At 42.9% G+C, this 144,179-nt stretch overlaps 1 protein-coding gene across 1 annotated transcript; it reads right to left on the reverse strand.

The window, feature by feature from the left end:
- Window positions 1-11,225: 11,225 nt before the first annotated feature.
- Window positions 11,226-117,922, reverse strand: LOC143935970 (thyrotropin-releasing hormone receptor-like). Its single transcript, XM_077460214.1, has 3 exons — window positions 117,776-117,922; window positions 115,837-116,728; window positions 11,226-11,789 (listed from the first exon to the last, which is right to left on the reverse strand). The coding sequence occupies exons 1-3, from the start codon at window positions 117,889-117,891 to the stop codon at window positions 11,379-11,381; spliced, it is 1,419 nt and encodes a 472-aa protein (XP_077316340.1). The 5' UTR covers window positions 117,892-117,922; the 3' UTR covers window positions 11,226-11,378.
- Window positions 117,923-144,179: the final 26,257 nt, after the last annotated feature.

Here is a 144,179-nt window from a genome sequence, read left to right on the forward strand (position 1 = left end):
AAACAAATGCATAACACACAGGCATATGGTTGTGCCAAAACACCTTGGCAATGAAGTATCACCCCCCATTTGGATGATACTAATCTCACATACAGTGACCAGAACATTTTCATCATCTCACTTTATTTACAAAGTTACACCATCATGTAGCAGCAAATTCACGCATTGATAAAACGGCTTGCAAAGAAAACCAACATTATCTCATTCATTCAGAAAAAAGTCTGAAAACATTGTTGGTGTTGTGTAAGTATATATATATATATAGATTATTTATTTCATTAGAAAACTTTGAGTTGCACTAGACAGAATTAATACAATCACATGATATAATTAAATTTGGTTTCCACTTAAAAAAAATTGTTTTCAGTTCTGACAATTGGCTTTGTGTTATGGCATTTTTTATGCAGCCAACAGGGGGAGTGCTTTTATATGGGACTGCATCCTCTTGTGATATGACTCTGGGCAGCTTCATGCTCCATGGTGCATCATGGCTTCCTCTTCAGGCCATTCAGAATATAAGGATATTGGCAATGGCAAGTATGGGGATTGTAACCGCACAGGATACATGTCTGGGTATACCCAGTAGCACAGCTGTATTCCATATTTAGTTAAATTCAAAATGTTACACAAGAGAGTACTTTGATTTTCTGCAAATTAAAATCCTGACATGGAGGTTTATAACCATGAAGGACAGGAAAGTGTCTGTGCTGCCTAAAATAGCCTGGTGAATTGTCGTACTTCTCTTAGTCATTTCCTTTGCCTCAAATTGGTTTCGGACAGGTGGAAAGAAACCGGGAAAAAAAATCTTCATATTTTACACTTTTTTATTTTTTTAAGTGAACCCATAGGCAAACCAACAATACTCTTGGGTATCTGTATTTTTAGGAAAAAATACATCTGTGGAACCACAGACTTTGCTATTCCTAATTGTATACCATCTTGGAACTTTGCCTTGTCCACCACTATGCTCCATCACTCCAAGGCAGCTGCCTCTTCATTGACTGGTTAAGTGCCCAATAACTGGGCTGGTGCAGAGGAGGGGGGGGGGGGGGTTATCAAACTCCAGGTCAGAAGATGAGGGTGAAGTAGAGGGCACATTTGGGATAGTAAGGGCCGCTTGGAGACACAACAAATAGCTGGACTCTGGGCTAAAAAAAAAAGAAATATCTTTGCAATGGACTCTACCATCGGCACTGCAAGGGTTACATTCTTGAGAAGTCTGGAGGGTAGAGGAAAAGGTTGTATTGCCTTATTCTTCATGCCTGAGGCTGTGGGTTTTGGATGCCATCCTAAAGTACAATGCAAGGCTTTTGGTCCTGCATTGTACTTGCTGCAACCACCAGCTTGAGCGCCTTAGAGAATAGGCTTTGGGGGACCAGTCGTACTGAGGGAGGGAGGAATATGGTAAGTATTACTGCTTTTATTATTTGACATATAGACCTTTATTTTTTAGGCATGTTGGATGAATAGAGAAGGTTTGGAACTCCTGTCAGAATTTCATTGCTGCCTATGCATCCACTAGGGAGATTCACTCTCTATTTATACTGGTCTTTATTGTGTTTGTATTGTCAATTGAACTGATACTGAAAAAAGTCCAAAACTTTTAGTTGACACCAGAGCAGGAGTAGAGGGAAAAAATTCCAATGGGGGGGGGGGGGGGGTGCATGTTCTGGTGACAACTGTCTTAGCCCTTGTACACATGGTCGGAGATTCCGACAACCATATCCGTTGGATTTTGACTGACGGATTTTGTCCGAAACTGTTGCATACACACGGTCGGACAAAGTTGTCGGAAAATCTGACGTGATGACATTATTCCGTTACGACGGGACTATGTTCACGCTAGTAGCCAATAGCTTTGGTGTAGAAATTTGATCTGAGCATGCGTGGCACTTTGTCCGATCGGAATTCTCTACACATGATCGGAGTATGTCCGATCGGAGCATTTTGTCTGAAAATTTTACCAACAAGTTGGAAAACTTGGTCCGTCGGATACTCCGACGGAAACAGTGCGATGGAGACCACACACAGTCGGAATATCCGAAAAATGGTCCGATCGGACACATTCTGTCGGAATCTCCGACCGTGTGTACAAAGGCTAAGAAGGTCACAAACCGCACAAAAAATAAATAAATACCCCATTAAAAAAAAATGTGTAGGCTTTAGTCTTTTCTGTTGAAGGTACTTAAAGGCACCATGTGGAATATTATTAGCCTGCCAGCTTTAGGGTAAATGACAGGTTCAATTTGAATTCTATGTACAAGTCATCTCTCATCAATTATTTACAAAGAAATCAGAGCATGTGGACCAAGATGTGATTATGTTTCATTAAAAATCCAGTAAGGCATCTTTCTACAGTCTGGTGAGGTGATGATCTGTGCATGATTGAAGGTTTACTATTACAGACGAAAGCTTACATTTTTCAGCAAGGAACTTCACAAAGCAAAATATCTGAGAGTGAAGCCCCAGGCGGAACCAATCATTCTTTGAGTTTCAGGCTGTTTACTACAAGCTGATCCTATCTGGCTTCATTGTGACACACTTCTTCAGATCCAAAGCATAGGGGTAAGAAAATGAAAAGCTTCCACTACCTTCCTTACCCCCTCCTAGAATTTTTTAAAAGAGTGCAACATTTCAAATTTATTTTTACCCCAGATGAACCCTTTTCAGGCCTCTGGGAACCCATGCTAACACCATTCATTGGGGGTCAGTGGAATCAAGCACAGTACATGGTGGTCAGTGAGAAAATTACCCTTTTACAGTGGTGGTCAGAATGCCACCTTTACAGACAGCTAAAAAGGTAATTGATGCCATATCGCAGACTCCTACAAACCTGGAACTGTGTAAGAACCATCAAATGAGAGGTGAATTAGCTACAGATCAAAGAACCTCTAGTAACATCTTGAGAAACCCTATGGTTCCACAGAACCCTGGATGAGGCTGGCTGATTTAGTGGGATCTCAAAAGTATTAGGTACATGATATTGGAGCACACTGATTTCATTTTAAAACTATTAATTTTGCCATTGGTGAAATTCCTTGAAACAAAATTCTTAGTTACAATAATTAAACTGCTTAGGTGAAATGGGCTTGAAAAACAATCAAATAATTTTTTTCATTTTTTAGATGATTTTGGAATTTTTTGTAGGCATTTTGAGGAGAGATTAATCATCAATTGGTGTTCTTCGTTTTTTTTTTTTTTTCCTTTTTTGGTCCGGGTGATTGTAATTTCACAATGTCGCTTTTTACTTTACATTTTTGTTTTTGCTTGTCCATTTTTTCTCTCTAATTAAAAAAATAAAATAAAAACATACAATAGTGAGGCTAACAAGAGGACCTCTTTTCACAAGACTGGCCCAAGATAGCTGAAAGAAGGTTCTTTAACCTTCAGGAACCATTTACAGCTCATTCCACCCTTAAAAAAACACCAAAAATCTATTAACTTCATGGTCCCAACTGATTTAATTGCATTTTTACAAAGAGGCGATTTTCCATTAAAAGCACAACAAATTCAGAGAGAAATTACCTGCTCTCTCCTTGGCAGAAACTAAGTAAAAAATCAACCCAGTCATGCTATATAAAAAGATTGACGCTAAATAGACTGACAAAATGGATACCCGTCTACCTGGCAACCCTGGAGCCCCCAGCTTCTTCCCATAGGATTTGAAAAAGATCTCCTAGCTCTTTAGGAGGGAGTATGTCCATTGGACACATCTACTCTATTTATATTCTTTTTCCCGCAAGACTTCTGGCCCCTATTTCCCATTAACTCTAAGCCCTTGTACACACAGTCGGACATTCTGACAACCAAATCCGTTGGATTTTGTCCGACGGATTTTGTCCAAAACTGTTGCATACACACGGTCGGACAAAGTTGTCGGAAAATCCGATTGTACATAACGTGATGACGTTATTTCGTTACGACGGGACTATGTTCAGGCTAGTAGCCAATAGCTTTGGTCTAGGAATTTGATCTGAGCATGCGTGGTACTTTGTCCATCGGAGTAGGCTACACATGATCAGAGTATGTCCGATTAGAGCATTTTGTCGTAAAATTTTACCGGCAAGTTGGAAAAGTTGGTCCGTCGGATATTCCGATGCAAACAGTCTGATGCAGACCACACACAGTCGGAATATCCGACAAAACGGTCCAATAGGACACATTCCGTCGGAATCTCCGACCGTGTGTACAAGGGCTAAGTGTTTAGGCGCATCTATCTTTTCTCCTTATCCCCCGATCCTACTCTTCCAAACTCTTTATTGTTTAATTTTTCATCCAAGCAGGTACATAATATTTCATAATAATTTCATTATTAATTATTCTTACATACACCATTCACTACAACATAATACAGTTACCACATTATAATCATTAATTTCTCACAGGTTGACATCCCACCTGCCATTTAATCACATTTTCTACTTTTCAATTAATCCTTCCTGTTCTAAAGTGATAGGGCAATTAGGCCACATATCCCATGTTTGACAGTACTTTTTGGGTACTACTCAGTGTTCATACAAAATTTTCTCATTCGGTATTATCTGATTTAATGCCTTTAAGCCATTGATTTATAGTTGGTGCTAGTAGTTGCATTCATCTTAACGATATTGGTTTACGTGCTAGGAATAATGTTTCTTGTAACATAATTTTATTACACTCCGACCACTCCTCCACCTCCATTAATCCCATATGACAAACTCCCGGTGTATAGGGTACCTGTCTACCAGTCATATTAGATAGTATTCCTATCACTTGTTTCCAATATTCAACAATTTCGGGGCATGACCACATCAGCTATATAAAATCTGCCTTGGGATAGTGACACCTTACACATTCCAATGAGGTAATTTGTCCAATTTTATACAGTATTTGAGGGGTAAGGTATGTTTGGTGTATGATATATAGCTGAATCAACTTATTATTGATGATGGAAGAGGCTCTTAGATGTGAGGCACAAATCTTACTCCATTTCTACTCTTGTCAAATCCGGGAGGACATCCTGCCACTTATCTCTTATCTCTAATGGGGCACAAGATATCTTAGCCCTCAATAACTGAGAGAATAATACAGATATTAAGCAGTTTGGCCCCTGTAATCGTAGTATTCCTATTAATGGATACTTAGATATTTTTGGATCTTGTCTCCAAAACTGAGCATGGGCCATATGTCTTAATTGCAAATATTTATGAAAAAAACCTATGAAGTAAATCATATTGTTGTCTTAGATAATCAAATGTCTGTAATGTCTCATGATCGTATCTGATTCAAGGTAAGTATTCATCTTGCTTTCCAAAACTCACTATCAGGGAATATCTTCATTTGTTCTGGGGGGGGGGGGGGTATTCCACTTTGGGGTCTCTAAGGGGATATCTCTGAAACCCATACAATTTTTACCCTCTCTCCGTACTGCTCTAGGTAATGTCACTATAGGTATCTTTACTTTAGGTAAATATTTAGCTTCAGCTTCTAGTCCTGTCATTAAGTCCTCCACCTGCAATATTCCCAATAGAAGACTCTCCACACCCACTGTTTGGTTTGGTGTCACCCATGCCCTTAAGTATTTCAGTTGCCCCGCTAAGTAATGCAAATAAATGTCGGGAAGTGCCATTCCAGCATCCATCTTTGGCCTTTGCAGTGTTGTTAATTTCCAGTTTACATCTACCTTTAGCCCAAAAAAATCTTAAAAAAAGAGAGTGTAGCTTAGGGATAATAACTGGGGAATGGGAAAATGTATACAGTATCTCGCAAAAGTGAGTACACCCCTCACATTTTTGTAAATATTTAATTATACCTTTTTATTTGACAACACTGAAGAATGACACTTTGCTACAATGTAAAGTAGTAAGTGTACAGCTTGTATAACAATGTACATTTGTTGTCAGTAAGACGAAACGCGTCAGGGTGGAACCATATGAGGTTGAACACAGCAGGAGTGACAGGAGTAAGAAGGGGAGAAGCGCTAAGCCGAGGAATATCAGCTGAGTGATCTGTCGCTGAGGGCGGTAGGACCATCGTTTAGCCTAGCTATCTCTACCTGACCCTAGCTGCCAATCTGCATATTGAATTTATGCTTGAAATCTCTTTACGTTTGTGAGTGTAATGTTTGTGGGTTTTTAAATCTAATAAAGCATTCATTGGTTTTACGGAATTACGCTATATGCACTTTTCTTTCTAATTATACCTCCGACGGAGATTGAGTGGAGGAGTATATGAAGGAAGAAAGGAAGACGCCTGCATCTTTCGCCTATGAGGATTTCTTTATTAACTGCGAGAAACCAGCCAACGTCTGGTAAGAGTAATACCTAAGGGGGACTATCTCTTTACTGGCAACAATCTCGGGCAGTGTTTTACATGTATGCACGTGTGGAGGTGCATGTCGGGCAATAGTGCAATATAAGACTATATATAATTTCCAATGAACTATGTTGAATAATTGTGAGATCGATATCTCCGTTACCAAGCACTAATTTTTAGCTGGACATTGGTTTAAATGGACACAATATAAAACATTGAGCTTGGAAATCATTTTGCATTTTTTTGGTTTGAATATTTTGAGGAGATTTTTGAACTATGTGAATGCTTATTATTGTTACTGTCTGTATTTAGAAATAATACGCGCTGTTTTTAACTCTTTCTTGATGGATTAACTCACCTTTTGTAGGAGTTGAACCATTTTTTCAGAGTTTTCTTTATACAATAGTGATAAGGTTGTATCAGCGTATAGAACCTAATTAAAACAGCTGCGAAATAGGAACATAATTCCACATCCTCCAGAATACGCACACATACAGTTTTAGATGTGAGCGCTTGTTAATTTTTTTACATCTAGCTAGGCGGCGCGAAGTGTAGGAAAATTGTGGTATTTGAATGTACATTTGTTGTCCCCTCAAAATAACTTGACACACAGCCATGTCTAAACCGCTGACAACAAAAATGAGTACACCCCTAAGTGAAAATGTCCAAATTATGCCCAAAGTGTCAATATTTTGTGTAACCATTATTTTCTAGCACTGCCTTAACCCTCTTGGGCATAGAGTTCACCAGAGCTTCAAAGGTTGCCACTCAAATCCTCTTCCACTCCTCCATGACGATATCACGGAGCTGGTGGATGTTAGAGTCCTTGCGCTCCTCCACCTTCCATTTGAGGATGCTCAATAGGGTTTAGGTCTGGAGATATGCTTGGCTAGTTCATCACCTTTACCCTTGGCTTCTTTAGCAAGGCAGTGGTCGTCTTGGAGGTATGTTTGGGGTCATTATCATGTTGGAATACTGCCCTGCGGCCCAGTGTCCAAAGGGAGGGGATCATACTCTGCTTCAGTATGTCAGAGTACATGTTGGCATTCATGGTTCCCTCAATGAACTGTAGCTCCCCAGTGCCCGCAGCACTCATGCAGCCCCAGACCATGACACTCTCACCACCATGCTTGACTGTAGGTAAGACACACTTGTCTTTATACACACACGCCACACAGGCTTGATGCCATCTGAAAGAAATACGTTTATCTTGGTCTCATCAGATCACAGGACATGGTTCCAGTAATGCCTGTTTTTAGTCTGCTTGTCTTCAGCAAACTGTTTGCAGGCTTTCTTATGTATCATCTTTAGAAGAGGCTTCCTTCTGGAACGACAGCCATGCACACCAATTTGATGCAGCGTGTGACGTATGGTCTGAGCACTGACAGGCTGACCCCCCCACCCCTTCAACCTTTGCATCAATGTTGGCTGCACTGATGCGTCTATTTCCCAAAGACAACCTCTGGATATGACACTGAGCGCATGCACTCAACTTCTTTGGTCGACCACAGCGAGGCATGTTCTGAGTGGAACCTGTCCTGTTAAACCACTGTATTGCTTTGGACACCATGCTGCAGCTCAGGGTCTTGTCTTATTATAGCCTATGCCGTCTTTATGTGGAGCACCAATTATTTTATTCAGATCCTCAGAGAGTTCTTTGCAATGAGGTGTCATGTTGAACTTCCAGTGACCAGTATGAGAGAGTAAGAGCGATTTCATCAAATCTAACACACCTTCTCCCCATTCACACTTGAAACCTTGTAACACTAAAGAGTCATATGACACCGGGGAGGGAAAATGGCTAATTGGGCCCAGTTTGGACATTTCCACTTAGGGGTATGTATACTCACTTTTGTTGCCAGCGGTTTAGACATTAATGGCTGTTTATTGAGTTATTTTAAAGGGACTGCACATTTACACTGTTATACAAGCTGTACACTCACTACTTTACATTGTAGCAAAGTGTAATTTCTTCAGTGTTGTCACATGAAAAGATATATTAAAATATTTACAAAAATGTGAGGGTTGTACCTACTTTTGTGAGATATTGTATATGCATTTTGCTATTAGAACCATCTTGATTAACCTGATTCTTCCTGCTACTGATATTGACAATCTTTCCTGTATTGTTAGCTTTTTCTTAATATATTCTACTAAAGGGTTCATGTTGGCTACAATATATTCCTTGGGTTGGAGGGTAATTTGTATTATTAGGTACTTAAATTAATCTACCACTTTAAGAGGGGAATGGGCCCTGTCCTCTTCTAGATCTTGATTTAGAGGCATCAATACAGACTTCTTCCAGTTAATTTTGAGGCCTGAGTAGTCCCCAAAACAATCTATTATTCGCATTGCTTTTCCTAATGTACTCTTTGTATCTTCCATATATAAAATTATGTTGTCTGCTTATATCCCTAAATGTTCTGTCTTTCCTCAAATAGTAATACCCCTATAAAGCCTTGATTTGCCTGAATTTCAAAGCAAGAATCTCTATTACTACAACAAACAGATATGGGGATAGGGGACACCCCTGCCTCGTTTCTCTATGCAATCTAATTGGGGGGGCCGACAATAGTCCATTTACCAGAAGACTTGAACTTGGGGATCCATATAGTATCTTTATCCATTTCCTAAAGACCTCTCCAAATCCAAATTTCCTCAAGGAGATCTGCAAAAATGGCCACTCTACTGAGTATCCATTGATGCCAGGACACTTGACTGAGGAGCAAACTCCCTCAGTTGTATCATTAACTGTGTTCTTCTAATATTCAAATAGGTTGATTTCCCCAGCATGAAGCCTGTCTGATCATTATGTATAATGGATAATATTATTGTCTTCAGTTTTTCCACTAAGATTTAAGACTACCAAAATTTTGTAGGGAGATTGGTCTGTATGAAGAACATTCATTACCATCTTTTCCTGGTTTTAAAATTAAAACCCACTAAGTAAAACTGGGCTTCCCCTAAGCCACCCTCAACTATCCTTCCATGGCTACCATTTTCAATTGGTTGGAAAACCATTCATAGGTAGTAAATATTCCAGGGCCATAATGCTACAAGTAAGGTTCCTTCTCCGGAATGAGCTTGTCACCACAGGAATTGAAGAGTCAAAGTACAACTGAAGACTTCACATCCAGAAACATATTAAGTTTCATTTGAAAGAAATGTCAAATATCTTATTTTCTCTAGAGGAGTCAACACTTTTAAATGCATATTTGAGACTCTTATTAGCGACACTTTCACATACAGTATTTTTTTTGTATATTTAGATGTACTGGAATAATAGCATTCATGAAAACCTTAATTGTAGTGTATTTGGTCTCTCTGCATCCTGCATTTTTTTCTAGAGAGTACAATTACAGACTGCACAGCACCACTTGGGGTTTAGATTTGGCAATGTAAAATGACCAGAAAGCTAATTTTTACCAGTTGGTGCTCAGTCCGCACTATATTGCAAACAACACCAGGAAGGGAGGTAAAATGTTGTTTGGTGGGGTTGTGGGAGGTGGGAACACCACTATAGGGTGGATGTATAAATGTGTCTTTACTGCCCCCTCGCTTCGAAATCTGATTCAAATGTGTGCCTGAAAATGGCACTTATGGTGTAAATGTTTGAACCTGATGGTCAGTTATATTACAATAAAGTCAGCACTGGCAGTTTGATACATGAGACCCAATGTTACCAATCATACAGAAGAATTACATTTTTGTATTAGCAGGTTGCTGCTTCTAGGTTCAGTATGTGAGCAAGGTGGGAACTATGATCTCTTATTGACTCCCTTTTGCCTGGGCAGCCAGTCATGGCCTCTGCCTGCTCACAAACTGCATGCTGTGTCATAACTTAGACAAGGAAGCAATAATCAGCTGGGAAGCTGAAGCAGGACTAATCTCCTGGAGGTAGCTGTTGATGTACACAATAGAATATCTAGACTCTGGATCCACTTTAAAACTTACACTAGCCAATTATGCTTTACTTCTGGAGTAAAGATCCCAATTCTGGGCATGAAGAACCTTAGAAAACTGTAAAATGCAAGCTTGTCTGTGAAGTTCATCCTTCATTATAGACCGGTTTAACCAAGACTGATATTGTGAGATATGGGGGAGCAATGGTGTTTTGAAGCAACTACCGGCATCTTATATGTTTGACCCGGCTGACCAAACCTCCTTGTGGGACATTGACTCTCCAACTGCTATTTGCTTCTCCCAAATGTTTATAGCTCTACCTTACTTCAACACCATCAGGAATCCATCCTACTAATGCTTGGTTTATAATGGCTGCAACAATTGCATCAAACTGGGCATTCAAAAGGTGGCATATCATCACTGAGACCCATGAGAACACAACTCAACTTGCCCATGCAAAACTGAAATATCAATTGTGGTTAGAGCTGAACTTTAAATACATATAAGCACTTAAAGTGATACCCTGTCAATAAAAAAACACATTAAAGAACAGGCGGAACAGGTAGAAATTTGGCACAACCAAATAGTTATAAGCTCATCTGTTGATATTTACAATTCTTATCACTTAAAGTGGACTTGTCGCCTAGGCAGCCATTTTTTTTAAATTAATTTTATCATTTGGCATGCAGCTTATCAGTTCTCTGGGAGCTGCTTACATTGTTGGGGCTCATAATTAAATATTGTTAATATCAGTGAATAAGATTGCATTTTATATTCTGTGTCCAAAGATGGATAGATCAAACAACACAGTTTTTTCCACTCGCTGTGATTAAATTAGGCCCAGAGAAAAATGAGACCTCACAAGTTCATAAAGTGGGACTACGGATATTTTCTTTCCGTAGGATCTAGGGGGAAGATTTTCTTTTTCTTTTTCTCTTTCTATTTTGCAATCTATTCAGAACATCTCTTTTTTTACTTACCAGAAGATTAAAAAGATGGAATTCTTTCCTTGGAATTTTAAAGGCTAAGAGGAGTTCCCAATACATGAAAAACAGATTCAAATTTGTTTCAGTTAGGAAAATGGCAGCTGCCACCTTGAAAGACAGGTCCACTTTAACTTTACAACACTGCTTTCAAAATATGGTGAAAATACTCATAATCATACACAGTTACAGACAGTATTATGCCACACTGTAGGAGTTGGTGGTATCTATGCACTTCTCTGTAAAGTTAACTTTTTTAGTCGGAAAGCCATTGAGGTCCTCCTGGATAGTGAGGTCATGGTCAGGACTGTCATGCGAACAGTCTTTCATGACACTGTAGTAGACAGGGACATTGTATTTGGTGGCCTTTTCTGTCCTTTTCGGGTCACATTTGCAGAGGTTCTTGAAGGCTGCTCTAAACTTCTGAGACATGAGGTTGTAAATGATGGGGTTGATGGCACTGTTTAGGTAGATGCACAATCGACAGAAGAGCAAGAACCAGACATTGAGATAGGCCGGATCCATGAAGGAATTCACCACCACCAAGGTACGGTAGGGCATCCAAAGGAGGGCAAACAAGATGACCACAACTGCCAGCATCTTGGTGACCTGCCAGACAAATAAACAGGCAAGCTTAGTAAAAAGGCATCATTGACAATAATGACTCATAATCATTGAACATACAAGCTTTGAGAGTATTCCCCATTCCAAGTGTTCCAAGTGTTCAATAAAAAACCATGCGGCCCGCTTCTTTTTTTTTCATCATATCAAAATGATTACCATTGTCAATCCTCTGGGAGAAATATCTAAAGACCTGATTAGATAACGGCTCAGCAGACTTAGAACCCATTGTAATAAATTCAGACAGATTCAGGCTACATAAAGACAGGCATATAGGGAATTCACACTCTCCATCAATAGTCTTTAAAACAAGAAACAAATTTGTAGCTTTTGAGTTTCTATAGCAGGATTATCCTAAAGCGACTCTGCTCTCGGGTTGAAGTCTTTGTTTTTTTCTTTCAAAAGCAAAACCTGTTTATGCCCACTCATCCCACCACCTATTCTGTTCCAGAGCTATGGCAGCATGAAGAATCTTCCCATTCCCCTTCCAGAAATGCTGGATTCTGGGATCCATTGTATTTCCTTCCACTGACCCATCCATCAATACCATGTCCTGTAGTAATCTATAGGCTAATGGGGTGAACCAGAACATGCAGAGGGTGGCAGGCATTCAATTCATCCAGAAGTGTGTCACAATTAACAGAGAGGCAATATCAGAGTGGTGGAAAAACGAGTATAAGCATGAACGGAAGGGGGCGATAGAGAGCAGCAGAATCGACCAGTTTTGTTTTTTTTGCAGAATACAGAGAGCAAATCTCATAGTGACTTAGTGAGTACGAACAACATGTAATACACCATTTATTGATAGTTTTTTATGATGTGAGTTTGTTTAGTTTTAGTTTATTTTATCTTAGAATAACAATACACTGTCCTTATTTATCAGTGGACAGACCATGCATGCCAGCAGAGGAATGCATATTGGCAGATGCAATGATGCAAAATGAAACTGCAAAGTAATCTGACATGTTTATCCTTTGTTGAGTTATTGCATATTAATTGGTGCAGTTATCACATTGTATGCAAAGAACCTGAATCTGTCTACAGCCTCCTGTATTCCCCTTTATAGCAGCAGACTGAGAGAAAGAGTGTCCGCATCAGGAGCCAATCAGGTTTTGCTGCAATGCACATATGGTAGGGGTACATGCCAAGAAGAGGTGAGGACAGAATGGTGACCCTATCAGTGTGCTTCTGCTCCTTTGTTGCCCAATCAGCAGGCTGAAGGCATGTTTTAGACCAAAATGTGCCACTGTCGCTGCAGTGGATAGCTAGGCTATAAAGTCTGGCTGGAAACTTGAATTGAAAAACTGGCTGTACAGAGTTAAAAATCCATGTCCATCCATGACAGGTAAAATTGTTCCCAAATATGCATTTAAACCACTCAAGTTTTAAAAATTATTGACAGTCTCGAGGCACCCCATTATAAAATGTAAATACAATTCTAATAGTTTTACATAATGCAACAACATCCACGGGACACCCAACATTAGCAGTGATTTATTCTTTCAAATCCAATACACTTTTGAAAACTGGTACTGACTAGTAATCCAATGTTTCTGTTCTCCCTCAGTTTTTTCCATCACTCGGCTAATGTGACCCCAGTACTGATGGAGAGGGGTAGAGGAGGGTTAAACAAACATGCTGTGCAGGCATCCTCCATATCAACGATGATGCCATTGGTTGTTAGGACGCCGGCAGGTAGAAGGTTGTAATGGTGTACAATGAAAGCCTGTGGTTTTGTGTAACTAAAAGGCAGCCTTCATCCACACGCCGGCTTGTATACAATTTTTGGACAATTTTTAGGCATTTTGCCAAGGCACCCCTGAAGAAACCTCAAGGCACCCTGGTTGAAAAAGGCTGATTTAACAGGAACAAGAACATACGAGGAAGGGGTAAAAACATCAGAAAACGTATCAATTGCTGTCTGCGCCTTCCTGTCCCAGTGACATCCATTCCTCCTATTTTATGTACCGTGCCACCAGGGAAAAATCTCCCCAATAGGGGCACAGACAGAAATAAATACAATCCTCGCTGAATTTTTAACTGTTCTCAGTTGCTGGTGGCAAGTCCTACTGTAATAATCCTATTGCTAGAATGCTAATTATAAAGCACTAAAAAAAACATATGTTTTCAATGCAATGTAAAATATACAAAACACAAGGCTGCAGTTCCTGGTAGTTTTGGGGGAATTACTTCACTGTTTTTGAACATTTATATATATATATATATATATATATATATATATATATATATATATATATATATAAACTGTCTCTTCTAAATAGACATTTCTATGATGTCTATTCTGCTCATTTTTAAGTGACATAAAACAGTCCATACAACTTTAATCCTGGCTGGTAACGAAGCTATTATAATTTCTTTGCAAAATCCAGCAATCCTCATCTTTGGTAATTTCACAAGTTTAATATTGTGCTGTGTTAAAAATGATTTTCTTGTGTAGTGTCTCTTCACTTTGAACATGCGCTATGAGGACTCAGAAATAATTAGCTGGTATGTTCTTTAAATACAGCTGTGCTTCTGTACTGGAACATCAAAAAATGAAGTTAATCAATGAACATTTACCATAGCACTGTAGAAACCCAGTGTCTCCCCCTTTTTTTTTTACAAGATGCCTTTTCCCTGAAGTTCTAAAGGAAAGACAGTCATACCACATGATATTAAAGGTGCTTAGAGGCATTGGCTAATGTTTGCTTGATCCTGGTGATTGAAGTCAGATTAGCAAAAGTTGGCATATTTGTAGGACTCCCAAGGCCCTAAAAAATTAGTACGTTTATAGGACCACCATAATCCAGGAATGTTTGTACATTTGTTGGTCTTCCATGACCCTGAAAAGTTTATATGGTTGTATGACCAACATGACCCTGAAAAGTTTGTATGGTTGTAGGACCAACATAACCCTAAAAAGTTTATCTGGTTTTAAGACCAAAATGACCCTGAAAATGTGTACATCTGTAGGACTGCCATAAGCCAGGAAAATTTGTACATTTATTGGTCTTCTATGACCCTGAAAAGATTATCTGGTTGTAGGACCAGCATAATTCTGAAAAGTTTGTATGGTTGTATGACCAACATAACTCTTAAAAGTTTGTAGGATCACCATCACCTTGGAAAGTTTGTAAATTTGTTGGACCCCAGTGACTTTGAAAGGTTGGTATGTTTGTAGGACTTCCATGACCCTTAAAAGTTAATATTTCTGTAGAACCACAATCACCCTGAAAGTTTTGTACAGTATGTTTTTAGGACCCCAAAGACTCTGGAAGGTATATATGTTTTTAGGACCACCACGACTCTAGAAAGTTTGTATGTTTTTCAGGACTTTCATGACTCTTAAAAGTTTGTACATTTGCAGGTCCACCTGGATTTTTTAAAGTTTGTAGGACCCCCATAACTTTGGAAGGTTTGTACATTTTTAAGCCCACCATGACCCTAGAAGGTTTGTAGATTTGTGTGTCCACCATGATCCTTTAAAGTTGTACAGTTGTGTGCCCCACGAGACCCTGGCTGATGCTCCCTGAACAAGCCTGAAGTTTGATTGCCCCACGTGACCCAGGCTGAAGTTTCTTGGACGATCACTACTGTGTTCCTCAACATTTTGAGAACTGCTGTTGAGCATGTTGAGCCTTTTTCAGGCATTCCCAGTGAAGTCTATTGGGCCAATCTGCCTCTAACCTTCCTAAAATTAGCTCATGTACTTTTTAGAAAGATAGGTGTTTTGCTACAGACGACAAAATGCTCAGGTGTGAACAAGGGCCATTGAGATCAATGGGATTTTGTTTGAGCGTATTAGAATGCAAGCTTCATGCAGAAAATCACTCAGGTGTAAACAGGGCCTACAAGTTAAAGGTCTGGCCTAATGTAAAGCAACACTGAAGATGAATACATTTTTAAAGATTGTGGACATGCAGGTTTATTGCTGGCAGCAATGTTGAAATATATATTTATATATATATATATATATATATATATATATATATATATATATATATATATATATATATATATACGGTACCCAAAAAGGGAGTCGGCGCATTTGTGGACAAGGTCGCCTGACAAACGTCCTATAGAGATCAAGTGTGCATGTCAAGCCTCACTTTTAGATGCCAGTCTCCACCTGATATGACGCCAGGAGCGCCCAATGGACAGCCAACATCCCACGAGTGTCCGGCCATCCACTACTACGTCATCAAGCCCGGAGACGTAGACGTCTGCGGACCAAACCTCGCTATGGAAAGGCGGGGATGGTCCACATCTGTCATATCATTGGCTAGACATTGTCGATGTTTTCTAGTGACGCCTAGTGTTTATGTTAGTGCCCCAGTTTCAGCATCAACTCTGTGCAGGCTTAATTTTTATTTTTTTGGAGACATTTGTGTCAATGACACTGTGGCCTTTTATTTTTCTTCTATTTTTTCATTCATATATGCATTCTTCGAATTTTTGTTGTTAAAAATATGTGGCGTCACTGCCGTAGTAAACATAGGCAATGTCTAGCCAATGATATGACAGATGTGGGCCATCCCCGACTTTCCATAGTGTGGTTTGGTCCTTGTCTACGCCTCCGGGCTTGATGACGCTGGACGCTCATGGGTCAGTGTCAGCAGTCCATTGGCATCATGTCCAGTGGAGACTGGCCATCTAAGACTGGCCATCTAAAAGCAAGGCTTGACATGCACACTTGATCTCTATAGGGCGGTTGTCATACGACCTTGTCCGCCCATGCGCCGACTCGATTTTAATAGCGAGGCTTGAGCTGCAGACACCATTTTTGAGAACCAGGAAGTGATTACATTTCAATGTTAATTCAGCGCAGGCTTGTATTCTGTTATTGGGGTACAAGATCTTTTTAAATGCAATGGTCACTATATTTCGACAACCCAGATGATGTCTCCTTAGACAAAACGTGTTGGGGCAAGTCTTGCTTATGTCATTGCGTGAACTTACAGTCTGATTTACATATGCTTTTTATCTGCTCAATATGTGAGTGTTCCTCTTTTTTTTGTTAATAAATATCCAATGTTATGTGGATTTACACTATGTATCTGGCCACATCTTGTAAGCACACAGGAAAGAATTGGTCTACCCCACTCTAAGTTTTCCTTCTTTGTTGGGAGCCATTTGAATGACAGTGTGACCATCATCCATTGGTGCCATTAGTTGCAGACGTGGATGTCCGTTGTATTGGTGTGGTTTCACCACAAGCCCTGATTACTCAGTAGGCATATGCCTTGTTGAGTTCATTAGCTCTGGTAAGCCTTCCATATGTTGGTGGTGGTTTTGCTTCTATCATACACTTTTCACAATTGCTTCTCCACTGTTGTCTTAAGGAGGCTATCCACTTATCAGGATCTGTAGCATATTCCAGCTACCACCCGTGGACTCCATTCATTTCACTTGTTGTCACGTTGTGGACTTTTTCAAGTGTATATATACATATATTTGCATGTTTATTAGGCGTATATAATGCTTATGTTCATACATTTAACATTTTTTCACTCTTAAATATATATTTTTTACTTTTTTGCCACCACATGGACTTATCTCACATGACAGTTCACTTAGCGCTGCACTTGTACCCAGGTTCCACTCAGAACAGGCCTCGCCATGGTCGGGCAAAGAAGTTGAGTACAAGTGCTCAGTGTCATATCCAGAGGTTGTCTTTGGGAAATGGATGGGTGCTGCCAGCATTGCTGCAGAGGTTGAAGAAGTGGGGGTCAGCCTGTCAGTGTTCAGACCATGCACTGCACACTGCATCAAATTGGTCTGCATGGCTGTTGTCCCAGAAGGAAGACTTTTCTAAAGACGATGCACAAGAAAGCCTGCAAACAGTTTACTAAAGACAAGCAGACTAAGGACATGGATTACTGAAACCATGTCCTATGGTCTGATGAGACAAAGATAAACCTATTTGGTTCAGATGGTGTCAAGCGTGTGTGGGGGCAACCAGGTCAGGAGTACAAAGACAAGTGTGTCTTGCCTACAGTCAAGCATGGTGGTAGGAGTGTCATGGTCTAGGGCTGCATGAGTGTTGCCTGGGGAGATACAGTTCATTGAGGGAACCATGAATGCCAACATGTACTGTCACATACTGAAGCAGAGCATGAGCTCCTTCCTTCGGAGCCCGGGCCGCAGGGCAGTATTCAGCTTCTGAACCTTGCCGCATTGTGATTGGCTGCAAAGTGCTGACATCATTGGTGGCAGGTCTTTCACATGGTTCTGGGGGGCACTAATGGACACACCCCAGAATAGGACAGCAATACATATATATGTCAACTGCGTGTTACGGCCCACCTGCTCTACCATCGCATATATGCCTACGCTGTTGTAAAGGGCTTAATAACGCATCTATAATTCCTGAAAACAAACATAGAAAAATTATGCTGAAGACAGGACCTCCTCACAATCAAGGGAGGAGTACTAAAGGATTTTTTTTCTGAATGATGGATTTAAAAAAAAAAAAAGAAAAAATCAGGAGACTACAAGAAAGACAAAAATGCAGACGAATGTCAGCAGGGGCCTCAAAGTGGATGTAGGCGTCTAAATCTATATAATGATTCTTTTTCATTAAAGTAGATTCATTTGTCAGAGCTCCTCATGTCACCAAGGGAATGTTTCCCCCTGCCCAGTGTCCCGTTGTCGTGCTTTTCTTTCCTACGTAGCATCCACAATGTCTCCGACTACTCCTCACTTTTGTCACACACCAATACCGTATCCCCCCTGTGATCTGCAGACGGTTTCAGGCAGTGGGTAATCGTCTCAGCCTACCTTTCCACTTTCACTAATATGTTTTCACGTTGTTCTTCAAAGTGAAGATATAAGAAAATCCGGCGCTGTCATTTTCTGCTGGGCGCGGTGGCGGATACAGCTGAAGATGAGTCATTCGCCAATGTATTTAAACAATACAATGTATACACAGGTACGAGAGTTTCTTTGGTTAGTGAATGGAAGGTAATTATACCGGTGCACAGGAACAGCGCCAGAAAAACATTCCTCAAGTGCCATGTGGATCGAACAGTTGGCATAGGTGTCTTCTTAGGCATCTATCAGAAAATGTAACGTAGCACTTTAAAAGACTTGGCATTTTTTTTAAAGAATTTCATCATCATTATGTTTATTTTTTTTATCTTTTACTTTCCTTTTTGAATTGTTTGTTTTTTAATGGTTGTGTTATGATGGGGAGATTTCCCTTCACTTCCTGTTTCAGCAACATAGCAGAAATCTCTCCCAAGTGAGGGGACGTCTACTCTTAGCTTTCACTGGAACTGATGTCCCCACTGGAACAGATGTCCCCTCTGTTCTTGTAAAATGTTGGACTTCCCATTACTTTCTGTTCCGGATGACCACTGTCATCAAGACAGAGTAAATCTTCTCAGTGGGACACAAACAGCAATAAAATCCTGGAGACACACCTAGTTCATGATCATTTGCCAAAAACGTACCCTAGCACCACTTTGCTCTGTTTCTGGGGATGTGGGCAGGAGGGAACGATTTACCACACATGGTGGACTTGCCTTAAGGTCAGATGGTTCTGGATACAAGCTCACACCCTGATCCATACAGTGACCATGATTAATCCCGTTAAAAATACAAGAGTGGTGCTGCTTAACAAACCCATAGAAGGGGTTAATAGATCTATGTAGACCTTGATATACACTAGATTGTCAAAAGTATTGGGACATGTGCCTTTACACGAACTTTAATGGCATCCTAGTCTTAGTCCTTAGGGTTCAATATTGAGTTGGCCCACCCTTTGCAGCTATAACAGCTTCAACTCTTCTGGGAAGGCTGTCCACAAGGATTAGGAGTATGTCTATGGGAATGTTTGACCATTCTTACAGAAGCGCATATGTCATTAGTATAGTATTAGTATCACAGTACATGTTGGCATTCATGGTTCCCTCAATGAACTGTAACTCCCCAGTGCTGGCAGCACTCATGCAGCCCCAGACCATGACGCTCCCACCACCATGCTTGACTGTAGGCAAGACACATTTGTCTTTGTACTCCTCACTTGGTTGCCGCCACACAGGCTTGACACCATCTGATCCAAATACGTTTATCTTGGTCTCATCAGACCACAGGACATGGTTCCAGTAAACCATGTCCTTAGTCTGCTTGTCTTCAGCAAACTTTAGAGGAGACTTCCTTCTGGGACAACAGCCATGCAGACCAATTTGATGCCTGAGCATTGACAGGCTGACCTCCCACCCCTTGAACCTCTGAAGCAATGCTGGCAGCAATCACATGTCTATTTCCCAAAGACAACCTCTGGATATGACGCTGAGCACGTGCACTTAACTTCTTTGGCCACCCATGGTGAGACCTGTTCTTAGTAGAACCTTTCCTTTTAAACCACTGTATGGTCTTGGCCACCGTGCTGCAGCTCAGTTTCAGGGTCTTGGCAATCTTCTTATAGCCTATGCCATCTTTATGTAGAGCAACAATTCTTTTTATCAGATCCTCAGCGAGTTCTTTGCCATGAGGTGCCATGTTGAACTTCCAGTGACCAGAGAGTGAAAGCGATAACACCAAATTTAACACACCTGCTCCCCATTCACACCTTGTAACACTAATGCCGCGTACACGCGATCTGACTTTTCGACGGACTTGGTCGGGCGGACTGGAATCTGTTGGACAGTTCGATCGTGTGTGGGCTCCAGCTGACTTTTTCTTCCCAAAAGTGGGACCCAGAAATAAAACTTGCTTCAAATCTGTCCGACGGACTCGGCTTAACAAGTCACATGACACTGGGGAGGGAAAATGGCTAATTGGGCTTGATTTGGACATTTTAACTTAGGGGTGTACTCACTTTTGTTGCCAGCAGTTTAGACATTAATGGCTGTGTGTTAAGTTATATTGAGGGGACAGGAAATTTACACTGTTATACAAGCTGTACACTCACTACTTTACATTGTAGCAAAGTGTAATTTCTTTAGTGTTGTCACATGAAAAGATATAATAAAATATTTACAAAAATGTGAGGGGTGTACTCACTTTTGTGAGATACTGTACAATCCCCTTTCTAAACAGTTTTTGCTAGAGCTGGTGTCTCTTCTGGTCTTACTTTTCCATTGTGACAACAATTCCTTAATATTCAGGAAGGGTTGTATTGTAAGATGTTGGTTCTGTTCCTGTCATCCTTCATAGCTGAATAGAGAAGATATCTGGCTCCAGCTTATCTGATCCATGCCTTTTTAGATTCAGTTCACCGTTCCTTAGTATTCATTTAATCATCTCCGGTTGATTTTTGATGGCCTATTTGAACCCTTATAAGTTTGCTGTATCTACTATAGTCACAAGTATTGTCTGTTTTTTCCATTGTGTGTCGCCTGCGTTGCGAGATTTACCTAAATTTACCATCAAAGGTCTACGGCTGTATTGTTATCCAGTTTTACTTAAAACTTTAATAAAAAAATTGAAATAGAAAATCCTGGAGAAAGCAGAATGAAGAGCGACACCCAAAGCTAAGAATCCTGAAATCCAGGCAGGCGCTGTATTCAATAATGCATCCTTACATGGATTGTTTTTTCTATGAATGCAAAGCAGTGTAAAGCTAAGTACACTCTGGGGGTTATTTACGAAAGGCAAATCCACTTTGCACTACAAGTGCAAACTACAAGTGCAAAGTACACTTGAAATTGCACTGCAAGTGCACTTGGAAGTGCAGTTGCTGTAAATCTAAGGAGTCGATCTGAAATGAGGGGAAGCTCTGCTGATTTTATCATCCAATCATGTGCAAGCTAAAATGCTGTTGTTTTTTATTTTCCTTGCATGTTCCTCTCGGATCTACAGCGACTTTACTTCCAAGTGCACTTCCAGTGCAATTTCAAGTGCACTTTGCACTTGTAGTTTGCACTTGTAGTGCAAAGTGGATTTGCCTTTCGTAAATGACCCCCAGAGTCTGAAAATCGGCTGGTACAGCAGTCTGTCTAACAGAACCTGGTATAACAGCTGACTTTTTTCAAAAGGGACCTGCTGGAAAACCAGCATCCATCAATGACTACAAGTGCTGATCAGTGTATTCTGGTAGTTGGCTAAGTCCCTCCATAAGAATGCAATAGCACAACCGAGCAGCTCACCACACTAACATCGCTTTTGGTACGGCGATCTGTTTTGCCACGTACACATGACCGGACTTTTCGAGGGACTAGGTCCGACGGTCTTTCCAACGGACTTTCGGCGGAGTTCCGATGGTTTTTCCGAATGAACGGACTTGGCCACACACAATCACATCAAAGTCCGACGGATTTGAATGTGATGACATACGACGGGACTAGAATAAGGAAGTTCATAGCCAGTAGCCAATAGCTGCCCTAGCGTCGGTTTTTGTCCGTCGGACTAGCACACACACAAACTGATTTCTCGGCCCGGCGAAGTTCTGGTGGAAAAATTTAAAACATGTTCTATTTCTAAAGTCCGCCGGATTTTGGCAAGCAGAGGTCCGATGGAGCCCACACAAGATCGAATTGTCTGACGGACTCGTTCCGTCGGACCTTTGCTGTCAAAAAGTCTGATCATGTGTACGCTGCATTTGATCTTTTTTTTTTTTCGTTCTGCCCAGCGGGTTGCCGTTTGTACTGGGCTTAAAGCTTTGAATTTGACTTGGTATCAGCCTTTTGCCCTTCCTTGGACAGCCAAGCTCACACTGGGGGAGAGAGAAGCAGCACAAGGAGCCAATCTGATGTGTTGCAATACAAGAAACATGCTAATAGGAAGAGGGAGACGAGTGACAAAAGTTCTTTAGTAGACATGTGCACACTGAAATATTTAGTTTCGGAATTTAGTTTTCGTCTGAAAAATTTCTTTATTTAGTTACTCCCGAAATTCGTTTTTTTTTTATTTTCTTTCGTTAAAAAATGCATTCGTCCAAAAATACGAAATAGTTAAGGTCGAATCTGTCAACATTCGACATCACCATAAGCCTTCAATGACAGATTCGACCTTAATTATTTCGTATTTTTGGACGAATGCATTTTTTAACGAAACAAAATAAATAATGAAGGCTTATGGTGTCTGTCGAATGTTCTAAGAAGCAGCTAAACTGTATGATGCCGCAATCATACATTTCTGGTCGAATGTTCCGCCTACAAGCTATAGTAGAATTCTAATATTGCATGACACTAGTAATAATTATATTTATTCATTATTATTATTAGCCAACCAACATTAGAATTCTTTTATAGCCTATGGGCGGAGCATTTGACCATAAATGTCCGCTTGCGGCGACTGCTTCGTAAAATCTTCATGTTCGAATGTTTTCTGTCTATGTCGAATAATCTTGGACTAATAGAGTTAGGTTAGGCACATTCTACCTTTTTTGCTATTGTCTCTATAATGTCGAATCTTTTCTCTCTATGTAGAATAATCTTGGACTAATAGAGCTAAGGTTAGGCACATTCGACCACAGGTTTGATGGACACAGATCGCTATTGTCAGCGTCATGTCAAATCTCCTATCTATATCGAACTGTTGTCAGTGAAAAAAAGCGAAAATGAAAATAATGCATTTGTTTATGTCGGATCTTTCTATTTTTGGATCCTGCACGTTCGTTATCATTTCTTAAAACGATAACGAAAATACCCGAAATTCTGACAAAAATTAATTTGGATGAAAAAGAATGCACATGTCTATTCTTTAGTATCCTTAGTATCCCAGAAGAATTCAATAATTGAATTGTAATGTCATTCTTGCCTAAGAGAGAATGATGGTGGGGATGGATCCAGCAGGGAAAAAATTAAAAAAAAGTAATTAAAAAAATAAAATAATGAATGCTAAGCTTTTGCTAAAACGAAAGTCTGTTTTACAAATATGACTCAAAAATAACTACTTATTAGAAAAATAATGTTGTTTCTCTATGACCATTCATCTCTTTCCATTTAAATGAAAATCAAATCACTATTGAAGCAGAAGACATCAATGTATTTGATTTACACAATAACCAAGAGATGCAATATTGACATTGTAATTGGCTCAGGGTAACCTCTGACAATAGAACCCAAATGATCTAATATAATGAGCTTCTAAAGTAAGACAAACAATTAGACCAGCTCTGGACTTTTCTATAGTATAATCTCATAGTATAGAACAGCCAATCAATGGTGCTTCCTCTGGTGATGGAGGCAAGCTCAACGTAGCATGCAACGATAGCATTCATTTTTGGTAAAACATTTTAGAACCCAAAACCACTAAAAGCTGCACTAGCTTATACAGAGCTCTCTGGGTTTTCAAGCAGACAGAAGCTGTTGCAAAGCGAGCAAACTGTCATGTAAGTAGTTTATGTATTAAACTATGTATGTAAATGTATTAAACAATATTTTGCACAGTCAACAAAAATGCAAAAAAAAATAAAAATTAGTTTGTGAACTCGTAAATTTAAATACATAAAGTTAACCAAAAAAATATTTTTATATTAGTTTCCAAGGCAAGGCATATATCAGTGATGTAAGAAGTACCATTAGTTCTCTGCCATCTGAACAATTAAAGCATACCTAAAGCCAAAACATATTTCTTTCATTTTTGGATGGAATGTGGAAATGTCAAGTTTTTATTGCAGTCTGTATCCCCAATGGGGATATTCCCCCATCTATTTGTTCTGGTGACTATTGTCAGTGTCACTAGGACAGGTAGGGATGTGATATCCAATATTTTAATTTGAGGAAATCTTCCACGGGGGGCCACTGGCTCCTGTGACGATTGTCTATGAAAGTATTTTCCTTTACCTCCTTCCACCGTGTGTGCCTACATATGGTTTGGTTATGATATGACAACTCTTGGGGGGGTTAGGCTTTGAATCCAACCTAAGCGCCCACAGCTTCCAGAGAAGTATGCATACAGTATATGAGAGGTCTTCAAAAAGTTTCTGTATGTATATATATATATATATATATATATATATTAGGGTGTTTCATTTTTCCAAAGATGTTATTTTCATGACTTTGCTTACGCCCCGAGTCTCAGTGATGTAAAAGATATATATGCCAAATTTCAAGAAGATTGGATAATATTTAGGGGTTGCACACATTGATCACTTTTATCAAAGCAAAGTCTGTGGGCTTCACTTGATAAGAAGTCATATACAACAATGCTGGATGAAGAAAGTCCTGTTCAAGGCTTTCTAGAAGAACAACGAGTGAAAATGGTTAACTACATCCAAAATTTCCTAAAAGACGGACGTCACCCAAGTGAAGACTACAAAGAGTTATTACTCTTACCTAGGAGGTTGGTCTAAAAACTACTTCAGTTTCAGGATCCCAGGGGCACTGCTTCAAGTAAGGTGGATGGCAAAGGCAATATATGCACTTAAAATTGTCCTCTTCACTAAACAGTTGAATATTCCTCGACAACAATTGGAAGGAATGAAACGGGTTGCACATTTTGTCAGCCTCATATATGCTCACTTTTGGCATGAGACAATTGTAAGTCGATGGGCTCCAAAGAATGATTTGGATATGCTACAGCTTTTGAGCACTTCAACAGATGCAGACGTCAAAAAATGTGCTCTCACAGTGGCTAAGAGACACCTTTGGTATCTGTCAGAAACAAACGTAGGATTGGCTTTTTTGGACGAACGTATTACTCAGGCTTGTAAGGAAAATATGACAAAAAATGTAGACACCAAACCTGCAAAGAAAAAGGAAGTGAAACGATTAGAGGGTAAAAACATGTTTTTTGAAGGAAAAGACCTGAGCCATTTCGTTACTAATAAAACAAAGACTTTCTTTGAATTGTTTGGGATCCACGATGAGAAAGACAGCCAGTACTCTTGGCCTGGGAACCTCAGACAACTTCTGTCTAGGAGAGAAACAGGTTGGTAAAAGCTATTAAGCTGTGTATGTGGAAGCTGACAAGTGTCAGGATTGCTCAGCCTGGTAATTAGAATCAGTAAATATTGTATAGTTAGCGCCGAGACACGGCTAGGTTTTTGTTTGGCTATTTTTGTTCCTATTTGTTTTTGGAACACTGTACAGCACCTGTATATAGACTTGTATATATCACAAATAAACACTGCACTGTTTGTCAATACCTCACTGGATTGGGTATCTGTGTCTGAAAGACTGCTTATCCCAGGGAGCTTTGTACCTGCTACCTGTCCCTAGGTTAGGTTACAATATATATATCTCTATCTAGGTAGATAGATAGATAGACATCTTCACTCAACTAAAAAAAAGCGCAGAGACTTTTTGAAGAACCCTCGTATGAAAGAAAGGGCTCTTTCACGGTTTCACAGTTATGGCCAAGAAAGGCGGTTGTGGCAGTTTTAACTTGGGTTGTAGAGTCTGACAGGTGGCGCCACCTGTCAAACTCACTCACTGAGATCCATGGGGTTGCACCACCAAAAATGCTTGGCTCAAAGCTCCTGAATACCTTCCTGCTATACCATCCTCTGATAAGCAATCTACTGTGGATTGTTTTATAGAGGGCAGTAAGCATTGACTGTTTGAAATAGCCTGAGTGGTATGGGTGATTACGTTTTTAGACAATGGGTTAATATTAATATGACCCTTAAAAGAATGCCTCAAAACATCTTGGTCGGTAATGGACATTGTAAATACCAGGTGCTGCCAGTAATACACACTCGCCCTGCATGACACGTCCCTGCAGTTTAGTGGCCCACCCCGTCTGCCCACTCTGCCAATGGGTGAGTGGCATGCAGGGAGCCAATCAGTGAGTAGATGATTCCTGAATGCAGAACTGTGGCAGATAGGATAAGGGCTCTGATTGGCCATCAGATGGCTAAGCAAAAAGGCAGGAGCGCTGTTAGGAATAGATGGGGGGGGGGGGGGGGGTCCGTGTCACTGTTAGTAAGGGATAGTGAAAGGGGTGATGACAGGCTGCCAGAGGATCATATCAGTAAAATACAGATGCTCGTTTAAGTAATTATCAGTGTGTGAGTGTGTGTGTGTGTGTGTGTGTGTGTGTATGTGTGTATATATATATATATATATATATATATATATATATATATATATATATATATATATATATATATATATATATATATATATATATATATATATACACATATACACACATATACACAGTGGGGATCGAAAGTTTGGGCACCCCAGTTAAAAATGTGCATTAATGTGCATAACGAAGCCAAGGAAAGATGGAAAAATCTCCAAATGGCATCAAATTACAGATTAGACATTCTCAGAATATGTCAAAAAAAGTTAGATTTTATTTCCATCATTTACACTTTCAAAATTACAGAAAACAAAAAAATGGCATCTGCAAAAGTTTGGGCACCCTGCAGAATTTATAGCATGCACTGCCCCCTTTGCAAAGCTGAGACCTGCCAGTGTCATGGATTGCTCTTAATCATGGTCTGGGAAGACCAGGTGATGTCAATCTCAAAGGTTTTAAATGGCCAGACTCATCTGACCTTGCCCCAACAATCAGCACCATGGGTTCTTCTAAGCAGTTGTCTAGAAAACTGAAACTGAAAATAGTTGACGCTCACAAAGCTGGAGAAGGCTATAAGAAGATAGCAAAGAGTTTTCAGATGTCAATATCCTCTGTTCGGAATGTAATTAAGAAATGTCAGTCATCAGGAACAGTGGAAGTTAAAGCAAGTTCTGGAAGACCAAGAAAAATATCAGACAGAACAGCTCGCAGGATTGTGAGAAAAGCAATTCAAAACCCACGTTTGACTGCACGATCCCTCCAGAAAGATCTGGCAGACACTGGAGTTGTGGTACACTATTCCACTATAAAGAGATACTTGTACAAATATGGCCTTCATGGAGGAGTCATCAGAAGAAAACCTCTTCTACGTCCTCACCACAAAAATCAGCATTTGAACTTTGCAAATTAACATATAGACAAGCCTGAGGCATTTTGGAAACAAGTTCTGTGGACTGATGAGGTTAAAATAGAACTTTTTGGCTGGAATGAGCAAAGGCACGTTTGGAGAAGAAAGGACACAGAATTTAATGAAAAGAACCTCTGTCCAACTGTTAAGCATGGGGGTAGATCAATCACGATTTGGGGTTGTATTGCAGCCAGTGGCACAGGGAACATTTCACGAGTAGAAGGAAAAATGGATTCAATAAAATTTCAGCAAATTTTGGATGGTAACTTGATGCCATCTGTGAAAAAGCTGAAGTTAAAGAGAGGATGGCTTCTACAAATGGATAATGATCCTAAACCCACCTCAAAATCCACGGGGGATTACACCAAGAGGCATAAACTGAAGGTTTTGCCATGTCCTTCACAATCTCCTGACCTCAGCATTATTGAAAATCTATGGATAGACCTTAAAAGAGCAGTGCGTGACAGACAGCCCAGAAATCTCAAAGAACTGGAACACTTTTTTAAGGAAGAATGGGCAAAGATACCTCAAACAAGAATTGAAAGACTCTTGGCTGGCTACAAAAAGTGTTTACAAGCTGTGATACTTGCCAAAGGGGGCAGTACAAGATATAAATTCTGCAGGGTGCCCAAACTTTTGCAGATGCCATTTTTTTGTTTTCTGTAATTTTGAAAGTGTAAATGATGGAAATAAAATCTAACTTTTTTTGACATATTATAAGAATGTCTAGTCTGTTATTTGATGCCATTTGGAGAGTTTTCCATCTTTCCTTGGCTTCGTTATGCACATTAATACACATTTTTACCTGGGGTGCCAAAACTTTTGATCCCCACTGTGTATGTGTATGTATATATATATATATATATATATATATATATATATATATATATATATATATATATATATATATATATATATATATATATATATATAAATAATATAGTGCTGTAATTTAACAAAGGTTGAGAACCACTGGTCTGTCATCTATGCTTTCCAATTTTCTGCAAAGTGACAGGTGCACTTTAACACCAACAGCCATGTGCATGAGCCTCAGCACCTCTTCCTTATGACAGAAATGTTTCTCTTCCACAAAAACAGACATTGACAAAAGCCAGGGCTTATTGAAATCAGAACAAAAGTGCTTCCAAACAACTACAGAGCATGCTCTTTTCTCTTGTAAGGAGATTATCAATTCCACTCTTCAAGTCTTTCAACAAGCATAGCGCACAAAGGCCCGCATTTATCATATTAATGATCCTGCCTGGGTCAGTTACTGTGTTTGCTCTGATAATTCTCTTATTGCTTTATCTATTTTTCCATGGACATAAAGCCCAACTCCATGTGCAGGCAGAGGAAAGACGTGCTGTGGAGCGCAGTTATTGTACATCAGTAATTAAGTTCTTCCTGATAGCGGGATGAACAATGCAGGAGCTACGCACAGGTCATAGGCTCATAAAACTCTCAATGGGTTGGTCTGCTCTCCTGACAGTCAATTAGAAAAGCAACCCGTCCTCGTTAAAATTTTCTGTTAAGTAGCACCTTGATTGTAGTACAGGCACCATCAGTTGACTCTAAAGCAGACCTTTACCCTGTTCGCCCACTGTCCATCATTTCATTCCTACCCCCATTCTGTCTGACAGTTGAACTTTTTTTTTAAACTATTATCGGGAAACCCTTTCAGCACTTTCTGTATTCTTGCTTAGGCTAGAATCACGTTATCCGTTGCCCTCAGCCTCCTGGGATACTCATGTCACACATCTCAAGAGACCTCAGGGTACTGCACGCCATGGCCGATCATCAGGGGGCCAACTGTCTAATCAAGAATTTTGCAGCTTGACCTCTAATGAAATGTTGTTTCACATGCATGTCATTAGGGGACCGACTGTCTCTTCTGGGTTCCAGCAGCTGGACCCCTGGAGATATGCCATGGTACATACACATCATCAGGGGGTCAGCTTCAATTACCCTGAAGAGACAGCTGGCTCTTGATGATGTCAGGACTGGGTTTGCAGCAGCAGATGCCTACAGAACACTGCTAGATTTGCTAGGCATATGAGTAGGTTTTATTGTAGATAACGCAGCAAAAAAGGTAGGTAGGTGTATGAAGTTCATCTTTAAGTACCTTGCATTAACTTCTTGGGCAGTCAGGAGACCAGCACTTTAATATGTACATTTCAACTCTTGCTAACCAAAGTCAAAGGCTGGCCCACCACCTTCCCACCTCTTGCAGCACCTTATTGGCTCTTTAGAGTGATGGGCCAGTAGACAAGCACCTAGAGGAGCTGTGGAAGGCATATTTAGATGAACAAATGTATATGGAAACCTCATCATCATGCCTACAATAACGCCAAAAATATGTAGAGAACCCTCCAAATTCTTGAGTTCAGGTGTTTCCCGTGAAAGGGTCCTTTTAATGTTATAGCCTTCAGGGACATTATAGACTCTTGTGTGTTTCCAGTTTTGTGGTAACAGTTTGGTTAAGGACCTTTTCTATTCCAGCATGACTGTGCCCCTGTGTACAAAGCCAGCTCTAAAAAGACATGGTTTGATGAGTTTAGTGCAGATAAACTTGAATGCAAGTGCCCTACAACAGGGTCTGACTGCACTCCCCCCCAGTCCCCCCCAGTTTTAAGCGGGGTACACACTATTCGTTTTTTTTTTTTCATGCAAAACCTGACAGCTCCGGTCAGAGACACTGCACTAATCATGTGAGGTTAGCCCAGCAATCTCCCCCACTGAGCTGTTGTGTTCTGACAGGGGAAATGGCCTCCGCCAGAACTCTCAGATCAGCACTCTACCATTGGCTGAGAGCACTGATTGGGAGTACACCGGCTGCTGGTTTTTCAGCGTACATGTCTGACAGAAGCCAGACCGACATACATGCGGGCAGAATGTCGGCCGTTTTTCTTTTTAACAGGAAAATTTCTCCCGACATTCTGCCCATGTGTATGGATATGTTTTTGTGGGTATTACCAGGGCAGAATATATGCACTGGCAAAGGGGGCTGGAGTTTGCTGGAGAGTCTACTGATGCTGACTGCTGGCGAACTATTGTAGCGGGCGAGGGGGGGGGTGGGGGGGTTGTGTTGCTGGAGGGACCTACTATTGTAGGGAATCTATTCCTATTCTTGCTTGTGGGGGATCTTTTGTTGCTCTGGGGGATGTTGTTGGAAGGGATCGACTGTTGGGGGGGGGGGGGGTCTGCCAATTGTTACCAGCAGGGTCTATTGTTTCTGGGGCAGATCTATTGTTGCTGGTGGGGGATATATTGTTGCTATGTATTTTGTTCCTCCGGGGGAGGGTCTATTGTTGCTGGGTGGATCTTATGATGCTGGGGTTGGGGTCTATTATCCTTAATCAATTCCATAAAAATTACCCAGGACATCAAAACAATACTTGCCACTGTATTCTCTAAAAGGAGAGGTACTACTAGGTGGATAAGGGACGGAGACAAGGGATGGTGCTCAGAGATAGGTCAGGGGCAGAGAGAGAAAAAATGGTCCTGGATATTACACAAACATTAGCACATTGTACTTATACTAGTTATTTATTACTGGTACAGTATGTAGATGGCACCAACAATTTAAGCAATGCTTTACATATTGCACAATCAGTCCCTGCCCCAAAGAGCTTACACTCTAAGGTTCTTACACACACACACACACACACATACTAGGGCCAATTAATCTACCAGCATTGCATTTAAAAAAATATAATAAACTAGTTGAAATGAATACACCAAGATACTAATTCTTTCCTTTTCTTTCTGCCTGGTATCCAGATTTGAAATGTATAATTTGATGACAGCGGTAGCCCACCTGTGCTTTGACGGCAGAGTTGCCTGCATGTTGTATCCTCTGTATTATGTATAGAAGACAAGCACTCTGTCGCTAGATTGCACGTATCCCACACTGGGGGAGGGGGGGATGAATCTCCGCACATTGTCTCCTGAGCTTCTATTATAAAGCAGGCACTCGTCAACTCATTCAGTCCTACATCAAATATCGCCACACTTGTTTGGACACATTCCAATCACATCCGCGTCCCGCGAATCGACTTACGAGTTTTCACAAAGCTCATTTGCAAGAGGAACGGCTGTGTGTAGATGTAGCCAGGAACAAACACACAGACAAAGGCTTAAGAACAACCTGTTCAAAGTATATGGAGTGTAATACTAGAGCGGAATCTTAATAGAGTGTGCCGCAATGTTCCATCATCGTGGAGTTGTTCTACGGAGTGAGGAAACCAAACACTAAACCTATATAATCTGCATCCACTCTGCCATCATCAAGGAGGGTGACAGGTATGGTGGACATGCTGACCATTTTATTCAACTGGAAACACGAGTAAAAAAATAAATAAATGCAAAAAACATAGTCTAGAGCAGCCCTTCCTGACCTTTTTTACATGGCGGAACCCTTGAAATAACCTTCAGGTCTCAGAGAACCCCTGCCAGTGGCGTTGCTAGGGGGTGGCTACTGAGGCTATAGCCCAGAGTCTCTTACCTAGGGTTGGCTCTGGGCTTCATCCGCTAAGCTGGTGGCCAGGGGAAGAACATGACTCGTTAATGTCATCAGGCACCAGTTCTTATCTATATTCAGCAGTTCTGACAATTTAATCATTGTCCTGACGTCCACTTCTATACCAATCTGCTGGGCAATGTAATTGCCGGGAACCGCAGTACAAGGATTACTCTGCCGGGACTATTTGATGATTTTCAGGCTCAGGCAGAGTAATCCTTGTGCTGCGGTTCCTGGCAATTACATTGCCTGGCAGATTGGTATAGAAGTGGACATTGGGACAATGATTAAATTGTCAGAACTGCTGAATATAGATAAGAACTGGTGCCTGATAACTTTAACTAGTCATGTTCCTCCCCTGGCCACCAGCTTAGCAGATGGAGCCCAGAGCCCAGTCCAGTCTGGATCACCACAAGCAGTAAGCACTTTAGCTGAGGGATGAAATAGTCCTGTTGCTTCCCCTGGCCCCCAGCTTAGCAGAAGTTTTTTTTATAATAGCTGCAGACGGTAGGGGGTGGTGGTTGGGGGGTCTCTGGGGACCCTGATGTAAGAGGGGGATTTCTGGGGACCTTGATGTAAGGGGGGCTCTCTAGGGACCCTGATGCAAGAAGAAGCTTTCAAGGGACCCTGATGTAAGGGGGGCTCTCATACATACATGTATACACACACGTATATTATATACTTGTGTATGCCCACCCAAGCGTATGACTTTCTTTACTTTGCTGCTATGGGCTGTAGCCCCAGATCTTTTGTAGACCTAGCAACGCCCCTGACCCCTGCTATTAATTATTATATCTATAGCTCAAGATACATTAACATGAACAGTAAAGCTAGGTATACAAATAAGTAAAGAACAAGAAATTTGGCGTACTTGATTTATTTGACATTCAGGGCTGCTCTATACAGCACAATTATTTTCAGTTATAAAGAAATTGAACAAATAATAAGGGGCATAAAAAAGCAAGCATTTGTAGAGTTCCTTCACATTGGTGCTCAGTGGAGAAGAGCCCTTTGGATTGATGGCCAGTGTAGTGTCCCTTTACATTTGTAGTCAGTATAGTATCCCCTTACATTGATGGTTATGCTGCGTACACACGACCGGACTTTTTCGACGGACTAGGTCCGACGGTCTTCCCGACGGACTTTCAGCGGAGGTCCGACGGACTTTCTGAACGAACGGACTTGACCACACACGACCGGACTAAGTCCGTTCGACAGTCCGTTCGCTTTGAACGTGATGGCGTAAACGGGACTAAACTAGAAACTTCAATAGCCAGTAGCCAATAGCTGCCCTTGCATCGTATTTAGTCAATCGGACTAACACACAGACGAAAGGTTTTCCCGATTTTTAGTCCGTCGGATAGATTTGAAACGTTTTATTTCTAGGTCTGTCTGACTTTTGGGGAAAAAAAGTCCGCTGGAGCCCACACACGATCGAATTGTCCGACAGATTCCGGCCCGCCAGACCAAGTCTGCCGGAAAGTCCAATCGTGTGTATGCGACATTAGTGTAGTTCTCCCCATATTTGTGGTCAGTATAGTGTCCCCTTATAATGGTGGTCAGCATACTGTAGTATACCCTTACATTGGTGGTTAGTGTAGTGCTCCTTTATATTGGTAGTCCATGTAGTCCTCAATTACTTTGGTGGTCAGTGTAGTACTCCCTTACATTGGTAGTCAATGTATTGCCCCCTTAGATTGGTGGTCATTGTCATGTCCCTTTACATTGAAAGTTGGTGTATTGCCCCTTACAATGATGGTTAGTGGAGAAGAGCCCCATAGATTTGTGGTCAACAGGAGAAGGACTCTCTTACAATGGTGACCATTGGGTAGATGGACCTCTTACACTGGTGGTCAGTAGGAAAAATGACCCTTACATTGGCAATGGTAGTCAATGGAATAAATGCTCCTTACATTGGTAGTCAATGGAATACATGCTCCTTATATTGGTAATCAATGGAATAAATGCTCCTTACATTGGTAGTCAATTAAATAAATGCTCCCTACAGTGGTCAGTAGGAAGAATAAAAGGAGCTAAAAAGATAATTGTTTCAGTGGTTACTTAGTCAGAAATTGCTAATTGCTTAAGGAACCCCTAGCAACCTTTTGGAGGAAAGTTGGTGAGAAAGGCTGGTCTAAGGTTTAGATATGGGAAAACTCCCCTCTACCATCTGTGAGAATCAACTAAAAGCCACCATACCCAAAATAATAAGCAGGACATTACATTTACAGCGCATCAGTTTTCTTTTTTTTTTTTTCTTTTTTTTATGGCTTTTGCCTTCCATTTGCACCTTCAGACTTTGCCAGTAATGCTGCGTACACACGATCAGACTATCCGGCGGACATAGTCCGGCGGACAATCCGGCGGACTTTGCAGTGGAGGTCCGCCGGACTTTCTGAATGAGCGGACATGCCCACACACGACCGGACTTTTTTGATGGACAATACACTGGACTATGGCGGGGGACTTTTGAAATGATTGGACTTGCCCACACACGGAGTAAAGTCCGTTAATTTTGAACGTGGCTCCAGGAAGATGGACCTAGCGAAGGAAGTCAATGTCGCCATCTCCATCGGCAAGATTGACACCTCGCGAGCCCCGTCACCTGGTATGGATTTAAAGGGGAACCCCTACGCCGAAAAAAGGCGCGGGGGTGCCCCCAAAGTCCATGCCAGACCCTTATCCGAGCACGCAGCCCGGCCGGTCAGGAAAGGGGGTGGGGACAAGCGAGCGCCTCCCCTCCCCCCCGAGCCTTACCAGGGCGCGTGCCCTCAACACTGGCCTGAACAGAGTCCCGATCTCAATCTGACAGAACACTTTGGAATGAATTAGAGTGGAGACTGCTATCCAGGCCTTCTTGTGGTCAACCTTCCCAGAAGAGTTGAAGGTGTTATAGCTGTAAAGGTTGGGCCAACTCAATAGTGAACCCTACAGACTAAGACTGGGATGCCATTGAACTTCATGTGCGTGTAAAGGCAGGCGTCCCAATACTGATAATATAGTGTACCAGGTGGTTTATACGCTGTACCTTGTTTTTTTTCAGGACATATTGGGCTATTTTTGGTGGTAAATGGTAACTGGTCTGATATCTCCTAATTTTGTTTTATTATGAGAGGCAAACTGGCCCAAAATAGTAAAAAAATAGATTCAATATTACTGCCTATTTTTACAAAAACCTTTAAAATAAATTCCATTACTCCTGATGATTGTGGTGTGTACCCAGGGCTTTTTTCCTCAGAGAATAGGTACAGGAACTCCTCCTTTCCAAGTCACCCCTTGTCCATGCCCCCTGCCCACCTCTGAGCACAGTTCATTGGTTCCACCCCATACCCACCTCCCAGTACTGGCCTTTTTAGAAAATACAGAACCAAGTAACATTTGTGGTACTTAGTAATTTGTATGAAAAGCAGTTAAATAGATTCCCTGCAGCAAGCAACAGATCCCCACCTCCCCAGCAACAATAGATCCCCCAGCAACAATGGATCACCCACAACTAAATACCCACCAAGCTACAATAGACTCCTGCCAGCAACAACCGATCTACCGGCAGCCAGCATCAATAGAACCCTCGCTCAACAGTAGATCCCTCCCAGCAACAACCGCCCCCCCATTTCCTCCCCAGCAACAATACCCCCCCCCTGCAAAAATAGATCCATTCCAGGGACAATGGATCACCCAGCAGCCAGCATCAATAGACCCTGAAGTACACTCCAGCACCCCTTCTCATTATATACATTCAGTGTTGGAGGTGCTGGAACTGCGTTCCCCACGTTCCTGCTGAAAAAAAAGCCCTGTGTGTACCTAATATGTGTGTGTTATTTGTACTGTGTACCTGTAGCAGAGCCAGAAAAGTTTTTTTTTGTCCTACCTACCTACATTGTATTTTTTCCTCCTGTGAAAAGTCTTTCTCATCTTCACAGAAGAGAAACAAGACCAGGATGGACTGTAGAATGAATGATCAATGTGATAGCCAATCGGAGACTATGACAGCGATCACATAATTAGGATCCAGTTCCCCCAGGTCCTAATCATTTGTAGGAGACCCAGGGCTGTCACCAACAAGTGCTGGGAGCGTGAGCTTGGGCGCGCTTATAGCATAAAAACAGATATATGCGGCACCCAAGAATAAAGTCCACTTCCTGGACGCAGCATATATGTGTTACGCAGTGGTAAAGGGGTTAATGAACAAAAAAAGTTCTGCAAACACGCACCAACCAGAAGTTTTACAACAAAATAGATTTTGCCCAAATCACTTGGCTCTTCCCCAATTACCAGACTAGCTACATACTAACTGGTAATATTAGTGGTCCCAACACCATCCCAGAATCATGGGTGAAAAGATGGCCCCTCACCCTATACATCCATTTACTTTGTCGTGTGATCATAAAGATTGCTTGCTTGTTTTTTTATAATCATAAAGATTACTTGCTTGTTTTTTTTAACCCGATAAGATTTTGTTGTGTGATTACAAAGATTACTAGCCCTCCATTTTATTACCAATTTGTCTCTTTCAACCCGATAAGATTGCAAATGTAATCAGTCTGGGTAATTGTATAATGCTGTGTAAATGAGGGAGCCCTGCTCACGTATACATTTTAAAGCAAATTACTTTCAAAGTGGGCTACTGTCTCTTCCATTGAGAGGCTAAATAGGCAAAGCTTAATCTTAATCATCTCCCCCTTTAATTGGATCCAGATTGTGCTATGCTTTGTAGACAATTAAACAGCTTTCTTTAGAAAGTGAGCTCTTTAAAATGCATGGCTCTAGCCTAATTAGGATTATACCAATTGGAATAAAATTGATGCCACTTAAATGTGGACTGTCAACCAAAGCAGATCTTGTGCTGCTGGAGTAATCTTAGGGATTGCTTCTGACTTTTCATAAAAGACTGACATCTTTAATGGCTAATAGTACTTATTTTCACTAAGGAATGTGTTTTACTTTGTCTTTTGGTTTAATTTACCACCTGCCTGTATTCATTTCCGATCATCCAAAACAACATTGATAGGGAGAAGAGGAGATATACTGATATTTCCCAGAGGAGCATTGCTGTTAATCTAAGAAGGTTTCATGTTCTAGAGCCTCACTTTCCACTCTGGATGAGAAGTGTCAACTAACTAGTCAGAGCGCCAGCCAGTGTCTTGAAGCTCACCTGCCAATGCAAATATAATCTCCAACCATCTTAGATAAACAGCAATTCTCCTTTGGGAAATATCAGTATAATCCCTCTCCTCCCTATTGATATTCTTTTGGAGGATCAGAAATGGATACAGGCAGATGGCAAAGTAACCCAAAGGACAAAGAAAAACAATTGGGGGCTCGTCCGGGATTTGCTCTAACGTTCAGCCAAAACAGACCTGTTTTATGTTGCTTGTGCTAGGAAAAATGCTGCATAAACTGTTTAGGAAAAAGACAAAGCAAAACAGTATGCCATTAAATTTAGACTTTTAGCTAACTTTACCAGTCTGGATGAATGCATTCCTGACATATAAATCCTGTATAATAATAATAATAATTTTTAAAGCTAAAACTTTTTTTTCAGAATTTCCTCTCCCTCTTTCTCCTCTTTCCCTTGGTCAGACTACAATATTGTAACTATGTAGCAAGTGAAAAGGTGTGAGGCCACAGCAGAGGCTGGTCTGTGTCAGACCTTTGTAAACACAGCCAAGAACTGCTTAGGCGCCAGAATTTATAGTATTATGTAATTTCCGAGCCAGCATCTCAGTCCATAAAATAGATGCTGACTCTAAATGATGTCTGAACAAAGACAATGTCATCCTACTGAAGAAAAAAGCAGATGAATGCACTGTCAGAAAGGATATTATGATCTCTGTTAAATTAAATTATATCTGATGCTAGGTTCATGTTAAGGGTATTAGTCTCAATTTTTTGTTTTGTTTGACCAAAATTAGAAAATTAAAAGGAAAATGTATTTGTTTTGTTTAACATTAAAAATTCTTAAAATGTATGTTTTGTATGTGTTTTTGTACTACTGATTGAAAATCTTTGTTTTACAATCGGACATGGTGCACCTATGACACAGGATTCTAAAGGGAGCATACCTGAGGGGCACTCTTTTCAGACTCTCTAGACTAAGAAACCACCTTAACAGATGGAAGGAGGGGAAGAGTCAATGCGTTGACTCATTCTATGTGTAAATATAAACTTCAGCTATTGGGCTCTGTGTGCAACAGGCTTTTTTTTTGGCCCAGCAGAATATATATCTTGGTTAAACATATATATTTTTTATACACCTAAACTTTGACAAGCCACTTTGACAAGCCACACATCTTTCAGGGAACTGAAACTTTCCATCTATTAAATCCTCTGCCCTTGTTGTTTTTTTCTGCCACTAAATACTTTATATAGCCCACTTCCTGATTCTTGTCTGGAAAAAAGTCTAGGCTTATGACATCATGCACAGCTCTCTCTCTCACTCTCATGAGAGTTTGTCAGGAAGGGAGGGAGATGAGTCATAAGAGGGCCAATCAGAGCTGCAGAGCTGGAGGTGAGCCTCTGTGTATATCCAGGAAGTGAACAGGCAGCCGCTTCAGCATATTTGTCAGATACAGAATCACAGCATATATAAAATAATATGCATATAAGTGGTTGGAGGGAAGCTTCAGAAAGTTGTTTTTATTACAAATTATGTGAGCAGACTGCAGTTCCTCTTTAAGGCTTACTAAAGAGAAAATCCAGCACCAGCCACTAACTTTCTGGCTGTCTTTGGGTAACTGAACCTCCAGACTGAACTGTAGGACTCTAGAGGGGGGATATCTCCTTCCATTGATCATTCAGCTACATATGTAACTTGGGCTCCTGCCATTGTGGTCTGTTCAAAACACTGTCTATATGCAAAATAGTAGTAAAGCCAGCCTGGGAAAAGTAGACTAGGGCATCATCAGATGTCTGCAAGTGGTAAATATTAAATTAGCATATACGATATATTTAATATCTATACACCAAAAAATGATGTTTATCAATAAATATTTTTTCTGTATATAGTAAATAGGAATAGTAAATAGCAGGCCTTTACTCCTGTCCTGTGGTGCTGGGGTTGTATACTCCTGTGCTGTGGTGCTGGCTTTATACTCCTGTCCTGTGGTGCTGGCTTTATACTCCTGTCCTGTGGTGCTGGCTTTATACTCCTGTCCTGTGGTGCTGCCTGTATACTCCTGTCCTGTGGTGCTGCCTGTATACTCCTGTCCTGTGGTGCTGCCTGTATACTCCTGTCCTGTGGTGCTGCCTGTATACTCTGTCCTGTGGTGCTGCCTGTATACTCTGTCCTGTGGTGCTGCCTGTATACTCTGTCCTGTGGTGCTGCCTGTATACTCTGTCCTGTGGTGCTGCCTGTATACTCTGTCCTGTGGTGCTGCCTGTATACTCTGTCCTGTGGTGCTGCCTGTATACTCTGTCCTGTGGTGCTGACTGTATAGTTCTGTCCTGTGGTGCTGGTTGTATACTCCTGTCCTGTGGTGCTGGCTTTATACTCTGTCCTGTGGTGCTGGCTTTATACTCTGTCCTGTGGTGCTGGCTTTATACTCTGTCCTGTGGTGCTGGCTTTATACTCTGTCCTGTGGTGCTGGCTTTATACTCTGTCCTGTGGTGCTGGCTGTATACTCTGTCCTGTGGTGGTGGCTGTATACTCTGTCCTGTGGTGGTGGCTGTATACTCTGTCCTGTGGTGGTGGCTGTATACTCTGTCCTGTGATCCTGGGGCTGTATACTCTGTCCTGTGGTGGTGGCTGTATACTCCTGTCTTGTGGTGCTGGCTGTATACTCCTGCCCTGTGGTGCTGGAGCTGTATACTCTGTCCTGTGGTGCTGGGGCTGTATTCTCTGTCCTGTGGTGGTGGCTGTATAATCTGTCTTGTGGTGGTGGCTATATAATCTGTCCTGTGGTTTTGGTTGTATACTCTGTCCTGTGGTTTTGGTTGTATACTCTGTCCTGTGGTGCTGGCTGTATGCTCTGTCCTGTGGTGCTAGCTGTATGCTCTGTCCTGTGGTGCTGGCTGTATGCTCTGTCCTGTGATCCCGAGGCTGTATTCTCTCTCCTGTGATGCTGAGCTGTATACTCCTGACACTATGGGTGGAAGCAAGTGGAATACAGGGGACAGAGTGGGTGGATTCTATAAGGGGCGGGCTTGTAAGTGGGAGGGATCAAAAAGCAGGGGCGGGTCTGCCGCCCTCCCATCCTAAAACTTCACCAGCCGCCACTGTTCCACTCCCTACCCACCTCCCAGGACCACCCCTTTTAGAGAATACAGAAGCATGTAACATTTGTGGTACTAAGTCATTTTTATGGAACTTGTTAATAATAACAAGAAAAGTAGTAAAATAAATCCCCTGCAGCCAAAAATAGATCCCTCCAGCAACAATGGACCACCCGCAACAAAATACTTCCCCAGCAACAATAGACCCCCTGCAGAAACAAAATCTATTTGCAGCCAGCATCAATAGACCTTCCCCAGCAAAAATAGATCCACCCAGCAACAATGGACCACCTACAATAAAAGACCTCCCACAGCTAAAATAGATCCCCTGCAGCAACAACAGATCTGCCCACAGCCAGCCTCAATAGACCCTCCAGCAGTCAGCAATAATAGACCCCTCCATCAATAGTAAATCCCTCCCAGCAACAACTAACCCCCCAAGAACATAAGACCCACCCCCATCAACACTTTATCCCCTCCCACCAGCAACAGCAGACTGTCCCAGCAACAACAGACCCCGCTCCTGCAAAAATAGATCCCCTCCAGTGACAATAGATCCCCCAGCAGCCAGCATCAACAGCCTGCGCAGCAAACCCCAGCACCCCCTGCCATTACATACATTCAGTACTGAAGGTCCCTGCGTTCCCACTGAAAAGAAAAATTGTCCTACACGGCTGGGAACTTATTGCTGGAGAGGAAAATCTTCTCTGCCTATCTGTCAGGTGTGTATGAAAATAAATATATATTTTTTTAAGAATCCATATTATTAAATTGTGTTTTTAACACTGCTTTGCTTAGACCTGTGACTGAAACTGTAGAGTGGTTAGACATAGAGCAGATCATGGATTAATAAATACAACGATCCTGATATTTATATTTACGAAAAAAAAATGTATCACTTAATAATCCCTATAACTGTCCTAATACAGTTATGATCACCAGCTCCATCTAGTGGCCAGAATGCAGTATTTTAATGAAATGCATCAATCATGGAAAATACCACAATTTGGCCACTGGATGGAGCTGATCATAAAAAAATAAACAGATTATTTGTAATGGCTGTGCAAACACGTTTTATAAATAGACCTCTTTGTCGGTGTGTTGAACAGTGATCTGCAGGATCCAGGCAAAGTGTCAGGAGCTACAAAAGAATATGCAGGCTATTAGCTGTTCTGTGGAAAAGCATTAAAGTTTAATGTGCACTAAAATACTGATTTTATACGACTGATTGCTTAGCCATATCAGCGAGGGCCTGAAAGTTAAAAGATTCCTGCAGTCTGCTCCACCGTCCTGGTGGTACCTAATTTCTACTATGTGTTTGGTTGGAGCCAGTTCCTGGAGAATTTATAGATTTTGGCACACATAGGCTGTCTATCGAGTGGTTTTCCTGAGCGGCTTTAGTATAGGAGTTCAGCATCTGTCACAGTCTTCTCTTCCTCCGTTCAGTCTTTCTGTGCATCGTCTGCGCTAAGTCCTGCTCTCCATAATGTGGATGGAATACATGAACCCCTCCGCTGAGCACTCAGCTTTATTTCCTTGTCTATTGATTGACGGGCCTGTTCTTGTTTTACTCTAAGGAACCAATAACGTGTCTCTTGACTTTCTCTTCTTGTACTATTACATCCATTAACATAGTAAGGTTGAACCGCCAGAAAACAGCTGAATACTCTGTTGGAAGCTATGACAAACCCTTTAGCAGATAAAACAGCTCACATATATATTTCAACTGTCCCTGATTTGGAGTAAAGTCCCTCTGTCCCTCGTCCCTCCTCATTTGTCCATCATTTTGGTCTGATCTATATAGTTGTATATAAAATGTACTTTTTATCTATCAAAATATCCATAACCTGGAATTCTTCTTTAAATATGGGTGAATAGGGATTGTCCCAAAGGTGGAATAGCATGCTGACAGGGGGGGGAGAGCTACTGCTTCTCACGTCTTGTCCAATAACATGCTGGGGGTGGGAACTGACCTAGATCTAATAGTGAACTGCGGTAGAGCAAATGTGAGGTCACCTGTCTGTGAGGATGTATACATTTCAGAACTGGATGGACAAATTGACAAACCCATACCTCCCAACTTTCTGAGATGGGAATGAGGGACACCTATCAGCAAAAGTATGCAGGCGTAGGATACACCCCCTGCCACGCCCCCTTAAAGGAGAATTGTACAAAAAAACAAGATTGGTTAAACCCACAAGTCCTTTTTTTACCACTTTATATTGGTTTTGGAATTTACAAATGCAGCAATTTAGAAATCAGATGAAAGGTTTAGCACCGGAAAAAACTTTTTGATAGATGAAAAGTTCATTTTATATACAACTATATAGATCAGACCAAAATGAGGGATAAATGAGGAGGAATGAGGGACAGATGGACATTGCTCCAAATTAGGGACAGTCCCTTGAAATCAGGGACAGTTGGGAGCAATTGGGGTTATGAAGGGGGTAAAACCTTCTGGAGGTCAAGTGGTAAACCCAGCAGGATCCAATGGGGATGCGATTGCTAACATGGGGAGATTCTATGCCCTCTAGATGTCGCTGGCCCTATCAGAAAGTATTCTTCCAAAATAGATGGTGTCTTAAAAAGGGGTATGATATTTTCTCATTGGAGCAGTAATGTCACACAGTGGAAAATGATGTCACACAGTGGATTGTCCCTGTTTATGGACTGAAAGTCACTGATGCAACATTCCTGTAACATTCCCCTTTAAAAAAAAAGCTGCAGCGTTGGCAAATCTTCCAGGGTTTTGCTTGGCAGATAAAGTGCTCTGTAAATCAGGAGGAAGGAGCACAGCCCTGACTATCACTATATTTACTTTGTTCTGTTTAGCTGTGTAAGCTAAGAGCTGTATGTGTTGCCCAAAGCTATTCATAACTGTGAGAAGCCCATTCATTTCATAGGCATAGATCCAGTACGGAGGGATCAGCCATAAATCCCTTGTCCCTTGTCTTTATGTGCTTCATTCCACTGTACAAGTGAAACACAATCCCCATCGGAAGGAAAACCTTCTCTATAGAATGTCAATTTTCACCGTCTGATTTATATGCTGAACTAAGCCTATCTCACCGGTGGGGTGACGTCTATATATATATGAACAGGGAGTGACATAAAAAAGACCCATTGATTTATGAAGGAGCACCCTCAGGGTTTTTTTAAAGCTGAACTCCAGGCAAACAGATCAATATAAAGCTGAAGTACATACAGTGGGGAAAATAATTATTTGTTCCCCTGCAGATTTTCTAAGTTTGTCCACTTACAAAGAAATGAAGGGTCTATCGTTTTTTTTTTATCATAGGTGTGTTTTAAAGACAGAATATCAACCCAAAATCCAGAAAAAACTTATGATACAAATGTTATACATCGAGTTGCAGTTTAGTGAGTAAAATAAGTATTTGATCCCCTACCTACCAACAATGATTCTGGCTCCCACAGTCTGGCTACAGTATGTGCTCATGTGGTGCTACTAACGACAGCTCATTATGTGTATAAAATACACCTGTCCACAGAACCTCTTTCTTCCATTCAAACCTCACCATCATGGGCAAGACCAAAGATCTGTCAAAGAACGTCAGGGACAAGATTGTAGACCTGCACAAGGCTGGAATGGGCTACAAGACCATCAGCAAGAAGCTTGGTGAGGAGGAGACAACTGTTGGAGCGATTATTTGCAAATGGAAGCAATACAAAATAACCATCAATCGCCCTCGGTCTGGAGCTCCGTGCAAAATTTCACCTCATGGGATAAGGATGATCATGAGAAAAGTGAGGGATCAGCCCAGAACTACAGAGGAGGAGCTTTTGAATGATCTCAAGGCAGTTGGGACCGCGGTCACCAAACCAACCATTGGTAACACAATATACCTCAGTAAATTGAAATTCTGCAACGCCCACAAGGCCTGTCTGAAGTTTTCCAATGAACATCTAAATAATTCAGAGAAGGATTGGGAGAAAGTGCTGTGGTCAGATGGGCTCTTTGACATTGACTCAACTCGCCGTGTTTGGAGGAAGAAAAATGCTGACTTTGACCCTAAGAACACCATCTCTACAGTCAGGCACGGAGGTGGAAATGTTATGCTTTGGGGCTATTTCTCTGCTAAAGGTACAGGCTGACTTTTGCACATTGAGGGGCCAATGGACGGGCCATGTATTTTAAAATCTTGGATGAGAACTTTTTTCCCTCAGCCAGAACACTGAAGATGGGTCATGGATGGGTCTTCCAGCATGACAATGACCCAAAACCTAACGCCAAAGCAACAAAGGAGAGACTCAAGAAGAAGCACATTAACCACTTCAGCCCCGGACCAATAAACACCTTAAGGACCAGAGGTCTTTTTCCAATTTCGCACTGCGCTGCTTTAACTGGTAATTGCGCGGTCATGCAATATTGCACCCAAACGAAATTTGCGTCCTTTTCTTCCCACAAATAGAGCTTTCTTTTGATGGTATTTGATTGCCTCTGCGATTTTTTTTTTTTGCGATATAAATGGAAAAAGAGCGAAAATTTTGAAAAAAAAAGATATTTTCTTCTTTTTGTTATAAGAAAAATCGAATAAACTAAATTTTAGTCATACATTGAGGGCAAAATTTATTCAGCCACATGTCTTTAGTAAAAAAAATGTCAATAAGTGTATATTTTTTGGTTTGCGCAAAAGTTATAGCGTCTACAAACTAGAGTACATTTTCTGGAATTTACACAGCTTTTAATTTATGACTGCCTATCTCATTTCTTGAGGTGCTAAAATGGCAGGGCAGTACAAACCCCCCCCCCCAAATGACCCCATTTTGGAAAGTAGACACCCCAAGGAAATTGCTGATGGGTATGTTGAGCCCATTGAATATTTATTTTTTTTGTCCTAAGGGATTGAATAATGACAAAAAAAAAAAATTTTTTACAAAAAGTTGTCACTAAATGATATATTGCTCACACATGCCATGGTTACATGTGGAATTGCACCCCAAAATATATTCCGCTACTTCTCCCGAGTATGGGGATACCACTTGTGTGGGGCTTTTTGGGAGTCTAGTTGCGCACGGCACCCCGAAAACCAATCACCACCTTCAGGATTTCTAAGGGCATACATTTTTTATTTTACTCCTCACTACCTATCACTACCTATCACAGTTTTGAAGGCCATAAAATGCCAAGATGGCACAAAACCCCCCCAATGACCCCATTTTGGAAAGTAGACACCCCAAGCTATTTGCTGAGGGCCATGTTGAGACCATTGAATTTTTTTTTTTTTGTCCCAAGGGATTGAATAATGACAAACAATAAAAAAATTTTTTTTTTACAAAAAGTTGTCACTAAATGATATATTGCTCATACATGCCATGGTTATATGTGGAATTGCACCCCAAAATATATTCCGCTACTTCTCCCGAGTATGGGGATACCACATGTGTGGGACTTTTTGGGAGTCTAGTCGCGCACGGCACCCCGAAAACCAATCACCACCTTCAGGATTTCTAAGGGTGCAAATTTTTGATTTAACTCCTCACTACCTATCACAGTTTCGAAGGCCATAAAATGGCAATAGCACAAAACCCCCCAAAATGACCCCATTTTGGAAAGAAGACACCCCAAGCTATTTACTGAGAGGCATGTTGAGTCCATGGAATATTTTATATTTTGCCAAAAGTTGCGGGAATATTACAAACTTTTTTTTTTTTTGCACAAAGTTGTCACTAAATGATATATTGCTCACACATGCTATGGGCATAAGTCAAATTACACCCCAAAATAAATTCTGCTGCTTCTCCCGAGTACGGGGATACCACATGTGGGGGACTTTTTGGGAGCCTAGCCACGTACAGGACCCCGAAAACCAAGCACTGCCTTCCGGATTTAAATATAAAATGCTACCAAAAAAACTGTTAGCGATCGCAGGGATCAGGCCTGACTCTGCGATCGCTGCAGTTATGTGTTTAGTGTTTTGTAAGTGATAGTGATCGATCGATACTGCACTTGGGTGGGCTGGGCAAAACGCAGGTGCTAGCAGGTATCTGGGCTGATCCCGCTAACAATGCGTTTTTTTGGAACCCTGAACTGTTGGGGACGCTAGTATAGATCTGATCAGATCAGATATTGATCTGTTCAGATTCTATACCACTACGGGAGGTGTATGCTTTGCGCGTGGGTGTTAGCGGTACTGGCACTAACCTAGCGCTGCCTGGGGCGACGCAGACCCTGACCCTAAAACCTAATTGATATCACCCGCCGGGTGATCAGGGGGTTAAACCTTTATTGGGTAATAAATGGGGGGTGCCCTGATGCTATAAAAAGCAAACTAACCAGAGTCACCCGTAATACTTATACGGTGATCAGTGGTGAAAGGGTTAACTAGGGGCAATCAGGGGGTTCAAATTTTTATTAGGTAGTATATGGGGGTCCCTGGCGCTATATAAAAACCTGACGGGGAACCTAAATAACTAACTGGCTAACCAGCGTCACCAGTGACACTTATACTGTGATCGCTGGTGAAAGGGTTAACTAGGGGCAATCAGGGGGTTAAAACCATTATTGGGTAGTATATCGGGGTACCTAGCGTTATAAAAACCTGGCGGTGAACCTAAAAAAATAACTAGCTACCTAGCGACAGTAGCGACACTGATGCAGCGATCAGAAAAATTATCGCTTAGTGACACTGGCAAAAGGGGGCGAAAGGGTTAACTAGGGGCAATCAGGATGTTAAAACCATTATTGGGTAGTATATCGGGGTACCTAGCGATATAAAAACCTGGCGGTGAACCTAAAAAAATAACTAGCTACCTAGCGACAGTAGCGACACTAATGCAGCGATCAGAAAAATGATCGCTTAGTGACAGTGGCAAAAGGGGGTGAAAGGGTTAACTAGGGGCAATCAGGGGGTTAAAACCATTATTGGGTAGTATATCGGGGTACCTAGCGCTATAAAAACCTGGCGGTGAACCTAAAAAAATAACTAGCTACCTAGCGACAGTAGCGACACTGATGCAGCGATCAGAAAAATGATCGCTTAGTGACACTGGCAAAAGGGGGTGAAAGGGTTAACTAGGGGCAATCAGGATGTTAAAACCATTATTGGGTAGTATATTGGGGTACCTAGCGATATAAAAACCTGGCGGTGAACCTAAAAAAATAACTAGCTACCTAGTGACAGTAGCGACACTAATGCAGCGATCAGAAAAATGATCGCTTAGTGACAGTGGCAAAAGGGGGTGAAAGGGTTAACTAGGGGCAATCAGGATGTTAAAACCATTATTGGGTAGTATATCGGGGTACCTAGCGCTATAAAAACCTGGCGGTGAACCTAAAAAAATAACTAGCTACCTAGCGACAGTAGCGACACTGATGCAGCGATAAGAAAAATCATCGCTTAGTGACAGTGGCAAAAGGGGGTGAAAGGGTTAACTAGGGGCAATTAGGATGTTAAAACCATTATTGGGTAGTATATCGGGGTACCTAGCGATATAAAAACCTGGCGGTGAACCTAAAAAAATAACTAGCTACCTAGCGACACTAGCGACACTGATGCAGCGATCAGAAAAATTATCGCTTAGTGACACTGGCAAAAGGGGGTGAAAGGGTTAACTCTAGGGGCAATCAGGGGGTTAAATCTTTATTGGGGGGTGATAGGGGGCTACCCTGGACCCAACACTAACTGCCCTGACAGTTTTTACTTTTACAACTGACACTGAATGCATTGATCAGTAAAGAAATGATCAATGCAATCAGTGACACTGTGACTGTGGGGGGAGGGGGGGCGGGGGGGGATCGGGGGGGGGTTTGTGTACCTATGTGTACCTATGTGTCAGTGTAGTGTTTTGGTGCACTTACTTTTAGTCTTCTCCTCGTAGTCCGGTCAAAAAGACCGCCCCGAGGAGAATGACATCACTTCCTCCTTCCTGTGTAAACAATACACAGTGGGAAGAAGTTCGTCATTGGCCAGGAGCAATCGAGAGGGGGTGGCCAGAAACCAACGGCCATCCCCTCATCACGGATCGCTCCCGGAGGGAAACGGACCACCGTATCCAGCGGGAGGGGGTCCGATCGGACCCCCCACCCGCTGGAAGGCAGGCACGTACATGTACGTGCTTGTGCCTGCCTGTGCCATTGTGATGACGTACAATGGCAATACGGCGGTCCTTAAGTGGTTAAGGTCATAGAGTGGCCTAGCCAGTCTGCAGATCTTAATTCTATAGAAATTTATGGAAGGAGCTGAAACTTTGAGTTGCCAAGCGACAGCCAAGAAACCTTAAGGATTTAGAGAAGATTTGTTAAGAAGAGTGAACCAAAATCCCTCCTGAGATGTGTGCACACCTGGTCACCAACTACAAGAATCGTCCTACCTCTGTGCTTGCCAACAAGGATTTCTCCACCAAGTACTCAGTTATGATTTGCATGGGGATTAAATACTTATCTTGCTCACTGAAATACAACTCAGTTTATAAAATTTGTATCATGTTTTTTATTGGATTTTTGGTTGATATTCTGTCTTAATCTTTTAAAACGCACCTATGATAACAATTATACACCCTTCATTTCTCTGTGGGAAAACTTACAAATTGTGTAGGGGATCAAATAATTATTTTCCCCACACTGTATATTGCAGATATTTTAGCTACCAGAGGGGTGTTAAGTCTGTTCAGCCAGTCCTGAGATTTACATAGCCCTGTCAGACAGCAGAGCCAACCTATTGACCTGATGTTTCTCTACTGCAGTAAAGCACTACAGCTTGGTCACCTTCCTGCCCCCAACTTGCAACTGGACAGCAGTGGACTGATGAGGTCATCCCTCTACTCCTAGTGTAATAGGTCAAATAGAGCACCAAATGAAAAATGCTTTTTATTGTTAAGCTGACTGTTACAAGTACCGACACGTTTTGGGGACCACACAATGCGTCTTCATCAGGACTGGGGGAAAGGTTTAAAGTAAGGAATTTTGTAGTCCTCCAGTCCTGATGACGGGGGATTGCATGGTCCCAAAACGCATTGGCTGTCTTTTGTCCTGCTTGTTGTAGTCAGTTCCAAAAAATTTGGTATCTACTGATTTTCCATGTAGCACTCTCCTTGACCTATTGCGTCTAGATTTCATCTCCTGGAGGATCCCCATCATTTTGGGGAGCTGCCACATACAGGCCAGTTTGGCTCAAGTAATGACTTTGCCTGTATTTTGAAAAACTGTGCAAAATCCGTGTCCAGTGACCCACACAGGTGTCAAATTGGTGGCCCTCCACCTGTAGCAGAACTACAAGTCCCATGAGGCAGTGCAAGGCTGACAGTTACAAGCATGACTTCCAGAAACAGGGGCATGATGGGACTTGTAGTTCTGCAACAGCTGGAGAGCCGCCAGTTTGACATTCCCACTACCTCTCAGTCTCTCTACTCTGGCCGGCATATTCCCTGTTAGCACATGTGCGTGCAGCTGATCCCGACTGATAGTGCTGCCTCTCCCAGTGTAAGTGCTGCTGTGCAGGGGTTACAGGAGGCTAATATGAAGGCAGATTCAGGAACCTGAACTAGCTGCATTAACAATTTCATTTTTTTTTTATTACTGCATTAAATTTTGTTTCTTTAACTGAAATAACCTATGGTGGCAAAATAGACATGTGCAATTTGTTTGTTTCCCAAATAATTTTTTTTATCAAATTTCAACAAATTCGTTAGTTCTGAAACATCCAACCCGTTTAAAACATTTTTCCAAATATTCATAAATTTGTAAATTTGTAAATTCAAAATTTCATAAATTCATAAATTTGAAATTTGAAAGCTTGAAAACCCGAATATTTAAAAATCTGAAACAATAACGAACTATTAAATTATAGATATTGGAATTTCTGTTCAAATTTGGCTGTTAGTGAACATAACGAATACAAATGTATCCGAAGTTACGAATTATCCGAGGTAATGAATGCCTCATCTAAACGAATGGAACATAACAAATTAATAATAATAAATAACAATAATAATAACAATAAAACCTTTTTATTATTATTATTGATTTGTTACGTTCCATTTGTTTAGCTGTGGCGTTCGTTATTTCGGATAATTCATAACTTCGGATAAATTTGTGTTGGTTACGTTCACTAACAGCCAAATTTGAAAGGAAACTCTAAGCCCTGGTACACACGGTCGGACATTCCGACAACCAAATCCGTCGGATTTTGTCCGAAACTGTTGCGTACACACGGTCGGACAAAGTTGTTGGAAAATCCGATCGTTCAGAACGTGATGACGTAATTTCGTTACGACGGGACTACCATCAGGCTAGTAGCCAATTTGGTGTAGGAATTTGATCTGAGCATGCGTGGCACTTTATCCGATCGGAATTCTCTACACATGATCGGACAAAGTCCGATCGGATCATGTTGTTGGAAAATTTTATAGCCAAGCTGGAAAACTTGGTCTGTCGGATATTCCGATGGAAACAGTCCGATGGAGACCACACACGGTCGGATTATCTGACAACACGGTCCGATCGGACATTAGTTGTTGTTAGTTATTTAGAATTTTCAAATTTTCATTCTTTCGTATTTTCAGAGTAACTCTTATTTTTGGATTTTAGTTTTGTCGAATTTTTGTATTTAGGAATCTTCAAATTGACGAATTTACCAATTACGATCATAACCCAAAAACGAAAAAAACAAACAAACAAATGAAACAACACTTTTTTCGGTAGTGCACATGTCTAGTGGCAAGCAGTACTTACCGATCTGTGTCAGACATTTGTGAACACAGCCAAAAACAGCACAGATACCAGAATTTAAATGATTGTGTGGTTTCTGAGCCAGCATCTCAGGTCGGTGACTATGGATGATGTCTGAACAAAGATGAAGCTGTCCTTCTGGAGAGAAAGGCAGATGAAGGCTTCATCAGGGGGAGTATTATGAGAGGTAATGAGGGTCTGGATATGCTTGCACATTACTTAGCATGCATATACTTAGAAAAAATTAAATAGATTGGTTAGGTCTAATTTAAGCACTGCTTTCCTTCAAGGGTATTTGACAAAGCTAATGATGACTGGCGGCTCCCCTTCACACTGGGGACATTGCCCCCACCTCTTAATGACAAATGCTTGACATCAGGCCTGAATCAATAAAAACAGACCAGAGCCAAGTGTCAGCAGCTGCATTTATCTTTATTCTGTATTTTTCCTCTATATATTTAAATTACAGGGGATCCAATTGAAGCAGGTCTCCCGAAATTTCCTCCAAAACCTTCTCAAACCTCCAAATACTAATAGATCCTGTCCATTTCCTCCCTTCACTGCGAGAAAAACACTCCAGCACTGGCTAAGAGATTAGCAGCCCACAGAGACACACCGATGGTGGAGGCTGTCTGAAATGAATAAAAAATGTGTAGGCACTAACCCCCCTGACAATGACCAATTTTGTTAGAACATCCTAAAACGGGGGATTCTATTAAATATACAACTCAGCATGTGAGAGTGAAAATGTTATCATATTGGGCTTATTCCAGAAAATGTACACGGAGGTGGAAATTTGCTTTAAAGAGAACCTATAATGAATTCCTTAAAGGTAAAGTAAAGCTACAGTTGGGCTTTAAGTCTTGTAGTGGTTTTCTATATTCTTTATAATGAATTATACTGCAATAAATAATTTACTATTACTGCATTAGCTCTGTAAATGTCTAAATCAATTAGGTGTAGTGAAGGGCGCCCTCACCACAGCCTGACGGATGGAGCTTTAACATTCATGAATTAGTGAATGTCTATATGTGCACATCATGTCTGTGAGAGATGGCATGCCTAACCTGAACTATCATTGATTGGACAGGATGGCAGGAGACATGCACACATATACCTACCTCAGCTGTCCATCATGTTTGTGAGAAATGGCACACCGCATGCCTAACCTTGAACAGTCCCCGAACTATCATTGATTGGACAGGATGACGGGAGACATGCACACATTTACCTACCTCCTGTCCTTCCTCAGCTGTCCTTCATCATTTTTGTGAGAAATGGCACGCCTAACCTTGAACAGTCCAGAGCTATCAATTATTGGACAGGATGAAGGGAGATGGAGTCTTAGTCAGTAGGGTTCAATATTGAATTGGCCCACCCTTTGCAGCTATAACAGCTTCAACTTTTCTGGGAAGGCTGTACACAAGGTTTAGGAGTGTGTCTGTGGGAATTATTGACCATTCTTCTCGAAGTGCATTTGCGAGGTGAGGCACTGATGTTGGACAAGAAGACCTGGCTCGCAGTCTCCGCTCTAATTCATCCCAAAGGTGTTCTATCGGGTTCAGGTCAGGACTGTGTGCAGGCCAGTCAAGTTTCTCCCAGACTTGGTCCAGCGGACCGGAATCTGTCGGACAATTAGATCGTGCGTGGGCTCCAGCGGACGTTTTTTCCCCAAAGGTCCAACGGGCCTAGAAATAAAACATGTTTCAGGTGGACTCAAGTCCGACAGACTAAAAACTGGGAAAACCGTTTGTCTGTGTGCTAGTCTGACGGACCAAATAAGACGCAAGCGCAGCTATTGGCTACTGGCTATTGAACTTCCTTGTTTAGTCCCGTTTACGTCATCACGTTCAAAACGAACGGACTTAGTGTGGCCAAGTTCATTTAATTCAGAAAGTCAGTCGGACCTCTGCTGAAAGTCCATCGGGAAGACCGTTGGACCTAGTCCTTCGAAAAGTCCGGTCGTATATATGTGGCTTCAGAGAAGATGGAGACCAAGAACAGAGGACCCATTGTAACCAGCAGCTCCTTCAGGGGTAATGCTACTTATATATGTACAGTATCCATCTACAATATCTACACTATATTACCAAAAGTATTGGGACACCTGCCTTTACATACACATAAGCTTTAGTAGAATTCCAGTCTTAGTCTGTAGGGTTCAATATTGAGTTGGCCCACTCTTTGTTGCTATAACAGCTTCAACTGTTCTGGGAAGGCTGGACACATGAGGCCTAGCTAGCACAGGAGGCTGCTGACACTCTGCTACAGTTAGAGATCTTGTAAATTGATACTGTAGATAGATGGATAAATCAATAGCTACTGTAGATAGATAGGGAGGGATAGATAGATACCATAGAGAGCAATAGATCAAAAGATACTATAGACAGATAGGTTAATCATTTTCAACCAGGGATCCTCCAGAGGTTGTTAGGGGTTCCTTGAGCTGATTAAATGACCTCTCATTTGATGGTTATGGATTTGCCATTTGATGGGTCTACATAGTTCTGACGCTACTCAGCAAAACCAGCTGCAGGTCACCAATGATCTTTCCAGCTGTCTGTAAAAACAAACAGGACTGGGGCTTGGGACTTTAAATGAAGCAGGCCGGTGTAAAACGTTTATATTTATTGGAAATCAGTGATAAGTTACATGAAAGTAATCATGAGTACGCCAAGAAAACTAATATATGTCATTCAGTGAACAAACATACAGCAATGACAATTAACCATTAATAATACAAATCACATATTACATGTGATCATTAAGTAGGTAAAACATATAGTTGGCATAAAAACATGGCATATAATAGCTCTATGCATTTTGTGGATTCATTCAGGAGCATGCACATGGAAAACTGAATGCTGTAGTATAATAGTGCACTGCTCTGCATCACAGAGCAGGAGGTCATGGGCCACATCAGAGGGCTCTGTGGGCCACATGTGGCCCCCGGGCCACTAGTTGGGCACCCCTGCACTAGTGGGTTTGCAAATTTCCCAAACAAAAACCACATTCACTGTTAGAAATGTATTTGAGAAAAACAATCTACACTGCTCCTTCTAATTTTCTTGTCACTACAGTTGAAAACTGATATTAACCACTTAACGACCGCCGCATGCCATTGTACGTCATCACAATGGCATGTACAGGCACAAGCACGCACATGTACGTGCTTGCCTTCCAGCGGGTGGTGGGTCCGATCGGACCCCCTCCCGCTGGATGCGGCGGTCCGGTTCGCTTCAGGAGCGATCCGGGATGAGGGGATGGCCGTTGGTTTCTGGCCATCCCCTCTCGATCGCTCCTGGCGAATGAGAAGCTTCCTCCCACTGTGTATTGTATACACAGGCAGGGAGGAAGTGATGTCATTCTCCTCGGGGCGGTCTTATTGACCGCACTACGAGGAGAGGACACAGTAAGTCTGCACCAAACACTACACTGACACTAACTAACACACAGGCACACACAGGTTTTTATAGTGCTAGGTACCCCGATATACTACCCAATAATGGTTTTAACCCCCTGATTGCCCCTAGTTAACCCTTTCACCCCCTTTTGCCAGTGTCACTAAGCGATCATTTTTCTGATCGCTGCATCAGTGTCGCTAGGTAGCTAGTTATTTTTTTAGGTTCACCGCCAGGTTTTTATAGCGCTAGGTACCCCGATATACTACCCAATAATGGTTTTAACCCCCTGATTGCCCCTAGTTAACCCTTTCACCAGCGATCACAGTATAAGTGTCACTGGTGACGCTGGTTAGCCAGTTAGTTATTTAGGTTCCCCGTCAGGTTTTTATATAGCGCCAGGGACCCCCATATACTACCTAATAAAAATTTGAACCCCCTGATTGCCCCTAGTTAACCCTTTCACCAGCGATCACCGTATAAGTGTTACGGGTGACTCTGGTTAGTTAGTTTGCTTTTTATAGCATCAGGGCACCCACCATTTATTACCCAATAAAGGTTTAACCCCCTGATCACCTAGCAGGTGATATCAATTAGATTTTAGGGTCAGGGTCTGCGTCGCCCCAGGCAGCGCTAGGTTAGTGCCAGTACCGCTAACACCCACGCGCAAAGCATACACCTCCCGTAGTGGTAAAGAATCTGAACAGATCAATATCTGATCTGATCAGATCTATACTAGTGTCCCCAGCAGTTTAGGGTTCCAGAAAAACGCATTGTTAGCGGGATCAGCCCAGATACCTGCTAGCACCTGCGTTTTGTCCCTCCGCCCAGCCCACCCAAGTGCAGTATCGATCGATCGCTGTCACTTACTAAACACATAACTGCCACGTTCGCAGAGTCAGGCCTGATCCCTGCGATCGCTAAAAGTTTTTTTTGGTAGCGTTTTATATTTAAATCCGGAAGGCAGTGCTTGGTTTTCGGGCTAGGCTTTACGCGGCTAGGCTCCCAAAAAGTCCCCCACATGTGGTATCCCCGTACTCGGGAGAAGCAGCAGAATTTATTTTGGGGTGTAATTTGACTTATGCCCATAGCATGTGTGAGCAATATATCATTTAGTGACAACTTTGTGCAAAAAAAAAAAAAATTGTAATATTCCTGCAACTTGTGGCAAAATATAAAATATTTCATGGACTCAACATGCCTCTCAGTAAATAGCTTGGGGTGTCTACTTTCCAAAATGGGGTCATTTGGGGGGGGGGGGGGTTGTGTTATTTTGGCATTTTATGGCCTTCGAAACTGTGATAGGTAGTGAGGAGTGAAATCAAAAATTTGCACCCTTAGAAATCCTGAAGGCAGTGATTGGATTTCGGGGTGCCGTACGCAGCTAGACTCCCAAAAAGTCCCACATATGTGGTATCCCCGTACTCAGGAGAAGCAGCAGAATATATTTTGGGGTGCAATTCCACATATAACTATGGCATGTGTGAGCAATATATCATTTAGTGACAACTTTTTGTAAACTTTTTTTTTTTTTTTTTTTTTTTGTGTCATTATTCAATCACTTGGTACAAAAAAAAAATATTCAGTGGGCTCAACATGCCCTTCAGCAATTTCCTTGGGGTGTCTACTTTCCAAAATGGGGTCATTTGGGGGGGGGGGGGTTTGTACTGCCCTGCCATTTTAGCACCTCAAGAAATGAGATAGGCAGTCGTAAATTAAAAGCTGTGTAAATTCCAGAAAATGTACTCTAGTTTGTAGACGCTATAACTTTTGCGCAAACTAATAAATATACGCTTATTGACATTTTTTTTACTAAAGACATGTGGCTGAATAAATTTTGCCCTAAATGTATGACTAAAATTGAGTTTATTCGATTTTTCTTATAACAAAAATTAGAAAATATATTTTTTTCTCAAAATTTTCGGTCTTTTTCCATTTATATCGCAAAAAATAAAAATCGCAGAGGCAATCAAATACCATCAAAAGAAAGCTCTATTTGTGGGAAGAAAAGGACGCAAATTTCGTTTGGGTACAACATTGCATGACCGCGCAATTACCAGTTAAAGCAGTGCAGTGCAAAATTGTAAAAAGACCTCTGGTCCTTTAGGCTGAAAATTGGTACGGGGCTAAAGTGGTTAATATGACCCCACACATCAAAAATTTAACATATGTTCTTGAAAAAAAAAAGTTTTCAAATAAATTTTTTTAATTGTACAGCCAGCATAAGGGTGGTGTTCTGACCACCAGTGTAATGCTGCGTACACAAGACCGGACTTTTCGACATCAAAGGTCCGACGGAACGAATCCGCTGGACAATTCGATCGTGTGTGAGCTCCATCAGACCTTTGCTATCCAAAAATCTGACGGACTTTAAAATAGAACATGTTTCAAATTTTTCCGCCGAAACTCCACTGAACCCAGTTCCTATAGAGAAATCCGCTCGTCTGTATGGTAGTCCGACAGACGAAAACCAACGCTAGGGCAGCTATTGGCTACTGGCTATGAACTTCCTTATTCTAGTCCGGTCGTACTTCATCATGTTCGAATCCGTCGGACTTGTGTGATTGTGTGTGGCCAAGTCCGTTCATTCGGAAAGTCCGTTGGAACTCCGCCGAAAGTCTGTCCGGAAGACCGTCAGATCTAAGCCGCGTACACACGAGAGGACTGTCCGTCCAACTTAGTCCGCCGAAACACATTTCAGCGGACAGTCCCCTCGTGTGTGGGCTTCAGCGGACTTTTTCAGCGGACAGTCTGGCGGACTAAGTCTTTCGGAATTTCCGTAATATTGTCCGTCCAACTTTGGTTTCAGCGGTCAGTCCGCTCGTGAGTAGGCAAGTTGGACGGACTAAGTATGGCGCATGCTCAGAAAGGATTTACACGGCGAAGGTTGCATTGCAGTGTATTGGACGTCGTATTTCTAGTCCCGTCGTATGTGCTGTACACGTCATCGTGCAAGCTTTCAGCGGACTGTCTGTTCATCGTGTGTGGTCAAGTCCGTTCATTCAAAAGTAGGACGGACTGTCCGTTGGATTGTCTGACAGACTTAGTTGGCCAGACAGTCCGCCCGTGTGTACGTGGCTCTAGTCTGCCGGAAAGTCCTGTCGTGTGCATTACAGAGTCATTTTCCCACTGACCACCAATGAGTTGGATTTATCAGGGGTTCCATGAGACCTAAACGTAATTTCAAAGGTTTCTTGGTTAAAATGTTGAGAAAGGCTGCTGTAGAAAGATAGATACAGTATATACAATAAATAGATACCATTGAGGGAGAGAGAGAGAGAGAAAGATGCCTCAGAACAGCCAGTGTGTGATCCTGGGTATAGGACAAAGAACTGATCATTGCTGTAGGACATCATCTTGGGTATAATGCAGTGACCTCATTATGTGTGTATTAAGCCCCGTACACACGAGCAGACTTTTCAACATCCAAAGTCCGACGGACTGATTCCGTCAGACTATTCGATCGTGTGTGGGCTGCAACGGACTTTTGATTCACCAAAGTCTGACGGACTTTAGAATATGGAACATGCTTCAAATTTTCCCGACGGAACTCCGCCGGACCCAGTCCCTTCGAAAAATTCGCTCGTGTGTATGCTATTCCGACGGACTAAAACCGACGCTAGGGCAGCTATTGGCTACTGGCTATGAACTTCCTTATTCGAATCCAGTCGTACGTCATCACGTTCGAATCCGTCGGAGTTTAGTGTGATTGTGTGTGGCCAAGTCCGCTCAGCCGAAAAGTCCGTCAGAACTCTGTCGGAACTCCGGCAGAACTCCGGCAGAACTCCTTCGGAAGTCTGTCGGACATAAGTCCTCTCGTGTGTACGGGGCTTAAGAATGACATCATGATTGCAGTTTGATGGGATGACTATGATGTGCTTACAATGCAATCATCTCTTATGAGTGTGGTGGCTAAGTATTTATTCCTGTTCCCTTTTAGAGCATATTCCTCAGGTAAAGTCTAAGTAGGAACACTGTGTGGAGTTTGTATGTTCTCCCTATGTAGGTGTAGACCTTCTGTGGACAATAACCCAAATAGCTCATTGACATTTGACCACACTATTCCTACAGTATGTGTGTGTGTGTGTAGTCTTGTATTGGAGTAGGACCTGGTATGAGTGGGTCTATGGACTCGGTAGTGTTGGTGCTATATGGATTAATAAAGTTACCATACATTTTGTATTGCTCATTCTGTCTCTTCCTATCTCACTCATTAACATTTGGGCAGATTGCATTTTTAGATGAATCCACATGATAAAAAGGAGTGCTGTGTTTCTGAGCCCATATGGAGAAGGATTATTGGGCCCAGGCAGCATCTTTCACATCTCAAAAGTACTTAGTGTGTGCTTGTGCGTGGTGGCTTGTTGGCGGCTGACTAGCTCGTATAATCCAGCTCTGTGTGCTTCTTGTAACAGAACAGCGTGACAGGCTCATAGACAACAAAGTGTGGAGTATCCTTCTATTAAGATATTTTTTCCTTAGCCAAGCCTAATGATCGCAGCGGGCAGACCCCGCCGCGTACCACAACAAATGTCCGCTTAGGGATTTAAACAGAAGGGAGTCCAACGGCAAAGTTTCAGACTGCCGAAACAAATTATACTATTTACTAGATAAACAGCAACCGCCAGGCAGATAGACCGTGTGTGCGCACACTGCGCCAGCCATAATAAATTGTTACCTCTAAGGAAAAAGAGTCGTAAACATAAACCACATCCTTCATCTTTCAATTATAATTAAAAACTTGGCATGACAAACAATAGTTAGAGAAATTATAGATTACAGGCAGGCTCCCAACCATTCACACAGGAAGGAACTACACAGTTAAAGCTTGAATTTCCCCAAATAAATTACCCAGTAAATGACCTGCTGCTGACTGTCCACAAATATCTCTCTCCCTCTCTCTTCCGTAGTTGCCCATTTCTCTTCCGTAGCCCTCTCTCCCATAGCTGTCCCTCTCTCTTCCAGAGATCTCTCTTCCATAGCTTACATAGCTGTCTCTTTCATAGCTATCTACTTCTACTTCATAACTTACATAGCTGTCTCTTTCATAGCTATCTACTTCTCTTCCATAGCTGTTCCCCTCTCCTACAAACTGTTCCCCTCTTTTTCATCTCTGTTCCCCTCTCTTGCATCGCTGTTCCCCTCTCCTACAAACTGTCCCCCTCTCTTCCATTGCTGTTCCCCTCTCTTCCAAACTGTTCCTATATCTTCCATAGATGTTCCTCTCCTTTCCATAGCTTTTCCCCTCTCTTTCATAACTGTTCCCTTCTCTTTGATAGCTGTTCCTCTCTCTCTTCTATAACTTTCTCTTCCATAACTGTCCCTCTCTTCCATACCTGTTCCACTCTCTTCCATAGTTGTTTCCCTCTCTTCCATCGCTGTTCCCCGGCTGTTCCCCGGCTGTTCCCCTCTCTTCCATCGCCGTTCCCCTCTCTTCCATCGCTGTTCCCCTCTCTTCCATTGCTGTTCCTCTCTCTTCCATTGCTGTTCCTTTCTCTTCCATCACTGTTCCTCTCCTTTCCATAGCTGTTCCCCTCTCTTCCATTGTTGTTCCCCTCTCCTACAAACTGTTCCTCTCTCTTCCTTAGCTGTTCCCTTCTCTTTCATATCTGTTCCTCTCTCTTCCTTAGCTGTTCTCCTCTCTTCTATCACTATCTCTCTCCTATAAACTGTTCCTCTCTCTTCCATAACTGTTCCCCTTTCTGGCATTGCTGTTCCCCTCTCCTACAAATTGTCCCCCTCTCTTTCATCGCTGTTCCCCCATCTTCCAAACTGTTCCTCTCACTTCCATAGATGTTCCTCTCCTTTCCATAGCTTTTCCCCTCTCTTCCATAACTGTTCCCCTCTCTTCCATAGCTCTTCCCTTCTCTTTGATAGGTGTTCCCCTCTCTTCTATCGCTTTTCCTCTCTTCCATAAACTGTTCCTCTCTCTTGTATCGCTGTTCCCTTCTCTTTGATAGCTGTTCCTCTCACTTTTATAACTTTCTCTTCCATAACTGTCCCTCTCTTTCATAGCTGTTCCCCTCTATTCCATAGTTGTTCCTCTCTCTTCCATAGCTGTTCCCCTCTATTCCATAGTTGTTCCTCTCTCTTCCATAGTTGTTCCTCTCTCTTCCATAGTTGTTCCTCTCTCTTCCATAGCTGTTCCCCTCTCTTCCATCTCTGTTCCCCTGTCTTCCATCACTTTTCCTCTCTCTTCCATTGCTGTTACTCTCCTTTCAATAGTTGTTCCCCTCTCTTACATTGTTGTTCCCCTCTCCTACAAACTGTTGCTTTCTCTTCAATAGCTGTTCCCCTCTCTTTCATATACGTTCCTCTATCTTCCATAACTTCCTCTTCCATAAATGTTTCCCTCTCTTCTATAGCTGTCCCTCTTCTTTCTATAGCTGTTCCTCTCACTTCTATAACTTTCTCTTCCATAATTCTTCCTCGCTCTTCCATAGCTGCTCCTCTCCCTTTATAGCTTTCTTTTCCATAGCTTTCTCTTCCCTAGCTGTCACTCTCTCTCTCTTCCAGAGCTATCTCTTCCACCACTGTCCCTCTCCCAAAACTTTCCTTCTCTCTTCCATAATGTGCAGTGCTTTCACTTTACTCCCCAAATACATTTCCCATGTTTATGAACAGATGCTGACTGTCTCCAAATATCTCTATCCCTCCCACTTCTATAGTTGTGCCTCTCTCTTCCACAACTGTTTTCTCCTTTACAGCTGCCCTTTTCTCCTAGTGGCCACAGTTGCTCTTCCTCTCTCTTGAATGAATGAATGAATGAAATACTTGTATAGCGCACAATGTGAACTGAATCGCCTCTAGGCGCTGTGGCGAGCTTTGATCATCTGCTAAAAGAGGAAGGTCTTGAGTTTTTTCCTAAAAGCCAGGTGATTTTCTTCCAGGCGGATGTTGATTGGTAGAGCATTCCATAGCCGAGGCCCTTGGACAGCGAATCTCCGATCCCCCTTGGATTTATACCGGGCTTTGGGCACAAGGAGGAGGTTTTTGTTGGCTGATCGAAGACTGCGGTTTGGTGTGTAATGATTTATTTTCTCCATTAGGTATTGCGGAGCTTCTCTATGCACGCATTTGTGGGTGAGGCAAAGGGTCTTGAACGTGATCCGATTTTTTACGGTTAGTCAATGTAAGCTCCTCAGCGAAGGAGAGATGGATTCCCAGGGTTTTTTTCCTGTTATCAGCCTTGCCGCCGTGTTTTGGATCAGTTGTAATCGCGCAAGTTGATATTGTGGTAATCCTATGTAAAGCGAATTTGCGTAGTCCAGTCGTGAATTAATGATTGTTCCAACTACCACTGCTTTGTCATTCTTTGGGATAAAAGGGATGAGTCTGCGAAGCATGCGCAGCAGATGGTGAGATCCACTGACTACAGATCCTATTTGCGCATCCATTGACATTTGTGCATCTAAAATAACCCCGAGACTCTTCGCTTTGGTCTTTGGGGAGATAGTCTGCCCAAAGCCGGTTGGTGGAGACCAGGATGCTCCTCTCCTTTCCAAAGCTGTCACTCTCTCTTCTACTGTATATCTGCCCCTCTCTTTCCACAGCTGTCTCTCTTTCTTTTAAAGCGATCTTTCTCTCTTATATGGCTTTCTTTCCTTCTTCCATAGCTTTCCCTCTTTCTACATTCAGTAGCCAACCTTCTCTTTACCTTAGCTGCCCCACTTTCTTCTATAGTTGTCCTTTTCTCTTCCATAGTTTGATGTTCACCCTTGCATAGCTCTCCTCTCTGCTCCATAGCTGTCTCCCACTTTTCCAAAGCCATCCTCTCTTCTGTAGCTGTTCTGATCTCTTCCATAGTTGCCCATCTCTCTGCCACAGCTGTCCCTCTTCCATAGTCATTCATTTTCAAGCCCTGATGTATTGTTCTATATAAACCAAAAAGTGTTTGTTCATGTACTATTTCTCCCTTTTCTATGGGAAGTCTGAAGATACTTTGAAGGGAACCTGTCACCATAGAACTATTGAAGCTACCATAGGCAGGGCAGGACTTACCATTGGGCTTGACTGGGCTCAAGCCCATGGGCCCTACCCAATAGGGGGCCCCGCCAAGATGCATAGCCGAGTGTACCCGGCTCAGCTCTGCTCACAGTTATGCCCAGTCCCGCCCTATGATGGACATAACACAGGGACTGGGCGTGACTGTGAGCTGAGCCGAGTACACTCGACTACTCTCGGCTCCGCTCGGGACTGCGAGAGGGCCCGAGAGCCGCCGAGATACACAGGACTCTGTATCTCGGCAGCGCCATTTTTAAACTTCAAGACTGCAATGACAAGCCTGCAAATTACACTGACAAGGCTGCAATGACACTGGACAAGGCTGCAGATGGATGGGCAAGGCTGCAGATGGACACTGATAAGGCTGCATTGATGGGCATTTAAATTTAAGTTTTTTTCCTTAAACTTCCCTCCTAAAAGTTTTTTCCTTAAAATTCCCTCCTAACTTTGGAGTGCGTGTTATATGCCAGCACGTGTTATACACTGATAAATACGGTAATGTATAGAAGGTAGGGCCTGAAAATGACTCAGGCCCAGGGGCCCCCAGCACCCTAAGTCCTGCCCTGGCCATAGCCCATTTTCTTTTGATGATGCATGCTCTGGGATTGTCATCTATGGCCTTGCTACTTACTAAATCAATGACTCGAAGAGGTGTGTGCTCATTAGGTGTCCCAAAACCTTCCATGCACTCTCTTTTTGTGCCATACTAAGTAGTGAAAAATCAGATAAGATTTTGACTTTGGAGCATGCGGCTTTAAAAACAAGTATGCAGGTGCCAAATTTTGATTTTGACGTGTTTCTTTAATATTTTGGTCAGAAGCCAGTGAGCTAACTAGAATGTTTTTGAATTGTGGGTAAACCCTGGTGCACCTAGACAAAATAAAATTGTGTCTCTGGGGTTTCTTCGAATCCAAAAAATCGCAGAAATGGAGAATCTTATTCACCAATCCAAAGATACTCCTTCCAAATACATTAAAACATGGTCAAGCTGGATATGTTTCTCGTCAACTGACACTTTTAAAGATCTGATCAGGTAACCATTATATGCACTTCAGATTGACGTTAGACCTTATTATTCTGGGACATTCAGGAAGCTGGCTTCCGTTATTACAAACTCAATATAAGTGTATATTATAAATTCTTGATTCACTTCAGAAAATATTTAATATTTACCCATAGGTAGCAAAATTATTTTCCTCATGTGCTTACAATTTTTGCTTGTAACTTAACTAATGAGTGACAGGCTAGAAGACTTTGACGGTAGTCTTTCTTGAAAATACAGATTATATATTTCTTCATTAAGAGTTAGGGGATTTTCTTTCTCCTTTTTTCTTCCTACCCCCCTATCCCAATGTTTTCCCCCTTTATGGTGACTCTTATGGTCACATTATGGTGATAGCATACGGTTCTTAGACATTAAATATAATCTATATATTGGATTTTTCTTCTGTTATCAAAATCATTTTGCATTGTTTATATAATTTTTCTTAATTTTTTTTTGTTTCATGATTGAATGTATGATTGTATAAACTCAATAAAAATATTTGAAAAAAAAAAAAAAAAAATTGTGTCTCTGGGTATGGAGTGAACACAGGATTCCAAATCCACAAGGCAACATTACTAGCCCTTGGGCCACTCACTGCCTTCATTTGCAGAATCCAATCAGGTTCCAGATGTCCTTTTTCCAGTACAGATCGGAATATGGGGTGGCTTTAGCCGACGTGATATCTTTTTTTCCTAAAGTTTCATAAATCTGTTATGTTACTTGAATTTGGTTGAATTTTTCTCTATATGTGTTGATTAGTGCACCCTGCAACTGAACTGAGCTGTTTAATATTCATCAGTTTATTACATGGATAATTAATGAATCTTGGCAGACAGTGGGATACAATGTCCATGCTGATACTGCTTACTGTATACATCTGTCATCCTAGCAGGAGAAAGCTAATGATTGCTGCTATATAATGACAATGGATGCACTATATTTTCTACTATGTAGGAGGAGGCAGAAGACCAGCCAACAGGTAGAGACAGAGCTGCAGAGGAGTAATCAGAACACTCATAACGTTTGCATCCCATAACAGCTAGGCATGTCTGTGTATTCCCCTGAGATATGAGCTGTGTTAGGGGTAATGTGTGGGGGCAGGAATATACATGCTATGAAGAATCATGTGGTAGTTAGAGCTTTCTGAGATAATATAGATAGAGAGATACTGTAGAGAAATCTAAGATTGATGTGCTATAAATATGATATATGGTATGTGTGTGTGGGATGGTTTTAAGACATTGTTGAGTACTCAGGGCCCGGGTTCCCACCCATACAGAGTAAGGGGTTCTGGGGTAGCCCAGTTGGAGAGAAGAGGACCGGCTAGCAGTTCTCCCAGGTTTGGTAAATCCTCATTTGGGACCTGGAATGTGGAGACTCAGGGAGACTTTGGGTGGAAAAAAAGTGTCCAACCTTGAGTACAGGGACTTTGGTCCCGAAAGGGTTAACTCTCCTGCAAGGGAGGCTTGAAAAACATCGGGAAGCAGTGTCTATGAGGTGGGAGTGTGGAGTGGTTCGCAGTTGTAAACAAGTGTGGAGACTGAGACTCAGTTTTGCTGAGCTCTTGTGGCTTTTCTTGTATGACGAAGCAACGGGACCCCTAAACCCAAGTGTGGGACTGGTATATTGGTGGTGAGCCATTATGTTCTTTTGACTGTACCAAGATTATGGACTGTTTTCTTTATTTTTGATGAAGCTACTCTTTTGTTTGCTTCTTTTGAATGCCCAACAAAGACTGTTAAGCCCCATACACACTTTTCTGCTGATTTTTTTCTTCAGATTTACCAAAACCATGTAGTAGATGGGCCTGCCTGATTGCATACACATTGAAACTCCTAAGGTTTGACCTCATATTATATGGTTTTGGTAAATCGGAAGGAAAAAATCAGCAAAAAATCTGATAGTGTGTATGGGGCTTTACTTTTACAAGTGGCTGGCTGGTGATCTCAGACTCTCCCGATACACTATATTACCAAAAGTATTGGAACACTGTCCTTTACACGCACGTGAACTTTAATGGCACCCCAGTCTTAGTCCGTAGGGTTCAATATTGAGTTGGTTCACCCTTTGCTGCTATAACAGCTTTAACTCTTCTGGGAAGGCTGTCTTCGGGGTTTAGGAGTGTGTTTATGGGAATGTTTGGCCATTTTTCCAGAATCACATTTGTGAGGCCAGGCACTGATGTGGATGAGAAGGCCTGGCTCACAGTCTGTGCTCTAATTCATCTCAAAGGTGTTCTATCAGGTTGAGGTCAGGACACTGTGCAGGCCAGTCATGGCTTGGTGCAAGGGGATAGACAGCTCGGGACATTTGTCCCTAGTCTCATCCAGGATGGAAGCCATGCTGGAGACCACAGCATAGACGACAGCTACCCCTGATTTGGGCTCCATCCACAACAGCCAACAGAGCCTGCACAACTATGGACCACCTGGGTACAAAAAGATGCTCAGCTTACACTGCCATGCTGGCAAGAGGCTATCAGCACCTCTACAGGGGGCTGGCAACCCCACCATCTGTCACCTCAGTGGGATGCACCACCCTGGCCACCTGGGCCATGCTCAATCCTACGGGCCTGTGCTGACATCCAGGCACGACATGCCACCCTATTCCTCCAGGTCCCGGCCTAGCAACTTTGGACAGCTGGAAGAGATCGACACCAAAGAAATGGTGCAGAGAATCACAGCTGAAATCAGACTATCAGACTATTTTCGCCCTGAGGGTGCTGTGTCGGTCGCAGGAACCTTCTCATACTCTGTGTATATATTTATATTTATCATTTTATCTCACTAACGTTCTATCAAAAAGTAACTGATTAAAAAAAAAAAAAAAAAGATAGACTTTCTACAGTCTCTAATGATGGGAAACACTTACAATCCACTTATAACCAAAAGCCATGTGATCTGTGCCTAGGTTTAGGTAACCCGCGAGCTCCAGAGTAGTGTTTTTTTTTTTATTTGTCTAGTAAGTCATTTTTATACCCAAAGTGATAACTAGAATTGGTAAAGATCCCCTTTTGATTCCTGTGATTCTTTCATCTTCATATTAGATCGACTTTATATAAACCATTGTCAAGTTCAATTTCATAGTGGTGCTCATTCGGTAGCCTCATTTAATAATGCATGAAATAGCTAATCTCCCCGTGCTTGTCGTCTCGCCTGTCTTGTTTGAGGAAAGTCTGTTAGTTATCAAGCGGCTCGCGGGAGACGCGGCCTGTGGTAAAGCCCTATTCGCCGATGACAGAAGGGCGCAGCGCTGTTAAGTTGTCTCGCCGCATTTCATCAAATAAGACATAAATGAGCTCTGTATTCTCCTGACTTTATGTGTACAGACTTAAGGAATAAGAAATTAACGAAATAAATATGACCGTACGCGATAGAAGGCAAGGACGATTGGCTACTGCCACCTAAATTGAATTAGCGTAGTTGGACCACAGCAGATGCTTCATATTAATAGTATATTTAATCTCAACGTCAGTCCCTATTAACAAGCGATCAGATAATTGACCCTTCAGTATGGCGTGACAAAAAATCTAATTCATCCATTAAAATAGTTTATCACTGTTAAACTCTCTCACAGATCTCCTTGGATAAGCAGTGGGTAACTAAAAACCCAAGAACAAAAAATGTAATGTATTGCAGCTTGTGCCAACAAAGGCAGAGCTACTGGCAGGCTTCCACGTACCTGAGTGATGAGCCCGATATAGCAGAGGAAGGTCTCCCTTACGTGTCTGGCTCGCGGCCCCTGGTAGTATAAACAGAAGGCATGGGAGTGCAGAGTGGTATGAGAGCCTGGCGGGTGGTAGAAGAGACGGCTCTGGATCCAGGTGCAGGTGGCTTGATGATCACTTGACAGCAGGCTGGCAGGCTGATACACAGGCAGTAGATGCAAAACAGGAGCGGAGCAGGCAGGTCGGGGTAACAGGCAGGGTTGGCAATAGGCGGGCAGCGAAGTACAAGGAAGCAGGTAGGTTCAGAGTCAAGACAGGCCAAGGTCAGGTGCGGGCGGAAGACAAAGGGTAATCCAAGGGGCAAGCTGGGTAGTCAACGTTCAAACAGGGTAATGGAAGCAAGGACACAGGGAGACCAAATGTCGCGTGCACAGGCACGCGCACAACCGCGTGTCAGGTCACCTTGAGGCGAGGTGACAGGTGCACACCGTAGGGATCAGGAGTGCACCGCAAGGTTGTGGACCCTACGGCTGACTGCTGCATACGGGGGACAGATCCCACTGGGGTTAGAGCGTAAGATTCCCTGGGGCGCGGAGTCTAAGAGCCAGCAGGTGTTCACCAGCGCCTCTGGTGGTGAGGATGGACTTGGCTGCAACTGGCTCCAGGTCGCGACCCCCAGGGTCCCCCAGCTCACAGACACAGTAGGCAACAGGATAGGGATGGTGAGGGACAAAGCCAAGGTCGGGGCCACAAGCAGACAAGAATAGTCGGGTACACGCCAAAAGGTCAGGATCACAGGCAAACAAGGATAGTCAAGACACGCCAAAGTCGGTAACGGAAAACAGTAGCAGAGCACACGGCAGGAAACAGGAAGCTAACACACAAAGGAATACACAATGGTTGATCAGCACTGATGGCCTGCAGTGCACAGGTTAATATAGGGCTCCCTGATAGGGCCTGGGGTGGAGCCATGCTTAGAGGAGAGGTTATAAAAACCACCAGGTGGAAGTGGCTGGCCTCTAGTCTGAAGACATGAGGGGAAGTAAGCAAACACAGGAAGATCACTGCATAACCATGACATCGCGCATGCGCCAGCACGCACAATAGTGCGCACAGGGGCGCGCGCCAGCGGTCACTGGATCACACTGGCATGCGCCAGAGCACCCAGCACTGCGTCCATTCTAGTAGCTTCTCTGACAGCTACAGTATCTCACAAAAGTGAGTACACCGCTCACATTGTGTAAATATTTTATTATATCTTTTCATGTGACAACACTGAAGAAATTACACTTTGCTACAATGTAAAGTAGTGAGTGTACAGCTTGTATAACAGTGTAAATTTGATGTCCCCTCGCTTAGCTGAGAAAGCCCCTCTTTCTCTCCTCCCCTCCTGAAGACTCCTAGGTTACTTAAAAAGTGACCTAGCTGTTGACCCCCCCCCCCCCTAAAGACTGCTGGTATGTATGACATCATTTGCCTAGGCAAGAAACCAGGAAGTAACTGAAGAAATGTAAAAAAAAAAAGTTTAAAACAAGTAAATATAATATATGTTTTCTATTTACTAATGCTAGCAGCATGACGATTAAAGATATTCAATGTTGATTGGGAGATTGACGTTCCACTTTAAGTGTGGTGGCTGCATCAGTTTTCTTCTTTCAGGATTATTTCATTTTTCACTAGGTAATTCATGTATGTATGGAGCTCAGTATGCAACTCCCCCCCACAGCCCCTCTAATACTTACCCAACCCCAGTCCAGCAATATGCACAAGAGTGGCTGCTATCCCAGATTTATGCCTCCTCATTGGCTTAAAGACTGCAGTGGCATACTTGCCAACAGTCCCCCTATGTATGGGGGTAACTAGGGGGAAGGGGTAACTATGTGCAGGTGAGGGGGTGTAATATATACAGGGGGTAACTATGGGGAGGGGGATGACTATGTACAGGGGATGGAAGGTAATTATGTACAGTGGGAGGTGGCTAATATGTACAGGGGGGTAACGATTTACGGAGGGGTAACTATGTACAGTTGGGTAACTAGGGGGAGGAGCGTAACTATGTACAGGGGGGTAACTATCTACAGAGGGGTAACTATGGCTCTGCTTGGGACACTGATGTAAGGACTGTGGCTCCGCTGGGGACACTGATGTAGAGACTGGGCTCTGCTGGAGAAACTGATGTAAGGAAGGACTGGGGCTCCACTGGGGACACCAGATGTAAGGAGGGACTCTGCTGGGGACACTTGATGTAAGGAGGGACTCTGCTGGGGACACCTGATGTAAGGAGGGTTCTGATGGGGGCACCTGATGTAAGGAGGGACTCTACTGGGGGCACCTGATGTAAGGAGGGACTCCGCTGGGGGCATATAGCATCTGGTGGCAGACGATGTGGCAAGTGACACGCTCAGGGGTCCCACTGATTCTGAATTAAGGTGAGTTGAATTATTTAATTTTATATTACAATGTAATAATAGTAATAATGCGCTGCAATCATCCTGCCACCATAACAACCATGGTGCCGAGATGATTGAAGCACTAACACCAGGTGTTTGGAGTATCTTTAGCTGCTGATTGTTATACTTTCTGGAATACATATATTTTTTCTATTGTGGTGTAGGGTCTGGGCCTGCTGTCGCTCCATCCCTTTTTCTTTCCTTCCTTCTCTCTCCTTCCCTCCCTCCCTATCTCCTTCTTTCTCTTTCTCTAGAATTCATCTCAGACTCTAACCACACCCAATTTGAGCCACGCCCCTCTAAGCCACGCCCAATATTTCGCTTAAACCATGTTCATTTTGTGCCGCGGAGCGCTCAGCATTTTTTCCACTATGCCACGTCTACAAATTAATGCCCCACCCCCTAATTATAATACAACTCTGCCTACAGGCAAAAAAGTGTCCCTATAAATGTTTTTACAATGTTGGCAACTATGCAGTGGGAGCCATTAACTGTCAATCACAGCCAGTGAGGAGGGATTGTGGGCAAGGCCAAGCTCCATTCTGTGTGTCTTATGGCCACAGAGAGCGAGGCTCGAGAGCAAGCACATGGAAGTGCCTCCATGGCAAGTAGCTTGCTATGGAGGCACTATACAGGGGGGAGGAGCCCAAAGTGCCGGCGGAGGACCCGAAAAGAGGAGGATCAGTGCTACTCTGTGCAAAAAAAAAAGCAGGTGAGAATAACATTTTGTTATTTTAAATAAAATGTAGCCTTTAGTATCACTTTAGGTCTGCCTTTGTTCATCTGAATGAATGAATGAAATACTTGTATAGCGCACAATGCGAACTGAATCGCCTCCATTGGAAATGCAGAGATTAGTTGTTTGCACAGGAAAAATACATTTTGGTTTCTTCTTGGCTCACAGGAAGTGACACGGACATTGTATTATTGACAAGATCAACAGGTATTTTCTGTACTTGCTGAAAAAATATTAGCTTGAAAAATGAAAGCTAATACAGCCACCACATCTAAGAGCTAGTAGTCTGCAATGTTTATTTTTTTTTCTTCAGTTTAGATATACTTTAAGGCTGGCTTCATACCTATTCAATGTGGTAATACTCAATAAGATGCATGTTTTACCACATAGTACCCCAATGCAGGGCAATACACTGCACTCTCTGCAGAACACCACTAAGTACTGAACACGTCACCATTTTTCTAGGTAAATATATTTCTAAAGGTGCTATTGACATGAAATTTTCACCACACGTCGGTAACAACCTATGCAGTCCATACATACAAAGACACCAAAACAAATAAGTTCATAAATGAAGTTATGTGTAATAAAACTGAATGACACAGGGAAAAAGTATTAAACACACGAAGAAAGGGAGGTGCAAAAAGGCATGGAAAGTCAAGACACCAACTGAAATCTCTCAGTATTTAGAAAGCAATCCTGCTCCTTAATGCAAATTAATATCAGCTGGTTCAGTCTTTACTGATGACCTATTATCAAGGTGTCACACAAAAAACATCTTATGGTGGGTAAAAGCAAAGGGCTCTCTCAAGTCCTTTGCAACCTTATTGTTGCAAAACATACTGATGCCATTGGTTATAGAAGAATTTCTAAACTTCTGAATGTTCCAGTGAGCACTGTTGGGGCCATAATCTGGAAGTGGAAAGAACATAATTTCACCATAAACTGGTCATGGCCAGGTGCTCCTCACAAGATTTCTGACAGAGGAGTGAAAAGAATTATCAGAAGAGTTGTCCAAGAACCAAGGACTACTTGTAGAGAGCTTCAGAAAGACCTGGAATTAGCAGATACAATTGTTAAAGAAAACAATAAGTAATGCACTCAACCGCCCTGGCCTGTATGCAGGTTCACCACGCAAGACTCCATTGCTGAAGAAAAAAGCATGTTGAAGCTTGTTTAAAGCGCTGCACAACATTTAGACAAGCCTGTGAAATACTGGGAGAATATAGTCTGGTCAGATGGGACCAAAATTTTACTCTTTGGATGCTGTAATACACACCACGCTTGGAGGTCAAATGGCACATCACCCCAAAAACACCCCCATGCCAACAGTGAGGTTTGGAGGTGGTACCATCTTGGTGTGGGGCTGTTTTTCAGCATACGGTACTGGGAAACTTCATATGATTGAAGGAAGGATGAATGGAAAAATTTACCAAAAATCTGCTGCCATCTACCAGGATGGTGAAGATGAAACGAGGGTGGAGATTTCAGCAAGACAATGATCCCAAATAAAAGCCAAGGAAACTCTTAATTGGTTTCAAAGAAAGAAAATAAAGCTGCTAGAATCACCTGACTTGAATCCAATAGAAAATCTTTGGAAAGAACTAAAGTTCAGAGTTCATAGAAGAGGCCAACTGAACCTTCAGGATTTGAAGATTGTGTTGAAGAATAAGCCAAAATCAGACCTGAGGAATGCATACGACTAGTTTCTCCATACAGGAGGCATCTTGATGCTGTGATTACCAACAAAGGATTTTGTACCAAGTATTAAATACATTTTAGTTAGCGTGTCCAATACTTTTTCCCTGTGTCATTCCATTTTATTACACATAACTTAATTTCTTAACTTATTTGTTTTGGTTTCTTTGTATGTATGGATTGCAGGAATGCACCGGACCCCATGTTGGGAACTGCGGTCAACCCGGCCTTGGAAATGTATTTACCTAGAAAAATGGTACATGTTCAATACTTACTTTACCCGCTGTATAGATAATATCTATATGCATTTATTTCGTAGTGTTTATATAGTACAAGAATGTATATAGACCTTTACCGTGCATAGAGCCATTCAGATCTCATTCTACATTTATTTTAGAAAATGAAGATATTATTTCAGCAGAATGCCCCCCTCCTCAACTTAGAACTGTACACGTGTCTTCGGCTAAATGCACGGTCATTGAGTTAATGAAGGTATAGCGTGCAGTACCTGAATGTATAAATGTTGCGTCCTTTTACTGCTTCCGTACAAATCATTTACCAACCCGTTATAAGAATGGGCTGTCGTCTGTTGTCTGCGAGGGTGTTCAGCTATTTTGGCCTCCGAGCAATTAACGTGATTACACTGCCAATGAAGAATTATGTTAAACTAAAATTGAATTTGCTGGAGTCACGCATGAAATTACGTACGACTCCCTCTTCAAATGAAAACAATATGCTATGCTGATGGATTCCAATTCTTTACAAAGGTGTTTTCTAGAACCCAGAGGGTCATTGCGGGGTTTACAGCAAGAATAGTAATTACACGCCCCTGTTAAACGGGGTTAGAAAAATCGGGCCTTTGATTTTGGTGGTGCCAGAACACTGTGAGCCCTCACAGTTATTCTTTTTGGGTGCAGGAACGGGCCCTGCTGTAAAATATTATATCAAAAATTGTAATTACATGCCCCTGTTAAAAAGGGGCATAAAAATTGGGCCTTGGGTGGTGGTGGCGGTGCCCTACACAAAAAATATTGTTGGAAGATAGCATCAACAAGATCGAGGAGGAATAGGATAATAAGCATGGGCAGTCTTCAAGGGATCCCAGATCCATAGCAAATTCAATCACCCTGCCTTTGGCCAATTATGGCTCTGTCAGCATGCTGTGATTGGCCAAAGTATGCAGGTCAGGTGCATGCTTTGGCCAATCATCATACAGCAATGCACTGCGATCTCGCAGTGGGGCATTCTGCGGCGCTCAAATTTCCTGCGAAGGCCCCATATGTTCGGTTTGTTCTAGAACAAACGAACACCCTATGTTCAAGTCGAACTTACGTTCAACTCGAACCATGAGAACCGTGGCCTGGAAGGGTGACAATTTTATTTTGGGGGGGGTTAGCTGTGTGCCGTTGGGAAATTAAAAAAAAAACTGATATGTGTTCCAATTGTATAAAAATATTTTATTACTAGACAAAACTTTTATTATTAGCCTTGGATAGAATAGGGAAGGGTGAGCATCCCGGTGTCTTTAGGGTAGGTGTAGGACTGTGTCCCATTGTGAAGGTTTTCCTTCAATTTCTATTCCGGAGACACAAAAGTAGGTAAGAGAAAATTTGCCCTTGACCAGTTGTCCCCTGCTTCTGTTCTGGTGAGACTTATACAATTTTGGATATTTCCTTTTAGTTTTTTTCTTGGGGATAGAGGCAGCAATAAAAAAAAAGAATGGGGGTTATTTACAAAAGGCAAATCCACTTTGCACTATAAGTGCACTTGCAAGTGCAGTCGCTGTAAATCTGAGGGGTAGATCTGAAATGAGGGTAAACTCTGCTGATTTTATCATCCAATCGTGTGCAAGTTAAAATGCTGTTTTTTATTTTCCTAGCATGTCCCCCTCAGATCTAAATCGACTGCACTTCCAAGTGCACTTGCAGTGCACTTATAGTGCAAAGTGGATTTGCGTTTCGTAAATAACCCCCAATGTGTTCTAATTATCCCATACTCTTTTACTAGTGTAGTGGTGGCTCCTGAAGAGCATGCGCTATGTGTTTTTTCTAAAGTTAAAGTTGCCTAAACTACAGTTTAGTTTGGGTACTATTATCTAAATTGGGCCTCGGCATCAGTCTGACTGGACTGTGAGATGTTCAGCCTGGCCACAGGGGGCACTACCTCTTCTGGCAGGCATGGAACTATGGTCTGGTCAGGTGCTTAAGTTACTCTCTCTCGGAGCCCGCCCAGTGAGAGTGGCGCTCTCGCTGTGCTTCTGGGAGAGGGTACTTAAGATGCGGACGTCACGTGGTTCGGTGTTCCGGTCCAGCATGATGTGCTGACTACTTGGTCCTGGTCCTGCTGACCAGCCCCCAGGAAGGCTATGGCCTGGTGTGCATATCCACCCGACTTTAATGTCTCAGGCCTGGCTAGCCAGAGAAAGGCAAACTAAAAAGGAGGATTCTGAGGTGGTTGGGTGCCGTCTCCGGTTTGGGAGAGATCCAGTGTACTTCAAGCATTCCAGGGGAGGACTCTTCAGAAGAAGACCACGTACGGGTTGGTTTTCTTAGCAAGAGCCTGGAAGGGCTGAAGTAACCGAGAGAATCCGGTCTTGTGGATATCGCCAAGCAGGCTGAAAGATCCAGGTATCCTACAAGTTTTCTCAAGCTTAGTTTTCCTACGTGTTCTACAAAAACATCTGTGGCAGAGACATTATCTTGTATGATTCTACTAGGCCTTGTGAAAGAAGGACTGTCCAACCTGAGTGATAAGCCAGCTGCAAATGGCTATTCTCTGGATGCAGTCAAAGTAAGCAAGTTCTTCAATGTTTTTTTGACTTTGACACTAATGCCGCGTACACACGATCGAATTGTCCGGCGGAATTGGTCCAGCAAACAATCCGTCAAACAATCCGCCGGACTTTAGAACGAATGGACTTGGCTACACACGGACGCGCTGAAAGTCCGGCGATGCGATGACGTACAGCACATACGACGGGACTACAAAAAGGAAGTTCAATAGCCAGTAGCCAATAGCTTCCTTCTCATACTTGCTTCAGAGCATGCGTCATTCTTAGTCCGCCGTACTTTACGATGAAAAAGTCCGCTGGAGCCCACACACGATCGAATTGTCCGGCGTACGATCGTGTGTACGCAGCATAAGAGTACCTCCACTTCCTTTCCAACCCTCTGATCCCAAGTTAAAAGACTGTTCAATTGTCTGAGTTTTGCAAATAAAATCCATTCAAGTGGATCTATTGTCAGTCTCAAGTAACTGGGCCATTTACCACGGGACATCCCCAGACGTGCAAAAAGGAGAACGGAAGGTAACGGTAAGCCCAAAAATAACCAGCAGCTCCTTCGGGGGTTAGTGCTACTCTAGTCAAAACATTATTGTTGCTTTTGATACATTTTTAAGGTGTACCTAAAGTAATTTTTTTTTCAGTTTTGGATAGAGTAGGGAAGTAACTAGAACCCTCATCAGGTTTTATTTCTGTCTGTTTTGTCATTGGGAAGATGCACCCCTCTTTTTGTCCTGGTGAAAACCTGGCTACTGAAAGCAAAGAAAAATCAAAACTTTTGAGTTGTCATTGGAACTGGAATAGAGTCAAAAATATCTGGGGGTTATTACTATCTAAAGCCTCGTACTTTCATCATTCTTTTCCATGGATTTTGGTCTGAAGGGTGTTGGCCGTGAACTTGTTCTGCGTACACACGGCAGAACATTTCCAGCCAACTTTCGTCAAATCACGTGGTTTTTCTTCTCTTTACTGCCACCCTTTGGGCAACTTCTGCTATTGTTAACTGATCTTTAGCATTGTTTCTGAGCATGCGTGTTTGTACTTTGGACTTGTGTACACACGATCGGATTATCCTCCATGGGACATTTGTTGTCGGAAAGTCTGAGAGCATGCACAGCGAACATTTGTCCACTGAAAAACCAAAAACAATTGTCCGATGGAGCATGCGCAGAGTCAGATTGTCTGATAAAACAGGTCCGTCGGACCGTTGTTGTCAAAAAGTCAGATCGTGTGTATGGGCCTTAAGAGGGGATTTCCCTTAATTTTGGAGAGATTTGTTCTTACTTCCTGTTATGTCTATGGGACAGGAAGTAAAGATAATTCTCTCCAATAGAACACAGATTAAAAAAAAATCTGGAGATAATTTTCTCTTTAGAAATGTTTAATTCACAAGCACAAATGCATCAATGGGCAGACAGTATGGCATGAAATGGGCATTTAGTTGTTGGAAGCCTTTGTTTCTCATGAATCATTATCTTACCTTCAAAAAATATTTAATTGGCTTCCCTCTTATAATTATCACCTATTTGATGCCAGCTGTATTTTTAGGAGTGATAATCCTGTGATAATCTTGGTGACATTTGGTGTGGAAGAACCACATAGAGCCCTGACCTCTAGTCTATTGAACACTTTTGAAACACTGATTGGGATCTGGGTCTTCTCATCCAGCACCAGTATCTGACCTCACAAATGTTCCTTTGGTTCAGTGGGCAAAATTCTCTATATATACTGTAGTATACAATGCAACATCTTATAGACATGTGCAAAAGGAAAAAATTTGTTTCGTTTTGTTTTAATTCGTTAATTCATTAATTTTGTTTAGTTATATTCGTTAACTTCCTTAAATTCGTTTTCGGATTTCGTTTAGTTTTCTACCGAATTTGAAAAATCGGCCACATTCGAAAATATTTAAACGAAATTCGAAAATATTTCTACCGGATTCGAAATGATTTCAACATGATTCGACATTATTTCAACCACATTCGAAAATATTTTGTGACCCGACTTTAGGGCCATGTATCTTGGGGTGACTTGGAGCTAGACACTTCAAATTTGGATATGTTGTATTGCTAGTAACATTGTGTTTTCATACCAAATTTGGGGTTTCTAGCTATAAGTGACCCCGAGATATGTGGCCCCAAAATCGGGTCGCAAAATGTCACTCTGCTCTAATAACATTTTGCGACCCGAATTTGGGGCCACATATCTCGGGGTCACTTATAGAAACCCCAAATTTAGTATGCAAACACAATAATACTAGCTCTACAACATATCCAAATTTGGAGTTTCTAGCACCAAGTGACCCCGAGATACATGTCCCTAAGGTCGGGTCACAAAATATTTTCGAATGCGGTTGAAATAATGTTGAATCATGTTGAAATCATTTCGAATGCAGTTGAAATAATGTCGAATCATGTTGAAATAATTTCGAATGCATTCGAAATTATTTCAACATGATTCAACATTATTTCAACCGCATTCAAAAATATTTTGTGACCCGACTTTAGGGCCATGTATCTCAGGGTCACTTGGAGCTAGACACTTCAAATTTGGATATGTTGTAGTGCTAGTACCATTGTGTTTTCATACCATTTGAATACAACATATCCAAATTTGAAGTGTCTAGCACCAAGTGACCCCGAGATGCATGGCCCTAAAGTCGGGTCACAAAATATTTTCGAATGCGGTTGAAATAATGTTGAATCATGTTGAAATAATTTCGAATGCGGTTGAAATAATTTCGAATCATGTCGAATTCATTCGTTATATTTCTTTCGTATTCGTTGTAATTTGTTATTTTTTTATTCGGACATTCGGATGCATCCGAATGTCCGAAAGATGCAAAATTCAGCCGAATTTCCATTCGTTACGAAACGAATTGCACAAGCCTAAAATCTTATGGAAAGTCTTGACAGAAGACTGTAGACTGTTCTAGGTGCATAGTGGAAGCCCACTCCATGTTACCACCCATGGTTTTGGTATGTGATGCCCTATAAGTTTATATTGATGTATTGGTCAGTTGTCCACAACATGTTGGTCACATAATGTGGGGAATTTTTGACAACATACAAAAGGATTAATGAGCATAAAGGCTTGATGACACAATGGCATGGCAACCATCATGCCTACGGTTTACCAAAAGTATGCTTGTGCCAGTCAGTTTGTATTGCTGATCAATGGCTCTTTTAGCAGATGATCAAAGCTCGCCACAGCGCCTAGAGGCGATTCAGTTCGCATTGTGCGCAATACAAGTATTTCATTCATTCATTCAATGGAACAATTCCAGACCAGGACAGGTACATGTCTGATTCTTATAATGTAATACTGTACTCTACAGAGAGACCTTGCAGCATGGACGAGTCCTCACTAGGCACCAATAATGGCTTAAGCACAGCTGGCTCCTGACACAATTTATTCATGAAATTCCATGCTATGCCGAGATCAAATGATGTTGTCTTTTCCGGCTGCTTCTTAACTGTAGTTTCATAATAGTGTGCGAATCAGGAGCGCAATCTTTTCCAGGTGTGTGATCACACAACAATCTGCACTGGGAGCCGGGAGGATTACACAGGAGAAAAGATCGGGAATGAGGGACACGGCTGGGTGGAGGCTTACAGTTTAAAGAGCACCTGTCACTGTTGACCTACACTCTTAAGATTGGCACTTCTGCAGCTTACAGTTTAAAGAGAACGTGCCACTGCTGGCGTACCCTCTTCAGACTGGCACTTCTGCAGCTTACAGTTTAAACAGGACCTGTCACCTTTGACTTAAATTATTAATGAGACAGTTTAATGTAGGTTGTAAAATTGCCCAATGTACACTTCAGTCTCCCACTTTCCATGGCATCTTGAAGATAACAGGAAACATGTACAGAGAGAATTAAGTAGGCTCGCAATGCTGGCTTGCTTCTGAAAATAATCCAATTTGAAATTGTGAGTGCTCCTACAAAGTCTTTATATCAATATACACTCACCGTCCACTTCATTAGGTACACCTGTTCAATTGCTTGAGTCCCTTAGGCCCTTAATCCCAAACGTGCAAAAATCTTCAAACCAGTTTGAACGTGGCATGGTTGTCAGTGCCAGACGGTTTAGTCTGAGGACTTCAAAAATTGCTGATCTACTGGGATTTTCACACACAATCATCTCCCGGGTTTACAGAGAATGGGCCAAAAAAGAGAAAATATTCAGTTGCGTGGAGGAAAATGCCTTGTTGATGTCAGAGGAGAATGGGCAGACTGGTTTGAGATGATAGAAAGGCAACAGTAACTCAACCACTCGTTACAACCAAGGTATGCAGAATACCAGACGGTTAGTCTGAGGACTTCAAAAACTGCTGAACTACTGGGATTTTCACACACAACCATCTCTCGGGTTTACAGAGAATGGTCCAAAAAAGGGAAAATATCCAGTTGTGTGGAGGACAATGCCTTGTTGATGTCAGAGGAGAATGGGCAGACTGGTTCAAGATGATAGAAAGGCAACAGTAACTCAACCACTCGTTACAACCAAGGTATGCAGAATACCATCTCTGAACGTGCAACACATCGAACTTTGAAGATGATGGGCTGCAGCAGTAGAAGACCACACCAGGTGCCACCTGTCAGCTAAGAAAAGGAAACTGAGGCTACAATTTGCACAGACTTACCAAAATTGGACAACAAAAAATTGGAAAAAACGTTGCCTGGTCTGAGGAGTCTTGATTTCAGCTGTGATATTCAGATGGCAGGATCAGAATTTGGCGTAAACTAAATGAAAGTATGGATACATCCTGCCTTGTATCAATGGTTCAGACTGCTGGTGGTGGTGTAATGGTGTGGGAGGTATTTTCTTGGCACACTTTGGGCCTCTTAGTACAAATTGAACAATGTTTAAATGCCACGGTCTACCTGAGTATTGTTGCTGACCATGTCCATCCTTATATGACTACAGTGTACCCATCTTCTGATGGCTCCTTCCAGCGAGATAATGCACCATGTCACAAAGCTCCAATCATCTCACCACTGGTTTCCAATAGAGCACCTTTGGGATGTGGTGGGTGCATCATGGATGTGCAGCCAACAAATCTGCATAAACTGTGTGATGCTATTATGTCAATATGGACAAAAATCTCTGAGGAATGTTTCCAACACCTTGTTGAATCTATGCCATGAAGATTTAAGGCAATAGGGGGTCCAAACCGGTACTAGCAATGTGTTCCTAATACAGTGGCTGGTGAGTGTATGTTCAACCTGAGTGAGTGTCTACAATTGTCCCTATCCCTGTACGTTGCACACTCACATCAGTCCCTACCCTCAAGCAGCCCACAATCCAAGGTCCCCATTCATATACTAGGGCCAATTTGGGACAGAAGCCAATTAACCTACCTGCATGTCTTTGGAGTGTGGGAGGAAACTGGAGTACCCGGAGGAAACCCACGCAGGCACAGGGAGAACATGCAAACTCCAAGCAGGTAGTTTTGTGGTTGGGATTCAAACCAGCGACTCTTTTTGCTGCTAGGTGAGAGTGCTAACCACTACACCACTGTGCCGCCCTGCAATACAACACATATTAGTGACTGCAGGCAGCTCGACTTATATTATAGATTTTTGTTTTGAAGCAGTGCAGGAGTACTACTTCGGTCACCATAAAATGTTTGTGTGATTTAACAATATGTGTGACGTCTCAAGGGGCGGGAGTCATTCGCTGATGCCATGGGGTGTCTCCGCCCCTTAACTATTTAAGAACTGTTAGATGGAGGAGCAGGCAGTCAATGGAAACATTCAATGAGGTTTTTTTTTCTTTTTTCTGGTCAGTGGTGGCAGTGGGAGTCGTGACTGACGATGGATCTACACTGGGGGGTCTTTTTTTTTTTTTTAATAAAGGTATTGTCAAACTTGTCAACTTGACAACTTGTGTTGTGTCTTTATTCCCTTTTTACACTTTTTTGGTGAATGAGGGGTTTTGGTAAAGGGGCTTTGACATTCAGTAAGCCCCCTGCCCGTAGATCCACACAACCACTACCCAGGGATGTGGGGGAAGAGGCCTTTGCCCCATCAACATCGACAAGTTGCTTTTGGGTGGGGGGACCCTTGCCCCAAAGCAACCCCCCCACGTTGAGGGCATTGGACCTGGTATGGTTCAGTTGGGGGAGGGGGCACTCACTGTCTCCCTCCATTCCTGGAATGGCGGGCTGCATGCTTAGATAAGGGTTTGGTATGGATTTTGGGGGGGGCCCAAAATTTTGGCATGGGGTTTCCCTTAGAATCCATACCAAGCCCTTCGGGTCTGAATTTTCTATTGCCAGCATTCTTTGGTTTACAGGGGAAGCCCGCTGACAGTTATGATTCATACGTTTTTAGGAGTTCTTCCCTGTCAGCTCCTTAACAACCAGCTATTATTCACACAGAATCGAATCAGTCAATCATATTTTGACAGATCCAAATTAGAATCATTCCAAAAATTTGGAATTTGTTAGAAAACAAATAAACAACACAAATTTCAATGAAATTCATTACCATTTAATTTGGAGATTTAGATCCGAATCTCTGAATAACCAAAAATTCATCCGAATTTACATTTGGACTGAAACAAATTGCACATGTCTACTTCTTATATGTCTTGGACACAGTGAGAACTTTTGTACTTATTTTCTGACATTAGCCACTTGAGGAATTTAGGATCCCTGCACGAACAATTTTAAGAAATTGGTGGCAGGGGCAGACTGACCATTTGGCCACTCGGGCACTGCCCGAGGTCCCCAGGCCACTAGGGGGCCCCATCAGGGTTGCCAGCCTCAGTAAAACCAGGGACAGTATGTAAAAATCTGTTTTTTTTACATCTGTCTCTGAAATGTCCCTTACCGACATCCTTTTGGTCTAAAAATCCTGAGATTATAGCTGCCCCACCTCTCCAGTACCTTCTCAGCCAATAGAAACATGTCTGTGTATACTGTGTGTACATGTATGTGTATACTGTGTGATTGTATACTGTGTGTGTGTGTGTAGTTTGTGGCCCCATAATCTCTGATTGCCTGGGGGGCCCATAATCTCTGATTGCCTGGGGGGCCCCATGAGTTGTCAGTCCGCCCCTGTTGGTGGGCACCCCCTCAAAGAGTCCAGGTTCTTGGGGGCATAGCCTGGTATGCTTTGCATAAGTCCCACTCCCCATTGCTATAATTGATATAATAGGACTATGTTTGAGGAGATTGAGAGAGAGTCCTGCTGCACTATTTACAGGTACAGGACTGTTGGTCTAGTGTTGGGTCCCCAGACCTGGTGGGCCCAGTGTAAGTAACTTATGTTTTGTGGTTAAAGTGTCTTTGGTTTCCACCTACCTATGTGCATTCTAGATCTCCCTGTTACACTCCATAATATAAAATCAATAAAAATTCAGCTCCTCATAATGAGCATAGCAGATATGTAGACCTTTTTTTCCAAGAAGCTCTCATAGTTACATAGTTACATAGTAGGTGAGGTTGAAGAAAGACACAAGTCCATCAAGTCCAACCCATGACCCTCTCAGGTGGTTTAATAACACAGCTTCCACTAATAATTAAAATGTCTGTTTTTGGTGGACTGACCCTTTAAGATAAGAAGACTACATCACCTGACATCATGCATTTTTATGGACAATTTGTATTCCTACTATCCTTTTTAATAGTCTTGAAAAATGTCTAGAAACATACATCAGTGAAAAATTATTTCTGGTAGGGACAGGTGCCCTCTAGATGTCACTTTTCAAATGTCACTTGATCTTTTGCTCCTGTAATAGATACCCACAAACATTGGGTTCTCCGTTTTTCCTGCAGTGCTGGCATTTGTAACCATCAGAAAAAATGATCACGTAGCGCATGCAGCTTACCCAGAATGTATTACCGAGAAGGAGATGGCGTATATGACAAGAGGGGAGGGAGGGGGGACTGCTGCATGGAACAGCACAATATGCTTTTAAAATCAGAAGCTACTGAAATCAATGTATGCAGCTAAATACGGGTGTCCATACATACGCTAAATTGTCACATGTATTGGGATGCCTGCCTTTACATGCAGTTTAGGAGTGTGTCTATAGGCATGTTTGACCATTCTTCCAGATGTGCATTTGTGAGGTCAGGCACTGATGTGGACAAGAAGGCCTGGCACGCAGTCTGGAATCTAATTAATCCCAAAGGTGTTCTATCAGGTTTAGGTCAGGACTCTGTGCAGGCCAGTTCAAGTTCCTCCACCACAAACTCACTCATCCATGTCTTTATGGACCTTGCTTTGTGCACTGGTGCGCAGTCATGTTGGAACAGGAAGGGGCCACCCCCAAACTGTTCCCACAAAGTTGGGGGCATGAAATTGTCCAAAATGTCTTGGTATGCTGACGCCTTAAGTGCTTTCTTCACTGCAACTAAGGTGCCAAGCCCAACCCCTGAAAAACAACCCCACACTATAATCCCCCCCTCCACCAAATGATTTGGGCCAGTGCACAAAGCAATGTCCATAAAGACATGGATGGCTGAGTTTTTTAGTAGAGGAAATTGACACAGAGTCCTCACCTTAACTTGATAGAACACCTTTGGGATGAAATAGAGCAGAGACTGCGAGCCAGGCCTTCTCAACCAACATCAGTGCCTGACCTCACAAATGCTCTTCTGGAAGAATGGTTAAACATTCTCATAGACACACTCCTAAACCTTGTGGACAGCTTTCCCAGAAGAGTTGAAGCTGTTATAAAACTGCAAAGGGTGCCACTCAATAGTGAAACCTATGGACTAAGACTGGGATGCCATTAAAGTTAATGTGTGTGTAAAGGCAGGTGTACCAATACTTTTGTCAATATGGTGTATACAGAACCAGTTGGTGACAAAAGTAATATGGTCACTACTCTGTACTGTAGTGGTGAAGGTGTTAATGAGGAAAGCCAGATGCAGCAGGGGTCATGCCATCTGACACACCAGGAAGTGTGCATGGAGCTCTGCCATAGGGCAACAATTCAATACTTGGCCCATGGAATAGGTAAGTATTCTTCTTGTTTAGTAGGGTGCTTTCAGCTTGATCACACTTTGAATAAGCAATCTAAATGTAAATGTATCCGTAAATGGTATAGCATTGGAAATCTTTGTACTGTACGTACGGGCTGTGTAACACTTTTCTATTTTCCTTGTGTAGCACCCTTCTAGTTAGGACATTTCGTTTTTGACTTACTCTGTAGTCAGATTGTCTGCTTTGGTCTGCTGTGGCTCCACAAGCTGTGGGATTGATTGCTTCCCCCTAGTTTTGTTGAACAACTTCCAGAGCTTGGGACGGGAAGATAGGAAGATACAAAGCTTGAATATTTACCACCTTCTGACCAATCCCTGGGGAGGTGTGCCCAGCAGGTGGTCAGAAGGGGGTAAATAGGCTGATGCCTGGGCAGAGGAGTTAGTTGGTGCTTGGTCCTAGCTACCTGAGAATGGACTGGTGATGCTTCAGGGGGGTTGCTGGTCCCTGGAGCCATCCAGGATTGACTGCTGGACTACTCTGTGCTATGGACAGAACCCTCAAATTCTGGAGATCTCTCTTGGCTCTGTGAGTAGAGCTTGATTACTGAGCTGCAGTCTCTATGGTCCCCAGCTGTGGATAGTGACTGTTAGGCCCTTTTCAGACCAGCAGACAAATCAGGTCCACTTGTCTGTTTTTCAGGCGGACCCGATCGGACCACCCATTGTTCTCTATGGGGTGGTGGATGTCAGCGGACATGTGTCCGCTGTCACCCACCAGCATCTGGTCCAGCTAAAAACCGACGGGTGGACATATGTTTGCTATCCATCTGTCGGATTTAGCGACTGCCCCATAGAGAACAGCAGACTGTGTCTGTGTCTACTCTGTATAGCGAAGCGGACATGGACCTGTCATCTGCCTGCTAAGTGAGGATCAGCAGAAAGGTCTCCCGCTGAACAGGCGGATCCTCTTGGATGGTTTCCTCCCCATCTGAAAGGGGCCTTCTAGTTAGCCCAGAACTTGTTCAACATTGTTCATGGTTCTCAGCTGTGGCGGTTTTGGGTGGCTGCATTCTGTTTTAAACTGTGCTAAAACCCTTTTGTTCATGGTCATCAGCTACTGCTGTAAGAACATAGTGACTGAACTGCTTCTATAGAGTAGACATTTTCAACCAGAGTGCAAAGGCAGCAGGTGGCTCAAGCCTGCCTTTTAGTTACACAAAGCCTTAGGTTTTCATTATGCACCATTACGATTTTCTAGACCAGTGATTCTCAACCAGGGTTCCTCCAGATGTTGCTAGGGGTTCCTTCAGCATTGGACAATTTCTGCCTCTAATGCCGCATACACATGACCGGACTTTTTGACAGCAAAGGTCCGATGGAGCGAGTCCGTCGGACAATTCAATCTTGTGTGGGCTTCATCGGACCTTTGCTTGCCAAAAATCCGGCGGACTTTAGAAATAGAACATGTTTTAAATTTTCCCACCGGAACTCCACCGGAACTCCACCGGACAGAGAAATCCGTTCGTGTGTATGCTAGTCCGATGGACAAAAAACGACGCTAGGGCAGCTATTGGCTACTGGCTATGAACTTCCTTATTCTAGTCCAGTCGTACATCATCACGTTTGAATTCGTCGGACTTTGAGGTGATTGTGTGTGGCCAAGTCCGATCATTCAGAACTCCGCCGAAAGTCCGTCGGAAATACCGTTGGACCTAGTCCCTCGAAAAGTCCGGTCGTGTGTACTGACACCATTGATCTTTTTAACTATCTGGAAGAAGGTAATTCTTCCCAATGACCACAAGTGTAAAGACCATTCTCCCCACTGACCATCACACTATTGTATCATGAGTTGTAGATTTCTAATTTTTAGCAGGGGTTCCCCGAGACCAGAGAACTATTTCAAGGGTTCCTCTGAGTTGAAAAAGTTGAGAAAGGCTGTTCTAGACGCTGGCATCATAACCAACGATGTCATCAGTTAATAAGGAGGATGTCTGTTCGACCCTCCTGTGCCCCACTTCCTCAGCACTGGGGTGACATTAGCTGACTGATAGAGAGAAATTGAGGGAGAAGAGAAACATTGGAATACTAGTCAGAACCAGTGTGCAAAAGTGTATTTGCTTTGGAAGAATAAATCACCTCTAACGTTGGGTGTCCTGCTTGTGGATGTTGCTGAATTATCTAATGCTAATAGAATCGCTTTTTACATTTTAGAATGGGGTGCCTCAAGACTGTCCATAATTTTAAAGTGTGCCTTGACTGAAAAAAGGCTGAGAAACACTGCTATAAAGAGAAATGTGTTCAGCTTAAATTGGGACTCAAGCATTTAGAAGTATCCCACTCCCCATTGTCCTCCTTCTGTTATACAGCAATACAACCTCAAAAAGACACCCCTAGACTGTTTTCTGCAGCGGAGTGAGTGAACTGCTTGCTGTGTGCCTGGCTGCCTCTGCACTAAATATTAAAGAACTTGGGCAAATCCGGGGTAAACGCAGCGTAAAAACTGCACATTAGAACTGCACATTAACAGTGCCCCACCACCTCTGATCCTTGTACCACCTTCTCCATGATGTCATAATGACTGATGACACAGCTCAATTAAAAGTAGAAAAGTGAAAGCTTCCAGAGCCTTATGAGTCAACCTTGTCATGATTAAAGTGCTTTATGCGGGTTCACTTTAACAAGGGCCCCACCAGCAGTAATACTCACCTTGTCTTTGCTCCCCCATAACATGGACTTTATACAGCTCTGAGGTCCTTCTACCTGCCTCATGTGACCTCTCAATCACCAAGCACTGCCAATGGAAGCCCCCCATGTTTCTCTTATTAGGAATCTCCTTTAAAGCATCTCTGTCACTATCAAAAGCTTTGCCTGTGAAGAAGACAATGTATACTCTCCTCTCCTGCTGCCTGCGCTGCGGATCGCCACTAAAGAGTAATTGCTGCCTAAGGCCTCATGCACACAGGGGGTTGTGGCTCCTACTGTGTAAAAATGCGGCGCTCAGGAAACATAGCAGCCTCACATACAGGGCGGTATGCTTCAAAGCGTGGACTTTCTGTGTTTGGGGCAGGAGTCCCTGTATGTGTATGGCCCTGTACACCAGTACTGCTCAGAACAAAATACAACCACCACATATTTCTGCCTACCATTGCCTTTGACAGGCTACTGAACTGTAAGTTAAAAACTTACCAAAGTAAGCAGGGGAGCACATCATGGTCAGTTCTCTAGCCATGCTGGGAACTTAGCCTGCTCTGCTCCAATCACCAGACTTGTCCTGACACGCCCCCACTGCACAGCCATTCACTGAGAAGCTCAGTGTGCTGCTGCATCTCCTCCTCCAGCTCTTATGCAGCTGAGAGCAGAGGGAATGTGATCACTTATAAAAAAGGGAAAACATATATTTATAATGGTTTTTTTTTTATTTTATTTCTATACACAAATGTTTTGCTTTTCATTTCTAATTTAAACGGAATAGATTGCTTTGCAAGATGATCGATTACAAATCACATTAAAGAGGAAGTAAACCCTGATGGGTTTACTTCCTCTTTCATTCCCTGCAAAGGCAAAGCATAATGGACTACTATGCATTGCATAGTAGCCCATTATGTGTCACTTACCTGACACAAGAGCCAGCGAAGTCACCGCTGTCCCCTGTAGTCCGCCCCATCCATCTTCTCGGTGGGGTCTCGCAGCGTTACTCCCGCGCATGCGCACGGGAGCTGAGACGCGCAGCTTTGCGCGGCATCTTCGTTATCGAGGATGCCACGCTCAGTGCGCCTGCGCGCCGCTGTCTACGGCGCATGCGCCGTAGACAGTGGTGCCCGTCTTCGGGCAAATATCTCCTAAACCGTATAGGTTTGGGAGATATTTCTTGGACCGACAGGTAAGCCTAGTAGGTCAAAGTGGTTTGTAAGGGTTTACAACCACTTTAAGTTTCACAACAGAGTCCATTTAAATGGTAGTATAGATATCACATGTAGAAATAATTGTAACCTCAGAAACGGTAGTCCTCCCACGCTTCAAGCATGAATATAGAATAGATAGAACCAGGGTCCTGATGCACACTATGAAAAAGATCTTGCCGCCCTTTATAACTGCTGATAGGGTAATGTTTTATTCTTGCAAATTGCAATTGCTCCTGAATCCATAACATCGAAGTGATTATCGCACTGATTAAACACAGCCTGTCTATTGTTGTCCATGTATTTAATCCTGTAATTATTCTCTCATCAATAAATAATTAGGAAAGAGAAAAAGAATGAAATCTATAACATAGACAGGACATAACTAAGAGCTGTAGAAATGCCCACATTTTCCTGCAGAATAATACAGCGAGTTTTTCTCCCGGTAATAAAGAAGGTGAATCGTCGCACTGCACGGCATCCAGTCACTACACCTCTGCTCTGTATCACTGTCATCGAGTTGTCAAGCAACAGCCAGAAAACAATTATTAGGTGAGCCAAGATAGCGAACACACTCAGGGAATGCATACCATGACTTGATACTGGCCCTCAGGGGTGAGGCTACATTCTTTAAAATATACTGTATGCATAGCTCCCAACTGTCCCTAATTTCAAGGGATTGTCCCTGATTTGGAGCAACGTCCCTCTGTCCCTCATTCCTCCTCATTTGTCCCTCATTTTGGTCTGATCTATATAGATGTATATAAAATGCACTTTTTATCTATCAAAAAGTGTTTCTCAGTGCTAAACCTTTCATCCGATTTCTAAATTGCTGCATTTGTAAAATCCAAAAGCCAATATAAAAAAATTAGAAGTGGTAAAAAAAAAGCACTTGTGGGTTGAACCAATCTTGTTTTTTTGTACAATTCTCCTTTAAGGGGGCGTGGCAAGGGGTGTGTCCAATGCCTGCATACTTTTGCTGATAGGTGTCCCTCATTCCCATCTCAAAAAGTTGGGAGGTATGTGTATGTCATAAAGAGTGGAGTTCACCTTGGATGAGAACGGCATGTAAACACGGTCAGCGGATCCAGAGAGACAGGAAGCTAAAGTTTTATACAAATGTACCACTAACCTCGAAGGAGCTGCTGATTGGGCTTACCCAGGGGCGGACTGACCATTGGGCCACTCGGGCACTGCCCGAGGGCCCCATGCCACTAGGGGGCCCCATCAGGTTTGCCAGCCTCAGTAAAACCAGGGACAATTGGTCTAAAAATCCTGAGATTATAGTTGCTCCACCTCTCCAGTACCTTCTCAGCCAATAGAAACATGTCTGTGTATACTGTGTGATTGTATACTGTGTGTGTGTGTGTGTGTGTTTGTGTCTACTGTGTGGCCCCATAATCTCTGATTGCCTGGGGGCCCCATAATCTCCTATTGCCCGGGGGCCCCATGAGTTGTCAGTCCGCCCCTGGGCTTACCGTTGCCTTCTTCTCAATTTGTGTCTAGGGGTTTCCCGTGGTAGATGCCCAGTAACTCTAGAGACTGACGGCAGATCCGCGTGAAGGGATTTTTATTGCAAAAAACGTAGACAAAGAACAGTCTCTTAAAATAGGATCAGAGGGATAGGAAGGAAGTTCAGGTACTCTTAGTGTCAAAGTCAACAATGAAGGACTTTGACCAAATCCAGAGAATAGCCATTCACAACTGGATGTTCACTCAGGTTGGATAGTCCCTCTCTCACAAGGCCTAATAGCCAACAAGGTGCTTCACTCAGGAACAAGTCTCTGCCACAGACGTTGTTGTAGAAATTACAGGAATACGTCTCTGCCACAGACGGTGTTGTAGAACTTCAGGAAACTAAAACTTGTGGAACACTTGTGTGATACCTGGATCTTTCAGCCAGCTCGGCAATACCCACGAGACCAGATTCACTTGGGTACTTCAGCCCCACCAGGCTCTTGCCAAGAAGCCAACCCATACGTGGCCTTCTTCTGAAGAGTCTTCCCCTGGAAAGCTACGAAGTTACTGGGCCTCTCCAACTACCGGAGACGGCACCGGACCACCTTGGAATCCTTTAGTTTCCTTGCCTCGGGCTAGCCAGCCCCGAGACAAGTCGGGTGGATCTGTACCCCAGGCCATCCGATCTGACTTTTTACGATAGTTTGTAGAGAATTCCAATCGGACAAAAGTGCCACACATGCTCAGATCAAATTACGAGACCAAAGCTATTGGCTACTAGCCTCAACATAGTCCCATCGTAACGAACAAACGTCATTACGTTCTGAACGATCTGATTTTCCGACAACTTTGTCCGACCGTGTGTATGCAACACCAGATGGATTTTGTGGTCGGAGTGTCCGACTGTGTGTACAAGGCATTACTATTGGCCACAGAGGCTGTCCATCACATTGGATAACCAATTGAAAGGTTTGGCTAGAGGAAACTTGCAGGGCAAGGAACAAAAATTACAGGGGTATTCTTTTTTTTTTAATAGTAATGGTGGCAATCATCGACTTAGTGGGACTGCGATATTGCGGCAGATGAAAATTGGTCACTAAGAGAGACTTTGACACTTTGTGGGGACCAGTGACACTAATACAGTGATCAGTGCTAAACATATGCACCGTCACTGTACTAATGACACTGGCTGGAAAGGTGTTAACATCTAGAGCAATCAAAGGGTTAAATGTGTGCCTAAGAAGTGTTTTCTCACTGTGGGGGGGGGGGGGGTGCTTTTACTAAGGGAAGGCATAGATCCCTGTCCCTGCTTTGCAGGAACACAGTATCAATGTCTTCCATACTGACAGAACTGCGATCTGCCTTGTTTACATAAGCAGACTGCCCTTCTGCCTGAGTGCAGAAAGATTGGCGGGTACCGGCGGACATTGAGTTCGCCAGACCCACTGATTGGCTCCTACACCCAAAAATGAAGGATCACGTATACATATATATGATCCTGCACAGCACGACCACTCTGTAGCAGTAAATCTGCTATGGAGTGGTCACAACTGGTTAAGACCATCAGCATTATGATAACACACAGGCAGCAGGCACTCTATCATGGCTCTGGCTGGCTCTGTCATAGTGTGACATATAACATGGCTGTTGCGTGCAGATTTTGTTAACATGATTGCTGGGTACTGATTTATTGGTCATAAGTTATGTGACACACTGTCATACCTCCCAACTTTTTGAGATGGGAATGAGGGACACCTATCAGCAAACGTATGCAGGCATAGGACAAACCCATTGCCACACCCCCTTAAAGGAGAATTGTGCAAAAAAACAAGATTGGTTAAACCCACAAGTGTTTTTTTTTTTACCACTTCTATTCCTTTATATTGCCTTTTGTTATTTACAAATGCAGCAATTTAGAAATCAGATGAAAGATATAGCGCTGGGAAACACTTTCTGATAGATAAAAAGTGCATTTTATATACAACTATGTAGATCAGACCAAATTGAGGAGGAATGAGGGACAGAGGGACATTGCTCCAAATCAGGGACAGTCCCTAGAAAAAGAGGGACATTTGGGAGCTATGCACTGTGACAGAGCCAGCCAAAGCCATGATAGGGTGCCTGCTACCTGTGTGTTATGAATATGATACCATCCATTATGCCAGAGAGACGGACACAGTGCAATGTAGTCTAATCACAGACACCCCCAAAGCACCGGTCCCCTGTTCAAATCCAATTCGGGGACAAAAGCGGTGACAGACTTGGTCCAGGGACAGTGTCCTCAGTCCAGGGACTGTCCCCGGAAACCGGGGATGTCTGGTCACCTTACCCTAAACAGATGGAACAATAGCTACACCGGTGGCATGCAGTAGAATCCTGGAGCATTGCAGTGAAGCATTGGGCAATTATGTAAGATTATTCTCTACTAGCAAGCGATTGAAATCACCCGTGCCTTTCGTTAATTAAAAGTTTTTAACGATTGGACGTGTTTGTTCTTTTTATATATATATACTGATTAGGTCTAAAACACCTTATTCTAAAAAACAATTCTATAGCCAATAAAGTGTTTTTTTTCATATATAGGTTAGATTAAGCGCAGCTTATTTTGAAAAGCGTTTCTCCAGCTGGTGAAGCGGCAGCTAAGTGTCTTCTTATCTACAGATAAACTCTGCGTCTCCAGTGTATGAAGAGCCATCCAGGAATTTGCTTGTAATGTGGCTACTCGTGAACCATATCAAATAAGTTTCTAGTCTGGCTGTACGCCCAGGAATAAACGCGGCTTCATTCAGCCTGGCCGACGCAGAGAAGTTCGAGTCTCTCTTTTTATCTCTTATGGTCCGTCACTAACAGGCTCCAGGGAACATTTTTATAACTCTCGCATGCTGAAAACGAGCCAGTTCTCTGCTTTATTTAGAATGTTCGCGCTTTCGCTATTTCATAAAATAGTAAAAAACGTTATATGTCACAACAAGGAACAATTTAGAAAATACAATATATAGTTTGGAAAAAACAAACTGCCTGGTTTTGAGTCCATATGGGGTTTGTCAATAGGGGTGGAAATTATTTTTTTATTCCTAGCAAGCCTAGACACAATGCCAATTGGATGAAGACTGGTATTACAGATGAGTGAACTAGGCAAAAATTGGCGGTGGTTTGCTTCGAGCACAAGTCAGCCTGGCACGTTTTTTGCCTAGTGCAGACTGGTCTGCTCAGAAAACTAGTAAAGTTGTCCAAAGAGAAACCGTCTGCCTTGATTGTGATTGGTAATACAAGAAGTAGAGATGGGGAAGGTACACCACACAGGTCCAGGGTGTACACTCCTACTGCCCTCCTACTGACCCTTTTGAGGTGATGCTTGGATTTTGGCTGCAGGGAACTACACAGAACTCAGATTAGGGTTAACTAAATACAATTTCTAGTCTAATTGCAGTTTGAAGGGTTTAAACTGTAGTGTTACCCCCTACAGATGCTGCTGGTTTCAACTGGTTCTTCCCCAAACAATACAGAGGCCACCATCCACCCAAGCAACAGTCCATTCTCTCCAGCTCTAATAAACAGTCTAGAGAGGCATGGAATTAAGCCAGAGGCTGGGTGGAGGGCCGGACATGACGAAGGCTGAGGGAAGAGCGTAGGGGGTTAACGTGATGAAAAGAAGAAATACGGGGGCGGAGCATAATAAAAGGAAAGGGAGGAGCGTAGAGGGCAGCGTGGCTCAGTTTGGAAGAGAGTTGCCCACCCACCCGTCCCGTAATTTAAAATAAATAAATAAATAAATAAATAAAAAAAAGGGCAAGTAAATAAAGAAGCAATACCTAAAATGATTATGTGACTACATAAAAAAAAAAATATATATAAATAATGAGGTGATATTTGGTGTTTGTGCTCGTTCTTGTTGTCTGTGTTTTTGTTTTCTTGCAGGTTCGGTGATGAGGGTCGTCCTAGCAGCTGTAGCGGCGGTGTTTTTTAGTCTTTGATGGGGCAAAAGGAAACAGATGATGGAAATGTGGGGGGGAGCTCATAAGGATATGGGCGCTCCCCTTTTGGTGTATCCCAGCGGAAGGGTAGGCTGGAATACGGGATTTGGTGGCATTGCGGGAAGGTGGTTGTCTCCAGGCTTATAAACGGCCGGAGGCCTGGTATGGTAAAAGGTGGTCCCGCAGTGTAATGGTGAAAAAGGTTATGTTTAAAAAGGTGGAACGTGGTACCGTCAAAGACCAACTGACTGGGAGTTCTTTAAAATTGCCGTTACCAAAAAGTTGTTATATATATATATATATATATATATATATATATATATTTAATAAAGTTATTTAAGTTATTGGTTTGAAGAGTGTTAATAAAAGGCAGCTATGGCCATTTATACTCCAAACTCCTGTGTGGCCTGTTTATTGGGTTGGAGGGTAAAAGGTATAGAGTAACGGTATTAGGATTATATAAAAGTAAAAGAAGGGTAATTACCAGGGATAGAAAGTACGGAGAGGTATCTCCCTAATGCATTGGTCAAGGAGTTTGTCTTTTTGTAACTTATTGCTTGTATAACTTGTAACAGGAGAGTTGATTAGGGCACATAAAACTTAATAAACGGCTAGCAACATCAATGAGAGGACAGTCTAAACCCTCACAACTGGGGACCATGAGGTATCTTTCTGAACAGCCTCAAAGCCTAAGAATGGAAGAAGACGATCTCTCTAGGGCTTCAGTTTATTTATCAGATGCTCAGCCAACATCTTGGTGTACCTTCCTATCTGCTTTTTGGTTGAAGGGAACTATACAGAACTGAAATTGGTTCTTTAGTACCCTTCTAGTTATGTTCATTGAAATATTTGGTTTTTGGCTCCTTCTGTAATCAAGGGAGCAGTGATTGCTTGGTCTGGTCTGTTCAAGGTTTCACAGGCTAGCAGTTTGATTGGTCCCCCTTGCCTCTAGAAGAAGTTTCTTTCTAGAACTTGTGGAAGGAGAATTCAGATAACCAGCTTGAATTCAAATATCAGCCTGAATATTGATCAGTTATGCCTGTTTTTCCAGGGGATGATTTAAAGCAGAGTGTTACTTACCTCAATTCACTGCCCCAGTCTTCTCCCTCCGACCAGCTCTGGTTGTCAAGACCAGTGCCCCAAAGCCTCCTATCTTGCTGCAGAATAAGGTGCTGACATCACTATATAAGCACCGTTTTCTACAGCACCTAGAACCCTCAAGCGCTAATGCTGAAGAGTGTGAAGAAGGTCCCCACCTATGACCAAGGTGAAGATCCATGGATTTTATGTATGGAGTTGGAGTAAAAGGACTGAGGGTCAGAGGACGGTTCATGAAAGATGAACTTGGGCTTTAACTCGATTGATTTCACTTGAAATTACTCTTTAAATATTATAAAGATCAGACCTTAAAAAAAGTGGTGGGCTGTCTCTCTACAGCAGGCCCAGTTGGCAGCTACGCATGATAAGAGCTGGATTGTGCCAACCCTTTTTAACAAAATTTTGTCTATTAACGATGTTGATCTCTCCTAACAGTGCTGGACTGTGGGCAATGTAGGCAGCCCTTCCTTTACAAGTCATTACAAATAGATTCCATACACGCAACCCCATATGTATATGACAAATGACCTTGAAAATAATTTTTATTGCCTGTCCAATGACATTTATCACACCCCTTCCCTGCAACGTGTCAGACAGTAATCCACATACAGACTTGTCTCTGCAATTCACACAAAAGCGGACCTAGCCTTACGGAAGCAATCGGCTCTCTAGGAACCTCTTCTGTAAGTTCGCACTTGAAAGCCCACTAATGGACTGGGACTTTGGGATCAGTCAATTATGCTCACATATAAATCCCAGGCTGCAGAAGGTGCCTAATGACTAGTTAGAAAACCGGCACATGCTGTTTGAATATTTAGTACAAGTATGTGCCTCAGGGGCTCTACATTTTTGGCGGCTCCATTGATCAGGCATACATCAACTGTGATCAGCCAAGGACTTATTCAGTGTGACAGTACTGGGAGCAGTGGATATGTATGGGGTGCAGTTACCCACAGCAACCAAACGATTGAAACTTGACTGGCTTTTGTAAGTAACCGAACTTCGCATATCATTGTGGTCCATTGTATAAGCTCAAATAACAATATGTGTTGGGATACGCAGAGGTCCCACAACCTACAATTTGTTTTCAGTTGTTGAAGTTCTCATTCTCAACTTAAGTCCTATTAAAAAACGAAATACAGTGCTTAAGATACTAATACTGTATACTGTATATAGCATGTGATGACCAATATATAAATAAACTCTATACAATCACCAGAAACAAAAAGTCTGCAAAATCCATATGTGTTATAGTGCGCCATAAATTAGGTGTCCAACAATGGAAGAGCCATTGATTTATAATGGTATCAACAAATGTGACCTCTTAAGTTCAGACACATCAATGTGTTATTACACACGGTCGGAGGTTCCGACAACCAAATCCGTCAGAGTAATTCCGACAGATTAATTCCGGAAGAGGTCCGGAAGTGATGTTGCATACACACGGTCGGACTAAGTTGTTGGAAAATCCGATTGTACATAACGTGATGCCGTTATTTAGTTATGACGGGACTACGTTCAGGCTAGTAGCCAATAGCTTTGGTCTAGGAATTTGATCTGAGCATGCGTGGCACTTTGTCCGTCGGAGTAGGCTACACATGATCGGAGTATGTCCGATCGGAGCATTTTGTCGGAAAATTTTACCGGCAAGTTGGAAAAGTTGGTCCGTTGGATATTCCGACGGAAACAGTCCGATGGAGACCACACACAGTCGGAATATCCGACAAAACGGTCCGATAGGACACATTCCGTCGGAATCTCCGACTGTGTATACAAGGGCTAAGATATATAACTTCAGACAAGCTCAACCGATAGACCTACAAGACAAGACAGGTCTATTTGGGCTCAATATCCCAGTTTTCAGTCATATCATTTTCTAGCATCAGACTTTATTGTAATCCAAAAACACAATAAAAAAATCAAAAACATCCCCAAATGTAGTATTAAATATAATTATTAAAATAGTTAAACGAATGAAAGCTCACAATGCCTTGTGCTAGTCAGCATACTGTAAATAGCATAAGTCATAAGCCATGTAGTTGGTGCCCTTGTGCATGCATGATGACATAGCCACATGATCTTCATGTCTGACACTTTTAGTCCAATGTGGACTTCCTCAGGAGATCCCAATCACATAGAGTGTATCTGGACAGGCTTGGGGCATTTTTTTTAGTCCAAGCTTTATTTTAGTGTTGAACTCCACTGATGGCTCTAATGCTGGCCTTTGGTTGGTAATTGTGTTTGCAGTTGTAGAGTTTTCTATTAACTTTCAACCACACCAATCTGCCACCCACTGACTCAAGTGACCAAATGATCAAATCATCAGAGGAAATCAAATTCTTCAAAACTGAAGTACAACTTGAAGGGAATTGTAATCGATATCCAATTTTAGCCATTTGGTCACCCAGAACTGGGAAACAATTGAGGCCGTGGGTGGCGAGTTGATTACTGTGTGTGCAAGCTGATAGAAGCTAAACTACCAGTATAGCGCAAAGCTGACATTCTAACGTGCTTGGAGATGATTGGTGTGGTTGAACGTTAATGGAAAACTCTACAACTGCCAACACAATTACCAACCAAAGGCTGCATTAGAGCCATCAGCACAGTTCAAGACTGAAATAAAGCTGGGGCTAAAAAAATCTCCCAATGCTAACATCCCAGGAGCCAGAATAAAGGAGAACAGAGAGGTCAAATAACAGGGGGGGGAGGGGGGGGGGGGGGGGTATAATGTCATATTTATGGGCAGATCTCAATGGGTCTCAACAGAAAAGGAGATCAGACATCAAGTGCAATCTATATTGTCTCCTGTCCTGGTAACACCAGGGTGTAATGAGCTGTCAAATGGACAGGAAGCAAAGGGAAAGTCCTGACAGAGACATTAAAGTGATTGTAAAGGAGTTTTTACAATAAAAAACATGTTATACTTACCTGTTCTGTCCAATGGTTTTGCATAGAGCAGCCCTGATCCGATTTTTCGGGTCCCCCACTGGTGCTCCAGGCCTCTTCTCCTTGCCAAGTGCCCCCACAGCATGCAGTTTGCTATGGGGACACCCGAGCCACTTCTCTGTGTGTCCATACTGACACGGAGCTCAGCCCTGCCCCCTCTCTCTCCTCATTGGTTTACTGACGGTGCTTTGAACCCCTCCTCCTTGCCAAGTGCCCTATAACAAGCTGTTTGCTATGGGGGCACTTGTGCATGGTCATTTCATAAGACATAGAAAGCGTGGCTCACCCCCCCCCCCCCCGCCTCACTGCCTCCTCTCATTCAATGAGGAGGGAGAGACCCAGGGGAGTCTCGGCTCTCATGCACATTCCTGGATCGAGATCCGGCTTAGGTAAGTATTAGACCCTTTTCACATTGGGGTGTTTTTCAGGAGCTTTAGCGTTAAAAAAAGCGCCTGTAAAGCGCTTGAAAGAAGCCGCAACTGCAATCCCAATGTGAAAGCCCGAGTGCTTTCACACTGAGGCGCTGCGCTGGCAGGACATCAAAAAAAGTCCTGCAAGCATCTTCTTTGCAGCGCTTTTGGAGCAGTGAATACACCGCTCCTAAAGTGCCCATTCCCATTGAAATCAATGGGAAGCGCCTGCAAAATGCCTGAAAAGCGCTTTTGGCAGCAGCATTTTGTGGGTGCTTTTAACCCTTTATTTGGCCACTAGCAGGGGTTAAAAGCGCCCCAAAAACGCTGGTAAAGCGCTGCTAGTTTAAGCGGTGCTTTACAAGCGTTTTTCGGGAGCTGACATTGTGAAAGGGCTCTTAAAGCACTTGGGCTTTCACATTGGGATTGCAGATGAGGCTTCTTTCAGGCGCTTCACATGCGCTTTTTTTTTTACGCTAAAGCGCCTGAAAAACGCCCCAGTGTGAAAGGGGTCTTAGGGTTGCTGAGGGGGGAGCTGCACACTGAAGGTTTTTTTTTACCTTCATGCATTTAGCCTTTACAACCATTTTAACCTTTCAAAAGTAAAAAAAAAAACAAAAAAACAGTTGGACTTGAAAACTCTCACTATTTGACAGGTTAGCTTTTCAGGCTCTCTTTACATGCTCATTGCGATGGGGAAATGTGCATTCACATATATTGAGCCACATCTCTCACTAATGCCCCATACACGCGGTCGGATATTCCAGATTTTTTCCAACAGATTTTGGCCAAAACTTGTGTTGCATACACACGGTCGCACAAAGTTGTTGGAAAATCGGATCATTCTGAACGAGGTGACGTCAAACACATACGTTGGGACTATAAACGGGCCAGTAGCCAATAGCTTTCGTTTCGTTTATTCTGAGCATGTGTGCCACTTTGTCCGTTGGAATTGTCTACACATGATCGGAATTTATGCAATTGGATTTTGTTGTCTGCAAATTTTTGATCCTGCTCTCAAACTTTGTGCGTCGGAAAATCCAACGGAAAAAGTCCAATGGAGCTCACACACGGGTGGATTTGTCGTCAACATGATCCGATCGCACATTTTCCGTCGGAAAATCCGACCGTGTGTATGGGGCATAATACTGCTGATGCATTATCATACTGTACATAAACCAGCTACATTGATGCTAGAATAAAACGAGCAGGGCAAGGGGACAGCCTAAAAAAATAAAACAAATGAAGCCACCACATCAAATGATTGGTAAGCTGTTGTATATTGAGTTTTTGTTTTGGGGTTTACTACCGCTTTAAATGTTGTGGCACAAAGACGAAGTCTGGTGAGGGACGTATCTCTGTCCTATTGTTATTATCTCACATGCACAGTGCCAAATAGCAAGCTCTATGCTACTCTATCTCTAATGGTATTCTTGCAGTATATTATCAGGTGATACGCTTTATTAAAATAACATTAATATGCAGTTACCATTACTTTGAGTAAATGCCATCCCTTCTGGTCTGGGATTCTTCAGTTAGCTTTAGCCCAGGGCTTAGTAGGCAGTATAAGGTAGAGCCAGGTTGGGCACCCATAGGCTCATAGGTAGAGGCCTGGATGCATGGTAGATAAGAAAACTGTTAGGGACTGAGAAAAACAGAGTGGATAAGCTTAGTTCCAGCGTCGCCCCCACTGACTTTGTTGGTAAGAAGATGGTCAGGTGCTGGTTGGAGGATTTCCTCATAACTACTGACCGGTATTCAGCTCATCAGAACCAGAGTGGATGCCAAGCCTGCTACCATCCCTCAGGAGTCTTTGCAACCAGACTTTGCTGCCACTTTCATCCAGGAGTATCTTTGCTAAACCACTACACCTAGCAGTGTCGGTGATTAGGGGTGCATTAGCACCACCCCCCCCATATCCATGAGTCCAGCACACTAATCTGCATGCAGGGCACCGGATGCATAGATTCCAATGGGGGGGGGGGGGGGGTTTGAAGCACACAATTAGAGCAGAGGCTCTAATTGACTTAAAAAAAGGGTGGGCTTCACACAGTTGTGTGACAATAGCGAATGAATATTTGCTATTGTAATACTGAATCTCCCATTGGCCAATCAGGAAGCGGCTCATGAGACCCATCACCCGATTGGCCGAAAGGAGAGCTGACTGGATTGGCCAGCAGGAGGAGGAGGGAGGAGACACATGACACACAGAGGAGAGGAGGGAGAAGCCACCGCCGTCTGCCGCGCTGACCACAAGATGGGGTAAGTGCAGGGGCCCCAACTGACTCACCGACCGTGGTGGGGGGTGCCGTCCTTGGTTCGTCCAACCTGGGGGGAATGGCGGTGGGTGGATTGTTTGCCAGCCCCTCCCAAAAAAATAAAACACCAGCCGCCACTGACACCTAAGTGATTGTGTGCCACTCCACCAGGTCCATTGCTAATGTTATATGTTTGTATATTAGATTTGTGGTGTGCTATTACTAATCTTTTATCATATAGTATAGAGTTTACATTGTTTCTACTTACAAATAATTTACTGGTTGATTTCTCAGGAAGGGAGTTTCCTCAGCACCATCTTGGATGGAGGCACTGCCAAAATTTTTTCAAGCCATTTGTCCTACTTAGCAAAGGAACTGGTTCTCCTAATTACCTAAAGGCTTAGCACCATCAGTGTTCGAAGATGGCCATTTCCCATACTCCCCAAAAAAAATAAAAACATTTTTTTTTGTTTTTTAAGAAGGCTCCTGCCATGTGCTCCCACAGCAAAATGCTTGCTATGGGGGAACTCGTGCGGGCTCGATCCTGAGCTGCAATGTGTGTGTCTATAAACACACAGTGTGGCTCAACCCCGCCCCCAGCTCTCTGCTCACTGGCTCTGACTGACAGCAGGCGGAGCCATTGGCTCCCGCTGCTGTCTCCATGTCCAGTGACTAGAGAGAGAGCGGAGAAAGCTACTGCTCTGGATTGGGATCAGGCTCAGGTAAGTATAAGGGGGGCTTGGAGAGGAGCTGCACAGAGAAGGTTTTTTTTTTACCTTAATGCAGAGAATGCATTAAGGTAAAAAATAAAAACTTTTAGAACCACTTTAATTGTATTTTTTTATGCAAACAGTATAAATACCTACATATGATTTAGTATCAACCTTCTGTAATTCCCTGTACAGCAGAGCTCAGATTGGGGAAGAGAGAAACTGTACAAGGAGCCATTCAGCTGTGCTGACATGCTAACAAGGGACATGCTGATTGCAGGAGAGAGCAGAATGACGAAGAAATAAGCTCATCAATCTGCTGCTTCTTTGCTGGGCGGAAGGGACAAGACCAGTAATGCCGCGTACACACGATCAAACTATCCAGTCGGAAAAGTCCGGGGGCTCGAGTCCGCCGGACAATCCACCCATGTGCGGGCTCCGGCAGACTTTTTTTTTACCCAAAAGTCCGGCGGACTCGCATTCCAGCGCACAATACAGCCGTGTGTGTGCTAGTCCGCCGTACTTTTGAAATGAACAGACTTTCCCGCACAGAGAAAAGTCTGTTAATTTTGCTCTATGTAGACGGGACTAGCGAGATTGACACGCCGCTGGCCCCGTCACCTGGTATGGACTTAAAGGGGAAGCCCTACGCCGAAAAAACGGCGTGGGGGTCCCCCCCAGGTCCATATAAGGCCCTTATCCGAGCACGCAGCCCGGCTGGTCAGGAAAGGGGTGGGGACAAGCGAGCGTGGCCCCCCCCCCACCCCAAAGCACCTTGTCCACATGTTGATGAGGACAAGGGCCTCTTCCCGACAACCCTGGCCGTTGGTTGTCAGGGTCTGCAGGTGGGGGGGGCTTATCAGAATCCGGGAGCCCCCTTTAATAATAGCCGCGTTCAAAATGAACGGACATTTCTGCGTTTGTGGGCAAGTCCGTTCATTTCAAAAGTACGGCGGACTCCCGCCATAGTCCGGCAGAAAAGTCCAGTGTGTGGGCAGGTCCGCTAATTCGGAAATTTGGCGGACTTTCTGGCGGTTTGTCCGCCAGACTATGTCCGCCGGATAGTCTGATCATGTGTACGCGGCAAAAGTGTTACCTAAGTGCAGAACAAAAAGAAAAATAGGTCTACATCCCTGTCAGATGGGTCTGTGCTATATGGCAGAGCTGTATCTGAAAACTGGATGGACAAATACAAATCCATTGGTAGTAAAAATGCCCTCTAATTCCACGTACACACGATCGGAATTCTGGTCGGAAAAAGGTCTGATGGTTTTTCCAACGGAATTCTGCTCAAGTTGTCTTGCATTCACCTGGTCACACCAAATTCCGACCACCAAGAACGCAGTGACGTACAACACGTACGACGGGACTAGAAAAAGGAAGTTCAAAAGCCAGTAGCCAATAGCTTCCTTCTCGTAGATGAATCTGAGCATGCGTGAGTTTTTGCACGTCAGAATTGCATACACACGATCGGAATTTCCGATAGAAAGTCGGCAAAATTGAGAACATGCTCTCAAATTTTTGCTGTCGGGAATTCGGCCAGCTAAATTGCGATGGAGCATACACACGGTCGCATTTTCCGATGAAAAGCTCTCATCTGTCTTTTGCGGGCCGAAATTCCGATCGTGTTAACACTGTTTTAAGCCATTTGCCCAGAGTTTGGCCTTGAGCCCAAAAATATGGGAGAACATCCAAGGTTATATTGATTGTATATTCTATGCTCAGCATCCTCAATGGATTTTAGTCTTGCCACATAATGATTAATAAAGGAGTCATTTATACCTGATCAGCAAATGCAGCTCAGGGACGGGCTGTGTGTTGAGCCACATGGGATCTCTAGCTGCCTGTGATGAACTGTGCACAGTCATCCATTGTACATATATGATCACAGGTGGCAGACAGTATAATACATAGACTGGTACGGAATGGTGAAATCACATTCAGGTCCATCTCTACAGAACCCGCACTATGACCATAAACACAAAGATACACTCTATTGCCAAAAGTATTGGGACACCTGCATTTACACACATGAACTATAATGGCATCCCAGTCTTAGTCCGTAGGGTTCAATATTGAGTTGGCCCACCCTTTGCAGCCATAACAGCTTCAACTCTTCTGGGAAGGCCGTCCACAAGGTTTAGGAGTGAGTCTATGGGAATGTTTGACCATTCTTCCAGAAGGGCCTTTGTGAGGTCAGACACTGATTCATCCCGTGAACATCCAAGAACACCCACAAGAAGTTCTATCAGGTTGAGGTCAGGACTCTGTGCAGGCCACTCAAGTTTTTTCACCCCAAACTCACTCATCCATGTCTTTATGGACCTTGCTTTGTGTACTGGTGAGCAGTCATGTTGGAACAGGAAGGGGCCATCCCCAAACTATTCCCACAAAGTTGGGAGCATGAAATTGTCCAAAATGTCTTGGTATGCTGACGCCTTAAAGCCCCGTACACACGAGAGGACTTATGTCCGACAGACTTCCGAAGGAGTTCTGCCGGAGTTCTGCCGGAGTTCCGACGGACTTTTCGGCTGAGTGGACTTGGCCACACACAATCACACCAAACTCCGACGGATTCGAACGTGATGATGTACGACTGGATTCGAATAAGGAAGTTCATAGCCAGTAGCCAATAGCTGCCCTAGCATCGGTTTTAGTCCGTCGGAATAGCATACACACAAGAAAATTTTTCGGAGGGACCGGGTCCGGCGGAGTTCCGTCGGAAAAATTTGAAGCATGTTCCATATTCTAAAGTCCGTCAGACTTTGGTGAATCAAAAGTCCGTTGCAGCCCACACACGATCGAATGGTCTGACGGAATCAGTCCGTCGGACTTTGGATGTTGAAAAGTCCGCTCGTGTGTACGGGGCATAGGAGTTCCCTTCACTGGAACTAAGGGGCCAAAACCCAACCCCTGAAAAACAACCCCACACCATAATCCCCCCTCCACCAAATGATTTGGACCAGTGCACAAAGCAGGGTCCATAAGGAGGTGGATGAGCAAGTTTGGGGTGGAGGAACTTCACTGGCCTGCACAGAGTCCTGACCTCAACCCTATAGAAGACCTTTGGGATGAAATAGTGTGCAGAATGCGAGCCAGGCCTTCTTGTCCACATCAGTACCTGATCTCACAAATGCTCTTCTGGAAGAATGGTCAAACATTCCCATAGACACACTCCTAAACCTTGTGGACGGCCTTCCCAGAAGAGTTGAAGCTGTTATAGCTGCAAAGGGTGGGCCAACTCCATATTGAACCCTACGGACTAAAGCCCCATACACACTATCAGATTTTCTGCAGATTTTTGTCTTCAAATTTACCAAAACCATATAATATGAGGTCAAACCTTAAGAGTTTCAATTTATATCCAATCAGGCAGGCCCTTGCACTACATGGTAAATCTGAAGACAAAAATCTGCAGAAAATCTAATAGTGTGTATGGGGTCTAAAGCCTCATACACACGGTATGATTGTTGGCATGGGATTGTCTGTTGAATGACTGTTGTCCTAAAATCTTACCGTTAGTACGCTCCATTTGACAATTGTTGTCCAATTCAGTAATTTTTTTGGCGGACAGCGGTTTGATCTCATATTTTCGTATGGTCAGTACACAAATCCGTCACACAAAAGTCGAAAGTACAAACACGCAATGCTCGGGATCAGTGCTCACCAAACACAAAATTAGCAGAAGGGACCCAAAGGGTGGCGCTCAAGAGCTGAAAATTCCTTGTAGAACGTCACTACGTTCATGTTAGTGGCACGACAATTGTGTACTGTTATTATGCAAGACAAGATTCCGGCACACGTCCTTTTGACAAAAATCAGACGCTCGTTGGGCCAACATTCGTACCGTGTGTATGAGGCTTTAGACCCCATACACACTATACAACTTTTGTTGTCTGATTACCTTTAGATTTTTGGTAAATCTGAAGGAAAAAAATCGACAGAAAATTGTATAGTGTGTATCCAGCTTAAAGCCTCGTACACACGCTTTGATTTTTGGACGACAGAATGTCCGATTTTTGTGGCTCGCTAGTCTCATGTTGAAAGTGAAGAGGTTACTAACAATACAAGAATTTTCATTTGACAGAATACAACGTCAGAAGTGACGCAACGCGTTGAATAGTTTTGTATGTATTCTTTAGTTTCTGAGCATGCGGAGTCTTGCTCTTATGATTTTTTTCGCACGAAAACCGTACTAATGAGACGAAAATCAGACGTTGAGTTCACATCCGACAAAAAGTTTATAGTTTGCACATCCAGCTTTTGCCTGACGAAAAAGTGATATCGGCTGTCGAAAGCACCGTAATAATGGTAAGATTTGCCGATGATCAGCCCGTCGTAACGCAACTGGTGTCCAAAAATCAAAGCGTGTGTATGTGCCTTAAGACTGGGATTCCATTAAAGCGGAGCTCCACCCGATTTATAAAAAAATAGCTCCCGCATATTATTTTTCTCTGTTCTATATAATGAGGACATTTAAGTTTCATGTACCTTTTTTATCCTTGAGTTACTGGCCATTTCCGTGTTCGTGGGATTGCGGATATGGGCGGGGTTGCTGCAGATATGGGCGGGGTTGCTGCGGCTAGGTCGACACTTCCTTTGTGCCGCACTGTCTCCTGGGATCCTTTTTTCTTGTTCCCAGGAGTCTGTGCGGTGGCCTGGAGCGAGTTATCGCGCGATTTAGAGCCAAAGCTGTTGACGGCGCTCCTATACAAACATTACTGCGCATGCGCGAGATCTACGATAGAACGGGCGTTGCATTCTGGGAGATGCACGTCACAGAATCCAGGAAGAGAATGCCTGTGGGCTTCACATGCCTTTTCTTGGGCCCCCCTCCCCATGCAGTTTCGCTCTCCACCTGCTCTGAGACATACAATAAATAGCAGCTAGACTCAAAATCAGTTTACGGAATCAGATCAGGCAGCTATTGTGATTGGTTGCCCGAGGTTACAGTGTATCATTACCACTCACTGACTGGTTGCTAGAGGTTACAGAACACATTACAGCTCACTGGTTAGTTGCTAGAGGTTACAGCACATGATTTCTGCTTTTTGATTGGTTGTTAGAGATTACTGTGCATATGACCTCAGGGGGGCATGATATACATATCAATGCCGCCGGCCGCCTCTATTTACATATGAATGCTAGTAATTTACATGTAAACACAGGTCTGCAGGTGAGTCATCTGTACACAAAAATAGGGTAGAGCTGGACAGCATTAGTAGCAGCACTTCACACTGAGATAGTGGGACACAGCACAGGACTAAACCCTCAAGGAGCGAGGGAATTTAAACCAGGATAGTTGGCAAGTATGAAGTAGCTGCTTTGGGCCCCCACAACAATGACAGGGCCCAGGGCAGCTGCCCCTTTTGCCCTGCCTTAAAAACGGGCCCTGCACATGCCCACAGGCAAGATGACAACTATCGATATCATTTTTATAAAGCACTCTTTGCTTGACAAAAAGCAATGGGAAAACTTTAAAAAAAAAACGGAACATGTAAGTAAAAAATGTATTTTTAAATGTCACAAAAAAAAACGTTGGAGGCAGTGGAGCCCCGCTTTAAAGTTCATTCTCGTGTGAAGGCGGGTGTCCCAATACTTTTGGAAATATAGTGTATCTAGTGAACAGAACGGTACAGGACTATTTTTTGTCTAGGTAATATAGGCAAAAAAAAAAAACTGCAAATAAATAAAAAATTTATTCAGCTGCAAAGTAACCTTCAACTTCAACCCTTCCCTGTGTATAATATTCAGTACAATGGAAGGTTTGTTAAACCAATTCTTGTGGAATGTAATAGTGAAGAATAAGGTCTGTCTATTGAGGTTGGAGTTTTTTTCTCTTCCACTTCAGTGTAAATTGATCTGAATGAAAATCAATGATTCCATCAATCAGTCTGTCATTAGGCCAGTCACTCAGTCATCTGCTGAGGGGTCATATATAAACCTGTCATAGGACCAACCTGCTAGAAGACGATGGATCTGCACTCACACACACACACACACACACACACAAGCTACGCATGTAATAAAACGCATAAGCTTGTGGAAAGGGTCCGATTTCTTTTTCCTTATTAGGGCTCGTTCACACCAACTTTGATCACTGAAGAGTGATCTACATTTGGATCGCCATTTAGTGATCATTTAACACAACACAATACAATAACCTCTTGAACCCCGCACCACCGCACTGCACACAGTTGCATGGGCTTGCAGAATGGCCCCATTCACTTGAATGGGTCACAGGGGGTAGAATTAGAAATATAATAATTAGAAATATTATAATGGGTATAATAAAAGGTGTGTGTGTGTGTGTGGGGGGGGGGGTATAATTTCATCCATGAGGCAAAGCATTGAGTTCATACCATGTGTACACCCCCAGTAGCTAAAGAGGGGTAGCGCTTGGGGGCCAGGGGGGGGGGGGGGGGGTAATGAAGGCTCAGCTCAACCATGGAGCTTTACTGCCCCCCCCCCCCCCCCCAACCACTTTAGAGCCTTTTAGTGCAAGTCTGCACAAATACATTTCCAGCATGCCACAATATGCAGCAACAGTAGTTTTGCTAAAACAACTTTTTATTATTATTTTTAATTATTATTAATGATTATTATTTAATATTTTATTAATGTATTTATTTTATTAATTCATGTATTTATTTTTATTAATTTATTTATTATTAATTATTATTATGATTTATAATTGAGTTCCAGTTAAGTGATGTTGCTTAGTCTGGGATGGTTTTCGAAAAAATGGACTTTGCAGGCACCAATCATAGAAAAATAAACTATAATATTTTATTAATGGTTAATACATTACAATAAAAGACATTTAAAAAATCAATAATCATGTCATGCAAGATATATATGATAATATATAATGTGACCTCATAGTATATATTATCATATATGACTTGCATGACATGATTCTTGATATATATAGTTCACATTGGAGAGAATTAGCTGCTATTGTAAATAGTTTGCATTTTTTTTAAATGTATTTTATTGTAATGTATTAACCATTAATAAAATATTATAGTTTATTTTTCTGATTGGTGCCTGGAAAGTCAATTTTTTCTACATCATCCCAGACTAAGCAACATCACTTAACTGGAACTCAATAATAATAAATAATAATAATAATAGTAATTAATAATAAATAAATTAATAAAAATAAATACATAAAATAATCAAATAAATACATTAATATTAAATAATAATAATTAATAATAATTAAAAATAATAATAAAAAGTTGTTTTAGCAAAACTACTGTTGCTGCATATTGTGGCATGCTGGAAATTTATTCCTGCAGACTTGTATTAAAAGGCCCTAAAGTGGTTGGGGGGGGCAGTAAAACTCCATGGTTGAGCTGAGCCTTCATGCCCCCCCCCAACCGCTACCCCTCTTTAGCTGCTGGGGGTGTAAACTATTGCAAATAGTTAGCAATTTTTTTTAAATGTCTTTTATTGTAATGTATTAACCACTTAAGCCATTTGGCTGGCCAAAGACCAGAGCACTTTTTGCGATCCAGCACTGCGTTGCTTTAACTGACAATTGCGCGGTCGTGCGGTGTTGCTCCCAAACAAAATTGACGTCTTTTTTTACCCACAAATAGAGATTTCTTTTCGTGGAATTAGATCACCTCTGCGGTTTTTATTTTTTGCGCTATAAACACTGACACTGATCACAGCTCCCTGTAATTGTGTCACACACAGCTCCTCCCCCCACAGTTAGAATCACTCCCTAGGACACACTTAACCCCTACAGCGCCACCTAGTGGTTAACCCCCTTCATTGCCAGTGATTTGTATTAATGCCAATGGTCCCATCGCCGATGGGATCGCTGCCATTACTAACAACAATAGTGGTTAACCCCTTTTACTGCCAGTCACATTTACACAGTAATCAATGCATTTTTAATTGCACTGACCGCTGTATAAATGTGAATGTTCCCAAAATCTCGCCAAAAGTGTCTGATGTGTCCGCCATAATGTCGCAGTCCTGCAATCGCTGATCGCTGCCATTACTAGTAAAAAAAAAATAATAATAAAAATGCCATAAAACTACCCCCTATTTTGTAGTAGCTATAACTTTTGCGCAAACAATCGCTTATTGCGATTTTTTTTTATTTTTTACCAAAAATATGTAGAAGAATACATATCGATCTAAACTGAGGGAAAAAAATGTTTAAATATTTTTTGGGGATATTTATTATAGCAAAAAGTTAAAAAATAATGCGTTTTTTTTTTCAAAATTGCTGCTATTTTTTTTTTTATAGCGCAAAAAATAAAAACCGCAGAGGTGATCAACTACCACCAAAAGAAAGCTCTATTTGTGGGGAAAAAAGGACGTCAATTTTGTTAGGGAGCTACGTCGCACAACCGCGCAATTGTCAGTTAAAGCGACACAGTGGGGGGGAGGGGGTAAAATCTTCCGGGGCTGAAGTGGTTAAAGTCCCACCTTTTGAGGAAACTTTCTTTTACATGAGTATATGACTTAGCTTTCAACCAAGCAGAAAAAGCTACAAGAGGGATTTCCACTTTTCTACTCCATATCCAGCTGTCTTATCATTATGAAGTAAAGCCCAGCTGAATTCCCAGCAATAGCTATGCAGATAGATTGACTCTGTACTAACAACCTCCATTTTTCTAGTCTTCCTTCCCCACCCCCAGCAGTTGTGCAAGGAGACAAAATATGTGTGTGCAGTCCAATGGGCACCAGAGTTTGCCGGAGTGCAGTCAGTAATCAGTATAACAGACCAGGTCAGACACGCCCCCTTTCTTCTCTACAACACAAGCCTGTTGGAAGACACCGATAAGGGGTGTGGCCATTACTCAGCCCTGCCAGCACAGAGCACTGCAGTGTAAGAGAAAAGGCCATTTTAAGGCATTAAAACATTTGCTGATACAAAACTATACGGAGGTGTGACACTTTAATTGTGCTTTCAAGCTGAACGGATCCTTTAGATAAGTGTTGGTGTGATATAAGATACTAGACTCATGCCCCATACAGATGGTCGGACATTCCGACAACAAAATCCGTCTGATTTTTTCCAACGGATTTTGGCCCAAACTTGTGTTGCATGCACACAGTCGCACAAAGTTGTTGGAAAATCCGATCGTTCTGAATGCGGTGACGTAGAACAGGTACGACGGGACTATAAAGAAGGCAGTAGCCAATAGCTTTCCTCTCGTAATTTATTCTGAGCATGCGTGGCACTTTGTCCGTCCGAATTGTCTACACACAATCGTAATTGAAACGATTGTATTTTCAGATGGAAAAAGTCAGATGGAGCCCACACGCGATCAAATTTTCCGACAACAAGATCCAATCGCACATTTTCTGTCAGAAAGTCCGACCGTGTGTAAAGGACAGCTGTCACCAGAACAAATGCCCCGATGGGAAGATTTCCTCTAGTAAAACAGTAAAAGTAAAAAACACAGTTGATCCATATTTTTACCACCCTCCAACCGATCCCTCTTGACAGCTACAGTGCTAGCCTACTTTGCAGGGAGGGCGTCTATTGATGTCCTCCCGTGATCGTGCTGGGGCACGCAGGCAGCGCGCTCTGTGATCACTGAGTCCTTCGGTCTCAGCTGATCACAGATCGGGGTAAAGGGCCAATCACAGCGACCCTTTACCACATGATCAGCTGTGTCCAATGACAGCTGATCGCGGATGTAAACACAAGCCGGTTATCGGTTTTTCCTTTCCTCGTGCTGACAGTGTGAGGAGAGAAGAAGAGAGCCGATAACCAGCTTGTGTTAAATGATCATCAACACTGATAATCAGGGCACTGATTACAAATGTCCTGATGATCAGTGCTGTCCCATCAGTGCTGACAATCTATGCCCACCAGTGCTGACAATCAGTGCTCATCAGTGCTACCAATCAGTTACCACCAGTGCCTCCTCATCAGTGTCACATATCAGTGCCACCTATCAGTGCCCATCAGCGTCACCTATCAGTGTCGCATATTAGTGCCCTTCACTGGCGCCTATCAGAGCCCATCAGTGCCCACCAGTGAACCCTCATTGGTGCTCATCAGTGCCACCTATCAGTGCCACCTCTTCAGTGCCCATCAGTGCAGCCTACCAGTGCCCATGATATAAATACAACCCACCCACGCTAAATGTGTTTGTGCCTATACACTACTCCTGTTGCTGTTGTTCATTACACAGTCAAATATTATACCACAAACCAGTGCAAAGAGTACCAAATTACAAAATTTACTAAAGGCAAATTACTAGAGTACAAACTACTAGAGTGCAAATGCTGTGCATACATCAAAAACTTTGATTATCAAAAATGAACAAATCATAAAAAAAGTCTAATAAGAACTGAAAAGCAAGTAGCTAGTGAAAGTCCATATTGTGACTTCAGAATAGCCCCAAACAGAATTTTCTTCCAAAGGTGCTCCTGTGCAAAAATATTCTAAAGTGCTGTAGTGCTTCAAAAATATCACACAGTGATCTGTGCTCCACATACCCCCTTGTGCTTCAACTCACCAGATGGTATTGACCCCTTAGCAGTACTGCATGTGGGTCTATCGGGCTTAGGTTGGTGAGCGGGGAGATGTCACTTCCTCTATATTTTCCTATGTAATTGCCACTCGTGCATGAAGGAGAGAGAATCCATATAGTATAGCACGTTCTTGTTTATTTGTGATAAACGATTAAAAACATACGGTACTTTATTTTATAATACACAATATTCCAAAGTTATAATCGCATTGTGCAAACATCCTTTAGGTTCTTTCTATAGGTCAGCCGGCTTGCTCCAGGAACTGGCTTAGTTCTCACAACCTCACATGCGTTCCACGGCTCACCGGACGTGACGTCACTAAGGAACCGGAATCTACATTGGCGCGTTTCTACTCTCCCACAGGGCGTTATCAAAGACAAAGAAGATCCCCGGCTTCTCAGCTAGTTAAATAGCCAATGAACCTATTCTGCTCACATGATGTTGATATCAGTGCCCATCAGTGCAGCCTCACTAGCGCACATCAGTTAAGGAGAAAAATTACCTGTTTGCAAAATTTTATAACAAACTGAAAAATGTTTTTTTTTCCCTTTCAAAATTTTTGGTCTTTTTTCGTTTGTTTAGCAAAACATAAAATAAAAAAAAACAGTGGTGATTAACCACTTAAGCTCCGGACCAATTTACAGCCAAAAGGACCAAGCCTCTTTTTGTGGCACTGCGTCGCTTTAACTGACAATTGCGCAGTCGTGCGATGTGGCTCCCAAAAAAAATTGACGTCTTTTTTTCCCACAAATAGAGCTTTCTTTTGGTGGTATTTGATCACCTCTCCCGACCCATGGCTGGGCACTTAAAAAGCAACGTACAGGTACGTGCTTGTGCCCAGCCGTGCCATTCTGCCCACGTATATGTGCAGGAGGCGGTCCTTAAGTGGTTAAATAACACCAAAAGAAAGCTCTATTTGTGTAAAAAAAATAAAAATGTCATTTGGGTACAGTGTTGCATGATCACTCAAATGTCATTCAAAGTGCAACAGCGCTGAAAGATGAAAATTGACCCGGACAGGAAGATGGTGAAAGTGCTCGGTAAGCAAGTGGTTAAGCTGCAAAGGTAGTGGATAGGGTTGCGCACATGCAACAACTGCAGTACTTTGCAACTTGGAGAAGCAAAAATTATCCCCCCCTCCCCCCCACCATTGTTCTTGGCAGGCAGCGCCACTCACTGAATGTGGCAGTGCTGCAATTGTAAAGTAGCAGCATGGTGGTGCAGAGGTATAAGGTGGGAAGGAGGCAACCTAATGCCTCCTTATCGCCTGCCAAATGCCCTCTTGAAAGCAATCCACCATGGATTACTCTTTTTAAAGGAGGAAACTAATGTAAACAAGCCCATAGACTGCTATATGCAGTTTCTCCAATAGCCAGCAATTAGAGAAGTAGAGAGCAGGCACAAGAATGAGAGAGGAGTGCGTTGTTACAGAAATCAGATGACATATGTTTCTTCTGTAATATAAATAAGCTGTATTATAGGGGATAATTTTAGGACTCAAGTAGGGCTTGAAGAGAAAATCAACACAATTTGAGATGATTACATGAGCGTGCTGATAGAGCCAGCTGTTCCCTCACGATGAATAAATATCATTGTTATTCGGCTATGATGGGAAATGATCACACCTGAGAAGGATTGGATTTCATGTGTTTATAGGCAGTGTTGTGCTGTTAGTATTGTTGGAAATCACCGGTACAGACTTGCTTCGTTATTGATACAATGTGTGAGACGTAACGTCATCCTTCTCTCCTGGAAGCTATCCACTGGAAAAAGAGGAGATGTAATACACTATATACTGCCTGAATCAATTTGGATGGTCAGTCCATCCCAAAATGATATTGCAGTGTTGGGTAGATGTTGGAGAGGTTAAACCCCCTGAAAGTCTCCTATATCTCTTGGGGGACTCTGTTGGTGAGCTCTCCGTGCTGGGTTCCTGGGGCTGTGCCCATTCTTATGCTGCGTACACACGATCGAATTGTCCAGCGGACTACGGCCGCCAGACCACAGTACGCCGGACAATTCCATCGTGTGTGGGCTTCAGCTGACTTTTTCATCGTAAAGTCCGGCAGACTTAGAAAGTAGTTTTAACTCAAAATTTGTCCGCCGGACTTGGCTTTCAGCAGACAATCCATTCATCAGTGTGCTAGTCCGACTAAGAATGACGCATGCTCTGAAGCAAATACGAGAAGGAAGCTACTGGCTACTGGCTATTGAACTTCCTTTTTCTTGTCCCGTTATACGTGCTGTACGTCATCGCGTTAGAAATCGCCGGACTTTAGGAGCGCCTGTGTGTGGCCAAGTCTGTTCGTTATAAAGTCCGGCGGATTGTTTGCCGGACCAATTCCGCCGGACAATTCGATCGTGTGTACGCGGCATTAGAGATTCCCACCATCCCTTTTGGACCTGTATATATTTTATATTATGGAGAATGTAATAGGAGGAGCTGGAGTGAGCAGGGGCATCCAAAACTCCTAGGTGGTCAGAAGTAGAGATGAGTTCAGGCGTTCTCCAAAACTCATCTATAATCCGAACTGCATTTTTATATTCCAGTGAGATGCAGACCAGGTAAATCCCCACCTCACAGCTCATGGAAGAATGATCCAGTCTGCAGCCTAGTATGAAAAAGAGTTTGGAGTTTAGATTTAAGATGAGTTCAGAGGACACTCAAGCTCATCCCTAGTCAGAAGCCAAGAATTATGGAAGGGGGATCTCACTATTGGAGTGTCCAAGACCTATAAAAATGTCAAGGGCCAACAAGCTCCACCTATTACTAAATTTCCACTTTCAGGTGCACTAAACCTTTCAAAGTGTGAAAATGACTGGGGAGAAGGCTCATCTAACCTGTGGACTATTGATGAGCAAAATCAATAGTCAACATCTGGCTAGTTACTTGTCTACATTCTCAGAATTATAGGAGGGGCAGGTAAGCATAGTTTCCAATCCAAGTAAAATGTATTACAAGATATCATACAGTACAGTGAGTCTGTTTATTCTAACCACCCCAATGGACACCTGTGTTACAATGGACCATTGCAAAAATGCAACAGATTCTAAATTTTCTTGCAATAAGGAAAAAAATTCAATTGTGTGTTTGTTGGAGTTTTTCCCTTGCTTCCTCTGGTAAAACTGTGGCCACTATGGTTAGATGTAAGGAGACATTGCTCTAATTCTTCCCTTCTCCATTCAAAACTGAAAAAATAGGTTCTGACCAGATGTTCACTATAGGGTAATTGTCCCAATAATGTTCCACCACAGCCAACAACACATGTTGAACAATGCCAGGTTTGCATCCAATACTGCCAGTACGTAGAGAAGCTCCATCATAATGGATCTATAATGCTATCCAATACCTTGTCTTCTGTGAGCTCCTGTACAGCAACCCTGGAATAGTGAGTGAGCTCAAGACAGAATAGTCCTACCAATGACTGTCTGGTGTACAGTAGAAGTGTATAATCTCCAAATAAGGAAAGGCTTCTTCACAGTAATGCCGCGTACACACGGTCGGACTTTCCGGCAGAAAAGGTCAGACGGAATCATTCCATTGGATATTCCAATCGTGTGTGGGCTTCAGCGGATTTTTTCTTTAGATAAAATTCTGACAGACCTAGAAATAGAACATGATTTAAATCTTTCTGACTGAATCAATTCCTATCGGGAAAACTGTTCGTCTGAATGCTATTCCGACAGACCAAAAACGACGCAAGGGCCGCTATTGGCTACTGGCTATTTAACGTCCTTTTTCTAGTCCCGTCATATGTGTTGTACATCACCGCGTTCTAAGCGATTGGACTTTGGTGTGATTGTGTGTACGCAAGTGCGTTTCAGCGGAACTCCGTCGGAAAAACCGAGTTCATTCTGATGGAAAAAACGGTTGTGTGTACGTGGCATAAGAGCTGTGAAAATGTGGAATAGACTCACACAAGAGCTGGTTCTGTCCAGCCCAGTTGATTGTTTTAATAAAGGCCTGCATTCTTAAATGCACAGAATATAACTGGATACTAACATTTATAGGTAAAGTTGATCCAGGGAATATCCGATTGCTTCTTGGGGTATTAGAAAGGATTTTTTTTTACCCCCGTAGGAGCAAATTGGATCATACTTTATTGGGTTTTGTATTTTTTTGCCTTCCTTTGGATAAATTGTGGGTGCAGCATAGTGTATATAGAGGTTTTCTATTTGTGCATGTGTGTTTTATTTTTTTTTCTACATTGGTTGAACTGGATGGACTAGTCTCTTTATTCAACCAGATTGACTATGTAACTATGTAGAAGTTAAAATGAGTACATAAGAATCACAGAATTCATAGTAGTTGTCCTATCCATTCTTAATCAGGGTTCCTTCAGAGGTTGCTAAGGGTTCCTGGAGCTCTGCCTAACTGACCTCCCCTTTCATGGTGCCTGCATAGTGCCAGGACCAACATCACATGGCAAAGTCATCACACCAGTGATCTTATAAGTTACCTGCAAAGGACGGCACTACTGTAAAGCCATTCTTCCTACTGGCCACTGATGTAAAGGGAATTCTTCACATTGACACCCAATGAATTGGTTTTATCAAGGGTTCCCTAAGACCCAAAAAGGATTTCCTCAGAGGTAAAAAAAAAAAAAAGCTTGAGAAAGGCTGGGTTATCCAGCTGGTCAATGATAGCACCTTTCCAAGGGCTTGCCTAAATTCTACTAGGAGGTGGCTGGTCTTTGATATTTAGAGGTAACTATGCAATACAAATCATTCCTGGAGTTTAGATTTAACATCTGGATTGCTGCAGCTAGGGGTTAATAATGAAAAAAGTACTCACTTGTTTTCTGGAACTGACAGTATTTTTGTTGCCTTTGCATGAAAGCTTAATGGAGTTATAGGGCTTGCCATGGTGTTTGGAGCTCACCCTGCTAAGATCCTGAGGGTTAGAAGGCAATGGGTTCATGAACAATATCCGTGCTATCAAGCCATACAATACCGTAGCAAGGACCAAGGGGATGACGTAGAAGATGGTGAAGTCCAAAAAGTAGATGGGTGTGTACAAGTTCCTGGGTACCCGGTAGCCGCAGCTAACTTGAATCCCATCAGCAAACTTAACTTCCTTGGTGTCGACCAAAAAGAACCACATGACACAGTACACCGAGGTGAACATCCACACAAAGGCAATGATCTTCTTGGCTCTGGACACCGTGCAGATAAACTGGGCTTTTATGGAGTGGCAGATGGCTATATAACGCTCCACGGTAAACGCTGTGATGGAACAAGCCGAGATGTTGATGCCAAGGTATTGTAGATAAGTGATGCAAAGGCAGCCAACGTAGCCATAGACCCAAGAGGCCACCACTTCTGAGATGTTGGGAAGCCCCGCAGCCAACAAGACTATCAGGTCAGCAATGGCCAAGCTGACCAGGTAGCAGTTGGTTGGGGTCATCATGTGTTTGGTTCTCAAGACCACCAGAACCACCATTATGTTGCCAGCTATCCCAACTCCACAGATCAAAAGGACTAAGAAAATGGTGACAACCTGGACCTCTAAAGCATTCTGAGGCATATTGTCCAAAGTCTGGTTGATCTCTGTCCCGTTTGCCATAAGTACACCTAGAGGCGCTGTAAAGTTATCCATGCCGGAAACTCTTACGGGGATTTGGCAGCAGTAGGTAACCAATGGAGTCACGACTGTTGGAGATGCGCCTTGCTCAAATCCAGCTTCCCTGTTCACAAACAAAATCTTTTATTAGAAAGCATTATTTTCACATCCTTGTTACCACTAGTGTGTAGAGAATGACAATAAGGATGCCAGGTATTCCACACATTGAAAAAGGACTCATGTACCAAGAAAAGTAGGCTTCCTTTACTAACAGAAAATGCCACTTGCCTGGCTACCATACTTATCCTGCAGCTTCAGCACTTTCTGAATCACTGACTTTCTGGATGGCTGGCTCTGCCTCAGTGATTCTGAAAACTCTGAACCCAAAGGCAGCCAGGAAATAAGCATTTTCCCAGGGAGGTCAGTGGTGTGTTTTACAGGTTTCCTTTAAAACAATTGTTGAAGGACTGTATTAAACACAAGGATTAAGCATCATTTTTGGGTTTTTTCTTTATATTACTTAACATGATTATGGAAACGTGGACAGCAGACGCACAGTTGTATGAAATTAACACAGCGGTCGACGATAAGACTGGTGACACCGGGACCCTCAACCGGTCACCGCAGATTCCCCCATCGCCCTACTGATGGGGAATCAATGTATATTACTGGGAAAGCAGACTGATAATGATACGTCTAAAACGTGCAAAGCTTTCACATCACACATTCCATCCGGCACTAATTTACCAAATGACTTCATCTTATACTGAGAAAAAAAAAAAAAAAAAAGAAGAAGTCAGTTCTACCTTCTGTATCTTATATACAATCAGTGCACCCAAACTGGTAGTCTAGTCTGAGTGGGCACCCAAAAATCTCATTGAGACTCTAGCAGTGCCCTCACAATGCTGCAGAGTCTCATTCCCCTTGCAGAAGTCTCAGAGTCTCATTTCTCTTGCAGAAGAGTCTTAGTGTCTCCTTCCCTGCGCAGAAGAGTCTCAGACATAAAAGCTTTCAGCTTCTCACATATATCACATATCAGTTATGGGGGGTGGTGAAAGTTGGCAAAGGGCTACTTCACTGTCTACCTAAAGCAACAGTAATACTATTAGAATGTGTTGGCAATAAGCTGACAATAACAGCCATTGCAATAGAAGAGAAGAGTTTTCCTTACCATTGTAGGTGGTGCAGATGTCCAGGGAGGTTGGTGGTGAGAAGAGCTATGTGTGGTGCAGGTACTGGTAGGTGATTGAGTGGAAGCAGCCTGTCCTTGTCCAGATTCAGCACCATAGACAGCTCACAAGGCAGCAGTCTGCTCTCCTCCACTCCTTCCTCTGAATGGGGAGTCATTCAGCACATGCTACACACCCCTCCTATACAGCTGTACACTCAGCACCATGGAGTCCCCATCTCATGACAGATGCCTGCATCCTCCACCACTTGTCCCCTCCACTCACACACTGCCCATCCATGCTGGAACTTGTAGTACCACAACTGCCACTACTTATTAGAATGTCTTCATGTATATACTGGAACATAATAGTGCAAGTGCCTGATGGGATACAAATTGATCAGATAGTTTAGGTAAATCCTCATATTACATTACCATATTCGTTTTGGTAAATCTAAAGCTGGCCATACACACTACAATCTGCTTTAGATCTACCATCAACTTAGTAGTGCAAAGGCTTGCCTGATTAGATAGAAACTGAATGGAATGAATAGATGCGTCTTCATTATACATAGATTTGGTAGATCTAAAGTAGATTGTACAGAGATTGTACAATCTGATTGTATAGCATATGGGCAGCTTTTAGACCTCTTTCACAATGAGGTGGTTTTCCGGCATTTTAGGGCTAGAAATAGCACCTGAAAACCGCTTCCCATACATTTTAGTGTGACTTTTCACACTTGGGGGGGTGCACTTGTGGGACGTTAGCATGGCCTGGTGCATGGGTTAGGGGGGAGGCGCCCTTGCGCCCTATATGGATGGGCTGCCACTGCATAATGCCCATGCCCAAGATAAAAGTGGAGCTAGCCAATAACCTAGCCCCGGCATAAGTGACCTACCCTAGTCAATGTCTGGCATGTTGGGGGTTCTAGCAAGTCAGCTGGTGGAGAGACACAACTTAGTATACTATATTAGTATTTATTGATACTGTACATGATAGAGAATATTGTTTCATTTTTACTATGTGTTGACCTGCAGTTGGTTTGGGATATATAAGACCACACTGTAAGGGGCTCTAATATCACCAGCATGGGGGTTCATCACTAGCACTGGGATTCTTCACTAGCACCTGGATTCTTAATTAGCTTCAGGATTCTTTATTATCATCAGGATTCTTCACTAGCACTGATATACTTCAATAGCATCAGGAGTCTTCACTAGCATCAGGATTCTTCGCTAGCACTGGGATTCTTCACTTGCATCATGTTTCTTCACTAACATTGGGATTCTTCACTAGCATCAGGATTCTTCACTAGCATCAGGATTCTTCACTAGCATCAGGATTCTTCACTAGCATCAGGATTCTTTACTAACATTGGGATTCTTCACTAGCATCAGGATTCTTCACCAACATTGTGATTCTTCACTAGCATCAGGATTCTTCACTTGCACTGGGATTCTTCAATTGCATTAAGATTCTTCATAGTTTCATAGTTGGTAAGGTTGACTATAGACACTAGTACATCCAGTTCAACCTGTGTGGGTGTATGCGTGTGCCAACCCATCTCCCACTAGCACTGGGATTCTTCACTAGCATCAGGATTATTCACTAGCATTAAGATTCTTTATTAGCACTGTGATTCTTCACTAGAATTAGGATTGCTCACTAGTGCCGGGATTCTTGACAAGCATCTGAATTTTTCACTACCACTGGGATTCTTTACTAGCACTGGGATTCTTTGCTAGCATCAGGTTTCTTCACTAGCACCTGGATTCTTCTCTAACATTGGGATACTTCACTAAGGCTGGGATTCTTCATAGCTCCTGGATTCTTGACTAGCATCGGGATTCTTTACTAGCACTGAGATTCTTCACTAGCATCAGGATTTTTCGCTAACATTGGGATTCTTCCCTAGCATCGGGATTCTTCGCTAGCATCGGGATTCTTCACTAGCGACGGGATTCTTCACTAGCGACGGGATTCTTCACTAGCATCAGGATTCTTCACTAGCATCAGGATTCTTTACTAGCATCAGGATTCTTCACTAGCATCGGGATTCTTTACTGAACCAGAAGACACAATAGTTGAAGAAACAATCTGTGATGGATCGCTTTTCAGTTTAACAGGTGGCAAGGAGACCTGAAAATGCCAGCCCATCGCTCTGCACCTGTGTGCATTGCAGGGGACGCCGGGTAGATGTGGTGCAGAGCCATTCAAAAGGGTGCCACACCCTCATTCAGGTGGGAAGTCAGGGACAATAAAACCATGGCTCTAATGTGATTTTACCGCTTTCTGGCTGCCAATGTGAACAAGCCCTAAGATAAAGAGTAATGGAAAAGCCAACATGTAAGCTCTTGTACAAACGGACGGACATTCCGACGGAAAATGTCCAATCGGCCCGTGTTGTCGGATAATCCGACCGTGTGTGGGCTCCATCTGACTTTTTCCATCGGACTGTCCGACCAACAAAGTTTGAGAGCTGGATATAAAATTTTCCGACAACATGATCCGATCTGACTTGGTCCAATCGTTCGTAGAGAATTCCGATCGGACAAAGTGCCACGCATACTCAGATCAAATTACGAGACCAAAGCTATTGGCTACTAGCCTGAACGTATTCCTGTCGTTACGTACGAACATTATCACGTTCTGAACTATTTGATTTTCCGAAACAACTTTGTCCGACCGTGTGTATGCAACACCGGTTTCGGACAAAATCCGTCAGAAAAAATCTGACGGATTTTGTGGTCGGAATTTCTGACCGTGTGTACAAGAGCTAACAGTTTTCACCAGAACAGGGCATGAGAACCCTTCCAAAGAGACGCATGTCCCGGTTGCAACCATCTAAGGGCTCATATCAGTGATCCGTGTTCTACAGTTGACATGTTTTGGAATTCATGTCTAATGTGGGTCAGCTCAATCCCATTGACTAATCGAGCAGTACACATGTCAGTTTAGAAGCTGTATTGGATCTGCTTTGCGTTGTGCTGCATTTCTTTGGATGCATAATGCCTTAGTAAGGTACATTTTGATTGCAGGCAGAGGAGGTCAAATCTCCTTTAGATTTACAAAAATCATGTAATATGAGGACAAACCTAACTATCTAATACATGGAAATATAAAAAACAGTGACGACCGGAAAAGGCCAAAATGGTCCATCAATTCTGCCCCATTTATTTATATAGTTTTTAGTTTAATATTTTATTTTTAACGTTTTTTGTATGAGTTTAAGTCTATGTTTTTCCCAAGCATGTTTGAATCCACTTACTGATGACTGTCTCACTACCTCTACTGTAAGTCTATGCAAAGCATCAACTTCCCTTTCAGTAAAATAATACTTTTTCTAAATAAGTTGGACATTCCTCAGTTAGTTTGAGGTCATGTCCCGTGTTCTTGATCTTGGCTTTTATAATGAAGATACTGCCATCCTTAACCTTTTTTCACACGCTTCATGGATTATCATTTAAAGGTTTCATGTCTCCGCTTTTCCCTTTGTTCCTCCAGACAATAAAGTTCCTGTTGTCGCTTATTACATTAAGTTCCTAAAGTGAGCTCCTGAAATCCCCCAGACGTGTCACCATTTTTGTGGCAGTTCTGTGGACCCCTTCTCTAATTTATATTAAGCCAAACGGGCCCTCCTAGTACGTAATAGTTGGTAGATCTCAAGAAGCTCGTATCTCAAGATCTCAAGAAGATCATCGGTGGTTAGTTTAAGAGGAGATTGTCTAAATGTTACTGTGTCTCTAGGACAGGAAGTCAATGGAAATCTCCCCAATGAGATATGGCAGCAAAAAAAAAGTGGCAGGGGACCTCAGAGGAACGCTTGAAATCCTTTTCAGGTCTTGGGGACTCCCTGGTATTGGTAAAATTAGCGGTAGAGGTTCTTTACTGCAGCCTTTCTCAACCTTTTCAACTCAGAGGAACTTTTAACATAATTTTTAGGTCTGGGGGACTCCGTGGTGCGGTAAAATTAGTGGCAGGGGTCCTTTACTCCACCCTTTCTCAACCTTTTCACCTCAGAGGAAACCTTGAAATAATTTTAAGGTGTTAGGGACCCCCTGGTACTGGTAAAGTTAGTGGCAGGGGCTCTCTACTCCAGCCTTTCTCAACCTTTTAACCTCAGAGGAACCCTTGAAATAATTTTCAGGTCTTGGGGACCTCCTGGTACTGATAAAATTAGTGGAAGGGGTTCTCTACTCTATCCTTTCTCAACCTTTTCACTTCAGAGGAACCCTTTAAATAATATTCAGGTCTTGGGGACCCCCTACTATTGGTAGTCCATCGGGTATCATTGGGAACATGTCCCTTACATTGGTGATGGTAGGTGGAAAGAATGTCCACCTTATAGGGTGGCCAGAATGACAAACTTGCAGTCATGCTGCTGGCTCTGCAAAGTGACATTGGACCTGGAACTATGCAGGCACCATCAGATAGGAAGTCAGTTAGCCACAGCTCAAGGAACCCCTAGCCACCCCTGGAGGAACCCTTGGGTTCTATTGAACCCTGATTGGGAATGGCTGCTCTACTCTATCCTGGAATAACAAAACTAAAAATGTTTTAGCCCTTGTACACACGGTCGGAGATTCCGACTGAATGTGTCCTATCGGACTGTTTTGTCCGATATTCCGACTGTGTGTGGTCTCCATCGGACTGTTTCTATCGGAATATCCGACGGACCAACTTTTTCAACTTGCCGGTAAAATTTTCCGACAAAATGCTCCAATCGGACATACTCCGATCATGTGTAGCCTACTCCGATGGACAAAGTGCCACGCATGCTCAGATCAAATTCCTAGACCAAAGCTATTGGCTACTAGCCTGAACGTAGTCCCGTCGTAACGAAATAACGTCATCAAGTTATGTACAATCGGATTTTCCGACAACTTTGTCCGACCGTGTGTATGCAACAGTTTCGGACAAAATCCAATGGATTTGGTGGTCAGAATGTCCGACCGTGTGTACAAGGGCTTATATAGAGTACACTCTAAGCCAGTGATGGCAAACCTTGGCACCCCAGATGTTTTGGAACTACATTTCCCATGATGCTCATGCACTCTGTAGTGTAGTTGAGCATCATGTGAAGTGCAGTTCCAAAACATTTGGGGTGCCAAGCTCCATCATCACTGCTCTAAGCACTTTAACTCCTTGAGGATAACCTGGGTGAGTTTTATCCTGAAACCCAGAAGGTACAGAAACTGGATTCTATGCGTTTCCGAGTGTGTGACTGCTGTAGGTAAAGCTGAAAATAGAGCCTATAGAATGGTTGGACACAGTCACATGATTTGATCATGTTTTTCAGGAAAATGTATCTCCCATTAAACAACAGTGTGAGATGCATGCATGCCTGCTAAGATAATGCCTTCATCTGCTTTTTGTTTCTCCAGAAGAATGGTGCCATGTTCATTCAGGCATCACCCAAGATCATCATATAATTCCTAGATTGGGATGCTAGCTCAGAAATGGTTGTGTCTTGGTTGTGAAGTCTGACACAGATCAGCCCCAAAACACTGGTGGAGAGGAGACTGAGAAAATGCTTCCTGCTGCCTGCAGCAGACTGCTGACATCATCTCAGTCCAGATATAGTCACTAAACTGGGGACTGAAGTATACCTAAAGGCAAAACTTTTGGAAGCTTTGCACAGAGTGGAGAGGGATTAAAACACCAATCAGGTGTCAGCAACAGAAATAGAGACGTCTTTCTACAGGGCAGAAAGTGAAGGGAAACCTTCCCGCTGGGACACATATGGCAAAAAAAGATAGATATGCCTATATCTGTGAAACTATATATAAATAGATGACCTATATATATGTAGAAGATACAGTATATACATTTTCTTTGTATGAATACATTACTATTTACATTGCTTTTTTTAATGTTCTTAGATAGATAAAAATAAATGACTACTAGAACGAATCCAGTCTCTGTATAAAGAAGAGGTTGGATCTATATGGCTGTAATGTATGGCTCTGTGTTAGGTCCCCATCCACACTTAACTGCTTCTCTGCAGGGTGCCGCAATGTGCTGCAGCATATGCTACATACACAATGAAGCTGTGAACAGGCTCTGGACCATTAAATCCCATGATTGCTATATAACTTGATCCAACACAGATGAAATTGCTCTGTCTGCCAATTTCGCATCCAGCGTGCAAGCAAATTGTTTTATAGCCCTATAATCTATTTCCTGGATTTGTTTAAATAGATTAATACACCGCAAAATATTGGACCGTCTGTATAGGAGTTTAATTGTATTCGTGTCATCCGCACCCTGCCGCTCTCTGGAGTATGTTACAATGAATCTGTTGCATGTGAAGCAGGATTGGAGAACGCATAGAAACAATGTAGAAAGGATTTTAGATTATTATGTTCTTGCTGCTATTGCTGGATAATCAGCAGTGAAAAAGCTGCAGTTCATTTATGTCTGGAATCATTTATTTATCACTAATTTCACTGGAATGGATAGGCTGCATTCTTAGTGATGTCACTGGTCTCTAGTGAATGGATAGGCTGCATTCTTAGTGATGTCACTGGTCTCTAGTGAATGGATAGGCTGAATTCTCAGTGATGTCACTGGTCTCTAGTAAATGGATAGGCTGTATTCTCAGTGATGTCACTGGTCACTTGTGAATAGATAGGCTGCATTCTCAGTGATGTCACTGGTCTCTAGTGAATGGATAGGCTGTATTCTCAGTGATGTCACTGGTCTCTAATGAATGGATAGGCTGCATTCTCAGTGATGTCACTGGTCTCTGGTGAATTGGTGGGCTGCATTCTCAGTGATGTCACTGGTGTCCAGTAAATGGATAGGCTGCATTCTCAGTGATGTCACTGGTCTCTAGTGAATGGATAGGCTGTATTTTCAGTGATGTCACTGGTCTCTAATGAATGGATAGGCTGCATTCTCAGTGATGTCACTGGTCTCTGGTGAATTGGTGGGCTGCATTCTCAGTGATGTCACTGGTGTCCAGTAAATGGATAGGCTGCATTCTCAGTAATGTCACTGGTCTCTAGTGAATGGATAGGCTGTATTTTCAGTGATGTCACTGGTCTCTAATGAATGGATAGGCTGTATTCTCAGTGATGTCAGTGGTCTCTAGTGAATGGATAGGCTGTATTCTCAGTGATGTCATTGGTCTCTAGTAAATGGATAGGCCGTATTCTCAGTGATGTCACTGATCTCTAGTGAATGGATAGGCTGTATTCTCAGTGATGTCAACGGTCTGTAGTGAATGGATTGGCTGTATTCTCAGTGATGTCACTGGTCTCTAGTGAATTGATAGGCCGTATTCTCAGTGATGACACTGGTGCCTAGAGAATAGATAGGCTGCATTATCTGCAAGTCATTTGTACATGGCCTAAGCCAAAAATAAGAATAGTTCTTCTCTCCATAAACATTCTCTTCCCGCCGGGCCCATGTCTCGTCTATCGGTTCCAATGAATGTCCTTATGGCTGACCTCTGCATAGTCTGGAATCTCAGTGACTTTGTGTTGTCTCCTAGGACTTCAGACAGGGGCTTATAATAAAATCGAATCTTGTTATCATATAACTACAATCTGATAGAATAACTAAACACTGATCAATCGCGCTGGAATTTAGTTTGTATAAAGAAATATTTTATTAGCTTTTATAATAGGAATAAGTTCCAAGAACTTATTGGATTAAAAAAAATATGAGACCAGACCAGAAATTCATAGAATAGAGGCTGGCACTGTGATTTTTTATTTTTTTTGCAAATGTTAGTTACTTAGCTGTCATGTTAAGCCTGTACTGTAGCTTCAAGTCAAAGGACTTTTAACTTATCTTTTATTTTCCTAATCTGCATACTTGTGGGTAGGGATGGGGCTGATGTTCGTTTGTTCGTAGAACAAACAAACATATGCTCCTGGGTCGTTTGCCGGACGTGGAGCGCCCCATAATGCACTGCGAGGTTGCAGCGCATTGAAGGCTGCTAATTGGCCAAAGCATGCACCTGACTTTTATGCTTTGGCCAATCACAGCATGATGTACAGTGAGAGCCATAATTGGCCAAAGGCAGGGTGCCAATCATGGCTCAGGGGCTAAGTCCACACCCCACACTATATAAGGCTGCTTACATGGCGTCTGTGTATAGTGTACATTAACCACTTGTTTACCGGACACTTAAACCCCCCTCCTGCCCAGACCAATTTTCAGCTTTCAGCACTGATGCACTTTGAATGACAATTGCGCAATTATACAACACTGTACCCAAATTAAATTTTATTATTTTTTCCCACAAATAGAGCTTTCTTTTGGTGGTATTTAATCACATCTGGGGTTTTTATTTTTTGCTAAACAAAAAAAGATGGAAAATTTTGAAGAAAAAAAAATCATCTTTAATAGTTATAACATTTTGCAAACAGGTAATTTTTCTGCTTCATTGATATGTGCTGATGAGGTTGCACAGGTGGGCACTGATAGGCTGCACTGATGGGCAGTAATAGACACAGTTAAGGTGGCACTGATGGGGACAGATAAGTCGGTACTGATGGGCACAGATAAGATGGCACTGATGGCCACTGATAAGATGGCACTGATGGCCACTGATAAGATGGCACTGATGGCCACTGATAAGATGGCACTGATGGCCACTGATAAGATGGCACTGATGGGCCCTGATGGGTGGCACAGATTTTTGGCACAGATGGGCACTGATAGGTACCACTGATAGATGGCACTGATAGGTGGCACAGATGGATACGGATAGGTACCACTAATAGATGGCACTGATGGGCACTGATAGGTGGCACTGATGGGCACTGATAAATGGCACTGATGTGCAGCACTGTCCAGGCACTCATTGTGGGCACTGATAGGTGGTACTGTGGGCACTGACAGGTGGCGCTGTTGGGCACTGACAGGTGGCGCTGTTGGGCACTGACAGGTGGCGCTGTTGGGCACTGACAGGCAGCACTTTTAGGGGGCACTGGTGGGCACTGAGAATCTGGGCACATCGCAGTGAGCAGGACTAATGTCCTGCTCAGGGAGCGCGCAGGCCGCTCGTGCACGGGACGACATCAATAGACGTAGTCCCGGCAATGCAGCCAAATGACGGCTACAGCGCGGGTCCCTAGAGGTTAATGGAGATTAGGTAGGGTAGTTAATGGATTGAGCGTGCGGTAAGTGTAGTGTATATAATGCAGTTCAGATTATATAGTGCAGTGCAGCGCAAACTTAAAGCAGGGTTCCACCCTAAAGTGGAACTTCCGCTGATTGGAACCCTCCCCCCCTCCGGTGTCACAATTGGCACCTTTTAGGGGGGAGGGAGGTGCAGATACCTGTCAAAGACAGGTATTTACACCCACTTCCGGGCATAGACTCCCGTGGGAGTCTATGCCATTTCCTGTCCTGCCGCTCTGTCTGCTGGGACACAAATGGATCCCAGAGACAGCGCGGAGAATTCCTATTGCGCTGCGCGACTCGCGCATGCGCAGTAGGGAACCGGGAAGTGAAGCCGATTCACTTCACTTCCTGATTCCCTCACCTAGAATGGTGGCGGCAGCAGCCGAGAGATCGATCGGCCTCGGCTGCCGGCATCGCTGGACCCGGGACAGGTGAGTGTCCATTTATTAAAAGTCAGCAGCTGTAGTAATTGTAGCTGCTGGCTTTTAATATTTTTTTCCGCAGTACAGTCCCGCTTTAATAGTGCAGTGTAGTGTAGAGTATCTAACGCAGTGCAGAGCAGAGTATATAGTGCAGTGCAAAGTATAGAAGTGCAGTGTATATAGTGCAGTTCAGCATATATAGTGCAGCACAGAGTATATAGTGTAGTGTAGAGTATATAACACAGTGCAGAGCAGAGTATATAGTGCAGTGCAGTGCAGAGTATATAATATAGTGTAGTGCAGAGCATATAATGTAGTATAGTGCAGAGTATATAATATAGTGTGGTGCAATGAAGTGCAGAGTATATAATGCAGTGCAGAGTATATTATACAGTGTATTGTGTTATAATGTTGTGTATTGTGTGTATAAGTGGTTAAGTGGAACCCTATGACAGAATTAAGAAAAAAAAAACGGCATGGGGTCCTCTCCAAAACAGTGGTTGCGTCACCGGGGGGCCCACCCTTGCCTGTATAAGAGTTGTCAAAGCGGAGGCGTTTTCCATTTTTGCTATTTTTCGGGCCCGTCGGGCAGCATGATTGATGGTGGATTTACATCGAGGTGCACTTTTTTTATTTTTTAATAACGGATTTGTAAAAAATTGTCTCTATCTCTGTCTCCGTCTTTACTTTTTGACGCTTTTTTGGTGAATAGGTAGGGGAACGATGTACCCGATACCCATTCACATAGAAGGGGCCGGGATCTGGGGGCCCCCTTGTTAAAGGGGGCTTCCAGATTCCGATAAGCCCCCCGCCGCAAACCCCAACAGCCAAAGCCCAAGGTTGTCGGGAAGAGGCCCTTGTCCCCATCAACATGGGGACAAGGTGCTTTGGTGTGGGGGGTCCAGAGCCCTCCTGCCCCAAAGCACCCACCCCCCCCCCCCCATGTTGAGGGCATGTGTCTTAGTATGGTTCAGGCTCGCTCATCCACCCCTTTTCCTGACCTGCTAGGCTGCATGCTTGGATAAGGGTCTGGTATGGATTTTGGGGGCCCTACTCTATTTCTTTTTTTTTTTTTTTGGAATGGGGTTCCCCTTAAAAAAACCATACCAGACCTGAAGGGACTGGGTTGGGGACTCCACGGCATTTTAATTTTTTTTTAAATCTGTATTGCCGACAGTGGGAAATACAGTAAGTTTAAATTACATTTTTTTCCTTTAGAAATTTCATTATTTCTGCGGGACTATTCTTTACATCAAACAGATGCGCCACTTTACAGGAAGACTAAGGGGACCCCCAGCAGGACTGGAGTGGGACAAAAATTTGGCCCTGGACTTCATTCAGACCAGCCCGGGAAGATGTTAAAAACAATCTTTTTAAAAACTTTTTTTTGCATTGATATTGAGTACCCGGGTCCCCATACACTTTTTGTCAATAACTTTCATATAAGCTTTTAAAATGAGGACTTTTGATTTTTCATGTTCGCGACCCATAGACTTTAATATAGTTTGCATGTTCGCTAAAACTCTTTGTCTGTTCACGGTGTGCCAACATAACCGGGGGGTGTTTGGCTCATCCCTACTTGTGGGTGGGTGCAGCATGGTGCAGCAGTAGAAAAAATTCAGAGTCCCAGTGCAAAGAAACAGGAATATATTATAACTGATGATCACCAATACAGAACAGCCTGGTGGGCTGTTACAGAAATACAGAAAGACCAGCGGGAAGGCAACCCGACTGTGAGAACTCACAGCATATAACGGTTATGTGTCAGTGGCTGTAGGTCTCAGGTGTGCCAACAGGTGGAATGCTTTGCCAGTCCAAACATCTCTGCACTTTCCCTACTCCCCCAGAACCTCTTCCTTATGCTAACCATCTTCCCTACCAGATGGGTGGCCAGTCCCTACTCTAGCCACACACGAAATGCACTCTAAGCCTGGGAGCCAGGGTCTTAAATAGACTCTGCCTGACCCAAGATGGTCACCAGAGACACATGGGGTGCTAGCATCCAGATAGCGACCTCCTGTGAACCAGAAAACCAAAAAAAAAACTGAATTCCCCTTGACTTCCTCTTTCTCTGCAATGTCGCTGCAGTTGAGCGCCACCTACAGTGGAGAAAGCAGACTGCACATGCCTACATACTTGTCAGTGACTCAGAAAGGTAGGAAACACAGAGGATTTGCATTACAGTCATCCAGAATGAGGACGGCAATGGCATACTGGTTGTCTGAGCTCAGAATCTGCATACTTGTTCAATAAGAAACCATTGTATAGGTGCCAGGCATATAACATTGTAGAGATAGGTCCATACAGATTTAAATGTTAAGAACCATTGAGCTGTGGGAAATAAGCAACACGGTGTGAGCCATTTTTATGGTATATACACAGAAGCCAGCATATCCCTGTCTTTACCAGACAAAATTACATAGTGTAATCCCCATCCCTACTACAATGCAGCCTTATTACTTTCTTTCAGCCGGTAATAACACAGGACTGGACCCTGGCGGGCAGCAAGAGAATGTTCCAAACTAATGACAGGTTGTACAGATGGAGCTCGCTGTAGATTAATGTCAGGCTCTGGTAACCATTATCCTCCATACGCCACAACAGAGAGGCAGCTGGAAAGCCCAACTGCACACAATGAATTCATGAGTCAAATATAAATAGCTAAAATTGATTTTTTAATGTCTGACTGTCGCCACTTAAAAACAATTTGTGCTAAAAACAAGTGAATGGGGCAATGCAAAAGCTTTGCTTTTTTTTTTTTTTCTTCGTCATGAAGCTTTATAGTGCTATACCCTTTATGGTTTCCTTACTCCCTTTTGCCGCCAAACTCCTTGAACGTCTAGTCTACAACCCACTGAGCAACTGTCTCATTGAGAATAACCTTCTCGATCCCCTTCAGTCTGAATTTTGTCCACAGCACTCCACAGAAACCGCTCTCCTAAAATTCACAAACAACTTACTAACAGCTAAAACCAACAGTCGTTATTCCGTACTCTTATGCCGCGTACACAAGATTGGAATTCTCATCGGAAAAAGCTCTGATGGATTTCCCGACGGAATTCGGCTCAAGCTGTCTTGCCTACATACAGTCACATCAAATTCCGATCATTTATAACGCGGTGACGTACAACACGTACGACGTGACTAGAAAAAGGAGGTTCAATAGCCAGCAGCCAATTGCTTCTGTCTCGTATTTGAATCTGAGCATGCGTGATTTTTGGCATGTCGGAATTGCATACACACGATCGGAATTACCGATAGAAAGTTTTTCCGTCTGGAAAATTGAGAACATGCTATCAATTTTTGGCTGGCGGACAGCTAAATTCCAATGGAGCATACACACAGTCCCATTTTCTGATGAAAAGCTCTCATCTGTCTTTTTCTGGCCGGAATTCCAATCGTGTGTACGCCACATAACTCTTGAACCTCTACGATGCCTTTGATACAGTTGATCACCCCCTCCTCCTCAAAAAAACTCAATTTGCTTGGTATCCATGGCTGTGCTCTCCGTTGGTTCGAATCTTACCTATCTCACGGCATCTTCAGTGTCACTTACAACTACTTCCTCCTCTCCAACTCCTCTTACCGTTGGGGTTCCCCAAGGTTCTGTCCTTGGACCTCTACTATTCTCGATCTACACATCCTCCGTGGGTCAGCTAAGAGCCTCCCATGGCTTCCACTACAATTTATATGCCGATGACACCCAAATCTATCTCTCTACCCCTCAGCTCACCCCATCAGTCTCTTCACGCATCAATGATTTACTAACAATCATATCAGCCTGGATGTCACACCACTTCCTCAAACTGAATCTATCTAAAACCGAGCTCATAATATTTCCTCCCCCACGTGCCCCTTCCCCTGACTTCTCTATCAAGGTCAATGGCACAACTATCAGTTTGTACCCACATGCCAGGGTGCTAGGGGTAACCTTAGACTCTGAACTGTCCTTTCAGGCTCACATCCAATCCCAGTCCAAATCAAGCCGCCTTAGCCTCCACAACATCTCTAGAATATGCCCCTTTTTTAACTAATAGCACCACCAAGCTTCTAATTCACTCCCTGGTCATCTCTCGCCTCGACTACTGCAACTCCCTCCTCATTGGATTACCTTTACACAGACTATCCCCCCTCCAGTCCATAATGAATGCTGCTGCCAGACTCATCCACCTTACCAACCGTTTAGTGTCCTCCACCCCTCTCTGCCAATCCCTCCACTGGCTTCCACTCACCCAACGAATACAATTCAAAGTACTAACAATAATTTACAGGGCCCTCTGATTCCTCTTGTACCAAATTGTAATGTAACTCTAATGTCTGCCTTCATTTTGTTAAGCACTGCACAAACTGTTGGCGATATATAAATTCTGTATAATAATAATAGTCACGTGAAAGCAGTATTAAACTCAAAAACAAAAATGTAAAAACGAAGCGCCCTCTACTGTTTTCTCGGGTTTTGGGCCACACAGCTGCTGGTCCCGAGTTCCTCCCCCTGACTGAATTACTGTCCCTTGCTGGCTGAGAATCCATCATACCAGGCTGCACATTTTGGACAAGGGATTTTACCTTTTTGTATGTAAGCCCCCCTAATCTATGCGACTGGCCCCTAATCTACATGCAGGGCGCTGGAAGCATGGATTCCAATTTTTTTTTTTGCAAGCACATGATTAGACCCTGAGGCTCTAATCGGCTTCAAAAAAGGGTGGGCCACAGGGTGGCCACACCCAGTTGTGTGACAATAGCAACAATAGCGAATTAATGTTTCTTCCTGATTCTCCTCCCAGACAATCAGGAAGCGGGTCTTAAGACCCGATTGGCAGAGAAAAGAAGCGACCGCATTGGCTGCTGAGGAGAAAGCCGCCGAGGAAGAGGAGCTGCAGGGGAAGCCGCTGAGAAGGAGACGTAGTAAGTTGCCAAAGCTGCCTGTGACCTAGATGGGGTAAGTGCAGGGCTGCTGGGCGGATGAGTGAGTAATGGGAAGCGAATGGTGGGGGGGGTGGTGGGTGGTTTGTTTTCTGCCCCCCCCCCCCCAAAAAAAATTGTCTTTTCACAATAAAAGTGTTTGTTACTACACTCAGATTGCGCCCTCCACTATCCTTATTTATTCTCCAAAGAGGGATTGCTTGGAAGTGTTCTGTAACCAGCTAAAGTTTACCCCTGAAATGCCACAAGGACTTCTGTGAACTTTACGCTGTGTTCCCCACTACACTCCTGCGGCATACATTTATTTGTTATTTTCTTTATTTTTACCGTGTGATCCTGCAAATAACACACTTCATATTCTGGGGTGGCTATGTTCATTCCTCCACTGTATTTAAGGATAAAGTAACTAGATTTTAAAAACAGGGACAACCTATGGACCACATCCACTTTTAACCACACTCATTTTTTAACACACCATGGGGAAATGTGCATCTATTGCAGAGATTTACTGAATACGGTATGTATTTTTTTTTTGTTTTTTTTGCCCAGACCTACACTTTAACCCAACATGGTGCCACCAAGGACCGACAATGGACTCTCAGCATGGCGCTGTAAGAGTAAGAACTTCTGCCATTCAAATACCAAGAGGGAAATTTGTCCTATTGTTTGCTGTGGATTCATTTTATAGCGTGTAGGTTCACTTTAAAAGTCCTGCTATTCAATGCTAGTTTTAATTTGCTTTAAAAGTGGATCTTATCCGATGGTGACACCGATAGCATTGGCTTTTATGATAAGGGCGCCATGGTAACCTTTCCTGTGACATATGCAGATGCCTGCCTGTAATTCATACATGTGTTCCCTCTCGAGGGGGCTGTTGACTCAGGTAATGGCTTGTAAGATATGTGGGCCTTTTGATCTTGTGCACGGCTCCTTTGCTAATTAATATCCTTCGGTTAAGATGCTATATTATAAATACTCAGCTGCACTTTTAATGTACCTGTTCCATACCTTAATTAAGATAACAGATAATATTCTTTTTTTTTTTTAACAACGCCATTCTTGTAATCCTTCAAGGGAAACTAGCGCATATTTTTACCAAGTGTCCATTTATGTTATTATGAAGTTTTGGTCAAGGTCACATTTTAATTAATTTTGTTGCTGTGTTTGGTGTGTCATTTTCTCATGTATTATACATGGTCGTTCTTATGTTCGTATTGGTGGAATGATTGTTTTCAGAAAACCTAATACAGCATGCATCCAACATCTTTGTGAATAGGATTATGGTCCCCCATACCTCTAATGTGCTCACCAGAGTTGGGTGGGCCGAGTCACATGCTGTTTTCTGATATCCTTGGGAATTCCAGCGGCACATCTAGCACATTAACATCCATGCTTTCTATAACTGCCTGCACACCAGCATCATCACCTTCATGACCCCATCCACCCGCCACACATTTCTACTTCTCATGAAACCAACATTCAACATCTCCAAACTCCTAAAACACCACAAAAGACCACCATAACTTTTGTCATATTCCTCCAACTCATTTAGTCCTCATTTTACATCCCACCCATACCTTTCCCAACATAATCCTCTTTACCCCCTTAGTCTCTTTCATATTGTAGCACCCGCTAGCGTGTGCTACATGTAAGATAAGGTTTTGTATTGTAGGTTTGTTGGTGTTGGAAAATGTAGTTTAGTTCAGGGCTAAGCCTGAGCTGTGAATCTGGGTCAGGATTCAGAGAGTCAGGGCTGGATGACTCATTCTGACAGCTCCTCTGGTCAAGAAGGTTGTAGAAACTTCTAGAGCTGGTGGGTGGAGGTGAGGATGGGGCTGCCTGGAATATTTATGAGGTCCTCAGCCTATCTCCAGTAAAATGGTCTGGCAGGGGGCAAGTTCACCTCATAAATAGATATGAGTCATGCCAGCAGGGGCAGTTGGGTGTAAGATGGAGGTGCAGTGCTAAGAAGATGGTCAATGGCCCTCAGGGGTGCCCCCTAGTCTGGAAGGGGGGTTCTTGGGCTGGGGCTCAGGTGCTGGAGGATTCCTGATAAAGCACCAAGGAGCAAGTCTTCCTGGAGGCATGGGAGAAAGTGAGTAGCACTCTGGGGACTACAAAGGGGAGACTGCCACATGTAACCAGTCTCCCTTGAAGACAACAGTGTCCTTAAGTCTTCAGCCTTTCCTTAGAGATCTCCTGAGAGTCAGCTGGGTGGGCTGGTGAAGAGTCAGTCGGGTGGACTGGTTTAAAGAGGCAGGTGCAGCCAGGTGGGCTGGTATTGCCTGAAGAAGTGGTGCTGGGCTCAGTGACCACAGGGAGGAAGTGATGTTAAAGACTAAGCTGTGTCACTCCAGTGTGCTATTGTCTAGGGACTGTAAGCTCCCGCCTGTGATGGGCTGTTGCTGAGCTGACAGTCAGGCCTTGTCAGCTCCCCTCAAGAAGAAAGCCAGCAGAAACTGAGTGGAGGAGAAGGAACCAAGTGTGTGTGCAGGTGGCTGAAGAAGAGGAGACTGTATATAGAGACTGTATATAGGACGTTGTCCCTGAAGTTATTGAAGTCAAGAGGGCATCCCATAGCTTCCCATCCCTATTCAAGTCCCTAATAAAACATAAAAACAAAGCCATGGACTGTTCCCTGTCTCTGGAGTGCTGGTGAAGATTTGGTGTGCCTGGCTGTGCAGGAGTGGGGGATCCCTTTGAACTGCAGTTCCTATGTGGGGTGTGCTACAATATTTTCCCCATCCACGGTCAGTATGTCCAAACTCCCTCTTGCATTTATCACCAATGCTCCCCACAACCTACTTGCATTTAACACCCCAACGTTTCTCTTAAACCTTATGCTGCGTACACACGGGCAGACTGTATGGCGTACTTAGTTCGTCATACAATCCGATGGACAGTCCGTCATACTTTCGACTGAACGGACTTGACCACACGCGGATGCACAAATAGTCAGTCGAAAGCTTGCGCGATGACGTGTACAGCACGTACGACGGGACTAGAAATAGGAAGTCCAATACACAGCAATGCACCCTTCCGCCGTGTAAATCCTTTCTGGGCATGCGCCATTCTTAGTCCGTCGAACTAGCCTACTGACGAGCGGATTGTCCGCTGAAACCAAAGTACGACGGACAGAATTTCGAAAAATCCGAAATACTTAGTACGCCAGACTGCACGCTGAAAAAGTCCGCTGAAGCCCACACACGAGCGGACTGTCCGCTGAAATGTGTTTCGACGGACTAAGTACGCCATACAGTCCGCCCGTGTGTACGCGGCATTACTCTATCCATCCCAGCAGACTTTACAATCACCCAAAGAGGAAGAATTTAAAATGACCCAACATTCATTAAGGGTCATCCCACAATAAACTGGAGGAGTTTACTACCCCAGCCATGGTCCACAGCACCTGCATGATGTTTGTCATCCTTGGTCCTGTGTCACTGGATCTTTAAAATACGCTGTTGTCTTATGATAAACACACATGCTTTGTGACTTTGGACAGTCCCTACTGTCCCTAATGCATAATATTCTATACATATAATTTGGCTTTCATGTCCAGTTCTGATAGAATGAAACACAATGTACCCAGAGAGGATAAACAACTAGCTGTTTATTAGGTGTTCTTTTTTATTTTTACAGGATTTAAATGAGTCCTTTCTTTCTACCTAATCAATGACATACAATTAAACATTACTGTTGAATACATCAGCACCAGCGGGAAGGCTAAGTTAAATAATTTTAGTTAAGTACATGGAGACAATAAATACTGTGCATTTATTGTGCTCAGGAGAGTTCCAATCATACTCACCAAATAGCTTTCCTGAAAAGAGATAAACATGCCAATCTTTCCAACAATAGAAAAACACGATACAATCACACAATCTGGCTGGTTCCCAGCAAAAGGATGACAACATGGAAAAAGTAACAGAACAAGAAGGGAAAGGAGATCTCATTTTTGGAGTTTATAGGGGCGTAATCATACCACCAGAGTTCACCTATAATAACAGAGAGAATAATTTTGGGGTAGACTGGGTATTTATCATAAGGTTACGTATAGGTAAATTTTAATACCATGTTCTATTTGTTCTGGTAATCCTACGGTTGCATAATTTAGCCCAGGGTGATCAGGCTTCCCTGATTTCCAAGGACAGGCCCCAATTTGAGGAAGTTGTCCCCAGATAAAAAGTGTCCCAGTCTGTGTCCCCTGAGCCCCCGGGCAGCAGGAGCCAGCCACAGCCAAAGTCACTCTCTTTATTTTATTTTTTTAAATGATCCTTTGTCTTGAGGTTTGTGTGTGTCTTTGAGAATGTCATCTATGCCAAGGTAATTAGCAGTATTTTGTCGGTACAAGGACTGTGACGTATGCGTGCAATGTGTACAGTGAATAGGGTTAAGTTCTGTTCATTTATTCCCTATAAGCCACTCCCACTGTTAGACACAAATATGCCATACCCACCATTTGCCGCAACAAAACGTGCTTCTATGCTCTTTCCCATGGTGCCCCAGGCCTTTCAGAATATTAACAAAAAAAACTCAAAAACAAAAAATGGGGAAGACTCAACACACCCAATCTGAGTTAGCTACAAAATGTGTTAAGTGTCAAATCTCAAAAACATGTATAAGCATAAAAACCATGCACCCCCCCCCCCCCCCCCCCCAGAACTAGAACATTCCACCTCCCCATCCTACACTAAAACCTCCTGTGTAGTACTCTCCTCAAAACCTACTCTCAACTAGAACCACCACTCACCAATGAAGGGAGGAGGTGGGGGATGCAGTTCCGCAAGGGAGCTGGGCCTACCCAATTAAAGCCCCCCAAAAGCAGGCGGTCCGCACCGGGGCCCTCCCCTTCTCTCCTGGTACTTTTAGATGTGGGGGGAGGCAGGGGCCTGATGCAGATCAACGTCACACCCACATGCCGAGCGGGTCACTTTATGATGCCAACGTGTTGTCTCTCCAGCTGCGTGTAGCACGAGGGAGGGTTTGGGCTCCAATTGCCGGATATCAATGGATGCCGAGGCACTGGTGCCGCCTCCCCATTGACCATGCAGAGTGAGGTTGGTGGTTACCTGCGGCTGATTGCAGATACTTATACCACATCATGATGGAGTCCACACTTTGCCTTCTACACTCCTGAGACACTTTGCACTATCCTGGTTCATGCTCTTTATCCCAAGTCTAATGTACTATTTGGTTTTCATCTGTTTACTAGCTTCTACACGGTAACTTTCTTCCTATCACTCCCTTCATGGTGAGATACTCAATCTTTATCACTTTTCACGTGGCTTCCTTGCAACTATATGTCTTATATCACTTATATGTCTTTTTTGGGTTACACTTTCCTTTCCCCTTAGTTTATTAGTTGTGCAATCACTCCATTGATATATTATTTTTCACAGAAGCTCTTTGGAATTATATACAGCATCAATTACAAATCCCGACTGGTAACCGGGGATCACATTTCACTAGATGTCAAACTCCAGGTGTTTGTGCCGCATTTTTGTATCGGATATTACCACCTCAGCTCCTGGGGATGATGTTTTTTCCCACAGTGCTTTCAGCTACTGATATCATCAATAGTTTTCACCTATATTATACTAATAGGTAAGAGTGCTGGGATCCAGTTGTTGTCCCCCCACCTTTTCTTTATACCATTAATTATACCATTTTGGCATCTTTATATTTTATTATAGATACACCTAATTCACATCTGTTCCTGATGAGTGTAAGTTATCCATGAAACGCGTAGAGCTTTTCTATGATGCTATGTCACAGCAATTATGTGTTCAATATTATAATGTTTTAGAATCATGAATTGTTCCTTACATATGATCATTTTTATATATAACTATATTCATACTGATTTCCGGGTATAAATACCAAATATCTACTATATAATGTGTACTATGTTGGAGTACTTCTACACATACACACATTATATATATATATATATATATATATATATATATATATATATATATAGTTTGGATGATATTTATTGAGACTGATAGTTTAACTGTCAATAAAGTGTATGTATACTTGTATGTAATAGTAAATATGTTACTGTACATCAATTGGTTCGCTCAATTCTTAGTTGTGCGCTTCATATAAAGTCCCACAAACCCCCCTTCCTTTATGATATATATCAGGGAGGGAGGCATGTGAAACTGGATAGTCACTGCCTCATATAAACTCCCAATTTTTATTTTATTTTATTTTTTACATTTAAATGTTGTTTATACTGTCTATATATTGATTTTGTGGGTGTGGCTGAAAGCGGGTTTGATCAGTAGAGTGTCCCCGGATTTCATTTTGAAACTGCAGTACAAGATGTAAGCAGACACCAGAAGGCATTGCACGTTTTACATTTGCAGTTTAGTATAGCTCCTGCTCATTATCACTGCAGGCCAGAAGAGGTGTTTTTTTACAAGAAAATGATGTATCTTATCATAATAGGTACAGCAAATCTGAAGGCATTTCTTGGTCTCCAGCTCCCTACTGTTTCCGAGTACTATCGAGGTCTCCAGGAGTAATTGACACTCTAATAGACCTTTTTTTTTTCCTTTTAGAAAAAAGTATCAGTGAAACAAAATCTCACTTTTGCATTAACTCATGGGAAACATTGAGTAAAGGAAAAAATAGTTGCATTTAGTATTTTTACGTTCATTAAATTTTTATTGTTTACAATGCAAAAATCATCATGACAGTGATATTATGCAAGTTCCAAAACCAAATAAGGAACTAAAGAAATTGTTATATCAAGACACAGAGACAAAAAACGCTTAAGACGCTATTAGAGAATCCAAAACGCCTTATGGAGTAACATAATAATAATAATAAGGAGAAGGGTTCTCTAGTTAGTCTTGAATCGCACGTAATGCAATCAGTTAACAATAGTCAGGGCCGTCTTTAATATTGATTGCCCCCCCCCCCCCCCTATGCAATTTTGCTCTCCACCTGCTCTGAGACATACAATAAATAGCAGCTAGACTTAAAATCAGCTTACTATATCAGATCAGGCAGCAATTGGGATTGGTTACAGCACACATTACGGCTCACTGATTAGTTGCTAGAGGTTACAGCAAATGATTTCTGCTTGTTAATTGGTTGCTAGAGATTACTGTTAAGTAATACTGCTCACTGGTTGGTTTCTAGAGGTTACAGCACATCACCCCCTCACTGCAGGGAAGCATGATACACATATGAATGCCACCTTTATTTACATATCAATGCTGCCAGCCACATCTATTTACTTAGTAATGCTGCCAATATTTACATATGAATGCCGGTTATTTACATGTAAACACAGGGTCTGCAGGTGAGTCATCTGTACACAACAATAGGGCAGAACTGGGCAGCATTAGTACCATCACTTTACACTGAGATATCAGGACACAGCACAGGACTAAAACTTCAAGGGACAAGGGAATTTACACTGGGATAGTTGGCAAGTATGAGGCAGCTGCTTTGGGCCCCACAACAATGACAGGGCCCAGGGCAGCTGCCCCTTTTGCCCTGCCTTAAAGACGGCCCTGACAATAGTATAACAGTAAGTCTTCAACGTTTAACCTCGAGAGAGGATTCCTCTGTGCTGTGAAGGGTAAGGGAAAGGAGAAGAGGGGAGAGACAGAAAAAGGAGCAAGGGAAAAAAAATAAAAAGAAGTATTGGTATGGGAATAAAAATCCCCCAAAACAAGGACAGAACTAGGACAAAGATGTAGACATATTGGGAGGAGAAGGGCTCGATGTCCGTATAGCACCTGGAATCAAGGACAAAGGTACGGGGATATATGACGCCCAGGGTTTCCAAGTTTGTTCAAACAGAGCACTTCAGTCATTGATAATACTAGCAATTTTTTCATGTATCATAATCCATGATATTTTGTGTTGAACTCATCTAAAAGATACTAAGGGTGTCCTCCATGCTCCTGCTATAGTCATTTCGCTGCCAGTAATATAAAGTAAATCAGACGCAGCCACTTGGTAAGCAAAACATTAAGCAGGGCTAAGCTTGGTTGCTGATCAATAGAGAGCCCCATCACTTTTCGGGGCACCAAGAACACCCTATTCCAGGTTACCCTAATTTTAGGGCATTCCCACCAGATAAGCAACATAGAACCCAGCAAAATGCAGCTCCGAAAACATTCCGAAGTTGCTGTAGTATACATCCTGGCCAGGCAAGTCAGGACCATGAACCATCTGGTCAGCACTTTGAGTCCAGCCTCTACAAGGGAGACATTTGGTATACTTTTATAGGCAACCTGAAGCCTGGATGACCAGGAATCCAGGCCATCATTACAATTGAGATCCCTCTTCCAGGCCAGCATGTATGACCGTTTCTGAGATGGGGTGAGCAGTGATTTATACACCATAGAGATGCCCCCTCTAGTGCCCTGATCCCTAGAGCACCATTATCCGTATGTAGTTAGTGAAGGGGGTTCTCCTGCCGGCCAAATCGAATGTAAAAAGTGAGCAATTTAAAAAAACAGAATCTTTCTGAGATGGACATCCCTATGCATTTAGTATTTTAAAGGAAATCTATATACACCAATCAGCCATAACATTATGATCACCCACCTAATATTAAGTAGGTCCCTCTTATGCTGCCAAAACAGCCCTGACCAATCGAGGCATGGACTCCATAATCATCACACTGCCTCCACTCCCTTGCATACTTCCTATACTACATCCTGCTGCCACCTCTTCCCCAGGTAAGTGATGCACATGCACTCAGCCATCCACGTGATATAAAAGAAAACGTGATTCATCAGACCAGGCCACCTTCTTCCATTGCTCTGTGGTCCAGTTCTGATGCTCACGTGCCCATTGCAGGTGCTTTTGGCTGTGGACACGAGTCAGCATGGGCAGTCTGCGCCTACACAGCCCCATACACAACAAAACCGTAATGCTCTGTGTGTTCTGAAACCTTTCTATCAGAACCAGCATTAACATTTTCAGTAATATGGATCTGTGGTAGCTCTTCTATTGGATTAGACGACACGGGGCCAGTCATTACTCCCTACATGCATAATTGAGCCTCAGCCGCCTATAACACTGTCGCCAGTTCACTGGTTTACCTTTCTTGGACAACTTTTGGCTGGTCCTGACCCCTGCAGACTGGGAATATCCCACAAGAGCTGCTGTTTTGGGTTTGCTCTGATCCAATCGTCCAGCAATTACAATTTGACCCTTATCAAAGTTACTCAAATCCTTACGCTTGCCCATTTGTTCTACTTTTAACACATCAACTTTAGGGACAATATGTTCACTTGCTGCACAATTGACCCCACTCACTTTCAGGTGCCATTGCCACAAGATAATCAATGTTATTCACATTAACTTTCGTTGATTCTAATGTTATGGCTGAGGACTAATTAAAAAAAAAATTTCATAAGGTGGAGTTGGGCTTTAAATCATCACATGGGACACGTGGTGGAGCATACATAGTAAGAGCTCATAATCCAGATGCCTCAATACCTGATATTGTCCGTTTTTTATTTCTACAGCATCCATTTTTCTCAGTGACCTTGGCTCAGGAAAGTTTCTACCACATATTTACTATGCTGTATAAATCAGATCACTTTGGAGAAATGAAGTTAGCAGAGAGTCTGGCTTGTCATTGCCTTTATGCTGCTGTAATCCCACATTTGTTCCTTGATTGTCTTTGTGACCTCAATTGTGGCATCTGGCTCTCCTCACAATTTTCTCAAGCCTACCGTCTAATTGTGTTACATCAGAGCATCTTCTGCTTTCTTTACCCCCCCAACATTTCACCTCTATAGGTCCAGCATCTGGCATTTCTAAATGCTGCATTTATATTCCGATGCCTTACTGATCGTCCATGTATGCCATTAATAACACTACCTAGAAAGGTGACCTCCTCTTCCCCTGATTCCTATTGTAGTAAACCGCACACCTTCCAACTCTCTGGGATGGGAAAGAGGGACCCCCCCCCAGTTACAAAGACTATCAAGAATTAATACACAATAAAATACACAAAATATGATTGCTTATACAAGATTTTCAGCATAGTAAATGCAATATTGTAGACACTGGGCAAAAAAATTGGTGCATGGGATTATATGGGTTAGTCGTTTGGGCACCATGTCTGATGCACATGAGAGCTTATTTCCATTGAATTTTCTTGGTTGGGTTTTTAGGACTTTGGTTGCCAGATCTTTCCTCAACCCTCTCCAATTGCTTAGGCTTGGGACCAGGGTGTAGAATGTGATAGCACATGTTAAAATCCAATTCGTACATAAGAACTAGGGCCGTATTAGACAGAAGCCAAATTACCTACCAGTCTATTGAGTATGGGAGGAAGCCAGAATAACACCACACAAATACAGGGAGTAGATGAAAACTCGAAGCAGACATAGTGTTGACCAGGATTCAAACCCAGGACCCCATTGTTGTAAAGCATAAGTGCTTACTACTAGACCACTATGCAGCCACATCACAAGATGCACAGGTTCATCTTTCTCTTGAGATGATCTCCTAGAGTAGGGCTTTAATGGTGTAGAGAGTGGCAATGATGTAATTTGCACTGTCAGCATAGGGTGCTTGTCAGGTCACCTGAGGCCAGGTGACAGATGCACCCCGTTGGGGTCAGGAGTGCACCGTTGAGGTAGTGGACTCTGCGGCTGACTGCTGTGGATGGGGCTCTGGGTGGTTCAGGAAAGCAGGTACTCTGGAGCACCAACACGGATCACACTGGGAGCTAGAGCATGATATTTCCCAGGGCGCGGAATCTAAGAGCAAGCGGGTACTCACCAGGGCCCCTGGTGGTGGGGATGGACTTTGCTGCAGTCTGGCTCCAGGTCATGGCCCCAGGGGTCTCCCAGCTCACGCTCACCGTATACTACGGGAGGATAGAAAGGAAGCAGCAGACCGGGACAACAAGGATAGTCAAGAGATAAGCCAAAAGGTCAGGGCAACAAGCAGATAGGGATAGTCAAAGGACACGCCAAAGGTCGAGATATGAAGCAGACAAGGACAGTCAAGAACCAGCCAAGGTCAGTAAATAGGATCAGACATAGGACACACAGCAAACACACAATATTGATCAGCAAGGCTTGGCTTGCAGTGCACAGGTAATATAGTGTTCCTAATAAGAAGCTGGGGTGTAGCTATGCTTTAGGGAAGATTACTTAAAGCGGTAGTAACCCACAGATTTATTTATTTTTTTTAAACCTGTAAGGCAAAAGGCATAAAGAGCTATTATATTAGCTCATTATGAAATACTTACCTTAGAACGAGGCGTCGGCAGGTGATCTTAGTCCACGCCGAGGGAGCTGACATTTTCCCTCTGCCTGTCTTCCGGGTATCGCGGCTCTGGCGTCTGCTGAACCTTTCAGCTGGGAACTTCAGAGCGCATGCACCGCTGAAGTCAGCAGCTGCATGCAAGGGGAATATCTCCTACAGGTTTAGGAGATATTCTTTTTACCTACAGCCGTACAGGTTTAGGATATATTATTTTTACCTACAGGTAAGCCTTATTATAGGCTTACCTGTAGGTCAAAGTAAAAAAAAAAAAAATTACTTTACTACCGCTTTATGCATACAGGTGAACAGCATCTGGCCTCTAAGGTGAACACAACAGATAGGTGAGCACACAGACATGAACACTACTGCACTGTCATGCCAGTGCTGTGATGACTCCTTCCCAGGTGGTTAGTCTATAACTCTCTGCACTCAATGTATGCACTCATTTTTCTGGGTTAAAAATGACTGAGGACATCTTGTGGCGATAAAAAAGTACTGCAGGGGACAGTTACGAAGTGGAGTTGTGTTTTGCAGCCAGAGCTGCTTTGTTTGATTACTTCCTGGGGTACCAAAAATATCAGGAATTTAGCTATAAATAATATATTTTAATAGAATTGCATGTGTAGCTCCTTCTCCGATGTAAACACTGCAG

Source organism: Lithobates pipiens, unplaced genomic scaffold (assembly GCF_037356315.1).
Source record: "Lithobates pipiens isolate NorthernLeopardFrog02 unplaced genomic scaffold, aLitPip1_a1.2 Scaffold_28, whole genome shotgun sequence".
Classification (NCBI taxonomy): Eukaryota; Metazoa; Chordata; class Amphibia; order Anura; family Ranidae; genus Lithobates; species Lithobates pipiens.

Excerpts from the sequence above, each read along its gene's own strand:
- LOC143935970 (XM_077460214.1), bottom strand. The coding sequence starts at position 117,891 with ATGGTGCTGAATCTGGACAAGGACAGGCTGCTTCCACTCAATCACCTA. Across the intron at positions 116,729-117,775 it reads CATCTGCACCACCTACAATG|GGAAGCTGGATTTGAGCAAG; the intron begins GTAAGGAAAACT and ends GTTTGTGAACAG. Across the intron at positions 11,790-115,836 it reads CTGTCAGTTCCAGAAAACAA|GTCACCAAGATGCTGGCAGT; the intron begins GTGAGTACTTTT and ends TTTGTCTGGCAG.